Source organism: Leptosomus discolor, chromosome Z, assembly GCF_034619465.1.
Source record: "Leptosomus discolor isolate bLepDis1 chromosome Z, bLepDis1.hap2, whole genome shotgun sequence".
In the NCBI taxonomy this organism is placed as follows: domain Eukaryota; kingdom Metazoa; phylum Chordata; class Aves; order Leptosomiformes; family Leptosomidae; genus Leptosomus; species Leptosomus discolor.
Window position 1 is genome coordinate 16921561 of NC_141419.1, and position 144179 is coordinate 17065739.

A 144179-nucleotide genomic window follows, 5' to 3' on the forward strand; every position below is an offset into this window, starting at 1 on the left:
TTTTTGTCACAGTAGTGTGTGAGGAGCCTGGCACAAGAGTCCTGGACAAAAGCCCAGGAATGAGTGTACAAGAAACACTGAAATAGGCGGTACAGAACCACAGAATCACAAGATCACAAAATGGTCGAGGGATCTCTTGAGATCACCTAGTCCATCTTCTCCTCTGAGAGCTGGTTCAAGCCTTCAGTCATATTCATGGCCCTTCGCTGGACTCACTGTAGTATGTTTATGTCTCTTTAGCAAGGAGGAGCACAGCACTCCAGATGTGTCTCCCTGGCTCTGAGTAGAGAGGAAAGATCACCTTTCAATCTGCTGGCAACGCCCTGCCTAATGCAGCCCAGAAGGTTGTTGCTCTTCATTGCTGCAAGGGTGCATTGCTGGCTCATGGGCAGCCTGGTGTCCATCAGAAGTTCCAGGTCTTTCTATGCAAAGCTTCTCACCAGCAAGTTGATCCTCAACCTCCTAGTACATGGAGTTATTCCTTCCCAGGTTCAGGACTGTGTTTCTCCTTGTTGAACTTTATGATGTTCCTACCAGCCAATTTCTCCAGCCTGTTGAGATCTCTCTGGATGGCAGAACAAATACCTGGTCTGTAGAACATTCCTTCCAGTTTTTAATTACCTGCAAGTTTGATGAGGGTGCATTCTGTCCCAGCATCCAGGTCATTCACGATGACATTAAATGGTGCATTAGCCCCAGTATTGATCTCTTGTGTGACTGTGTTCTAGCTGGACTTCGTGCTACAGTTCAGCCAGTTTTCAATCCACCTTACTGTCCTCTTATATAGTATGTGCTTTGTCTGCTTGTCAATGAAGATATTATTGGAGACAGTGTTGAAAACCTTACTAAAGCCAAGGTAAACTGCTCTCCTCTCATCCACTAAGTCAGTGACCTCATCACAGAAGGCTGGTCACGCCTGATATTCCTTATACAAATCCATGCTGACTATTTCTACCCATCTCCTTGCATGTTTGGAAATGGCTTCCAGGGTAATTGGTTCCATCGTCTGCCCGGAGATGGAAGGGAGACTGATCAATCTGCAGTTTATAGGATCCTCCTTCTTTTTGTTCTTGAAGACAGGAGCGCAATTTGCTCTTATCCAGTCCTCAGGAACCTCCCCTGGCTGCCATGACCTTTTAGAAATAGTTGAGAGTGACTCCACAATGACACCATATGCTTCCTCAGCACTTGAGAATGCAAACTGGACTTGTGTCTACTTTGTTTGGATGATCCCTAACCTGATCCTCCTCCACTGAGGTTGTTTTTCTTGCTCCAGGCCTTCTTATCGGTCTCCATGACCTGGAATTCCTGTAAGCTGTTCTTACGGGTAAAGACTCAGGAAAAAAAAATCATGTAGTATCTTGGTCTTTTCCATAGATTTTGTCACTGGATGCTGTTCCTAATTCAGCAAAATCCAAAAGATGTGAACAATCTTCATTTTGCTGTTCATATATCTGTAGAAACCTGTCTTGTTGCCTTTCAGGTCCATCACCAGTCTCAATTTCACATGGGCTTTAGCTTTTCTAACTCCATCCCTGTGTGCTTGCATAGTGTCTCTGTATTCCTCCTGGGTCACCTGTCCCTGCTGCCAAAATAGAAGTCTGTGCCTCCTTTTTACATGAGAATTTAGTGATGTGTTTCTTTCTCTTTCATGCAGGCCTCTTGCTGCCTTTACTTGATTTCCTGTGACAATTTTTGAGCTTGCAGGAGGCGACCTTGGAGTATTAACCACCTGTCCTAATTTTTTTTTTTTTTTCCTCTGGGCTGTATTCCATGTCATTCTACCAAGCAGGTCTGTGAACTAGCTGAAACTTTAGTTTTAAAAGTGTTTTTGCCGGTCAGAAACAGTAAACAGGAAAAGTTTGTAAGCTTTTGAGTGTTGGCCTTTTTTTTAAGATTAGTAGAGGGCTTTATTTAATTTTATTTTCCCCTGGAGGAACAACAGCAGTTATTGGTAAAGAACTGTTGCTAATAAGCATAAGGAAAAACATTATTAAAAAATGGAACCCAGAAACAAGATTTTCTGAGATCAAACTGCTAGCCTCTGACTTCACTTAAATTAAGATCACGAACTAAGAACATTTATGCACATACAGGTTGGATTTTTTAACTCATGTATTTACTTAAAAAGAATGATGGTTACTGATGATAGCTGCCAAAGCCTGCTGGGCAGGATGACTCCTGAAGAGATCAACAGGAGCAGAACTGTGAGTGAAAAAAACTGATTGCTTAATCACAACAAAGAAAGAACAATAAATCTTCGGTACAGAAGGCTCATGTCTGAGACAACAGCCCTATAGATCAGCAAATAATGGCACAAATTGTCACTTAATGGTGTTCAACTTGTTAGGACAGGAAGGTAACACACACACATGAGGGAGAAAGATAACAATATTTATATAATGAGTCTTAAGAATTGGCTTTTTTCTTACCAGTGAGAACAGATTGCGATATTTGCTCTTGAACAACTGTCCTGAATTGGCCTAATTCAAGAAAACATCCTTAAACTTGTATATAAAACTGATCAATTCTCATCACCTTTTTAAAAAGCCTGAGCTAATTGTAGCTTTTAGGTATCTGGGGATAAACAAGGAAGAAGTTTACGGTCACAGAAAAGAGAGGGAATAGTTGTTTAAGCATCTAGTCATTTTCCCAGCACTTAACTCCCAAACCACAATATGTTAAGCCCCATTGTTAAGGACTTTTTAAACTGACTGTGTATTTTTTATTGTTCATTGTATATTATACAAGTATAATTTCTTTCATCTTTTGTCCTCCACATCTCTAGATCATTGATTTTTACCTGTGTTACTAATGGAGCTTGAAATTATTTTGCTATCATGTTTGTGTGCTGTCATGGCTGAAGGTGGCTGAACTCAGAAGAGGCTTTGTACCAAGCCCTGCTCCCACACATTACCCATATCCATCTCTTTTCAGAACTGTGTGGCTGCTCAGAGCTACTTTCTTGAAGCAACTATACAGTCAATCATCTGAACATGCCCTCAAGGCATTTGAGTCATTCCGTCAAATTGTATTTTACAATATTTTCCTTTGTGACTTACAATATTTCTTCTTCCTGCGAGGATACAATTTGATGAATTTATGTAATTAAGGAGAGTTGCTCCTGTGACGCAGCTAGATAGATCTGATATAGAGCAGACTTAGCAGGTAGAGGAAGTCTCTAAACAGGCTCTAATTTGGATTCATTCTTGATTCAGCTTTGGGATGAACCTGAACCAAGCGGAGAAAAATTGGTGGGACAGAGTTTGTGAGTGCTAATGTGAAGTGGTGTAGGAGGTAGTACACAACTAACATGATGTTCTTTTTGAACAGCCATGAAGAGGAAAGGCCTTTTGTTCCTCCACCCCTGCCTTGGCACTGATTCCACAGGCTGCCCATGAAGCACCACTTTCTGCAGAGCAGTGAAAATGGTGGCTATGCAGCTGAAGAGCTGAATCTGCATAGTACTTTTCAGGGAACTCCTGTCCTGGAGCTGCAAACATCCCTGTGTTCTCTTCAGGCAATTTCCTTCAGCATTGCCTAGGTGGGGATGAACAACTTTCTTCCACCCATCTGCTCATCCAGCTCTGTCCCAGTGGTGCTTAGTGTAGTGTAGATTTTTTTCATGAAATGATGTGGGATCTCAGAAAAAAATAGTCAAGGGCTGGCAAGGCATTTTTCAAATATGGCAGCAGGGAACGACATTCATGTGAGTTAAATTCACACACACTACCTAATTCAAAAAATCATTTGGCAGCCAGAATATCAAATGTGTTGAGGAACAGGATTTAACATTCAAGTGCTTAATTCTCAATTCTGTTAGGAATTACATTTGGCTAGTCTGAAGGAGACTAAGGATGATCCAGAGGACCATCAGAGGCTGGAATACCACAGCATTATAGATGACAAAAGTTGGCCTGAGGCTATTATTACTTGTTCATCATAATAGAAGTGTATAGCCTGGGCACTGAAACTTCTGGACTTTTAGGTACTCGAAAATTGATTATAGGCTTTGGTTCTTTTATTGATGACTTAATTTTCTGCTTCTTTTTTTTTTTTTTTCTGAAATATGACAATTCTGAGTCTTAAAAAACTTTTTACTATAAATAAGCCCTAATTTGGGGTGGGGAGGATGTTTGTCAAGGGGGAGTGTGAATACAGTGAATGATACAGTAAATGTATCATTCCTATGCATTAAGCCAGGGCAGCTGCGGGACAGTCCAAAGACTAAAACCACCTAAGTGGCACACACAAAATTACATGTGCTACCAAGAATGCAGCTCAGCAATTTCAAATCTAAATGTGCCAAGTGTATGCACATAAATAAACAAGAAAGAGCTGAGAGCAACAGTTCCCAGGCACAAAATGTTCCTACCCTCCCCTAAAACATGTTGTGACATTGTACCAATGAGCAGTGGGGCACTGCAAAGAAATCTGTAATGTCCAGAAGGGACTGATTTGCCATAACATTTGCAGCTGAATGTGCCATCCAAATTCTTCTCCAAGGACGCGGATCAAAAGCAACATCTCTGTCCCATGGGGAAAGAAAAGTCACGCAGTCCCACAGACGTGTTTGACTTTGATTTCAAATATTTCCTAGAAGCATAATATCCTTTCTTCCTGCCCTAGGATTGGACCTGGAGACTGCTCCCCCACTGAGATCACTGTCTTCATGCTGAAGGCTACAGTTTTCTTCAGATACTCCTCCTTAACCCTCAACTTCCATAAAAAAGGAAAAGTAACAACAAAAACCAGAAAGCATGTACAAACACAGATACACAGATACATAGAGCCATAAACCTTTTCTGGAGCTGTATCTAATTTGCATTGTAGCTTCATTGCTCTGCTGTCCTTCTGCTGCTGATGATTTTGCCTGTGATTTCAGTACTTGAGATAGGGAAGAAATGCCCAAAACCTCCCCTTGTACTTTGGTATTTTGTCCACATTGTGTTTAGACCTCTGGAAACTTGAAGTATCTACAAACTACTTGCTACTTACAATTTCCTAGATGCTTAGTGTGATTTAGAAACCTTTTAAAAAGACATAACCCTCCCCTCTCCAGACAGGGAAGAATGTTTTATATTAACGTTGTGACTGTTACTTTGAACTAGTAAGAGGAATCTGAGTAAACATGATGAAGTGGTGGAAAGCATTAGTGAAATTTACCACAGAACCAGTATTTACAGACATTTGGTTGAGCTTTTTAACTGAGAGTCTCTTGTAAAAAGTGCATCATAAGGCTACACAACAGCCAGCCTTACAATAGGTTGTTTCATTTATTGCAGAAAGGTGACTGGTTTGGTAATGACAGTCTGTAGCATAATATGCAATGAGGTTATCCTTTTCAATTATTTTTGGAACTTAAGAAGACAGTCATCATGAATGCTTTTGAGATGGGCACAGATCTGGTGGTTGTTATGGGGTTTATTTATGTGTATAGTTGCTTTGTTGTTTGTTATTTAGCAAACCTCTCATATGAGTTTCCTTACACTTACCTGCCAAGCACAGAGATGGGACCAGGTGTTTCAGCAGTGTAGAGAAACAACGCAGACATTCAACCTTGCTGTGCAGCACAAATAATTTAATTACACATCCAAATTAGTTTTACAGAATGAGACCACGATTTTCGAGAGTAAATTAGTATCTGTGCTTGAATGGCCGGCATACATACAGAAAAAGAATTTCTTAATGTTTGAAAATTTCTATTAAGTCCCTTTCAGTTCAAATATAAAAAAGCCAAATGTAGACAACATCATTAATGAAGCCTGGGTTTTTTTCCTCTTTTCACACACTTTCCATGTAAGAATGAGTTTTCAATCCTTTTCTTGGCTAAAAATTAATTTCTTAGGCAAGCACCACGCCCTTTTCACAGAAGACAAAAATCCACTGTCACCTTCATAACAAACCTCCCATGGGTCTCTGTTCAGCTTTAAAATCTTCATTCTGCCATGCCTGTCCAGACTGTCTGCAATGATAGTGAAAAGGATGAGGAAAAGGATGAGTTACTTAATGCTTTCTTTAATAGTAACATGTAATGCCTATCTGTCTTTAATAGTAACACTAGTTGTTCTCTGGGCAGCCATCCCTCTGAGTGGAAAGACAGGGACAGGGAGCAGAATAAAGCCCCATAATCCAATGGGAAATGGTTAGTGACCTCTGTTCCATCCCACTTGGCTAGTTTCAGGGCAGGTGAATCTTTTATATCCTCTCTTTTAAAGGGATTTTCCTCTGCATGGCAGAGACCCCTTGCTCAGTAAATGTACCAAGTTAATAACCCTCTTTGGTCAGTGGATTGGCAGCAATAACACATTTTAATAGTAATAATATTTCACAGATCAGATAAAATAATATTTCATAGATTGGATAATAGGTATGGTTTTCCCTAATTCTATCTAATAATATGGAAAGAGAAAAAAAAAGAGTGAAAAAGAAAGAAGGAAAGAAAGAAAAGAAAGAAAAAGAAAGAAAAGAAAGAAAGAAAAGAAAGAAAAGAAAGAAAGAAAAGAAAGAAAAGAAAGAAAGAAAAGAAAGAAAAGAAAGAAAGAAAAGAAAGAAAGAAAGAAAGAAAGAAAGAAAGAAAGAAAGAAAGAAAGAAAGAAAGAAAGAAAGAAAGAAAGAAAGAAAGAAAGAAAGAAAGAAAGAAAGAAAGAAAGAAAGAAAGAAAGAAAGAAAGAAAGAAAGAAAGAAAGAAAGAAAGAAAGAAAGAAAGAAAGAAAGAAAGAAAGAAAGAAAGAAAGAAAGAAAGAAAGAAAGAAAGAAAGAAAGAAAGAAAGAAAGAAAGAAAGAAAGAAAGAAAGAAAGAAAGAAAGAAAGAAAGAAAGAAAGAAAGAAAGAAAGAAAGAAAGAAAGAAAGAAAGAAAGAAAGAAAGAAAGAAAGAAAGAAAGAAAGAAAGAAAGAAAGAAAGAAAGAAAGAAAGAAAGAAAGAAAGAAAGAAAGAAAGAAAGAAAGAAAGAAAGAAAGAAAGAAAGAAAGAAAGAAAGAAAGAAAGAAAAGATCCCCACTCCTAGGGTCCAGAGACATCTCACAAGTCTGGTCTGATCTTTGGTTTTTCGGTGGTGGGTGCACACCTGTGTCTTGATTATTAGTGTTTTTATTGTCCCTTTCCATTAATATTAATGAGTCCTGTTCACATTATCCCCTCCTTTTCTCACTTTCAATGTTAATTAGGACACAAGTGCATATTCTGGGGCTCCAAGGGGGTTCTGTCCACTATAGATAAGGGAGTGGACCTTCCCAAGTCCAGTGGACACCTGTACATAAGGAAGTGAGACTCCCCAAGTCCAGAAACAACCATCTACTGCAGGGTTTGTCCATTTGGATAGGGGAGGTTGGGTAGCTGCTCCAACTGAAGCCCCTCTTTATTGATCACCCCAACTAAATTTCTGAAGGTAGACCACCACTCCACCATCCTGTCTCTGAGAAGGGAGCACTGTTCCACCTCCGCAGAGCTTGTTCCCTCCTTGGAGCGGGCTGTACTGAAAAGCAGGCTGTTTTTAGAGCTAATAAATAAAACTTGCACTGTAAACCTGGTTTGTTCAAGACATATAAATAAAATCTGCAAATCAGGGTGTTTAAAGCAAGAAAATCAGACTGTCCTTCACAATCTGCCACCCTACATATGCAAGCCTGTGGGGCTGGATGGGATCCACTCAAGGATACCAAGGGAGCTGGCAGAAGCACTCACCAAGCCACTTCCAATCGTTTACCATCAGTCCTAGCTAACTAGGGAGGTCCCAGTTGACTGGAAGTTAGCCAATGTGACACCCATCTCCAAGAAGGGTCAGAAGGAGGATCCAGGGAACTACAGGCCTGTCAGTCTGACCTCAGCACCAGGGAACATTATGGAGTGGGTCACCTTGAGTGCCATCATGCAGCACATACAGGACAACCAGGTGATCAGGCCCAGTCAGCATGGATTTATGAAAGGCAGGACCTGGCTGACTAACCTGATCTCCTTCTATGACAAGGTGACCTGCTTAGTGGATGAGGGAAAGATTACGGATGTTGTTTACCTGGACTTTAGTAAAGCCTTTGACACAGTTTCCCAGAGCACTCTCATGGAGAAACTGGGTGCTCATGGCTTAGACGGGTGTACTCTTTGCTGGGCTAAAAACTGGCTGGATGGCTGGGCCGAAAGGGTGGTGGTCAATGGAGTTGGCAGCTGATCACAAGTAGTGCTCCCCAGTGCTCTGTATTGGGGCCAATTCTGCTCAATATCTTTATCAATGATCTGGATGCAGGGATCGAGTGCACCCTCAGTAAGGTTGCAGATGACACCAAGCTGGGCAGAAGTGTTGATCTTCTTGAGGGTAGGAAAGCTCTGCTGAGGGACTTGGATAGGCTAGATCAATGGACTGAGGCCAACTGTATGAGGTTCAACAAGGCCAAGTGCCAGGTCCTGCACTTGGGTCACAACAACTCCATGCAGCACTACAGGCTTGGGGCTAAGTGGCTGGAAAACTGCCCAGCAGAAAAGGAAGTGTGGGTGCTGGTTGACAGTCAGCTGAACATGAGCCAGCAGTTTGCCCAGGTGGCTAAGAAGGCCAAAAGCATCCTGGCCTGTATCAGAAATAGTGTGGTCAGCAGGAGTAGGAAAGTGACCGTGCCCCTGTACTGGGCACTGGTGAGGCCACACCTCGAATGTGCCCCTCACTACAAGAAAGACATTGAGGTGCTGGAGTGTGTCCAGAGAAGGGCAATGAAGCTTGTGAAGCGTCTAGAGAACAGGCCTTATGAAGACCGGCAGGGGGCAACTGGGATTGTTTAGCCTGAAGAGGAGGCTGAGGGGAGACCTTGCTCCTCTCTCCAGCTACCTGAAAGCAGGTTGTAGCCAGATGGGTGGGTCTCTTCTCCCACATAACAAGTGATAAGACAAGAGGAAAAGCCTGATGTTGCACCCAGGAAGGTTTATATTGGACATTTGGAAGAGTTCCCAGAAAGGGTTGTCAAGCACTGGAACAGGCTACCCAGGGAAGTGACTGTGTCACAATCTCTGGAGGTATTTAAAATACATAGTGCTTAATGACATGGTTTAGTGGTGGACTTGGCAGTGCTAGGTTAACAGTTGGAGCTGATGATCTTGAAGGTCTTTTCAACCTAAACAATTCTATGATTCTCTAATAATTATGAAGTTAATATTTTTTCCTTTCCTTAATGTTACCTTTCAAGCCCTACTAACTTTCTATCTTTCAGAAATGCTAGTATCTCGCAGGAAAAGCCTGATAAATAGATCAGTTACTGAAATAGTGACTAGCCAGCCCTAAGTTAGTTATTAACATATTTTGAGGGAAATCTAGTGCTTCCCCCAAAGAATTTATAATTTGATTTACTGATTCCAGTTAAAACACGTGGTAATCTATTATTTTGAGATAATAATGACATTTATATTCCTTTGCTCGTCACTTGGAAGGAAGTCCTGGTAGGTGATATAAAATTGCGATCATTGCCTTCCTCATTGCCTTTCTTTACCTGAACATCTACTTAAAATCTTCTCACAGCAGTTGCAGAAAAAAAAAAAAAACAAAACCCCAAATCAAACCAATACAAACAATCAAGAAAACCACTAGGAAGTAATTAACAAACTGGACAACTTTTTCTTAAAAGTATACTTCAGTTCTTAGACTCTGCTCTGGTTTGCACTCTTTGAAATATATGCCACTCCTACAGTGGCCACTTATATAGTAGATGCAGAAATCAGACTACTCAAGGATTTTAGCCTTATTTACAAGCCTTTTAAAGATCAAAGAATTATTTCCATCCTTGAGACTTACCTCTTTTAAAATTTCCATTTCCTGTTGAAGAATTTTTTCTGGAGACCAACTGATTTTATATCTAGTATTCATAGCTTTGTAATAAAAGGAAGGTACATTAGTAAGCAACAGAAGGAAAAAAATACTTTTTACCTTTGATGGAGGGAAATATGTGTCATGATTATAGTTTATACCTCCCTGCTAATACGCAGTAGAGACAATATTACTCCTTAATGAGGTAATAAAAAGTGAAAAATCAAAGGTGAGTTTAGTTGGACTCCTGAAACAGAGCAGGTATCTGTGATGGGAGGTGTGGGCTTCGTTTATCCACGTAGTGACTTTTGTCTTTCTTGTCAAGTAAGTAATCAGAAAGAGATCATCTTTAAGACGAGGAATGAGATTTCCATCAATCAGTTCTGTCTTCTTCCCTCATTGTCAAAAATGGCATACACACAGTTTGGGACAAGTTAAATGTGTTCTATAAAGCAGATATAAAGGACCTGGGGTTATGGCAGAAACAGCCTCTTAGAGACCAAAGACTCAAAATATTTAGCATATCAGGGTTCATTTACTCCATTCTTCATGGGAAAATTATGGGATTTTAAATGTTGCTCACTTTTTTTTAATAAAATGATTGACTGCAATATTTAAAAGAAACAAAAAGCTCAGTTTCACCCATTTGCTAAGAAATTAGGAAAAACACAAATTGTTTCTTCATTTTTAATTGAGGATAGAGGAAGTAATATTTAAAATATAAGTTAAAAAAAGTAACTAATTTGATTAAATTTTATTCTGTCTTTCTGATTCAATATGATCGTTTTCCCAGCCACCTCTTCCAGTCTGTTTTCTTTGTGCTGGAGGTTTAAAAAGACACAGTAAACTCATTGTACCGACAAAAGGAGGAAAATAAAATCTTATATGACAGTATATTATGTGTAGTTTTACATATATATATATTATGTGTAGTTATATATATATATATCTCTTCAGCATTATAAAGTGCCTACACAGTCACAAGAAAAAGATATTTTACAAAGATGTAAGTGATTCTATAAATAAAAGAGCCTCTATAGCTTCATTAGCTGGGTTACATCTACAGGGCCTGTGATGTATCACTCCTCAGAATGAATGTTAACCTTTACAGGAATGTTAGAAATACTTATGTTCCCCTCCCTTAATAGTGCACTGCACATTACTTTAGATAAAGTTGCTAATAAGAATTCACATTTACCTTATGTAAAGTTACCACAGAGAGTTATGACAAGCATAATCATATACGCTTGTGGGATTTTGGGACAAACCAAAGAAATAAGACTGTTTCCTCAGCAGACTACTGTAAGAATAGCTAATGAGAAATAATGTATAAAGAACCTTTAGAAGCCTGTTGTACTCCAGGGGAAACAGATGCAGACACCTTTGTCTATGTAGGCTTTGGGTATTTTTTTTAAAAAAGCAAATATGCTCCCAGATTTGAAGTTGCTATTATTTCTCTTTTAAGATCAAATTTTAAACCTTGGAAAATTAATTCAAAATATAATTACCTAATAATCAATTATGTTTCTGTAGTTTACCAAAAGTATATTTCTTAAGATTGATCTAAAAAGCATAAGAAATTAAATTAGAAAAAAAAATATATATATATATTTCTTTCATTCCTGCATTGTCTGAGCTAGGACAACTTTCTTTTTTTACTTTGTAATATTGATGGTCTTCCTGTTGAATTTCTGTAGAAACGAGAAGAAAATTTACAATTTAAATCTAGAGTGTTCATAAAACGATTTAACATGAATCCTAAGTTGAAACAAATTTTGAGTTCAAGTAGAAGAGACATGGCAGTGAAAACAAGCATCTGCTGATGATTCTGTGCTCTTAACTATGACACATAGCTCATATAAGCATTTTTACTGTCCTTTAAAAAATGGGATTACCTTATTTTGAGCAGTTTTACTTCATTTTCACTAAGTTTTGTAAAAATTTCGATGTATAAACTAAAGAAAAAAGGAATAGGTAAATTAGTTTTTTCAAGCATCGCAAACTTTTACTTGACTTCATTTCTCTCTGTATAAAATTACATGTCTTCTCACTTCTATGCAAAAGAAAAATTGCAATTCATATGTAACAACCCCCTCCCCCCAAAAAAACAACCTCAAAACCTAAACCCAAGCCTTCAGAAATTCAATAGTCCCTTGGAAGGCTGCTATAAGTTCTACCCAGTGCCTTCTCTTCTCCAGGCTGCACAATCCCAACTCTCTCAGCCTGTCCTCACAGGGGAGGTGCTCCAGCCCCTGATCATCTTCATGGCCCTCCTCTGGACTCTATCGAGCATGTCCATGTCTTTCCTACATTGGAGGCTCCAGAGCTGAACACAGTACTCCAGGTAGAGTCTCACCAGAGCAGATTAGACGGGGAGAATCACATCCCTTGACCTGCTGGTCACTCTTCTTTTGGTGCTGCCCATGCTGCAACATGCCTGATCTTATTTTTGTATCCAGCACTTAATATACAGAAATGATTTTAAGGGCTAGAACACTTGTCCATTTAGCAAAGGTTTGAAAATTCTCATCTCTGGATTTCTTCAAAGTGATTCTTTCGGCCATGAACAATACATTTAATCTCATTATAGATAATAAGCTTGTTCCAATCTTCTAGATAGACATGAAAATAAAGGATAGCATAAGTTTAAAAGATGCTAAAATGTGTGAAAGATAAATCCTTTCAGAGAGAGCAATGGCTGATCAGCTAGGAAATAAACAGATTAAACCCCGGAACTCCTAAATGATCTTTGCAATAGTCTTTAGCAAGATTTCTCAGGCAGCTAGTTTCTGTAGACATGATTTTTCACGTGTATTTCAGTGGTCAAACCTCAGCATTTCGTAGATCTCTTTTTTGTCTCTAGCACTGTATTTTGCCAGAATAGCATTTCTGAAGAGAACTAAGCTGACTTCCAGTAAGACAACTACGCATTTGAAGTAAGGAACCGTTGGCTTTGCATCACATGACTTATGTGATGTGACTTGGCAGAACTGTAAATAAAATGCAAATGCATAGGAAAGAAAACACTGGGAAAAAAATAGATTAAAAATATAGGGTGGAATAATAGTTATGTTTAATACAATTCAGAGTTTTTTCTCTGTATGTCAGTGGGGCCGGGTTTTATTCACTTGTTGCCATGAATATCCTTTAGTCTCTATTTGATAAAAGCAAGATACTATTTTGTATGTAGCACGTGAAGAGTGAAGTTGTATCACAAGCCCAAGACAATGGAGTAACTGAATCAACTTTTGCCAGGTTTTAAACACAGAGGAGGAAGAGGGTTGTTTGCTCTTGATGGAATGAGAACAGCATGACCCTATGTTCAGAATTAATATTTTTTTCATGGTAGAAAAGATAAAACAAAATAAAACATTTATATAACATCTAAACATCGTGCTTTCATGTCTGGAGTGCAGAAGTGATACTCCGGAAGCGACACTCTTCAACTTAACCTGGAAAGTACAGAAGCGTGCCATTGCTACTACAGCACCCTAAAAACATCCCTTGAAGGGTCATCATACCTGTTGTTAAACTGAACTGACACCGCAAATAGTGAGGAAGGACAGTCAGGACTTCATCCCACCAGGCAGTTTTGTCTTGGCTTGTGTGAAGGACAGTCTGAATTTTTGCCCTAAACAACCTGTTTTGTAGATTTTAGGTATGTTTCTTGAACAAACCTGTTTTACAGTGCAAGTTTTATGTGTTGGCCCTAAAAACAGCCTGCTTTGCACTACAGCCTACAGGGAGGGAACAAGCACTGCAAAGGCAGAGTGGTGCTGTGTCCCCGGAGATAAAAGGTTGAAGCAGTACTCCCTCCTAGGAGACAGGATGGTGGAGTGGTGGTCTACCTTCAGAAATTTTAGTTGGGGTGATCAATAAAGGGGGGCTTCAGTTGGAGCAACCTACCCAACCTGCCCTATCCAAACAGACAAACCCTGCAGAAGATGGTTGTTTCTGGACTTGGGGAGTCCCGCTTCCTTATCTACAGGTGTACACTGGACTTGGGAAGGTCCACTCCCTTATCTATAGTGGACAGAACCCCCTTGGAACCCCCAAAATTTTGTATACTGTGCCTGTGTCCTAATTAGCATGGAAAGCAAGAAGAGAAGGGGATAATGTGGAACAGGACTCACGAATATTAACGAAAAGGGACAATAAAAACACTAATAATCAAGACACGGGTGTGCACCCACCACCGAAGAACCAAAGATTAGACCGGACCTGCGAGATGTTGCTGGACCCCAGAAGTGGTGATATCTCTTTATCTCTTTCTTTATTTATTTATTTTTCTTTCTTTCTTTCTTTTCTTTTCTCCTTTTCTTTTTTTTCTTTTCTTTTCTTTTCTTTTCTTTTCTTTTCTTTTCTTTTCTTTTCTTTTCTTTTCTTTTCTTTTCTTTTTTCTTTTCTTTTCTTTTCTTTTCTTTTCTTTTCTTTTCTTTTCTTTTCTTTTCTTTTCTTTTCTTTTCTTTTCTTTTCTTTCTCTTTTTTACTTTTTTTTTCTTCTCTCTCCATATTATTAGATAGAATTAGGGAAAGTCATACTTTTATCTGATCTGTGAAATATTTTTACTATTAAAGTGTGATATTGCTGCCAATCTACTGACCAAAGAGGGTTATTAACTCGCTACCTTTGCCAAGCACAGGGTCTCTGCCGTGCAGAGGTAAACCCCTTTAAAAGAGAGGATACAAAAGAGTCACCTACCCTGAAATGCACCGAGTGGGATGGGACAGCTTCTTTCATGGTATTGGGCACACTTGAAAACTGAACATTGATCCTCTGGGTCAAACTGCCTGTAGATTTGAATTGATTGTTGTATATTTCTATTTCGTTATTTTTGCTGTAACAAGAACTTTAGTCACTGGAATTAGCAGTTGCTGGATAATCACAGAGGGCAATCTTTGATTTACTTTAGTTTTACACTATAACCTTAGATATTTGTCCCTCTGACTATCCACTTTCTAATGGGTGTGTAGCAAACACCTTCTACAAGCGTGGAAGCAAGCATTTTACTTGATATAAACTAAAATGACTGGATGGAAGTGAAACACACTGTTTATGAGCAACTAATTTTTATGTAATTGCTCAGCTGTACAGCCTCAGATCCTTCAGAAAGCAGTTCTGGAAACAGACAAATAGGCCCTGTTACAGTACAAGCAGTTTAAATAAGAGCAATTACTAACCTAAAATTTTGCTTCATGTTTCAGACAAAGAATTTCTGCTTTGTTGTTACTTTTCTGTATCTCACTGAGATAGAGCTCCTGTATAGGAACGTAAGATGAAAACATTAACCGGAGCAATGGTCCCTCTCAAGGGTAAGAAGCTCACCTCTGAAAACACCACTTCCACTGAGCAAGAACCATCAAACTTTTGATGTCCAAAACAATTTGCACAGAGTTTGTTTGAAATTGAACCAGAATTTTAAGATTCTTAATTTTGTCAGCATGGTAAAGTAAAATTGACAGTCATCTTTAATTTGTTGTGTATCATTTTACTAAAAATCAAAGCATAATTCCATTCCAGACAAGAAGCACCAAACATTACATGTTGGAATTAAGAGGATAGATGCTTTAGCAAAACCCTGGCTTATGTCTCAAATCTGAAAAAAAAAAAATAATGTTATTCTTTTTTATCTATTTTTTATTTCTCTACACTGTTGTTCATTATTAGTCTATCAGGTTTATTGGAAATCATGACAGAATCCATTTCACTAAAAGTGGAAATATAAGATTAAAAAAGAACACAAAATCATATCCCAGGATAGCTCTTTTCTTGTCAAAGTCATCACCTCTACAAAATTTGCTAACAGTGTGTTTTAGTTAAAATACTTCAATAAAAATCAGCTGTTGAACTTAGTGTTGGTGAATAGTTACTGTTATGTATTATAGATTAAGTGAAGTCTTGCACAACTGCAACCTGTAAAACCTTTTACTTTTTTTTTCTCTGTAATCAGCATCATATGGGAGTAATTAATAAAAGAAGGTGAAGAGAAAATTATCACGTATGTCTGCTTCTAAGTACCTAAATAAGGGGTTTGATTGCAAGGGCTGCTGAGTATTGCAATCCCCGTTTTTGTCTATAATATTCACAGATACTCAGCACATTTTAAAACAGAGCCATTTGTTTATATGTCTAGTTCCAAATGCCTCCCTTTACTTGGCCATGTTTAAAATCGATCTGCTCAGCTTCATCTATTCCCAAGAAAAGTTTTCACAGCTGGGAATTAAAAGCTACTCATGTCACTAATATAGCACTTGGCCAGTTAAATCTTGTGTACATTATAAAGGTTAATGAATTCATTATGAAAAAGTAGTAGTCATTATTTCGTTTTCATTATTTTCTGTCTGCTGTTATTCTGTGAAAAAGTTCAGTCCCTTAAATAAGGATCATGAAAAAAAAATTTGACTGGTCAGCTGTTTTTCTGAAGACAGTTGAGACACATGCTCAAAGACATGTTTTTGTGGCAAATCAGAGGTCTTAAAAGGGTTTTAGATTAAGATGTTGCCTGACCATAAATGTAATTTCTTGCCTGTATGGGATGACTTGCCCACAGCTAGAGACTAAAACATAGATCTGATTTCTACATGGGTGAACACTGATCCAATTGACTGTGACAATGCAGCCAGTGCCTATACTCCTGCAGGACCTCTCAGGATCCTCCAAAGTCCTTACACAGCCTGGCAACAGATAAGGATTGCTCTCAATAGACGGAAAAAGGCCCAAACAGGAGCATGGTCAAGCACAGGAATGCAAAACAGTAGGTCAAGTTGGACCTGGAACAGCCTTTTTAAGGTAAGGCCAAGCTCTGTTATGGATGCCTATGCTGCTTCTGAAAGGAAGAGAGACGCACAGGCTACCAAACTCTTTTTTGCTTATAAATGGTTGGTTTGGACTCTTGGCAAATATGCACATCTCAGATATAACCAAAGAGTATTTATCCAAATTCCTAATTTTCTAACCAAAACAAGTTGTCAGCTGATTTTCTTGCTTTAGTCAATGAATGCCATCCAAACACCTCCATTATCTATGATTTTCCTTTGATAAATACAAATGTGATAATCTATGAAACCGACAAGTTCCTATCTGGTTTAATGCCCATACTCAGCATTATCACAGAAGCAAGCATGGATGTCTGCATTTATTTGAGGCCTGGATACAGATAGACATTGATCTCTAATGACCTTCAAAATTCAGTGAATGTTCCCTGGCTAAACTAATAATGGTTGTACATTTTTCCTTGAGTTACACTAGATAGGAAAATGGCTCATCTTATTTCTCAGGGAAGGAATATGCTTCTAAAACACTGAAGAATTTTCTGAGAAACAGCTTCCCCCATTTTGGTATTAATTAGATGGTATCTAAAACCAACACATACTCAATGATGCAAACCCAAGATCATAAGAATGCAGGAATTGGCTAAGCACTGTTCTTATATACATAGCCAAAGTGGAGGATCCTGAAAGCTTTGTGAAATTAATCTGCATCACCTTTTGAAATGATTCAAGGGAATTCTTGACTAAATATTTCCCCAAACCAGTATTTTGGCTCACTGAAATTTTAAAGATCTTACATCCACCTTACAGCCCTAACCTTTACATGATGGTGGAGGCTGAGACGTCACTACAACAAAAGAACGAAACAGGCTTTTTCTGTCAGACTTGCCGAAGCCAACTTACAATGGGGATGAAAAGAGAGGGAAAGGCCAGGCTGAAGTAAGGGTTCAGGGTTGGGTGACAGAAGAGTGAAATATATATTCATACATGTATCTGCACATATTCATACACAGAGTTTGAGTTAATGCCAAAAATAACTCTTCTTCTTTACATAGTTTTTGTGATAAAATATGTCATTTAGAAAGACTGATGCTGTAAGTTTAGTACTCCTTAACAGCAACTTCCTTTTACTTCTGTAATCAACAGCTGCTTTCATTTTGCCATAGCTGAGTCTACAGTTTTTGTTTGTTGTTCTTCACATGGATATGGTGAACACGTTTAAATCCTTTGTCAGTAATCTTTTAATTTCAACTGTTGATGGCCTTTCAATAGAAAATGCAAAAGTTATGAATAGTGCATTAATATGAAACCAATATTGACTCATTAAGCTCCTGCTCTGGAAGGACTTTCCATGGCCTCAATTCAGGAGCACTTTCAAGAGCTTTCTAAAGTGCTTTCCAGAGTACAGAGGGATTGCCTGAAGCAGTACAAGAACCACTGAAGTGAAAGGTATTTAATACCAATAGTTCCTCTGTCATCTATTTAACCCCTTAGAGGATCTACATACAGATTGTAAGGACTGAAGGTCTCTCTTTGCGTTGGATAGTACATACTGAATGTGGACATTAGATGTTCTTGGTTTTGTGCAAACGTAATCTGCAGGAGTTTTTGTCGTAAATCAGCTGAAAGCAATTTTGGCTTTGCGCGATGCTGATCTCATCTAGATTTCAGAGAATGAATGGTGAGTTTCTTCATCAGCCTGCTTGGACCCAGGTGACAACTGGACATAGCTTTTAGTCTCTGCTATGGTTGGATAGTCCAAGATGGTAAGTGCACGGTAAGCAGCAGCCATTCATTAACCTCTACAGTACTCTGTTGAAAGGCAAGTGCATTTAGAAAACGGGTGGCTATGATCTAAAAATATTTTTCAGCAATGAATTTCAGAAGAAGTAATCAGGAAGAACTCTCTTAATGAAGACTTTCATTGCTGTCAGAAACAGATTTGTTAGCTATCTGGAAAAGGTGGTAGAACCCCATGGGAGAGAGCCAGAAGGAACTTTTTAATTTCCTCAGATGCTTGAATATGCTCACAAATGCTCAGACAGACAAAAGATAACAAGTACTGCAAGTACAAGATAGATGCCGCTTTGGTTTGGTTTTTTTTTTTAATTTCTATGTGCTGTTGATGGCTTCTCTAGAAATAACTGGGAAAATAAAGCCTGGTTGGTTAATGCATTTACACCTGTTTGTTTAAGTGGTTAAGCACCCTTGACACATGAGCTATGAATCTCACGTCCTGGAGAGAGAGAGAGAGTGAGTGCAGGGGGAAAGATGAGCTTACGCTGATGAGGGCTGTAGGATGCTGGTGCCATAGCTGTGTGATCATCTCACATTTTTTATTATAGACATATTAATATGGCACCAGGTTTGTTCTTGGAATATTAGTACATTTTCAGCACCAGATCTCTGAAATATATCACTGGAATTTGACTTTTTAAGGTATCTTGCTCACATATCCAAGTAATGTGATTGTTAAATTTTCTCAGTCTCCAAACTCACATAAATTCCCTCTTGAATAATACATTTAGAGTATTGTTTCAGAACCAGCAATCACTGTTTGGTTGAAATCATAAGTGAACCAAATTTCAAAGCTTGCTACATTAAGTTATCACTTGTCAAATGAGTGTAGAGTTGTATTTACTAACATTTCTATTAACATTTTTTATGACAGGTTATGAATGCTTTGCCATTTAAAAAATATATCCACAATTTAGCATAAAAGTATGCCTTTGGTAACGAATAACTTTGCAGTCAATTGTTTGAACAGCTGTAGGTAAGACTTTTCTGTTTTAAAAAGCAGCCTTCTGTACTTCAAACCTTTCCATACTTATACAGTATAATAAATAAAATGAGTAAAAAATAATTTTCTAGGAAAAAGGTCAGTACATCATAAGATGAATAAGCTTTATACAATAAAATATAATCTCAAGTGTCTAAAGGAATGCATGAGCATGGGGCAAATTTGATGTCTTGTTCTACAAAGAAAAGACAGGAGAAAAAGTTTTCATTTAGGAAATTTGTAATTGGTTATGCTTTTGCCAATTTTAAGCTAAATTCACCAGAAGTGTCTCTTTAAAGCTCAACCTAGAGCTAAAAAATACATTACACGTAATACATTACTTAAGTTTTTTGAACTGATCAAATTAAGTATTTCACTTTTCTCTTTTCCTCACTCTTCCCTCCCCATCCCCACCCCACCTTTTGTTTGAGTTGAAGACAATATTGTCCCTAATACTTTTTGGGGTTGTACATTTTTGTTCTTCTATTTCTAACAACAAATCATCTTATGCAGACTGATTTTTCTTAATTTTGTTAGATTTAAATTTATTTTAGATTGCGTTTGATTTATATATAAAGAAAAGACATTCAAAGGAATATAAGCCTGCTGTTTGATAGGAAAATACATTTTTCTTTATTTAGAAGAATAAATACATCTTAATGTCTTGAGAGAAACCAAAGTATACTGTAAACAGTGGTAATTCAAATCCCTATTAACATGCAGAGGTGGATTATTCACTGAATAAGAGAGAACAAATGACAGAAAACTGAAGCAGTTTTCTTAACATGAGAAGAAGGACTTGTGAAGCGTTATGAATTCTACAGCAACAGAATAAAGGCCTGTTATCTACATTAATAAAAAATCTCTTCAATAAGTCTTTTAACTGGGTGAGGAAGTATTTATTCTGAGTCAATACTTATCACTCAGACAATGCTTAAGCAGATCTGACTGGTACTTTCTTTTAGATGGTGGTGACTGGTCCAATAGCCACTTCTATGTTGTGATGATAGTTGTTGGCTATTTTCAGGGTTGTTTGGAAAAGATTAGAGCCATCTGAAATACTCAGCTGCCTGAAGCAGAGGATGATCCACAAGCACCTGCCAGTTCACTGCTTGTTGCAGTACTGGATGAAAATGATATGAAGCAATAAAATCAATAGTCTACAGGTTTGCAGTCTAGGAGTCAGAAAAATCCAAACAATAAAAGTTGGAATGCTTTTCTACTGAGGCTCGACAACACTTGTGTAAAGAAGGCTTCCAAACTATTCTGAACTTTTGGAGCAATCTCTAGGAATGAACAAAGTCACCCTCAAATGACTGAACACCTTAGGAAGAGACGTCTTTGTTATTATTTTGACTTTGTTATTATGTTGTTGTTCTGCATCTTGGGTAGGTGGAGATGTCATCCTGAAAAACAAGATCCAACTGTTTTTTGCAAACTTTATGCTCTTTCCTCTATGTAAAATGTATCTATCTTACTAATGTAAGAGTATTTCTTACATTAAATTATTTCTGTAACTATAAAAACCTGTTATAAAATAAGAAGGAATTGGACTGTTAACTAACTCTTGAGACAGCTTAACTCACTTTTTTTTGATCAAGCTAATGGATTTCAACTGTTGCTTGTTAGCTGAAACCTTCACAACTATTAGTAAAACCAAATAAACGAGCCATCTAGAGGCATGTAATTTCAAAAGGCTGCCACAATATTCAAGCTATTCCATCTAATATAAAAATAATCCATTCCTAATTTAATGTACTCTCAACTACAATGAATTCTTTGCTTTGTTTTGCTTTTTTTCTGGAGTTGGACTTGCAGTAACTCCTCAATTACTCAGAAGAATCAGTGAATGTAAACTAATTGTAAACATATAGATGGGTATGAAGGAAAAAGATGCAGGCAAAGAATCTGTGTCTGTCACTTCTTTAAACATACTAGATAGGAAAGAACATAAAAGAACTCAGAATCCTTTCTTAGGCATAAACATGGTGACATATACCTAAAATACATCAACCGAATCTTTCTGTTGGTGTCCAGGATCCTGTCTTTCAGAGATTAAAAAAAACCTTTAAGGAGAAAGATGTGAAGTAATCTGTCCCATATTAGATCTCAGCCTTTTATGAAAGCTGACTGAAGTCTTGAAGCCTGGAGTGAATTGATGGTTGAAAACTAAAATGGGACATAAAGTAATGAATATAGAACAAACCTTTCTGATATGGCTCCTCATCTAAATGAAGGCAATCCTTTTCCTTTAAATGTTGCTGTACGTCATTCAACTGTGATAAAAAAAAGTCAACGATGTCTATCCACATGATTTTTATGTGTTCTTATTATGATAGTATAAGGGTCAAAGATAATCTATCCAGCTGCGATCCACCCATGTGCATTTTTAGGATCCCTATAATCAGACTTTAGCATACAGGTAGATTCTAAGTCTGTGACTAGTGTCATTGCTGTTACTGAAGCTGTTCAGATGAATACAGTAAAATACACATCTTCATTCTTAACAGTATCATAACAACAGTGACAGACAGTAATAGAAAATAAATATTGTTTAATGATAAAATAATTAAATTACTTGAGTATTCTGGCAAGACATTAGTTTTGTTTTGTTATAAAGATAACACTGAAGCATGCATTTGGGAAATGAATTAACAGGCCATCTCTGCTGAATCATAGTAAATTTGTATGGGCATACATTCAGTCTCATCTGAGAAAAAAAAAAAAAATAACCTCCTCGGATTAAAAATCATGATGGATATTTTAAAAAGTCAATAAGGCAGAACATAGAATTGAATTCAACCTATTAGGAGGAAGAATTAGTTTGTGCAAAAACTAAAATCTGTATCACTACATGTTAAATATAGAATATATTTTTTAAATTTTCAGCTCAGGTTATAAATCACTCTAAATGGAATGAACCTGGTATATGTGTCCACTTCACTGCTGCATTATTTAAACAGCAAGAAATTTTTTTGGTGAAATCTGAAAAGGCAAAAAAGACAAATTAATAAGTTCAAACCTTGTTGTCACTGCTGAAAAATAGTTAAATTATGATAGCAGCTTATGATTTTTCAGTGTAAATTCTGATTAAAAATGTGCTATTGTGGTTCTACACCATTGTTGGAAATCAGTCAATTGTACCTTTCACCTGACTAGTTATATGGTTTAAAATCTTCTACTGCCCTTTCTACCTACAGGTCTCAGCACTCGTACAAGCAACTAATTGTTTTGTCCATGAAGATGTAGTTTTCTCTAGGGTTTTCAGAACAGATGGTAAATTGAGGGATAGATCTTTTAAGGTGGACTGTGAAGTCTTCCTTCTCCTGCTGTCCCTGATTGTTTTGTCACAAATATTTACATCAACTAGAAGAAAACCAACTATGTGGTCTTTTCTTGGTGTGCCCTTTCTTTTGCTTAGATGGTGACTGTCTGCTTAAAAATTTCAATAAAAGTGTATAATAGAAATTCCGAGGGAAAGAATTTCTCTCCAACCCCTCCAAAATCAAAACCTGTTACTTGTTCATAAAGGATGTTATAATGATATATTAACAAAAACACAACATAGAAGTATTCTTGAATAGTAAATCAAGTAGGAATGATCAAAACCTCAAATATTCCTTTTTAGTCCATTTTGACTCATGTCATGAGGAAATTGCCGAGTTTGTTCAATTGACATTTCTAATAATTAAGACCTTTATCTCTCCTTGTAAATGTTCATGCTAATGGATTGTGGTTAAAAAAAAAAAATACAGACTCTTTCCAGGATTTGGAAATTTAAAGATGTATTCCATTATCATAGAATTATAGAATCATAGAATCATTAGGTTGGAATAAGCCTCTAAGATCATGTCCAGCCATTGACCTAATACTAAACCACGTCCCAAAGTGCCACATCAACATGTTTTTGGAAGACCTCCAGGGATGGTGACTCCACCACTTCCCTGGGCAGACTGTTCCAATGTTTGACCACTCTTTCAGTAAAGAAATTTTTCCTAATGTCCAATCTAAACTTCCCCTGGTGCAACTTAAGGCCATTTCCTCTTGTCCTATCACTTGTTACTTGGGAGAAGAAACTGACCCCCACTCCTTCCAGGGAGTTGTAGAGAGCAATAAGGTGTCCTCTCAGCCTCCTCCAGACTAAACAACCCGGTTCCCTCAGTCGCTCCTCATAAGACCTGTTCTCCAGGCCCGTCACCAGCTTTGTCGCCCTTCTCTGGACACACTCCAGCACCTCAATGTCCTTCTTGTAGTGAGGAGCCCAAAACTGCACACTGTATTTGAGGGGCCGTCTCAACAGTGCCCAGTACAGGGGCACAATAACTTCTGTAGGAGTAGTCCTGCTGGCCACGCTCTTTCTGATACAGACCAGGATGCTGTTGGCCTTCTTGGCCACCTGGGCAAACTGCTGGCTCATGTTCAGCCAGCTGTCAACCAGCACCCCCAGGTCCTTTTCTGCCAGGCAGCTTTCCAGCCACTCCTCCCTAAGCCTGTGGCGTTTCATGGGGTTGTTGTGACCCAAGTGCAGGACCTGGCACTTGGCTCTATTAAACCTCGTAGCAGTGGCCTCAGCCCATCAATACAGCCTGTCCAGATCCCTCTGCAGAGCTTTCCTACCCTAGAGCAGATCAACTCTCCCACCCAATTTTGTGTCATCATGCATCTTACTTGGTGATGATGGTATTTGATTTTATGGAAGTGTCCATGAAGGTTTGCTTTCTATCCATAAAAACAGCTTTAGAGATTTTTATTGAAATTTACATCCAACCCCGGAAATTTGCAAGAACTTTACAGATAATTTAAATGTAAAGCAAATCCAGCTCCACCCCACCCTCCCCACCTACTCCCACACCCCACCCTCCTGAGTGGAAAGCACATGGGACAGAAACACTCTGCTGTGATGTTTTGGAGAACAGAGCATGTTCCCACAGATTCTGTCACTGCTGCTGCCCACTTGAACTGTTACTCTTCCCAATCCTACAGCTTCTGGGAAGTGAGATCCGTGGGAAGCACACCTCACATCCACAACCGGCTTCTTTCAGCTCTGCAGTTTAGGGCAGTCTGTTTCCCAGGTCTCCCTAGAAAGTTCAGGTGTTGAGTTCTCATGTAATTTGGGCACTGATTCATTAGAAGACACCTGCTACCTCCTGGCTTCATCAGAAGTTCAAACATTAGGTGTATTTCAACTGAAACAGTATGGAGTCAGTAAACTGACATTGTATGTAAAACTGAATTTTGTGGAAAGCTTTGCACTAAGTTCACCTCATTATACATCACTACTACTACTACTACTACTACTACCACCTTGCTGTAATAAGACAATTGTACTATACAGTAATAATTATATAGTCTCCATAAATGTGGGAGACAATAATCAAGGTAAAGTTATGTTTTCAATGTGTTTGAGTAGTCCCTAGGTGTTCAGGACATATAGAACTCTTTAAAGTAAACTACTTTTGCTAATTACTACCTAAGAAGTTAGGTAAATGGAATAAAATTTTAGTCCTTGCTTAAAGGAGAGCCTTTTTTTTAATAAAAGAGCTAACTAGTGGTAACTTTTCAAAACACACTGAATCATTTGTTGATTTCTTTTTCAATAGACTCTAATTCTGTTTTGTAACATCTGCTACTAATTTGTATGTAGTATTTAATTGGACAAATTTCTTTTGAGGTGAATACTAAGAAAAGTGATAAAATTATTCTAAGTTTTTGAGATTTTAGTTTGGGGTTTTTTGTTTGATTTGGTTTTTTTTTTAATTTTCGTTCTGTGTTGCAATTGCATTTATTCAGCTAGTTAATATCTATCTGTATGGCTTACTTGAACTTCTTAGCGTTTTAGTTCTGAAGGATGTTTCTCAGAAGCTTTCAGTGGTCATTCAGGTGCAGAGACATTCAAATACCTATGTAAGAATTTATCTGTGTCTTTCACGGCTTTCTAATTAAGCTATCAGCAGCTACAACACACTCAAGAAGGTTTTTTCTTTTCCTGAAGATGTCACTACACTTAAGCTATTTTTGGATGGGTCAGAGTGTGTAAAGTAATAACGGAATGACAAACCCCAGAATAATAGAGAAGGCCCTGCTCATCTCTCACACTTTAATAGATATTCATTCACCAGTTAAGGTTCTAATTCAAAATAACTAAGCACATTCTTAGTTAAATAATAACTCTGTCATGTGTATGAGTGGTTTACCAATTTCCAAAACCAACTCAAGCTCCCTCAAGCTTCTAATAAAATCTTATCTAGTCATATTCAATCTACTGCCATTTGGATCTAAGTGTATTGTCCGCTGTAAAAACAAAAGAAAATTACATAAAACAAACAAATCAAACTCATTAGAAGTTAATATTTTCCCATAAATAATGCACTGTCAATTTGGTAGTGCAGGTTAAAGGAGGGAAGTGTATTAAACATGATTCTTCCCTGCTGCAAGAGAAAGCTGAGTAGACATAAATTCATCATTTTGTTTTCAACAGTTGAATGGAATTACTTAGGTAAAATTTTCTCCATCAGTTTTATGCTGGCAGCAGTCTTCAGGGATTCCAGTGTTGCAGTGAGGTGTTAATTAATCCTGCATCATGTCTTGCCGAGCACCAAAAAAAACAATGACTTTGACTGATGTAACTGTACAGGGGTGGCTATTTTCATCTTTGGGATAATCATATTAAGAGAAGAAAGTACTGCACAAACAAACAGCTTCAAAAGGAGGAGTACATTACTTTCCTTCATTTTGGAGAAGCCTTTGGGGAATGAAAGCTGTGTCCTTCTGGCAGTGCCTTCCTCAGCCTACAAAGCCAAATAACCGCTGGACTAATGTGTGGGACATGGCTCTGCAGTTTGATGGGCTCTAAGGATGCTGACTGGGTCAAGTACAACCTCTCCCTCCTCCAACGATATGGTGAGGGGAAAGGCTTGTTTTTCATCCAGATTTGGTTTAAAAATTAACACTGACATGTTCCATATCAACAAGACCGAAGTCCTTTTAGATGTGCCCTGTTCTGCTTGCCACCTCGAATCTACAATATTGCTGGGACTATTGTGAAGAGGGAAAGACTGTTGATAGATGCTGAGGCAGGTATCCTAAGAATGTGATCTTTGCTCCTCAAAACCTGGGGGGATTCACATGGAATTTAATCTCTTAAATTCCTTTTGTTTTGGTCCCAAGTTGGTGTTTCAGTGATTGCAGGCTTTGATTCAACTGGGTATTTAAGTTGAAAATAACATTAATACATCTTTTCTTTGGACAGATTTCTGGGCTTGAAGTTAAAATTATACGTTCTCGGGGATGTGATGCCTGTCTAATGGCCTGTTACTGTAAAATGTCCATTCTTTTCACTCTTGTGTAATTTCTCCCTCACTCCCTCAGATCATGTTACTGTACTATACAATACTGTAATAATAAAATCCAAATTCACATGAACTAGTGCCCTGGACAACATATTTTTAAGTTTCATTTTTTATAGTGTCATTGCAGTCATTTTCTAAACATGTCACAGAGGATGCTGCCTAAGGCATGTTTCAGCTGAACAGCCACTCTTTTTTATCAAGCAGTGTGATTGAAAGGACAAGAAATGCAAAGCTGCAAAGCACTGAGTAATTACAACCCCAGCAGGGAGGCTGTTTTCAGAGCTATCCTACCACACATGTAGCTACCACACATTTAGAAGCTAAATTACACTTCATAAAAACATTTGCAAAAATTGTTATGATAGCTATAGAAAAAAAATAATTTGTTGAACTTCCTTTGCCATCAGCATTGTATCAGAAATGTTACAAGAGGCATAGCTGATCAGCATAGGCAGCATATTGAACAGTGTTGAGCTTTTGCTTCCTTATTGGAAAAGTAGACTAAATGTTAATGTCTAGCCTAGGGTCTCAGCACCATTAGCAGCACAAATTTGCTTTTGGTCATACAAGAGCTGACTTCCCTCTAGCTGCCTGAAATTCCAAGTCCCTTGAAAGGAAAGAATCTTCTTTCTGGCTGTTTTTTAAGACCCATATTTCCATATTTATAATATATTTTCTGTGTGTGTCTCTGTGTGGTGGGGGGTTTGGAGTGTGCACTGCCCATAAGGGTTCTATGCATTACAGTAACTGTACAACCTTTAATGTGACATGTGCATGTGAGATGCTGATGTGAATCAGAGCTTGTCTAGACGGTATGAGAACATACATGACCCTGGTTTCTGGATTTCTGCAGCAAGCAAACAACACATCCCATGCACATCAGAAAACACCACCACTCCAGGGAGTGCCACTCACAGAGACAGTGCAATTCTGGTGGGATGAGGTGTGTGATGAGGTGTCAAGTAGGAATTTGTCGGGAATCCAATATTGGATTTGTGGAAGACTGACCTGAGCCGATAAATACAGTCATTTGCTCTAAAATATTTAATTTGCTCTACTGAGAATACTCTTGTCACTCACAAAGTAACTTGAAATGACACATAGATCAATGTCTACCTTTTGACCTTCCGTCTTTAACAGAATTAGTGGCCCATTACTTCTATTGCATATTTGTATAGGGACAAATCTGGACTAAATTTTCTTTTACCAAATGCCTGACTAATGTACAAGCCATAGTTGCAGTTTGATAAATGACGTTGGATTGATGAAATTGAAACTTAGAATCATAGAATCATAGAATCATTCAGGTTGGAAAAGACCTCTGAAATCATCAAGTCCAACCACCAACCCTGCTCTACCAAGTACATCCCTACAACATATTGCCAAGCACCGCATATAAATGACCTTTAAACACGTTGAGGGATGGTGACTCAACCACCTCCCTGAGCAGCCTATTCCAGTGCCTGACAACCCATTCAGTAAAAAAATTTTCCTAATGTCAAGCCTACACCTACCCTGTTGCATCTTGAGTCCATTCCCTCTCATTCTGTCTTAAATCGTCTGCGAGAAGAGACCAGCACCTACCTGTCTACAATGTCCTCTCAGTTAGTTGTAGAGAGCAATAAGGTCTTCCCTCAGCCTCCTTTTCTTAAGACTAAATAGCCCCAGTTCCCTCAGCCTCTCTTCACAAAACTTATTCTCTAGGCCTTTCAACCAGCTTTGTTGCCCTTCTCTGCACTCTTTCCAGCACCTCAATGTCATTCTTGTATTTCGGTGCCCAGAACTGAACACAGTACTTCAGGTGTGGCCTCACCAATACCGAGTACAGGGGTACGATCATCTCCCTACTGCTGTTGGCTACACTATTCCTAATATAAGCCAGGATTCCGTTGGCTTTTTCGTCCACCTGGGCACACGGCTGACTCATATTCAGCAGCTTGTCAATCAGTACCCCCAGGTCCTTTTCCGCTGGGCAGCTTTCCGGCCACTCTTCCCCAATGCAATGATTGTTCTGAGGGTGTTTTTGTCCTTTGCTTGTTTCTTTTTTTTGTTTGGTTGGTTTTTTGTTTGTTTGTTTTCTTACCTTTTTGTTTATTTGTTTGTTTTAAATTGGCTAGTCTATTAACTGAGAGAACCTGGACAGAGATGGACATTGAAACCAGAAGGAGTCAAGGACTAACCGCAAGTTAAACTAACTTTCTCCACTGAAAGTCTTTAAATATGCTCGAATTTCTGTTATTATGCTGGAAGAAAGGAACTGGCATTTCTACCAGGTAGGATTTTCCTTTGTGGAACCCTCACAGTGCAGGTTTATGCAAGAAACCTCACAGTGCAGGTCTATGCAAGAACTTAGGCAACCTCTTTGAAGATGTGTATGAGGTAGAGTGACAGTGAAGATGTCTGGGAATGGTAAGAGGAAAATTTGGCATTTGGTCTTCAGTGGCAAAGGCTTGTTAAAAAGGACTCACTTGCTAGCAAATCTAGATAAGAAAGTGAGTGCTGCAAGTCATTCAAGAGCTAGGAAGTCTTACAGGATGGGTGACAGTCACTGGAGTGGCAGTCATCAGGTAGATGCTGTAAATGCAATACAAGTTTAAACCCTCTGGGAGGCTCTTGGTGGTCTGTACTGGAGCAGCATTGCTGAACCTCAGTTCAGCACCAGATAATGGGATGAGAGGCACCTTCAGGCAGCAGGTGGGCAGTCCCTAGACATAGGCAGCAGGCTGCATGCACAAGGGTGGTCATCCCCTCAAAGGGGCTTTGACAGGCTGGAGATGGGGATGGACGGAAGCCCACCATAGGCTGGCCCAGGGCAATGGCACAGCACGCTCTGGTCAGGAGAAGACCCTGAAGATGGACAGTCAGGGGTGCAAGGCACATGTGCTGGAGAGGCTCTGGACCAGGGTGGGGGTGAAAAGTTGGCTGAACCCTTGCAGCAAAGGTGGCCAAGTGCCTGCCAGCAGGGTTATGGGAGAGGAGCGCGGCCAGAAAGTCAAGCAGAGGTGGTCACTGCCTGCTCCCAGAACATCTCTGATGGTTTTTGCAGTCCAATGTCCAGCTTGGGTCTTCTCCATACCAATGGATATTAGGTGCCTGGAGTGAACCTGGGCAGTGCCCCTGCTCCCTGAGGGGCTGGAGTGTCTGATGGGAGGCTCAAAGATGGGGTGGCTTGTGGCTGGGAATGGGGCTTGGCCACTTGGGTCAGTCAACAGCTGCTGCCTGGTGGAGGAGAAAGATGAAGGGACTAGTCTTTCCCTGGAGATACACACCAACAGGATGCAGGGACATATCTTCTGAAAGGGAACACCACAACAAGACAGAGAGGACACATTTACTCCCCAGGACAGGGCCTGGCCTTCTCAGTGTGTGGGATCTCAGTCATGGGCAAGACTCCTGTTGGCCTGGATGTGACATAGCAGCTTTATCAGGTGACCTCCAAAGGTCCTTTCTGACATAAATAACTTTATGACTTTATGACTGCCACTGTCAGCCACAGAACAGTGATTTTTACAAGTTACCACTCCACTGTCCACCCAAATAGGGCCCTACATAGAGAATAGAGACTGTGTCATCCTTAAGCACTGAAGCAGAAGAGTCTTGGTGTCAGGGAGCAGTGCATGCCAACCTCCAAGATAAGGTGTAGGGCAAATGCTACAGCGTGAACACAAAACAATGGAGTGAGGTTCCCGGGAACCTGTATGAAGGTACATATTTTTGCTAAGAGCAAGTTGTACCTGGGCTCAGAGGAGTCTGAATGGGGAAGAGAAGTGGCAGCAGAAGAGCACTTGTAGCTTTACATTATGTTCTTCCTTTCCTGACTTGTGTTTCCAAAAGAAACAGTTAATTCCTTCCCTTCACAAACCTCTAATTCAGATTTGACTAATTTGTTTTCATTAGGTCAATCAGGCCATTCAACAAAACAAATAGCACATCCCCATATATAGGGAAGAGTGCTTCTCTTCCCTTCACCCTCTGTGCTTCACCTTCATCATCTGTACAGCAAACTTAGAACAAAAGCATTTCTAAATGATAATTTGAATGACATAAATGAGAATTACTACCAATAGTGCCTGATAATAATAATTTGAGATATTTCATTAGTTCATTACCTTTTTCTTTCTTGAATAATCAGTGGAAAACTCTGGCATTTAACTAATTGTGATCTTTTTTCTCTATTTTTAATTTTGTTTCAACAATTATAGACAGTTCTTCAAAGGGCAACCCAGCCTGTGGAGTACCTTTGAGGCAACTATTTGAAAAGGACGGACAGTGATCCTTGTTTCTTGTTATCAGAAATGGCACCAGCCCCTCTGCCTGCCTTACACCAAGAAGGGTCCCAAAATATCTTGTAATCCTGTTAGAACTGATGAATTCAGTGTAGTTGTGGATCCAACATCTTGTTGTCAGATCAGAATTAGATTTTTGCTTCCTGTATTCTGAGTGACTGAATGGCTTATGATGGGGGAGGCAAAGGTGTGTGCTCCATCAAACCTGGGACATTTTTCTGTGTGAGGGTTTCAGTCTGTGATGAGTTATGAGAATGAGTAATGTTCTGCAGCCATAAAAAATCTTCTAAGGAAACAGCATAAGTCTGCATAAAATCACAAAAAGCATGTAAGCAGAGTAATTATTTTTCTCCACACAGACTTGTTGCTTCAGGACAGCCACTTCTGCCAGTATTTTAGTGGTACAGGGCTGAGGCAGAGGCAAGAATATAGCAAAAGGAACAGTGATAACTAGGGACTGGACATGCAGATGGCATGTGATGTTGCTGGAATGACTGAGATATGGTGGGATAGCTCGTATGACTGACGCTGTGACGGATGGGTACAAGATCTTCAGTAGAGGCTGGCAGGGAATATGAGAAGGAGTAGCCCTCTAGGTGAATGAGCAATTGTGGTGTGTAGGGCTCCCTTGTGAGATGGGCGACAGGTGGGTGAAAGCAAGTGGGTCAGGGCAGGAGAAGAGGGCAGGGAGACAGATGACACCATATTGGGGTTCAGATTTTCAAGGGCTCCAGCATGAGAGCAGACACAATGTTTTTCCATGGGACAGAACTTTCAGCATATTGATAATCTCAGATGAAAAGCCAAATACTTTTTTATTAAGCAAAAAGGACAATTACATCATCGTATTCTGAGATCTGTACTTTTTTATTTTGCAGCACAAGCACCTTAAATTTCACTTCTGTGAAATATTTTGCAGGAATACAGAAATCAAAGTTCAGGTACTTTATTTCTTCATTCTGTAGGCTGAGCTCCCTGATTAACTTCTCCCATGTCACATGGGCAGCAGGTGACTGTAATGATGCCAGTACCTATCTCTGTCAGGAGGTGCTTGAGGTGCATCAGAAGTGAAAACAAAACTGGGCAAAGTCATTACCACTTTAAAAAGGAGGGGACACTTGTATCAACCCCCATAGTTGTCCATGCTGCTTTGAAAAGGAGATGTACTATGAAAAGTGTTGAAAGGAAAAGTCTCAGGTACAGGCAAAATACACTCACAAACAGATGAGCAAACCTCTGAATAAAATAATTCTGTTCAGATCAATCTGACCAATAAAAATGCTTCTCTATTTAGTGAAATTAACAATTTTGCACAGGGAATTTATTTTTCAATGATACTCTATTTCCTGTCAATGTTTTTTAGGTAGTAGTTCCCAGCTGGCCTTTATTACATACTAATTTCCTAGAAACTATTAATGAGACACAACACCACTGTGTTGTGGTTTAATCAAAACACAGCACTATATCAGCTCCTAAGAATACTCTTTCTCAGCTGAAACCAGGACACACTGCTAAGTCCTTTAAGTCATGCTGAAAATCTCACTGGAAATAACGGAAAAATTTGGTTTTATATGTATATATTATACTGGTAAGAAATAAATATACCTCTAGGGACTGTATTAATTCCAATTACTTTGAAATTACTCAAAATAATGATTGAAGTTGCTCTTATCTGAAGTTGTTTGTCTATGCATTTGTGGGTGGTATTCTTAATACCGATGATACACTCCAGTTCCTCAATAATTTTTGAAAAATATGGCATCAGATTCAAGCTTTCAGTGATGGTGGTGAAAGCTGTGGTTTCAAAATGGGGTATTTGTTTTGTTTGCTAGAGATTCAGAAAACTCAAATAAAAAAAGAAAGAAAAAGCAGAATTAATAAAAACGGTACTAAAGCCCATACATTAGCTCTGTATTAGTGTTGCTGATTGATGGATAGGTAGACAGTCTCATTTAATGTGTTTATTTTTGAATTAGTAGAGCTCTCAATAGATGAAACAAATTTCACTATTTATTTGATACTGTTTTGCTATGAGACACAATTTCTTTTAAAATTTTGTTTTGGTTTTGAGTTTACCTCAAACCCATGGCAATCCCCTGACTTTAATGCAAATGTGTACACTAGGAATAGGTGAAAATAATTCATCAAGTCCAGAGAAGTGTATTTTTGTTTACATGCTTCCATGGCAAGTTTTCTTGTCTCAATAAAACCTCCAAACCCCACAGTAAAATTTCAAAAAGAACGCTTTATACATCAGTGCGTCATTCAATAGAGAAACAATTTTCAGGAGCTAAGAGGTAATTAAAATTATTTTATAATTAAATTGCTTATGATACACCTACCCCTACTATTTATTAAATGTTTGTTCATTAGACCATTTTCTCTCCACCAGGAGAACATCAGAAAAGAAAAAGTGCAGTAGATGTGTTTTGCAATTATTGTGCATAATGCTAGCTTTAAATGACTGATATAATGGTCTTGCTATCAGTGTCCTTACACTGAATCTGTGCTGGTCACAGCTTCCTGCCTAGTAAAATTAGGTAAATCTGGTTGCTCATTTGCATACACTAATATTTTGATAAACTACTTAGTTTTTGCTGCCAATTGGCTTTTACAGCCAGGCAAAATGGTTCATTTGGGATACCTCTTAGCTCTGCCTGGATCTGCAAGCATGCAAGTAATTGATGTTCAAACCACTAAATCTCAATATGACTAACAATGGAAAGAACCTGTTAAAGAATCCTGTTTTATCATAGATTTAGAAAACTACACAGATGCCTCCATCCTACTCACTACAGAAACACTGAAATAACACCATACATCAACATGAGGCAGAAAACTTCTCTTTAATGTTTTGGGGATTTAACAAGATAAGCAGGTCTGCACTTGCTATGGTTAAGATTAAATGGCACGTAAGGACCACTTGCAACAAAAGAGTAGCATTAAAGCCTTTTTCCGGGAGCAGTCAATAGAGGTTGCAGCATTTTCCTTTCTGCCTGAAGGAGCCTGAAGGACATTTATTTTTACTAGACTCTCCACCAGACATACACATCACAAGGAGGACTAGCATCCTGGAGGATGTATATACCTTTTAAATTCAAACCTAGGCTTCAGCCCTAAGCCCTTCCAGAGCCACTTTCCATTCCCCTAATGCCTTTTCGTTTTCTTGTACACAGAGACAATAGACTAACATAAAGACTTTCATATTTTGATCCTTCTCTGAAAATAACCCTAGGACAGAGTTATGTAGATTTTATTTAACTTGTCTTAATTGCTGATGGGAGAGGGTGCTGTAATTTGGCAGTCATTGTAACAGACGAGGCAGCTGAGAATCACAAAAACTTACAGTCTGAGAGAAAAGGTAAATGCGGAAAAACCGTTTCTGCTGGATTTTTCTAAATTAATTTTTCTCCCTCGTAACATATTCACACAAGGACAATTGTGCAAATGAAAGCAATTGGATGACAAGCATAGTAATGCTACCCTAATTTGAATATGAAAATTTTCTGAAATCGGAAGTCAAACTGGATGCAATTAGAGCAGCCTAAACAAAGAGAAACTTACTTAGCTCTACACTGTTTCGTTCTTATCAGGTCTCCTTGTGATGGGTAAAATAATGAGTCTGATTGCAGCTGTAGCCTTGACAAGATTACTGTGCATCCTGTGTACTTACTTCTGCACAGCTCTGCTGTTCTTCAGGGTTCATTTTTTTCAGTGACCTTACTTTTCCTGCATGGGAAGCCATGACCTGTAACATAGGTCTAATTACAGGAAAAAAAAATGATACCATAGCATGCAACCTGGTGCCTTCAATGGCAAACTATTAGTGTGGAATTTCTGGCTAGAATTCAATGAAAAGAAAAAAGAAGGCTTGGGATGAGGTTGGATATTCCAGGTTTTTAACCCTTCCTCTTCAGTAATCCACTTTTTAGTCTGGTTCTTCTTGAAGTGCAAAACAAACAGTTTATGTTTGTCCTTCTCCTACTGCCATTCAATTTCTGAACTTATACACTGAATTTTCAACAATGTTTTATATGTGGGAAGACTCCAAAGATCCACATATTCTCTTAAAATAACAAATTTAGGAGAAAAGAGATAGACCCTAACACTTCAGTAAAAGAAGAGGTAACAGTCTACTCTGTCCACTCCTCTGTCTCTTGGTACAAAAGACAGAATTCACACAAATAAAATATTAAGCAAACCTCCTTTCTGCAGAAACAATCCTGAGGATTTGCTAGGTAAGAGAAAATCCAGCTTGAAATCTTTTAGCAACAGAGCCTGTTCGGTGCCATTCCTTGTGCCCTGGTTCAGTGTGTGTACTCTCAAACAGCTGATGCATCCCAGGAGCTACTGGCAAACTGACAGTGCACCTGTAACATAACTCTGGTACCACACAACAACACACTTAGTGTTTGTTATTAGTAATTTAATATGCTTTTAGTTATTTATAAACGGTTTATTGCATTTTATGGAGAAAGTGACAGAAACTTTGATTTTCCTTGGCACAATTTCTAGATTTGCAAAGCCTAACAGTTTCCAACAGGGTCTGGGCAATTCCCTTTGCTTCAGGTCTCTTACAGTTGCTTGTATTTAACTGTTCTGCTCTCTTGTGCAGATACCACCTCTCCTGCCCCCTTTGTTTTCTACTCCCTTATGAGAAAAAGGATTAGTACAAAGATCAAGGAAGTTAGTATACTCTTTTCCTCTCACCTTGGTCGCTTCATGCAGCTTCACTGGTGGGCCATAGGATCTTGTGTTAAGAAATGTATGAATGAGAATTAAAAACAAATTGCATAAAAAATATTTTCTAAACCAGAAAAGGTCAACACTAAAAAAAAGGAATTTTTATTTTCTGCTGATTGTAAAGAAAGAGAATAAACAATAATATTACATTGACTTGATGTGAGACAAACCTGTTGTAACAGGTGTTTTTAACTCATACGCCGTCTTTCCTTCTTTCTTTAAAGGAGTGTAAGTTGCTGGCTGACAATACTGCTTCAAAATGAAGACATATTTCTTCTTTACTCTTTTGCAGGGAAATGCAGGAAACCATTGACATTTTTGTAGTTTGCCTCTCCCAAAATTAACTTCTTCATTAATTCTCTTAATTTTTTTAATAAGTGTTCTTTCTATGAAAAGTCTGAGTTATTTCTGATATATATTTTCATCATCAGTCAAGCACTACGAAAATTTTGCAGATATGACTTTACCAAAAGCCTTTGTATATGTACTTGATTCAGTGAATAAATACGGCATATATAAATATGGCAATCCTCACGACATTTTGCTACTTTAATATTAATTTTTACAGTTCTTGGGAAATGCTTACGTTGAACTTCCTAATACCCCGTAAAACTTGGTTGATGTCAAGGTAATCTCACAATATATAAATCTATATTGAACTAGGTCCTTTCTCTGACTCCTTTTCCTCTTTTCTGTTTTATGAAAAGAAAGACCTCAAATGTTTTCCTGCATTGTATTTAACCCTTTTCTCTTTTGCACTCAGTCTTCTAGTTAAGTACCTGAAATATCTATGAAAATATATTATACTGGAGGTTATGTTGCTGAAAGGAAGCATACCTCAAAACCATAGACTGGGGATTGCTCAATATGGTCTATTTTCTACTCTACAAAATGCACAAGAAGTTTACTGAGAAACTGCAACTTGGCCTGAAGAGGCAATACAGGTTGCATGGGCATGGTGGACACATGCAAATTGGTGAGGAAAACCTTTCTGGGATGATACGAATGGTCTTACCCTGTGTTGACGCCATCCATGACAGAACTGTTCAAGCATCCGCAAGCGTCTGTCAAACTCTGTCCTTTTTAAGTTCTTTTCTCAACATAGCTAAAAACATGCCTCAAACCCAGCAAATTTTTCCAGCATGTTCTTAATTCTTTTACACCTATTTCTCTGTCTTTCTCTCCATTATTCTATGTATTGGGCGTAGGGCAAAGCACATGATTCATTTATTCAACATATCAACACAAAGACTTACATGACTCCCGTGATGATCCAAGTTTATATGAGGTGGGCTTGCAGGTCCTTTTTATATCACTAACAGAAAAGAAGAAAGCTACGTAGAGATTTTAGTACAGTAGCAGACCAGCTGAAAGGTGTACAGTGGTAACGCAATGGTATGTTGACAACAACAAAGCAGTAAGGCCAAGGGCTAAAGCACCAGACTGAAACCTGTACACTAAAGGATTTTTCCCATTAGATTGTGAAGCGACTTTTCTGTATTTCGATTTTCACAGTGGTGTAATGGTTCTGATGGTGTTTGCTTGCTTTATAAAGAACTTTCTGTAGAGGGAAGAGGCTGTGCAAGAGGAAGGAGACCTTCTTGTGGCGTGGATCCTCAAGATGCACCCAAGGATGCTTTCAGTTTACATTTTTATTCACCTGATCCAGAAAGGACTTATGTATTATAGCTGCTTTACATTTGGAAATGTATGTTTCTTCCAGGGCAGTGATTACTTTTTAAGGCATGGCATACAGGCATCTCTCTGGTTATTGGGGTATGACGAGTATGGAAAGAAGGACACAAGTCATTGTGCAGAGGTTGTTGTTGAATCAGCTCCCTTTTTAGCCTCCGATGTCTGTGATCAGCTGTTTACTCCTTATATTAAGTCACTACTGCTTTAAGTCAGTAATGGGTGGGTGTCAATACCAGTCTGTTGCCCACTATACTATAATGGAGCTAAATATGCAAAGTATTTTCATTGTGTACATGCTAAATTCCATGTTGTATTTTTCACATGACAACATCTTTTCAGTTTAGGGTTTTGGAGTTTTTTGGGGGGAGTTTTGTCGGGTTTTTTAACATCTGAAGCTGTTGTCTGTCTTTATAGCCTATTACATGTAAAATATGTGCATAATTTTTGTGATTTGAATAATTCATATGTACTATTACTTTCTATGCAGAGTAAATAGGAAACTTTAAAATGTGAGTAACTGACAATAATACAGAAGTCAAGGCTACTATTTTGAAATTACTCCTGTTAGAAGAAAAACTTGGGTTTTTTTCCCCTGTAGCTTTAAATCACTGTTTTGAGAGCAAGAGTCACCATAATTCTTTGCATTTTTAATGTATTACCACTAAGCAAAATACACAATTCCTTCTGAAAATAAATTGAAAAAGCTGTTCTGTAAGCATGATGTAGCAACCTGCTGTTCTGGGGCGAGGCTGCATCCTGCTGCAAACACATCTGAAAGGTGGGAAGGTTTTAAGCATGTTTTTGGAAGCTTTTTCACCTTCCTCCTTCTTCTTCCCAAGCTGTCTCTCCGAATTCCTTGACTAGGCTAAGGCAGCTCTTACCTCAGATAGACATAAAAGCTCTGTGTTCTCTTCTTCATACGGTCATCTAACCTCCATCCTCATATTATCAAAGCAGCTAATGCTCCCTGGATTCTCACGACATTCCTTTGAAGAGGGAAAGAGCTTGTCATTTTTTCTATAGGTGAAGAAATGAAACACAGAGCAAGGAAAGGCCACATCTAAAGTGAATTTAGAATCCAAGTATGTTTTTCCAGGACCCACAACTTGGTTTACAAATGGGTTATTGCCCAAATGCATCCCCTTCCAGCTCTCTTCCAGTTCCATGCTGCTTTCCTTGAACAGATGCTAAGTGCTCCTGTAGGTATGTTCAGCTAATTCAGTTCACAGAATGATATAGAAATATATCCAAATACGAAACAAAAATAAATCAAAATAACCCATTGCTCACCCAACCACACCAAGCACTCAGCATGGCATAAGAGATGCTACAGGCATCAAGGGCTAATGGGCCAAGTGCTAGCGACTGTGACTTCTGCTTTGAGTAGCACGGGGATTGTGAAGCTTTATTATCTAAAATGTGTTGTAGCAAAGATGAAGCTTTTCAATGGCACACTCAAGTTGTGAGCCAGGCTCCTTGTCTTCCTCTGTAATGCCAGAGAGAAGAGGTAGGTGTTTCCATCCAGCTCCCACAGAAACTAGCACAATGCATACACTTACTACACGCTATGAAGTGATGCCTGTGTCAGGAATTAATAATTTATGTGGGCCTAAAATTAGCTAAAATGGCACAGGTTTGCATGCGTAGACACCATTTTTGTTTAAATTAATGGATCACATGCTGTTTTCTTTCTCTTCTGTATTAATGTAAATTTTATCTGACTCAGACCTAGTGCGAATGGAGTGCTGTCAACTGTCTTGTAAATGACAGCATGCCTGTCCTTTGTATAAAATACCACCCTTGATCATGTGAGCTAATTATGCCTATCCCACCCTCACTACCCTACCTACTTTCAGAAGCCAGCAAGATTTCAGTTAAGTACAATGAAGACAAATTTTGAAAATCCTGAAGGCTCTCAAGTGTGAGACTGAAGACTGGATGAATATAGATATTACAGAGACATTTTATGTGGGCAGAAAGGGTAGAACAGCTCAGAAGAGATATGCTACTCCTTCTCTGGCCCCATTTTGAACTGAGGCTGAGATAACTGTATTTTATGAGTCCTCATGCATTTTTGAGGAAGCCAGAGCTCACTCACTTTCCAACTCTTATTCAAACTCTAGACCTATCTCATCACACATCTAGACAGATAGAAGAATATCCATGAGAATATTATTGATCATAAAGTGTAAGCTACCAGTATACAACTAAATGGGAGAGTCTGAAAAGAAGATTAAAGGAAAATGAAGGAATGTTAAGTTCAACATGAAGTGGTTTGACAGTCTCTGCACATGCTCAACATCTTCTCTCGATGTGATGATTAGTCACCTGCTCCAACAGGGAGGGAGGGCAGGAGAGTAATTCAAACTGAAGAACAGTGCTGCCACAAGAACGAATGGCTATCAACTGGCTATTAAAAAGCTTAGACTGCAATTTAGAAGGTGGTTTCTGATTGTCATAAGAAGAAGGTCATGGAATAGCTTTCCTAATATATTTGAAGACAGAAAAATCAATAGCTATAGGACAGAACTTGATGTAATTTGTGATATAGATTATAAGATTTGATTGCTTGACACAAGAAGTTCCTGCCAGTTTGTTGCTCATTTTCGCTGCCATAGTTACATCCTTGTCAAGAATACATAGACATTCATAAGTTTCCCTGTTTAGTCCTGTTAGCGTGAATGGAACAGAAACTGTGGAAAAGATCTGGCCACATACTGCTAGCTTTGGAGGTAATGACAAGTATTCATGGCAAAATAAGATGCCATGTAGCCTTGTAGTTACACTTTATTTAGGCAAGAGGCACTAGCATTCCATGCCAGAGACCACAGCAAGGAAGCCAAACTGTCTTTATGCTTAGTGTTCCAGTCTGGTCCACAGCAGTAGCCAAAGAAAACCAGGGTCTGTTTAACATGGCTTATCTGTATTGACTATAGATCTTGCTGAAGGCAAGTGATTATTTACTATCACATGGCTGAATTCCCTCTTTAGGAAGCTATGGAGGATCATAGGGTATACGTGTATGTGCAGAGTCACTTTTCCTCAGTCTCTTAAGTAATCACATAATGCTTGAAATATCACCGAGAATCAATTACTCTTGACAAACTTCTTATGGAATTTCTGCTTTCTTTCTACCATATACATAAACTGTGAATCAGATTCCTTTTCTACTCTAACAAGACCATGGGAAGGTTTTACTGAGAGAGAGAAAGAATTCATTAACACAAAAGCAGAATGTTGCTGCTGCTATAATGATGCAAAAGATGCCAACATGACTGAACATGGGGGAAGATTCTGTGTGCTTTGCCATGTGACCACACTGGAAGAATAGTTGTATAAAAACAGGTAGCTAAACTGACAGAAGATTCTCATTTTCCAAAGCCGTGTGGCTTAATTGCAATCTGGGTTCCATATTGTTGCAGAGTCAAGGAAGAGAATAAATGCTTATATTCACTCTCATCACTCCCATTTATGCACCTCTCATGTTCCATGCCTTTGTTGTTGCTACCACCAGACATGAACTTGTTCCTCCAGCATGAGGGTCACATCTTTTTCTACTTCTACGGCCTTGCAACTCACTGTGTGGGTTACAACCCTGCTGTGACTTCTAGCAGAACAGAAAGTGGGGCAACACTGTCACCTTTACGTTTGTTTATTTGTCAAGACTTTTCTCTTTCTATTAGAATAAGTACTCAGGAATACTTGACCTAAAGCAAAAGTACCTTCCTCAGAACAAGCCCCATTTGTTTTTGTTTCCAAAATCATCAATGTGCTTTCCATGACTATGAAATATAATGAATATTGCCTGACTTACGAAACCTGTGTAGATACCCCACTGTACTGAAATAGTACGAATTTAGGTTTTAGGCATCTAGTAGTGCTACCTTGGAAGCAGAACAGATTCATCCAATACCCTGGATAAGCACCATAGGAGACCAGTTCTGTTTGAGAGTCCTTAACTGGAGAGAGAAAAACTTCTTGAAATGACATTGTTAACCTGCTGTGTTGTAACAGAGGTTCTACGTCACTTTTGTGCTTGCACTTAATTTATTGTTTGTTCCATGTTTCTGGATGGGTAGAAGTCCCTTGAGGGTCCTGAGTCTTCTCCAGCACTGTGTTAGAAGGCAGACAGTCAACCCTCTTCTTTTTCTAATGTAAATGTTAACAGATATTTCAGAATTTAAGATGTCCAGGGGAATGATACCAGCATAAAATGATTCCCCATGTTTATAGTTAGCAGGTTCAGGTAGTTAAGAAAAAGTTACGTCTTTGTTGAACTAAGACATCACCAAAAATGAAACACAAAATATTTTCAATATCTAAGTTCTTCTTTTTAATTGTTTCCCAGAGACCAAAAGTTCAAGCTTCAAAACCTTCACAAGCAATATACTTTGCAGGTAGCTTCTTAAGAAAATAAGAGAGTTGTAACACTATGAACACTGCAAATATGAGCAAAAAATGTGAGGACAGACATAAACATATTTTAAGCAGAGTCTGAGAAGAATGAATCCAATTAGTTTTGTGTGTGTCACATAGACCTGTTTTAGGCTACGCTATATTTGGGTTTACTGCAGCTCACTTTATTTAGTGTCCTGCAGGCATTCCTTCCATATGGTCTGACAGATCAAGGTTGCTTCTACACAGTTAGGAAGTCTCAATTAGTACTTTACAGTATTTGCTGAAGTTTTGGGGATAATGTACCTGGGAAAAATAAAAATATTTAAATTTATGTTTTTTACTACCTGAGAAGGCAGACAGATGAGACTTGTTCTCCTTTTTCATGAAAGGGTAACCAGCTGCAAAGCTCTTTCTTCATGCCAGCCTGACATATCATAAAAGCTGTGCTTTGTGGCACAAAAGGACTTGGAAGAGAGGGTAAAAATGTGGGGTTTTTTTCACAGTACATGAAGGTTTGGAAATGTAATTTAAAATAACGTGCCTATGCATTTTATGACATTCACACTCCTTTTTTTTTTTTAAATTCAAAGTTTTGGTTACCATACTTACTCAATCCTAAGCATGATAAATTGACTTGGTAAGGCATGTCAGCTGAAGATTTACCAGGGAGGATGCTTGACCATCACATGATGAAGTTATGGGTGCTTTCAGTGTTTCTCTCCCTTCCTCTCATTACATTGAGATTTCTTCTGCTTCAGAAATGTAGAACTTTCAAGGTACTCCAAGTCAAAGGAGCTATACGTACCACAGAAATTGTTCAACTACCAGGACCCGTACCTGGATGAATACTATTCTAACACTGCTCAGGCAGTTTAATCCAGTTCATTTCTACTCTGGTCTGTCTTCTTTTCTGCTTTCTCTGAATATTTCCAGTTTTCCTTGGTGAGCAAGATTTTCAAGTATTTTGGTCAGATGACTAGTCAGCAGAATTTTCCGAAATCTTTACTGACATCTGTCCATTGCACACATTCCTTAATTTTTTCTGGGGTCAACACAGTATACAGAGTCTTAGAATCATGTTATAATGTACTCCAAAAATAATTTCCTAAAAGTGGTAGCAGTAAGAAGTTTATTTGAAAAAAAGTGTGATTATTGTGCTCACATTGGTAAGCTCCTATAGAATCACAATTCATAGGTCATTTATGGAGTGTGTACGAAAGTTGAGCAGACATATGAAAAGAAACATGATTCAGATGTGAAATTCCTATTTTTTAGGAAAGAATAATCAGATGAAGATTTCTGAGATGTAACGTGTGTTATCAATACATGAAATGTATTGTTTCAGAATATTTCTTAAAGCTTGGCCTGTGCATTGCAATTCATTATTTAGCACTATTTAGTAGTGACAATAGTAGACACTACAGGAAAAGACAGGACCGGCTGCACGGCTTTAAAATTGTCTCTTTTCCAAACTGCATTCCTTTTTTCAGACTTTCTAAGTTAATTCATTTCCAACTTATGCACTACAAAATATGAAACCAGGATAATATATATATGGATATGGAACATAAAATAGTAAGTAAATAATGAAGTGATAGCAAAGGGGAACAGGAGTACAACCTTTGTCAAATCTCATGCCTTAACATTATATCTTTATCACTTGGTCCTTTTGCCGTAACATGAATACATTCTTTGCTTCTCTGTAAACCACACAGGATCACAGAATCATAGAATCATTCTGGTTGGAAAAGATCTTTGAGATCATCAAGCCCAACCACCAACCCTACTCTACCAAGTACAACCCTACACCATATTGCCAAGCACCGCAGCCTGACAACCCTTTCAGTAAAAAAATTTTTCCTAATGTCAAGCCTAAACCTACCCTGGTGCAGCTTGAGCTCATTCCTTCTTGTTCTATCATTAATTACCCATGAGAAGAAACCAGCAACTACCTCTCTGCAATATCCTCTCAGGAAGTTATAGAGAGCAATGAGGTCTCCCTTCAGCCTCTTTTCTTAGGACTAAACAGCCTCAGTTCCCTCACCCACATGTCTGAGTTCATTTGTCGCCAGAAAGTGGACAACACTTACAAGCTTGTGATGGATTTTTGCAGGCTGACAAACTAGTCATCTGTTGCTTTTCACTGAAAGTGCACTTTTTCAAGCTAAGAAGTGAGCCAGTAAAATGGTTATCAGTGGTTTTTCATACTGAAAGCCACTACTTCAGAAGGCTTGAACACTCACTAAAGACATTTTATGAAAAGTCTATTTCTCCAAAAGCATTCTGTTTGGCAACACTTCTGTGTTTGTCTTCCCTGGTTTTCTTGATTTGTTTTCTTTTTTTTTTTTTTTACAAACACAGAAACTTTCCCTGATTTTGCAAGGTTTAGTCACAAAATTGATATTACATATACTTGGGACTTCTACCTTCAAAAGCAAATTGATGAACCTCAGTGATAATGTAGCCCTAAAAATTTCCAGTATTCATTACATGATCCTCTGGACCCTTGTCTTGACTGTGAAAAAAGCACTAACATGTGAAGAAGAACTCAGTGAACAAAGCAGTTTCAGCTCTAATAGACTGACAGTAAAGAGTTACACTGTGAAAACGTCAGGGTTTTTGATGTGACAGGCTTTTTGCCAGACATTGTGTGCTATACTATGATATTTTCTATGCTCTGTGGATTTACTCTTGAAATCCTAATTCCTTAACTTCTTTCCTTTCGCCCTTGGGGAAATGTTAGCAATTTAGCAATGCAACATTTTAAAGGTAATTTGAATTGTGGAGAGTTATGAAGGGCAGCAAAGGCTTGGGTATAGATCCTGATGATATTCATATAATCGTGATAATGCATCTCCTGTGACTTGCAGTGCAACTGTTTTGAATATAGCAATAGCAGCTAAATTGTTCAGCCGTTGGGGTTGTTGTTGGTGTTTATTCTTGTATCAAGTGTTCTCCAAGGTAAGTAAACAGCAGGAATAAACTTAGTCCAGATTGTGTTGCTGGATTGTTTCAATATCTCAGGACCCATTTTCTTTTATGACTAGAACTGCTTGCTTGATAGACACTGTTAAAAAACACTGTATCTTAATAAAAAAAAAAAAAAAAGAAAGAAATAATATAACTCAGGCGGTAGTCTGGCTCTGTAATTTCTGCTTGTAGAGAAAAATGAGTGATTGAAGTACTGTGATCACATTTCCATGAAACACTGAATCATCCCCATCAGAATTCAGTAAGATATTTGGCCAATATGTAATCTTGCATAGTGAATATCACTCTGTTGCCCATTAGGCAGATTTAAAAAAATACTTTGGGAAAAATATATTTTCAAGATTTTAACTGCACAGACAGCTTCTTGTTTCCTTATGTTCTTAAATAAATGTATAGGTATGGCACCGGAGGCTACCAGACCTTTTGAGGCAGAAAGCCCTATGTTTTGTCTCTTTATTGTTAAGTTTTCAAGGCCAGACAGTCCCATTAGATAGTCTATCCTAACCTCCTGTGTAGAAATATAAATTAAGATTCAGGGTAAGTACGTTTGTAACAATGACAAGATGGTACTGTCAGACAATAGCGTCTCCTATTTCAAATACTTGCATTTCTTTAATTTTCAAATATTGCATAGTAAAGATTTAGAATGGATTTCCAACTAAATATAACAAAGTGGAAAATGAAAACAAGAAATGCTGAATAGGGACAGTATTTTCTTCTTTGCATTTGCAACTTAATTGACAACCACATAGGACAAGTAGATATATGCAGATGAGACGAGAAAGGGATGATTACAATTTAAGATGTTAGACTGTAGCATTTTTTATTTTTTTTTTATTTTATTTTTCCTCACTGTAACAGTCAAATTCAGTTTGCTGGTAATACTTCTTGTTAATACTTCATATCTAAGTTCCAGATGCAGAAAGAGAGAATTAGTTGTTTCATGGCGGCCTTTCTGTGCACACTTTGATAAGACTAGGGTGACCATACGGTGGTGGTGAGACACACAGGCTGCTTTCAGCCAAGGAACAATAGAATGTGTGCTGAGGTCTGCTGCGCAAAAGGAGAAAGGGAAAGAAGAAGAGAGAGAGGTGAGATGGCTGATCTCTCCACAGGCTGTGTGCATTGAAACAATAAGGATGTTGTAAACAAAGAAGAGGAGGTATTTATGGGTGCCGGGGACAGGTCGGGACAATCTATGTATGCAGCATTCCTCTATTCGTAACCGTCAGATGGTATCATGCCTTTAATTTGAAATCTCTTATTGGTTCCTATGATAGACATTTATCTCATTTCTTTATTGGGAAAACAACTACTCAAGCCAATGGGTAGTTACTATACTATACTAATATATTATATATATACATATACACTACACTAATATGTAATAACTATATATATATATGCACACTATACTAATATATAGTTTAATGCATAGTTACTATACTATGTCTACCAGATGTAGAGACTTATTGTTTCTTTGTCTAACCTCACACACTTACATTGTTAAACAATAATAATGACAATTATATTAACAGCAACAATAATAAATTTAAACCCTTCTTGATCTAGATTTAAGAGATTATTTTGGTCTCAAAGAGAATTTTCTGTTTTGTTAATTTTCATGCTAGCTTGAAAATGGAATTTTCAATCAGAAATTATGTAATTATTTTTTTTTCATCCACTGTAAATAACATGGAATTTTACTTAGAAATGGAGAAAGCCAGTGGCTCTTTTCCTGGAAACAACATTTGACAGCAGCGTTTCCATCTGTAAAGTTTTACACCTGCTTTAGAGAATCTGAGGCTGAGATAATATAACAGAAAGCAGCATGTTTCAATTTATATTTCACAAGGTTAAGTAAGTGACGCACAGGAAAAGATGAAATAAAAAAATTTAAAAAAAAAAAAGGAACTGATTTTACCGTTGAGTTACAAAGAAGTTCCCTTCTTGACGGAATAAGCCCGTTAAGCAGTGCATTTCATGCTTCTTTCAGCATTATTCTTACATAGGAGTGGGCAATGAGAGGTACCTGGCTTTTTTAGCTGAGACATGTTAACTTTGTTTTCATCTCTGGATAGGTGCAATGGAGGCTGCATAGCTTTTCCCACCATAAAAATATCTTAGCATACTGGTTTCATTTTTTAATTTTTAACAGCAAATATAATTTCAGTGTGTAATTATTGGAGACGAACAGAATAATCACATGATTTCCATGATTAGTGAGTCAGAATGGAGTCTGTCACGGCTTCAGAAAAAATGATAGCTGTTTCAGTGAGGTCTTAGAAGTTAAAAAAGGGAGCAAATGTCTGACTTGTCATGGCAGCAGAGCATTGCTACAATGGAGATAAGGAATGGCCAGAAACAAACTGGGAGCACAGAGAAGATGAATGCTAACATAAAAGCTGGCATGGAAGCAGCCTGAATGAAGCACACTCAGGCTGGTTTCTAAAGAAACAAGTGATGCTAATATGGAAACAAGTGCCAGGAGCAGACTGAGGCTGTAGTGGTCTGTATTCCAGAGACTTTCAAGGTCAAGGCCTTCTGAGAATTGTGTTGCATTTTGCTGTAAACCTGATCTTTAGTGGCAATGAGTGATGAAATAGTTCTCTTTTAAAAGGAACTCTGATTTGATTTTATGCCTTCTAATCAAAGCGATCAATAATAAGTTAAAACAAAGAAACAAAGAGAAGTACATAGATTTTAAGACTCAAAGGTGTTCTTTGGTGATCTCATATCACCAAAAATGCAATAACAAAATCATACAGTGTTTCATTACAAATTCTATGAAACAGATAGACTTTTTTTGCTATGTTAAATTCACAGCTTACAATCCGCATTTGGCCTATCATTCGCAGTTAAGTAAATACGAAATAAGAAGACAATGGGAATCTCCCACATGACATAGCACTTGGGGTTTTGGCTTTACTGCTGATAAATGTGGGTTGTCTGTGTTGAAGGCAGTAAACTAAATCTTAATTGACTGCTAGATTCTGAACAATAAATTCTGGATTCCTTCAATGATCTTCTTCAGCATTTTTATTGTTAAAGAGTGTTCTTGGAATAATTCCACTAATACTTTGTTTGTCAACCACCTGATGCCACATGTTCTAGGCAGTAGCTCTTATCAGGGTTAATTTACACAATTTATCACTGAAAACTTATAAATTTCACCTTCCATTTGAAAATATGACCAGAAATTTTGCAAGTTTTTATGTTCATCTGCTGGTTTCCAGCCTCCTGTAAAAGTCTGACTTTCAGTTTCTGGACGCTCAGGACTTCTTATCATATGGTAGGCTTGTCTATAGTACGGTCCTGGTTTATCTCTCAATGGTATCACAGGAAAAGGATGGAAAAAAGAAGACCACATGCTAACCAAACTAGTGAGCCTTATGCTGCTGAAGACTTTATGGGACTGTTCTCAGCTAGGTTTGCCATAATGCTTTGCAACAAGAAGGAAACAAAGGATTCACTTGTCGGACTCAGTAGGATATTCAAAACTTTGGTCAGTAGTTATTGAACTAAGCCTCTTGAAGTCTGTTTACTTAAGTTAAAATGAAGACCACATTTTCTTTCATATTTTTGTATTTTTATAGTCTGAAAGACATCATACGGTCAAATTATTGAATATTCCCATTGAAAACATATTGCTTTTCTCTATGCACCACATCTATTTGTACATGTTAATTTGTTTTTAATGCAAGATACCTGATGCAAAACGAACAGACGACTTTTCATTTAATAATTTGCTGAGATCTTGTGATTTGTTTTTAATGAAGAATAGGTTAGTTAAGTTTTCACCAAAGTTTGTCCCAACATCTGAAAAAAAATTGTCTTGCATTTCATTGTGAGTTTTCTGAATAGTTTTAAACTCTTTGGGAACATGAATTCCTTCTTGCTTTTGTGGTTCTAGAAAACTGAAAGTTGTTAAATTGGAATAGAATTGTGTTGGTAAGGCACGTTAAGCTGCTTTAAAATGCTAAAACTCCTTGCAACGGCAAGCAGGGTTTTGCCAAGACTAGGACGAGAAATCAAGGTTCATAAAAAAGTCATTAGTGGACTAAGGAAGGATGTTAATTACCCGTTTTGCATTGATTATTTGAACATACGTGATGCTTACTTCAGCCAGGTTTAAATGATAACAGGAAGTATTTGTGCCTTTTCTTTTTATTTCTTTTTCTTGTTATTTAAGATAAATACTGTCTTAAACTGGTCTCAAACCTTTTTGTGGAGGTTGTACAAAGCAACTAAAACATTTCTTCTCATTAGCTGCCTAAAGCTTTCATTATAAAAACAACAAAAAAGATGTTGTGTAATTGTGACAATGCCAGGGGAAAAAGCCCAAACTCGTGAAGTCAGTTAACTCACATATGAATGTAGCTGCTCTCATTTGCAAAGAGCCTGAAACAACAGTCTATGAATTGTTCCACAAAGTTGGGTTGGTGTCACTTACTCGTGAAAGCACAGAGAGAAAAAGTGAGAAACAAAGAAATCTAAAGGAATAGCACATCTTTTCAGAATGAGTTTTGTGTGTCCATGAATACATATGAAGAAGTAGCTGAAAGAATACAGAAGCTGTATGTATTCATAATTTGACTCTTCTAATTTGAAGGTAAAACCAGTTACATATGAAAGATCTGTTCTTAGAATATTTATTTGATTGATAAATAATTGTTCTTTATGTTAATTTTCAACAGTTACCTCAGATCAAGGTATTGGTCAGAGAGACTGAGCAGTGTGAAGTTTTCCCAAGCCATGTTTGTAAGATAATTGATATTTCAGCAGAACATCAGTGAATGAAGTGCACATTTCTGGAAGAGCAAAATTTGGCTTTTCAGAAATAAGGCAGTCAAGCAGCATGTTTGTGGCTGTGATAGACGCATGTCATTCAAGGAGCGAGTGTGAGGGGAAGAATGTAATGCACCGAGTCAGAGGCTGCGCTTGTAGAAGAGGAAATTAAATGACTGTCCTTGCAGAGGTCAATGACTCTGTCCTTACCCCAGCAAATCTGTGGCACATTTGTCCTTGAGTCTTAAGTGACAAGATTTGTATCAAAAGACCAAAGATAAGACAGCAAGATAACTTAAGCAAGACACTGGTCTTACTCAAAATTCAATGTTTTGAATTTTCAGAATCAAATTAGCACCATTTATTGAAAATATGCAGGGGGAAAAAAAAAAAAAAAAAAAAAGAGGAGATAGTCAAACAAAGGAAATTTGGTGTTAGGAATTTAATGGTAATGTGTAAGGAGCAGAGACTTCTATAAAATCTGGGAATGTTTGATATGTCTGAGGAGTTCTGTTTTCAAAAAGTATCGTTTACTGCCTTCCACTGAAAAAAAATTTTGGTACCAGCTGTACAAGGAAAAGCTACTCGTAAGCCATCTTTTCTATTACATTTCTTGGTGTTGAGGGTAATGGACTGGTTGCAAAACTTTGCTTAGCAGATAATTTAACATTAGGTATGCTTATTGAAATTATATGTATATTTTTAAACTTGTGCAGGAAAAAAAAGTCTATTTTATAGAATAAGTTTCATAGTGGTATTTCTACATTATATTTTTCAAATTTTTCATTGAAAAAATTACAATTTCAGAAGCATACATTAGCAGCTCCTTACTTTGTCTCCCAGTTTGTGGGACAGACACAGGGTCTAAACCCAGGAGACTTTGTATATACACCTGGTAGCAAAAACTGCTTCTTGTAAGCTATGCAGATGGATTTACTGGTGCTGCCAAAGTCAAATACTTGTAGTCGACACCATATACAACAATGACAATGTTTAACAACTACAGAAATTGTACTGTAACCTTCCAGGGAACATCCACAACCAGTGTACTGAGTCTTTCCACTGACAGCTCGAAAATTTCAGTCTTTATGGTGAGAGGGAGAAAAGGACAACTGAACTATTCCCATATTTAAATTCAATTTAGAACAGGTTCCTCTTGCAATATATCATTTCCAGCAAAACGTTAATCATGATAGCTGTTGTCATAAGCATGACACTTCCTTCTCAGTGCCCTGCATCTTTTCTGGAAAGGCAGTTTAACTCACTTGTTTCTTTCAAATTTACCTCCCTGTTCTCCATTTTCACCCAACTGTGTCTGTTGCCTGAAGAATCAGAGAGAAACAGATGAGTTCTTTTACTCCTTGCCCTCTCTTACATATTTTCTGCCCAGGATTGTGTCCAGGGTGTCGGGACATGTGGAGTCCTGTCACACTGGGTAGGGTAAAGTCTTACAGCTCAGCATCGTGCAGACTGACAAGAACATTTCAACTGGTTTTGAACAGTGTGAAGGAGAGCACTTAGCCACCTCGAGGGTCTCCCAAAGGCTGTGTTAGCCTTACATGGCTCAACAGTGCTTCGTTTTTCCAGTTGAAACTTTCTTGACATAAGAAGTTTTTTACACTCAGAATCAACGCCACCAACTCACTTTTTTAGCTGTCTAGAAAAGATATTTACTTTGATAAGGCACAAACATCTACTATATTACACTTGTTAATTTACATTAAATGTATATTTTGGGGTTATCTACCTTGCTCAACCAACATGTCAATACCTAGCAATTTTATAAAAAGCCATTGTATGCATAGGCTTATTCAAAATGCAACTAAATATTTTTACGGCATTGTATGTGATGAATCTACTTATTTTCCTCAAAATAAAGAGATGCCAGAAGAATAAAAATCCATAAAAGAGTATGAATCATGATGAGGAAATCCAGGCTGCCTGAGTGCACCCTGGACATTTTGTGGCTCTTTGTTTCTTTTTCCTGTGGTTCCTCTAAGCCATTTTTGTCCCTTGCATCCTGAACTTGAAATAACATTCAAAAACAATCTGTTAAAAACAAGCACAACAGGGAGCCTTAATACACTTGCAGCACACATTGTTATTTCTAAACTTTCAGAATCTCAGTGTTGTGAAAGGACTTAATCAAAGCAAAGATACTGTTAATCAAGTGAAAAGATACACAGTCCCTTTTCCTGTACCTGCTTTTTAAAAGGGGAAGTCCAGATGTGAATTTATAAATTTTGCCAACTCTAGGAACCTCCCATGGGAGAGTAGTTTATCCTAAAATAGGTTTCTCTTACTTACAATCTTGCTTGTCATGACTCTCAAATACCAAGAGCTTGATAACTTTGGAAATACTTTCATCTGCTGGTTTCTAATCTAATGGACTACCCATGATTCATTATTAACAACATTATGAAATTCTTCACACTCAAATACCGCCCGAAATGAGAGCCCTAATCTCTAAGCCACTACTGAAGAGTTGAAACGGATTCCTTATCAGGTCTGATGATTTTTGTGAAGTTTTTTCAAAGACATTGACATATCTTCATTCTCTGATTACCTAATCTGGTGCTTTGAATTCCATCTGAGCATTTGGCACTTAAAAAATTAGGACGATAGCATTCAATAACATGACTTTTTGGTTTCTGTGTGTAGTTCACTTTAAGTAACTCTATCAAGGTGTTGCAAAACATCTTTAAAAGATACATTAAAAGTACTTGGCTTTCCTACAATATTAGCCTGTTTGTTGTTTGCAAAAGAAATGCTTTTATCTTTATTTGGTCTAAAGAAAAAACAGTAGCTGGCATTTAATGCTATCATCAATTGCTTTGTATATAATACATACAAATTAGAAGCAGTTTTACAGATAGTTAGGAAGACAAAGGGCTTCCCTCAAAAGCATTTCTACCACACCAGAGCTTTCCAGAAATAGGCTGGGAATGCAGATATACCCCACATGAGGGGTTTGGCAAGAATTCCAGTACATCACTGTTGTATAATTTCAATAGCTCACAACAGGGATTGCTCCAAAGGAAAATCATGTAAATGTTCCTGAAACCGGAAAGCAGGGAAAGAGGTAAAAACATAAAGCCCCATTTTCAGTCTCCATTCCTCAAAAGAGAGAACCTAGGATAGAAAATACCAGAGGAAGGCAGGCAAGGGAAGCATACAATGGTCTCTCCCTGACAGGCTCCAAGTGAACTCTCTGAACTGACAAGCAATGTTATTGTAGGTAACAGCAGTCAATGGATTGTTTACCTCCTGGAGGGAAGTGCATTCAGAACTGATGATGCAAGAAGATTCACAGATCAATTATAAAATGTTGAAAAAGCACTTTGGAAGTTGTTCTGCATCTGTCATCTCTTAAAATCATCTGATGTGTCCTTGCTCCTCTACTGGAAGGGACAGTGAACAACAAACTTCTGTTCACTCTGTTTTGGTCATTAACTGTTGTATAGACCCTCGCTATATTCTTTTCTGTTTCATTTCCAGATGGAAGCATCCCAGACTGTGAGGACTCCAAGTACATTTCACAATAAGTACATTTCAGCACAATTTACAAAATGAATGAGACCTACTTTCTGCATTCAACACCTGTAGTTTAGACTTCAGAAGGTTGTTCCACAGGATAACCCTTGTCCCAACCTCTGCTAAAAAGCTCTATACACAAAAACCCCCGAACAGTTGAGAAGGTGATACTTGCATTTGCTGGTTAATTAAAAAAAAAAAAAAAATATATATATATATATATAAAATGGAAGCTTTGTTGGGCATCAACAATTTAAGTTGTTTTACCTGTCTTCCTCTTTTCACTTACTATTATCTGGATGTCCAGTGTGTAGCATAATAGCAAACTGGCACTAACGAATTAAGAAACATCAACCAGCTGAACAAAAGACCTGCCTTGCCCTCATGACTCCCTGCCCTAAGGAGTTTATTTTCAATCTAGCTTAAATGAAAATAAGAGGAAGCTTCCACAGATGGATGGAGTGAAAGAGATCCAAAGACAGCTTGATTGTGTGTTTTGTTACTGTTTATGTGCTTTTGGGATTTTCAGGCTAGCTGTCTAAGAAGACAAATGTGTTTTCATCCTAAGCTGTCCAAAAAGAACAAAAAATACAGCTCAAAATTGCCAGAAGAAGGATTGCCTTTATGGCAGGTATTTCATAAATACTTTCACACTGACATAAAAAACAGAGCCGATCCTGCTCATAAGCTGTCTTGCACAGACACCCATGGACAGCATTTGTTGAAACAAAACCACATTAATTACATGGGTTTTGGCATGTGGTAATGTTTGTGTGGGGAATCAAATGGCTCAGAGAGGATGGTTAGTTGCTGTCCAAATGATGATGGAATCCTCTTTTGCAAGAGTACTCTCAATGACATCTTCAGCTGCTTCAGGAGAACCTCCTTAAACTGTTGCTTTGCTCAGTTACTGTAACCCAGATGCCTATGGTTGCATGTCACCACCCCAGCACACGCATGATCCCTCACTATTGTTGCCTTTCCTGTAAATCTTCTCCCACACATCCCGAATACAAGAGGCTGCTGGCCACAGCAGGAACTGCCTAGGACATTGTCTGAAATGGTCGCTCTGGAGAGTGCCTGTAGCACTCAGTCAAATGGTTAACTGAGAAGGTGGCTGGGAGCTCAGCACCTTGTTCCATGCTGATCTCCAGCCAGTCCACTGTCTCACCCTTGCAGATGGCTGCCCAGGTGCTCTCGGACTGCCCAGGGAATTAACGATTCAAGTGCTTTCATCATGCACACAGGCACAGCCCTGATATCCCACTATGCCACAGTAGTAACTTAAGGATAAACTTGAACTTAAGTACTAAAACTTTTGGCACAGCTCATAGAGATAGATTTATACTTTCTAAGCCTTTCCTTATTAAAGGAGAATTTGAGAAAGCAGCTGAGAGTGCCTGCAGAAAACCATCATTAATCTACCTATTTTTGTACAATATTTTTTGTATAGTAAAAAATAAAACTGTACCTGAAAAGACAATATGTAGTGGCTAGCTATAAAAACCCATCCATCAAGATAATGAAATAAACCACTGCTATGTTTTCATTAATTCTGAAATGCTGTTAAGAACACCTCAACCTACATTAATGTCTATATATATAAATAAATGCACACACAGGAAAAAATATCTGTTCCATTCTGGGTCCTCCCAAGATTATGTATTAAACAAATGAAGGAAACAAACAAAGGAAAGTTTTAATATAAATTAAGTTTCCAATAAAAATATTTGCAAGGTAGCTTTGCAAAGTAAAGTACTTCCAGGTTATTTTATACCAAATTCATTTCTGTTTCAATGTACAAATAGATTCTCAACTGGCATTGAAACAGCTTTACACCTGTGGAAGACAGAGAACAACTTAGTACATATTCCTGGTATTAAACAAAATCCAAACTGAATGAAGTAGTGAAGCTCAGCAAAATATTTGTCTTGATCAGATAAACCAGTGCTCACAATACACCCCTGCTGAAAAAGCATTTCAGTACAATGCTGTATCATTGATGTTGCAACATTAAAGTAATGAATAGCTGAAGCGAATTTCATGTACTTGATTAATTCAAGACTTTCATATAGAACAACTCAACGAAATGCAGACAGAACATTTAAACTTACAAAATAGAGGACAGAACTGAAGTAGTTGTGTTTTACGTATCAATGAAAATGCAAATATAATGGAGAGATAATCAAAACATCAAGAAACTGAGTGTTTTTATTAAAATATCCTCATAATAAAGTAATATAGTAAACTTTTTATTTTGCAGTTCTGGACATGAAAAACAGCAGCAGCAGCATCTCTTCTGGTGCAGATCATCAGTTTTTAATGAGATAAAAGACTTGAAAGCATTAATAGCCAAGGAGTCATGTGTAACTGTATTGTCATTCCTACACTATTAATGCAGAGCTCACTGGTAGGATGCCACTTACAAAGCAAATCCAGTATTGATATTGATTTCTGCCAATTTTCCTGTATATATAGTGGCAAATGCACAGTTTGCTCTGAAAAGGCACCCTGCAAATATGCTATTGCTCATTTCGAGCCTACTCTGTTTCTGAGATGTGCTAAGGGGTGAATATTCAGGCACAATTAAGAATACTGATTACATTTTTCCTCCTTAAATACCAATACTGAAGTCCAATATGAACTCCCAGGATTAAACTGCATCCTTTCTCTCCAGCACCACCTTTGGAAGCTAATTGAACTACATGCACGGAGCTATGGAATGTTACCTTTGCTGTGAAGACTTGCAGAGTTGAGAAAAGTGTTTAGTATCTAACTGAAAGACAGGAAGAAACAAGTCCTTAACCCATATTTATGCTTTTGAAAGTTCTCCTCTAGCTACTCTGATAGGAACAACACAGACATACTTGATTTAGACAGCCGAAACACCTCTCTCCGTAAAGACACAAGATGCTAGGTCCACGTGATTTGGGTCTGAAAGCAGTCTAAAAGTGCTTGCATGATTTCTTTCTCTTGAGATGTCCCTAGATGCTTATTCTCTTTGTTTCCTTCCCCAAGTAAGTTCAATGAGAGCCTGTATTGAGTAAACAGGAAAAGTAAGCTCTGTCTTTTTAGCTGCAGCTCAGGGTTATACCAGGTTTCTCAGCATTGGGGAAGTATCAAGGGCAAAGACAGTCATTCACATCCACCATTTTATTTCTTCATGTGCCCCAAGAAATTAAAACCATTGATCCCTTTACTACTGGTTTTCAGAACAGTTACATTTCTCTGCATTTGTAAGTGAGGTTTAGCTTTAAGATAAAACTGGGAAAAATCCCGAGTTTTTAAAGAACAAAATCTCATCCATTAGATGCTGAATGAACAGGAAATATATCCTTAAAAATATGTGTCAACTTGCTTTATTTATGTCTTTAGTAATTACTGAGTCTTTGTCTCCATGTGCAAAACAGAAAGCACTTTAATTTGACTGACAGTTTTAAAAATTAAGAAATCAGGAAAAAAACTTACAAAGGCAAAGGGAGAAAAGTAATAGAGAAAGTCATGGGGAAAAGCTTAGATCTGCTGCCACCAACTGCTTCCCTCTCACTGTTCCCAGAAAGGTGTCCATGCAAGGTATAAAGCAGAAGACACCATATTTCCTTGGTTGTGTACACAGACTTTACATTTTAAGCTTGAGTTAAGGGTCCACTTCTTTCCCTGTTCCCATGTCTGACCCCTCAGCCTGTAATTGCAGACATTATTGTTTGAAGGGGTGGAGAACAGGAAGTGTCAGTTACAGCTGATTTCATAGCTTTTTCATATAACCTGCACATTTTAAACGAGGAAAACACCTTTGTAAAGCAAACACATCGTGCAGATTCTGAATGAAATATCAAATATACATTGAACGCTGATTTTACACATACTTGTCAATCACAGCTAGTAAGATTTTGCTCCCACAAATTCTGAATTTCATGAGACAGAAAGTAAGAATTATAGGTAATTTAAACCAATTTGACATTAGATTATACCTGTAAAACTAATTTGGCTGTGTGATATGAGTTTATTAACTGATAAAACGTAGTTACAGTCTGTTGTTTATAAAATTAAAAATTATTTGCCAACAGTCTTTTTATTTTGTAGGCTGACTGTACATAGTCAGAAAATAAATCTGCACTTGCTACAGTTACAGTTTATACACAACGCTTAGGTTTTGAAAATGTTTACAGCACAATCTAGGTTGATGAAAAAGTAATCTGATAATGATTCAGTAATGTTAATATTTCTAATTATTTTCAGGTCTTAGTAGACATAAAGTATTCCAAGGTTTTAAATCGTGCATTTCTGTTTTTCTAAAGATTGGACTTTCTCATGAAATTAAATTTAATTTTAATTTTGATTTTTAAGGTTTTCATTTTTTTATATTAAATACACCATTCTTTGTAGTCTTTTCTATTTCTAATTGTTGAGTTATACAATGCTCTATACGCAGGATTTTTACATCCTATGTTCTAAACATTCTCAAAATCTTAGAGTAAGATATTTAAATTATTTTAAAAGCAGAAAGTAGCAAGAGAATATGACTGGGTTTTTTAAGTTTATGTTGTCAGATAAAACACTTAGAAGAAACCTTAGAAGGCGTAGAGTGGGTGAGGAGACATTCAATGAAAAGGCATTGGGAAAACCAACACAAAATTATATCAGTTTTAATTACACCTTTGTGGATTTTTGGGGCATCCAGGGTAGGAATCGTGGTCAAAACGAGAGCAGAGAAGACCCTTTGTCTCAAATAGTTCAGTGTTTAGGGCTGGCACTTGAGATGCAGAACATATGTTCTGACAATGTCTATATAAAATAGAGCCACTCCAGTTGGAACGTGAAATGCAAAAACTGCTCCGTCTTTGATTTCCATCTGGCTGCTGCAGATTGGAGCTGTTAACACAACATGACCAAAAGCTGCTGCAACCAAGGTTATGGGGTGAGTATAACACTGACGTGGATCTCTTCTCAGCTGTGGAAAATGGCAAAAGGGTATAGTCTTTGTCCTGATGAGGCATGCGAAAACACATACATGACATGTATTTGTAAATAGAGAGAGAAAGACAGTATGGAGATAAACATATTATGAAGTGTTTTGCACAAGAAGACTATTCTAATACACTACTAGTGATGAGTAATAGAAGGAAACTTGGAACTGCCTGATGAGCGCAGTTAACATTACTGAGGACATCGGGGAAGAAGGGGAAGGATGAGGGGAGAAAGAACAGATGCTCAAAGAGAAAAAGAGATCATTAACTATGTAAGAGATAATTAACTATAATGTACCATAATATAATAATATAGATAATAAAAATAACATGATTATTATTAATAATTATATTTTATATGTAATATACTTATTAACTATAATATTGAAGCATAGAATCATAGAATGGTTTGGGTTGGAAGAGACCTTTAAAAGTCATCTAGTCCAACCCCACTACAGTGAGCAGGAACATCTTTAGCTAGATCTGGTTGATTGGAGACCTGTCCAACCTGATCTTGAACGTTTCCAGTGATGGGGCTTCTACCACCTCTCCAGGCAGACTGTTCTAGTGTTTCATCACCCTCATTGTAAAAAATTTCTTCCTTGTATCTAGTCTGAATCTACTCTCTATGGTTTAAAACCATTACTGCTTGTCTTATTGCAACAGGCCTTGCTAAAAAGATTGACATCATCTGTGTTATATGCCCCCTGTAAGCACTGGAAGGCCACAATGAGGTCTGATCAGAGCCTTCTCCATTCCAGGCTGATCAACCCCAGCTCTCTCAGCCTCTCCTCATAGGAGAGGAGTTCCAGCCTCTGATCATTTTTGTGGCCCTCCTCTGGACTTGCTCCAAAAGGTCTATGTCTTTCTTGTGCTGAGGACTCCAAAGCCGGATGCAGTACTCCAGATGGGGTCTCATCAGAGCAGATTAGAGGGGGAGAATCACCTCCCTTGACCTGCTGGCCACAAGTAAAGAGATTCTAGTATTTGCATTCAATTTACTTGAATAAATCTTTTTACCTTAACAGTGTCCATGCAGCAACCTAAATTGACACTATTGTGCAAGTGACATCAGCAAACCAACACACCAAGTCCTTCTAATGTATTTTTATCCATGTTTAGGCATTCTTTTACCTCTTTATATAACTGAAGATACCTTCTCTAAACACTAGCTTTTTATTTATACATAGTGACTGAGAGAATTTAAGTTTATGTGAGAGTACTACTCTGCTTGGTGAAATAAAAACACAAAGAAATGAAGTGTAGCTGAATTAGAGCTGAGTGGACACTGTATAATGGAAATTATACTTTGTGAGGAAAAATTCTCTGTCATTTGCGGGGTAAGACAGTTACGAAGCCAGCAAAAGCTGTCACTGAGAGTTGTCGGAGATATCATGACCAACAGTAATTTGATGAACTACAGGGCCTTAATCTGCTCATGCAGTGAATTAATATTATTATTACATCAACATATAGTTAAGTCAACAGGGTGCACTATGTCTGAATTTGATCAGGTAGTTTTTCTTGCTGTTAATTTGCTAAATTAGGCTTTGGACTGATCTCTACTATGTTCTCTGTGGGTTTTATTAACGTGTCCTTAGTTAATCTAAAATGTGCAGCCACACAGTTATTTTCAGGTGTGCATTAATATATGCGCTTCTTTTCGTCTTCATTCGATCATTTATTTTCAGAGGAGCAAGAGCTGCTTTGGGACTGCAGAAACTTAATTCCTCATTTCTGCAGAGCTACATCCATTTTTGATACAGCTAAAATTCAAAATGGTAAATCCTTATTCATGTGCCCCATTTTCTGCAGTGTTGTCTAATTTAAATTCTTCAGGCAAAATGCTGCTCAGTGTATTGCTGCACAGTCAGTTTTCACTTTGCCTTGCAGTTCATTTTTCCTCCCGTTTCTTTATATCACTAACTTCTAAGCTGTGCTATGAATTCATGTTTTCACCTTACAGTGAGCAATGCTTGTTTAGCTTGGTCTACAGGATGTTCTTTCTTTTTTCATTGTAACATACCAGTTCCTTTCATCCCTTACATCTTTCCAGTCACAGATAATAGTGCATTCACGTACAGTTCCCAGACAAGTAAGAACTGAAAATAAGATAACTGACTAAGGAGAAATTTCTGCACTAGCTCAAGCGATAAAGTATACCTTTTTTCTTATTGTTGCTATAAAATAGTCACCAGTAAGACCAGATTTTAAATAGGTCTTCCTAAATAGAGAATTACTTTGCTGAAACAACAGAATGTTTTAGAGTAACAGGTATTGCGTACCATATCACATTCACCATGAATGTCTTAGTTTATGATCTCAGTATTTTTAAACTGAGCTAATCAGAATTGTAGAAAACAGTTAACTAGTCCAATATGAAGAAAAGCCAAAACAACCTAAATTGAGAACAGCAAAACACACACTGTTTCAGAATTCCTCACCTTCCAAATATCAGAGTTTACATCATTGCTCTTCACAGAGTGTTTCATTAAATCGTAGAATCACAGAATGGTTTGGGTTGGAAGGGACCTCAAAGATCATCTAGCTCCACACACCCCCCCCCCCCCCCCCGCCGTAACAGGGACACCTCCCACTAGGCTAGGTTGCTCAAGGCTCCATACAACCTGGTCTCAAACACTTCCAGGGATGGAGCATCCACAACTTCCTTAGTCAAACTGTTCCAGTGTCTCACCACCCTCAGGGTGAAGAACTTCTTCCTTCTATCTAGTCTAAACCCGCCCTCTCCCAGCTTCCAATCATTACCCCTTATCCTATCACTGCATGCCCTTCTAAAAAGTCCCACCCCAATCTTCTTGTAGGCCCCCTTCAGGTACTGGAAGGCTGCTATAAGATGTCCCCAGAGCCTTCTCTTTTCCAGGCTGAAAAAGCCCAACTCTCTCAGCCTGTCCTTGTAGGAAAGGTGTCCCAACCCTCTGACCATCTTGGTAGCCCTCCTCTGAACTCACTCCAACAGCTCCATGTCTTTCTTCTGTTGAGGGCTCCAAAGCTGGATGCAGCACTCCAGGTGGGGTCTCACAAGGGTAGAGTAGAGGGGCAGAATTACCTCCCTCGACCCGCCGGCCACACTTCTCTTGATGCAGCTCAGGATACGGTTGGCTTTCTGGGCTGCAAGCGCACACTGTTGGCTCATGTTCATCCTATCATTCACCAGCATGCCCAGGTCCTTCTCCCCAGGACTGCTCTCAATCCACTCATTGCCCAGCCTGCATCTGTGCTTGGGATTTCCTTGACCCAAGTGCAGGACCTTACACTTGGCCTTGTTAAACTCCATGAGGTTGGCCTGGGCCCACCTCTCCAACCTGTCGAGGTCCCTCTGGATGGCACCCCTTCCCTCCATTGTGTTGACCTCACCACCCAACTTGGTATCATCAGCAAACTTGCTGAGGGTGCACTCGATGCTACTGTCCATGTCACCAACAAAGATGTTAAACACTGTTGGTCCCATTACGATCCCTGAGGAACACCGCTTGTCACTGGTCTCCACTCAGGCATTGAGCCATTGATCACAGCTCTTTGAGTGCGACCTTCCAGCCAATTTCTTATCCACCGAGTGGTCCATCTGTCAAATCCATGGCTTTCCAGTTTGGAGACCAGGATGTCGTTCTGGACAGTGTCGAATGCTTTGCACCAGTGCAGATAAATAACATCAGTTGCTCTTCCCTTGTCAGTTGATGCTGTAACCCCATCATAAAAGACCACCAGATTTGTCAGGCAGGATTTTCCCTTGGTGAAGCAATGTTGGTGGCCATCAATCACCTCCACATAGTCCATGGGCCATAGCAGACTCCTCAGGAGGATCTGCTCCAAGATCTTACCAGGCACAGAGGTGAGACTGACTGGCCTGTAGTTGCCCAGTTCTTCCCTTGTTTCCTTTTTGAAAATGGGGGTGATGTTTCCACTTTTCCAGTCAGTGGTGCACTTCACCAGACTGCCATGACTTCTCAGATATGATAAAAAGTGTCCTAGCAACTTGGTCTGCTAATTCTCTCAGGACCTGTAGATGGATCTCATCAGGTCCCATGGACTTGTACACCTTCAGGTTCTTTAGATAGTCACGAACTTGATCTTCACTTACAGTGGGCATGTCTTCCTTCTCCCAGTCCCTGCCTTTGGCTTCTGCAACTTGGACAATGCAGATAGAGCCCTTGCCAGTGAAGACTGAGGCAAAGAAGTCATTGAGAACCTCAGCCTTCTCCATATCCCTCGTGACCAGTTCTCCTTTCCTTCTGGAGAGGGCCCATAGCTTCCCTAGTCTTTCTTTTATTACTGACTGTCCTACGTCACAGTGTAAAATGTACCCAAAAAAAAAAAAAAAAAAGAAAGTATTCTATTACCATCTTCAAGAGCTGTTGAGACCAGGTGGGGCCGTGCTCCCTGCCTCCCCCCTCTGGTCTATCTTCTGTTAATGGGCACAAGGATGCCTTATCACATGACCCATTGATAACTCACTCCTGGACTATCTCCTGTTAGCTCGCCCCTTGGCCCATCAAGGAACTGCCTCAGGACTCCCCATCCCATTGTGAGATGCTCCACCCGGGGCGGGGGGGAGGGGGGGGCGGGGCGCCAAGCAGTCCATGCTAAATAAAAACTGAGATCTCCAACACCCTAGCAGCCTTCTTCCACTGGATTCCCAGAGGAGTTTTTCCCCCCCACTGGAGTTCCAGAGGACAAGAGCTACCTACCTACCACTGGACCTTCGGAGGAAGACCAGACCCTTTTACAAGATTGCTGCTTCAACAGAACTACATCCATCTCTTCAGAAGGACTGCAGCCACTATCTTATCGGACTGCTACTGCCACCCTAACAGGGTGTCAGGTGGTATTTCTGACTCTGACAGTGTAAATCAGTGGGTTGGGTTTTTTCCTGCCTTGTGTTATATATGTTAGTAAAGAGTTGTTATTCCTAATCCCCATATCTTTGCCTGAAGGCCCGTTAATTTCAAAATTATAATAATTTGGAGGGAAGGGGGTTGCACTTTCCATTTCAAGGGAGGCTCCTGCCTTCCTCAGCAGACACTTGTCTTTCAAACCAAGACACTGACATACCTATAAAAGTTTTTCTTGTTACCCTTGATGTGCCTGGCCAAATTTAATTCTATCTGGGCTTTAGCTTTCCTTACCAGATCCCTAGCTAATCAGATAACTTCTTTGTATTCTTCCCAGTCTACCTGTCCTTTCTTCCATTGTCTGTAACTTCTCTTTTTGTCTTTAAGTGTGTCCAGGAGTTCCTCATTCACCCACGTAGGCCTCCTGGCATTCTTGCCTGCCTTCCTCTTTTTTGGGATGTGTTGTTCCTGGACTCAGAGGAGGTGGTCCTTGAATATGGACCAGCTTTCTTGGGGCCCTCTCCCCTTTAGGGCTTCATCCCATGGTACTCCACTAAGCAGATCCCTGAAGAGGTCAAATTCTGCTCTCTTGAAGTCCAGATTATTGAGCTTACTGCTCACTCTCCTTGTTGCCCTGAGGATCTTGAATTCTAACATATCATTGTCACTGCAGCCAAGGCTTCTCCTGAGCTTCATGTTAGTCACCAGCCCCTCCTTGTTGGTGAGAACAAGGTCCAGCACGGCACCCCTTCTCATTGGTTCCTCTACCACCTGAAGAAGGAAATTGTCGTCAATGCATTCCAGGAATGTCCTGGATTGCTGGTGCACTGCTGTGCCTTCCTTCCAACAGATGTCTGGTTGATTGAAGTCCCCTGTGGGGACCAGGGCTTGTGAACATGAAGCCACTCCTATCTACCTATAGAGGACTTCGTCCGCTCAGTCATCTTGGTCAGGTGGCCTGTAGCAGACCCCCACTATGCTATCACCTTCCCCTGCCTTTCCTCTAACCCTGACCCGTAAGCTCTCAGTCAACTCCTGATCCATCCTCAAACTAAGCTCTACGGACTCCAGCTGTCCTTGACATAAAGGGTGACATCCCCTCCTCTTCTCCCCTGCCTGTCTTTCCTAAAGAGCCTATACCCATCTATTCCTACACTCCAGTCATAAGAACTATCCCACCACATCTCAGTGATGCCTATAACATCATAGCCTTGTCTGTTCCCTATGCTCCATGTGTTTGCATAAAGGCATCTAAGTAGGCTCCCCATTGAAGCCAACTTACCAGCTGGAATGCATACTGGCTGGAATTCATCATCTTGCACTTCACATGCTTTCTTGCCGGCCTGCGATCCATCTGCAGGACCAGGGCATCTATTTCTGGCACTGGCCTTGAAGTGGGATGGATTGAGGATCCACTACCCCTGCAAATCTAATTTAAAGCCCTCCTTACTAGATTGGCTAGCCTTTGTCCAAAGATATTCTCCCTCTTCATTCAGAGATGCACCCCATCAGCCCCCAGGAGACCACATTTCTCAAAGTCAGTCCCGTGGTCCAGGTAGCCAAAGCCCTGGCTGTGGCACCACTCCTCAGCCATTCATTGATTTTCCTGATTCTGTTGGCTCTTTCAAGCCCCTGTTACCTTTGACTGGGAGGACTGGTGAAAAGATTACCTGGGCCCTTGAGTCCTTCACTGCCTGTCCTAGGTTTCTGTAATCCCTCTTAGTGCTCTTGAGATTGGTTTTGGCTGTGTCACTGGTGCCCACGTGAAACAGCAGCAACGAATAGTAGTCTGTGGGATGTACCAGGTTTGATAGTCTCTCTGGGACATCCCTAATTCCTAGCCCCCGGTAAGCAGCAAACTTCTCTAGACAGTGGGGCAGGTTGGCAAATGGGTGCCTCAGTACCCCTTAAAAGAGAGTATCCCACTAGTATTACCCTTTGCTAATCAGCTAACTTAACATGCAGCTTTTACAAGTATCTTGAATCATCATATGCTATATGACACTAGAGCAGATCATGACTAAACTAGTATGAAAACAAACAGCAGCAGCAGGTAGTTGGACTGAGCTGCAATTAGCTACAGGCCCAGTCCATTTCACTGAAGCTGAGCTCTGATCCTGAGTGGTGCAGTGTGTTGAAACACCTGTGTGGTCATTCCTCACATGACTCCTACCATTCACAAGAAGGAGCAGTGGGGACATCTCACAACACGCAGATTTCGCTCGTGCCTCCTTTCAGGGCTGCTGGAGAGTGGATGTTTCTTAATGACACCCAATCCTCCCTGAACATGAATGAATGAGGTGAAACCAAACAATCCAGCTGTTTGCCCACCCAAAAGACTGCAGCATTAGAATATTAGAAAATATTTGTTTAATTGTTTAAAGAGTGGAATTTCTCTGTCAAAATGTCACTTTACTCTCTATCTCCACACACTTGTTCTGATTCTCTTTATACTTACAGCCCCATAACTTCATGGAGTTGAATTGTGTCATTTCTGTTCATACCTCATTAAGAGGACGATTAAATTAAATGCATGTAATAGCTGAACTATGAATCACTGTCACTATATTTTTGATCCTTGACTTTGATATCAGTATGCTCAGTTACTTCTTACGCTATTTTTATAGACATTTTTTAAAGTAAAATCTTTTATCAAGCAGAAGTTGTAGTGAAGTCAAAGTGGAAAATCTCCTTTTCTCCTCAAAGACAGAGAAAACACTGCAAAAGTAGAAACACTGGATACAAGTAAAAATAATGAATTTGAAAAAAAAACTTAGTTCCTGCTGGTTCTATAATAGTGTACTAAATGTTGAAATCATAATTTTGTACCTCCATGCTAAAAAAAGAACAACAAAAACAAGTCTCAGGATCTTGCTACCAAGTCATGCTAGAGACCACTCGGCTTTCTGGTTTTAAGTGTCTCCTCATGGTGTTTTCTCAGAACATGAAAATGTAGATGGCAGGCCATTACAGTTGTTTATACTTTATTACCATACTGTTTATGCTTTTCATAACCTTTAAAATACTTGGCTACACAACATCCCGAGAGCCAAGGAGTGCAATGAATCAAGGATACAGACGAAGTTTGGATTCCTCTCAGCTAAAATTAATTATTGATCACTTTGACCTCTAGTTTAAGAAGTTCAAGTTTATTGCACCCTCAAGTCCCCTAAATTATTTGCCATTTTGATGAAGTACCCTTCCTTTCTTATCAAACTGGCAGAGGCATGCACGTTGTAAAAGTCCAGTCAACGGCTACCAGCAAGTGGGGAGCATGAAGAAGCCAAATTGGTTCACCCTGGAGGAGAAGAGGAGGGAAGGGGAAATCTAACTGCAGTTGACTTAAAAGGGCTCATCAGGGGCACTTCACTGACAAGACAGAGGGACACAGTAAAAGGCATGAAGCAATTATCACGAAATACAGCAGAGGAAATCTGGACTACATATAAGGAGAAGGAGAAAAAAACCCGAACATCTGACTGTCTTCAAGCACTGCCTTCACAGGAGTGCTGTGGTTTAACCCTGGAAGGCAGCAAAGCCCTACACAGCCTCTCACTCATGCCACTCCAGTGAGATCTGGGACAGAATTGGAAAGGTAAAACTGAGAAAACTTGTGGGTTGAGATAAAGACAGTTTAATAGGTAAAGCAAAAGCTGTGCGCACAAGCAAAGTAAAATGAGGCCTTGACTCTGTATAAGCACTGCTCAGCAATAACTAAAACATCCCTATGTTGTTAACACTGTTTTAAAGTTTCACAAATTCAAACCATAGCACCATACAAGCTACTGTGAAGAAAATCTTTATCCCAGCCTAAAACAATGCAAGAGGCTATAGCTTCTCTGTCCCTGGAGATGCAATTGTGACTGAACAAAGACCAGTAGAACCTTCTTTTGTCTTACTCAAAGCGGAAAACTGGATGGCACCCTTGGAGGTCATCTAGTTGGCTGTTAAACTGGAACTAGATAATCTCCCAAGGTCCCTTTCAAGTATTCTGTGTTTCTCTGTGTCAATTTATATATGACTCAATAACCATCATTTTGCAGAATGAAGCTAAAAAGACAGCTTCTGACTGTGAGTCTACGGATCTATATGCAAGGCAATGAATATAAAGGCAATCACTTATTTGCTGAAGGAATTGATATAGAGCCATTTTTGTCTTTACCAGAGAACAGCCAGATCCAGTTCCAAACTATTAAATACAACCAGTGAAAGGATTTTTCTCCCTTTCAACCTTTAAAAAATTATTAATAGTAATTATAGTCTGTCGTGGTTTGAGCCTACCCAGCTGGCTCCAAAAGCACCCTGCAGCCTCTTGCTCATCCCTACCCTGTCCCCTGAGGGATGGGGAGGAGAAAATACAACTAAAAGGCTTGAGGGTCGAAACAAAGGACAGGGAGGTCTCACCCGCTGGTTATGGTCACGGGCAAAAGACAGACTTAACTCAGGCATAACAACATATATATAACGAAAAACCACCACCATCAAGGACAATGAGAGATACAACCAAGTCTTAAATACAACAGATCTTCCGACCCTCAGCCCTCCAGTCTTCCCGGGCTCAGCTCTGCTCCCACTTCCCCCGCAGCAGCGCAAGGGCAGGGAATGGGGGTCACAGTCCGGCCGGCACAAGTTGTCCCCGCTGCTCCTTCCCCCTCAGGGAGAGGGGCCCTCGCAGCCCTCCCCTGCCCCACCGCGGGGTCCCTCTCCCGGCAGACAGCCCTCCACCCACTGCCCCAACGCGAGTCCTTACCACGGGGCCGCAGCTCCCCAGAACCCCCCGGGGCGGGTCCCTCCCGGGGCTGCCGCCCTCCCACCGACGGGCGGCTCCAGCGCGGGCTGCCTCGGAGCCACGGCTGCTCCGGGCCCGGCCCCTGCTCCTCCGGCCCGGGGCCCTCCGCGGGCTGCAGGGCGACCTCTGGGCCACCGCTGGGCTCCAGGGGCTGCAGGGGCTCAGCCGCCACCCCACCACGGGCCGCAGTGGAACCTCTGCTCCGGCACATCTCCCCCTCTCCTTCCTCACTGACCAGGGTGTCCACAGGGCTGTCTCTCTCCCATCCCCTTTCTCTCACCAACACAAACAGAACAAAGACACATGATCAACTTCTTTCACTCTTAAACAGTTTTTCCGCAGAGGCGCCATTGGCCTGACCTTGCCCAGACGCGGGTCTGAAAGTGGAGCTGGGGGAACTTCTCGAAGACTCTTACAGGAGCCACCTCTGTAGCCCCATCCCCCACTACCAAAACCGCGCCAAAACCCTGCCAGACACCAAAACACCACATAGTCTCAGACTGTTTGTGATAGTCCGACCACCAGACAGAATAGTCCTGTCCCAACTTGTTCAAGGCTGTTCAGAGGTCCTGTCAAGCAGCTAAAAGAACTCTGATCATGGAGTTTAAACTACTTCCTTACTTTCTGTGAGTAACGTCTAGTAAGTAATGTAACACATAGCCATGATGGTATTTGGTGGCACAAGAACAAAACAGTAGACATTTGAATAAGAAACTGATGAGTGCCTGCACACAATTTTAAACAGATGGCCCAAATATCCAGTATCTTCAGCTGCTACAAAAAGATGTCAGCTAGTTAACTGTATCCGAGGACAGGTCTGCAGCTGTAGAAATCCCAGTATACTACATTTCTTACAGCACCACAGTACGTCTGCTTGCAGACACAATTTAGCATCATACTCGCTTACATCAGGAAAAGAATCCATTTGATTGGAACTTAGTTTTTTTCCCACAAATTTTTGTGCACATAGATTCTTCAAGAAAGGGAAAAAAGTCATGTTACCACATTCTGCCTAGGAACAGAATTTATTCCCAGTTGGTCAGCCGTATAAATGGATAGTGTTAAGAGGCTACTAGTATTACATGTTATTTCAATGTACCCTTCAAACTGAACTTGAGAAAATGAGCATCTGCTACCATGATGATAAGTGAGATACGATAGACTCTGATGGTCGATGGTCAGACACCTCTGAATGAATTTCCATTCTGGTATGCCAATTGTAAGCTCAAAGGAGGTCTCCATGATTGTTTTAGCTCTGATTAAAGACAGGTGGATCACTTTAGCTTTTGTCTTCCTTCAGCAATTAATACATTTTACGTACATTCGGTATCATCGTCAGTTGTCATCAACCAAACTTTAGCATAAACCAGAAATTAGCCAATTCTGTTTACTTGAACAATATCTTCCTACATTTGCAGTGACTGACATGGCTTATGGCAAAATTCCTTTAAACAGAGCAATGTAATGTAAAAGCTAGAAATTCTAACCCAATTTTAAAAAACAAAAATATTTGTAAAAAGAACCTGAAGGGTGACATGCGTCATTTTTTTAGGGACATATATGGGATCAGCTGAATTGTTTTCAGTGAACACACATATTTAAAACAGTTAAGCTAATAAAGTGATAGGGGGCCATATAGAAAATATACTTTCTAACCGAAGATATATCAAAAATATTAATAGAAAGCTACACTGAAAACGCTAAAACTATTAAAACTTGCTTTCCCAGAACTAACATGCATGCAAGTAGGCAATTAATTACTAACCCCTGCAAACCGCCTGAAAAGGAGGCCCGGAATGCTGGAGAAAGAAGCTGATAAGGGGAAACAGAAAAGGCGAAACCAAGGAGGAATGGTTCAAAAGCTTCAAAGGCAGGAGGAGATAAGGGCTAACGAGGGCTAGCTAACATCCATCTTCAAACAATAACAAAAGGGAGGTAGCCAGATGTGCACTTAAGGACCAGGCCGAAACCGGTCTGGGACTGCAAGCTCAGCCAAATTAGAGATTCCAGGGGAGAGGTGAAAAGTACACAGCGAGGAGGACCTATGGCCTTCTTCCCTGAAGACCCCTGCTCACGACCACCTGGAGGGACTGCGCAAGCACACAGAGGAAGGGCCCGAGGCAGAGATTATGAAAATGAAGTGACTGGAAGGAACTGCCTTTTCGGGGATAGATCATGAATATGTATAGGCGTCTCTGGAATATGTAATGTTTTAACTGTATAAATACTGGATGAGCTGCCATGATGGGCATGCACGCTTGTGGTGGAGCAATCCCCTGTGCATTTGTATGCAATAAACATACCTACTTTATAATCTTTCGGGTTGTAAAGTTTTTTTCCACATGTCAAAAGTATAAAGTGGTTTTTATTTTTCAGTTCATTGCAAAGCAGTGAAGAGTCAGCTTTGCACACTAATTTAGAAATTAATTTTAAATTTACATGAAAAGATGAAGGATTGATTCTGAAGTGCTATCTTTTTTATCACATTTTTACTTTAAAAAGTCTGGCAAATCTAGTTAGGAGACATTGTTTGGAAAGTGTGTACAAGCTGCTGCTGCTGAAGTAGACAAGCACAGACTTGTGAGCTGGTATTTTGCAAAGGCCGTAACACAAGCCTGGGAGTGTAATAGTAAATCACTACTGCTGAGTGTTGTGTATGGTGATAACTGTGGCTTATTCAGACTCTGATTTTTTTATTTGAACAATCCTATGTGTTTTATAATGCATATAATATACACATTTATGAATAATAAAATTAAGGTTATTCTCTCCACAATGACATTCCAATAAGAATAATAAAAAAACAAGTTTTCACAACAAAATTAGTCTTTTTCCTAAAGAGTCTTTTTTTTTTCCTTCTGTTGCTATGCAGAATGCTTGTAAACAAATTTAGGAAGGAGAAACATAGTCTTTTTTTATACTGTCAATTGGAGAAAATTACATGTTAGCTTCAACTAAGATGCTGCTACAAATTAATATTTTCTCATAGAATGAAATAACCAACTTTCCCCTCATACCTCACAAGAAACCATGGAGGATGATACCTCTCCTTTGATGGTAAAATATAGCTCAAACGGGGGACAAGCAACTCAGTTTTGTCTGGCTACGACAGCATCTTCATCCGGCTCAAAGAGCAGGGATGTTTGCAAAGGAAGATGTCTCCACAATTTTGTTCTTATGCTGTTTCTGTCCTCAGCAGCGGATGGTGGAGGGAGGTGGCCAGCCTTCATGGTCTGAAACCTTCCTCCAGCTGAGCACCAAGAGACCTGTGCAGGTTATCTCAAGAAGTAGAGACAGCTGTTCCCCAGGCAGGAGAAAGCATCAGCTCCCTGTTAGAAACGGAGAAGGCCTGGGCATGGAGGGGAGTCTGAGGGCTATGCAGTGGCATAAGTTTTGTGGCTCACTTTTTGCCTCATATAAATTATTTGGCAGTGGCCACAGGACCAACACAGCCCCCTCAGCTGCGTACATGAAGCAGTGGGGCAGGATGCAGGACAGGTTAGAAACACCCAAAGAAAGAAACTGCCCAGATGTAGCTAATGAGGACAACTAAACCAAGAGAGTGGTCTTTACTGCTACTTAACGCCTAAGACCAGCACCAGGTCTGTCGCTATTAGCACCATACAGAACAGCAATGGCTCAATACTGACAAAGAAAGGTACACTACTTCCCTAGAAATGCAATTTTCTACAAGATTATTATGCTGTTGAGAGTTCTTACCTGTGTGTGTATTGTACTCCACCTTGATTTGAAGGATAAGAAAACTAAGGGCTATTATTGGATAAATCAGAAATTATACACTATACTGTTCCATACTGTTCTAGATCTACACTAAGTTCAGACAAATATTAGCTGAAATGCTAAGCAGCTGGCAGTGTGGGATGGGGTCTTTTTTTGAGCTTCAGAGAATCTCACAGAATCTTAGCAAAGGAAAAAGAGTCCAGTGGCTACTGCCTGATGCACAGAAAGTTGTTAAGATGTTCCTTTTTGATGTAAGAGAAAGCTCACTAGAAAGATTACAAAGGAATGTAAAAAACTGAAGCACGAAATTATACAAATCTCCAAAAAGGGCAGACCAGAGACTTCTTCATGTGAAATATTTTGTTGAGTTTCAAAGGGTGGTCTTTTTGATTTCACATATTGCCTGAAGAGCTGTATGTGCATAGGTCTAGGGTGCACAGGACTAAATTAGTTTTCAGGTGATTACAAAGGACGACTTTGTCCCATAGTGTGAAAGTCTGCGCACTCTGTACCAGCCTGACCATATTTACTGTAAGGACTGTCCTGCCACTGTAATGTCAGTATCAAGCCATACCCCAACCACATTGGGGAAAAAGTTAAGGCAAGTACTGTACTGATAAAGTTAATTACATCTCTTCATAAATCTTGTGAATAGCTAACACATGACTCAACTGACCATCCAGCAGTAGAGTAGATGCACAGGAGTGCTTCTGTCCAAAGAGCATGCTTTGCTTGTGTAGTGTGTTATTATTACACCACATCGCTGCCAGTACAGGTAGTGGACAGATGTTTGCACAGAAAACAGAAGGTGTGGCTGTATATATATCTGTCCCCAAACCACCTGCTATTGCCATTCTGGTGTATTTTGCCGTCCCACCACTTTGCCAGCTGGAGGGGATCATATCAACAATCCATACAGGCAAGGTCAGCTAGGCTGGCTCCAAAGGAACAGCAAAGGAGATTTACCCTAGCTGGGCTGATTTTGCCAAAGCAGGTTAGGAAGAGTTTGCACAGCCCCTTGTGTCAGCATAATGATGGAAAGATGCCTCCCAGGTGCTGGTAGAAATTCATGATGGGGACATTCAGCCAGTCACCTTCTCTACTGAGATTCAAAACTGAATGTCTGTGTGTGGTCGGAGAACGTTCTGTCTGTACACAGTCTCCACAACAGTACAAGCAGCCCATCATAGACATGGCCTCAAACCCAGGGGTGTATATTTGTGTATATTATGCTGAGGCTGGGAGAGAGATGCTACTTTATTTATATAAAATTCTAAAGTTTGCAAGGTACCATTTATCTTTTTTCTTTCCTTCCAAATTTGAAAAGTAGTGAGAACTGATTTATTTCTTTATAGTACTGATAGCTACCTCTCACATCTTGCAGCAATCAGTTTCACACCCCAAATTGAAACATGTCTTGGACATGTGTCAGAAATTTATTTTTGCAGACTTTGGATTTGCACATTGCATAGTTCTTGGCTGCTGCAGTGACAGAAGCAAATAGTCTGTTTTAATTTCATACCTGGCAAACATTAGTGCAGTGACTTTACAGCCCATTTCACAGCCAAATGCCTTTTGTTCAACAATTGTATATCTTTCTTTAGAGGCAAAACTTTATGATAAATTATGATAAGCTATGCCCCTCTACCTGCTTATTTAATATGACCTAGAGCTATATTCCAGAGCAATTCATATATAAAATATCCTCCTGCAATAAAGTGGACAGAAGAGGGAGATGACACCATGTTTCAACTCTTAAATGTCATTACAAATCTGCTCATACTGTGAAGTTAGGTACTTTACTTAGATGTCACCACAGTAAGAGGTGAAATGTTTGGAAAAAAAAAAACAACAAAAAACCAAAGAAACCGATGCCACTCAAACTAAGGATATACTTTTAAAATAGTGTCGCTTTCTCCTTAATGTTTGAATCTACTTTGTGACTAGACCACTGGGATCTTGGCAAGCACAGCTGCTCACTTTTAGAGATTAAGTGTATTTAATTTCTTCAATATGAATACAAAATCAAGAATACCAGAAAAAATTCCTAATATTACAATATTTCTGTGTGTATGCATTAATATGTAATGCAAAAAGTCAATCTATATGCTTCATACTTATTTGCAAAGGCATATGTTATTTTTGTGGCAGTTTTTATTACTACTGTGCCAGTCAATTGCACTAGGACCAACCTTGCAACTCTGGAAACTTGGTTACGTACTTTTTCAGAGTCTTTGGCCAAGACGGATTTAGTATGATTTCATGGATATCACAAGCTGTTGTATTTTACTCAACTATCACACTTAATGGCATTTGTCTCACTACAGCACAGCTCACAGGAAAGGATGTGTTCCTGACTGTAAGGATGCCCTTGATATTTGTGTAATGATCTAATTACTTATCTAGTTTTTATTTTTCTCCTCCTTTCTCAGATACACTTATTGACATAAACATGATACTGCAAAATAATTGTAGTCCGGTTGACAATAATCTGTATCTCTGCAACCTTCTACCAATCACCATTGTGGTTTTTTTACTGCGCCTTGACATTTTTAGCATGGCATTTGCTAGCAAAAGCAAAGAGCCTGTATAGGTCAAACAATATTATTTCTATTGGCCAGCCTTTTCCTCACAATCACCTGGATTTCCTCCACCTTGCAATATGAAATGTGAGAAACCTCAGAGTGACTACAGCACAATTTTGAATCAATAAATCGTGGGATTTCTGACCAGAATGCCGCCTGCTCCTTTCAAAACATGGCATTGATGTGTAGTTGCTATAGCTTTCATCACAAATGCATTTGTCACTGTGAACACGTTTTCATCAGAAAATAACAAAATGGTGGGTACATGCAGTGTGCTGTGAGTCACTAAGAATGGATACACAAAGTGCACAGTTTCAAGCATAGTCATGCCCTTAGGTCTCACTTCATTCGCATTTAATGTCAGTAGAGTAATGCTTGAGTTACAGAGAGAAGGGAGGTACACCTTTTGGATATAGTAATTCCTTGGCATCGCTGTTTCTGAAAAGAAGTATTCTCTTTATTTTTTGAAACTAAACCTCTACCATCTGTTCTGCTCTCTAATTACAAGTGCACAATGCAAATAATTCACAAATGTGTCATAAAAAATAAGATGGAAATTATTTAGATCTCCGCACTTTTATCTCCTGGTCTTAATTCTACTAAGGAAACATCTGCTTTATTTTTCCCTTATTTCAGACAGTTGGAAAAATTGGTCACTTGTCACAGTGAAATCTCTTCCATGGCTTAAAGAGGTCCAGGATGCATCAAAGAACCCATATGTCACTCTCACAGGCTGCAATTTGGCAATTCTTATGAAATTAAATGCACTGAGTATATTACACAGATTATTCCTACCGTGTTTGCAGTTGTCCTGAATTTATTTTTTAGGGTTGGTTCTTTTTTTTAGCTGATAATTAAGAGTCTTCAGGAACATTCTCACCTGGAAGGAAATATTTATAGGACAGAAACTAAGCAAACTTAGGTTCTATGGTGATCTCTCACTTTACAGTTACTATTTGGTGAAGGAAAAAACTCTTACCTTTTTTCAAGAAATGGGCCATAATCTCTTTACAGAGGTAGCTGTGATTTGACTAAGAATCAATTTAGAATCATAGAATTATACAACAGTTTTGGTTGGAAGAGACCTTCAAGATCATCAAGTCCAACCTTTGTCCTAGCTATACCAACACCACTAAACGATGTCCCTAAGCACAACATCCATCCATCTCTTAAACACCTCAAGGGATGGTGACTCCACCACCTCCCTGGGCAGGCTGTTCCAATGCCTGACAACCCTTTCAGTAAAGAAATTCTTCCTAATGTCCTGCCTGAACCTCCCCTGGTACAGCTTAAGGTCATTTCCCCTTGTTCCATTTCTTGTTACCAGGGAGAACAGACCAAACCCTGCCTCACTACAACCTCCTTTCAGCTAGTTGTAGGGAGCGATAACATCTCCCCTCAACCTTCTCTTCTCCAGGCTAAACAGCCCCAGATCCCTCAGCTGTTCCCCATATGAGACATGCTCCAAATCCTTTACTAGCTTGGCAGCCAGCCTCTGTACCCTCTCCAGAACCTCGATGTCCTTCTTGTAAAGAAAGCCCAAAACTGGACACATTACTCAAGGTGCCTCCTCACCAAAGCCAAGTACAGAGGCATTATCTACTCCTGCTGACAATGCTATTCCTGATACAGGCCAGGATGCCATTGGTTTTCTTCACCACCTGCCGGCTCACGTTCAGCCAGCTGTCAATCAGCACTCTCAGGTCCCTCTCTGCCTGCAAGCTCTCCAGCCACTCCTCCCCAAGCCTGTAGCGTTGCTGGGGGTTGTTGTGGCCAAAATGCAGGACCCGGCATTTGGCCCTGTTGAAACCCATGGAATTGGTCTTGGTCCAGTGATCCAGCCTAAAATTTATCATGTTAGAGACAGTCTACAGCTTGAATGCCGTCCCAAAGGCTATTTTATCTGTTCATAGAAAAAAAAAAAATGACACCACATTCCTTCATTGCATTTCCACGCCTTTCCTTATGCAGCTTTACACTTTACACTTTGTGTGGCAGGAGACACAAAAACTACATCAGGAAGAAGCCCCAGCTGAAACTTCTAGCCAGAAGATCATATTCTTTGGCCAGGTTAGTTCCCTGGATCTGTTTCCCCAGCAAGGGCAATGCAAGCACAATAGTCAGAAGGAAAGAAAGGAGGTTATGCCTACCTCTGTTGGCTGCTTGTACATTCAATTTGGAGTTAATGCAAGTAAAAGTGATGGAGTAGCCCAATTACTAAAGCAGTCAAGATTGTATTTCTGTCACAAAAAAAATCTGCATTGAATTCCAGCCATGGAGACTTTAAAACATTTTTTTATTCCTACCTTTCTTGAGCACACAGCAATTGGATGGAGCTTTCCAGTCCTCAAAGCTTCTGTTCTGGTTCTGGAGACAATCCCTTTCCCAGGGATCCAAGATAATCTCTGTCAATGGACATTTCAGCATTTGTGGGGATAGAGATGGAGTTGCTTAGTTTTTTTTCTCTAAAAACCTGAAATATTCTAAGCAAATGCCAGCTGTTCACTTCACATAATATCAAGATAAATATCACTGTCAGGACCAACTAGTTCAGGAAAACCAAAAAAACTCCCAAGCCCACACACTTTCCTTTCTATCCTTAATTTTAGGCAGCCCTAAGAGAATAGATATTTCTCTCATTTGAAAACTTATAAACCTCAGGGTATGTTGTTGTTCTTGTCCATGTTCTCCAAATGGTAGAGAGCTGTGAAGGTGTGACTTATTAAAACTCAGTGCTGAGGTGCTGAGACCTTGCCCTTCTTTACACTTGAGAATACAATGTGCAGGGATAAAAAGAAAAAAACCTTGGTTCAATGCATCCTTTTAAAAGCACACAATTTTTTTGGCTGCACTTGACTCCAAGGTAGCTAGCAAACAGTGAGAGGGAAATCATGATAATGATGATATTGACAGAATTTTTCTTGCACACCATTCAAGCTGTAATATTTTAGTGGATACTGTGATCCATACTAGTGGATCTATGCCATCCTCACAAAGTACCAAGCAAGTAAGTCTCTCAGAAGTTATAAGAGTATATCCAAAATATATTAAGCACCACAAAAAATTTCAGAAAGTCATAGGGCTAATCACACCACTCCATACCACTCTCTGTGTAACAATATTATACACGCGGTAGTAAAGTATTTCTCTAACAAGCATGGCTTTATATTCGTGACCAGACTTCATGGATTGCTCTAGGTTATTCCAAAGGCTGTTGCAATGCAAAATATAACAGATCTATCTAGGAGCATTCCTTCTGCTATTACCTGTTCAAGCTTTCATGACAATTTCTTTACCTCAGTAGCAGGTTTCTTTTGTCCATTGATTTATGAAATTGAACGGAAATTTCTCCCTTAGAATGAGGAAGTTTGCAAATGTTTTACAGTTACTAAAACTCTGATTGATATCACACCTCACCTTACTGAATGTATTGTCTATCACTAGATAAGGTAACTTGAAAGCCAACCTCTCAAATATATCTGTACATCTGCATGCCTGTGTGCAGCTTTGTCTGACTTGTGCACACTTTTAAACGACAAAGAAAAAATTTGAAGAAGATAGGGGAAAGCATGAATTAAGATTAATTAACAGAAAACAGTTTCAACTGAAAGACAGGAGCATTAAGTGGGGAAAAATATTAATTTATTCACTTGCTCATTAGCTACATACAGCAAATGATGTATACTTTAAAATCCATTTCCATGGCCTTACTAATTTTCCCTTCTTCTCAGCAGAACAGTGTTTGAATCCTATAAAGTAAGTTTACAGATAATAGGCTGAAAACGTCCAGAAATATACATCTATTTTGTATTGTGTAAGGGATATTCGACATTCCACCCATCAACACAAATCTCTCTTTAGCTTCAGCAATGTAAGATTTCCAGACAGTACAGAGATGGACATCTTCAGGAACAGTGGAGCAGAAAGCTCAGTTGCCTCCTGCTCAGCACCATCCAGCTAAATTTGGACACTGATGTCACCTTAAGGTCAGTGTTTCACCACAATTCTCTGAGCTACTCAGGCAGTTGAAAGAGGTACTTGTGAAAATTGGCATGCAGGACAAGTTAGATGTTTTGCAGTGTACCAACATTTCTTTGATTAATACCAGTAGAACAGATTTATCTCCTCCTCCAGAATCTTCTGCTTCAGAGATACACGTAGGAATACATAAAGCAGCTCAGGTGGTTAGCTCAGAAACACAGCTTCAATCCTCCTGTTCAAATTTTGGTAAAAGAGGTGAATCGTGGTAGGCTTAGTCTGCTTGTTGGATACGACATTCAGCCTTTTCTTAGTTATTAGGAAGAGGTGACAAAGACTGTACATGATACTAAACCAATCAGAATAGTAAGCCGAGGAGGAGTTGTGAAAACCTGTGGAAGGACTTCCTAGGAGTCATGGTTGAAGGACCAGGTAAGGAAATTCAGTGTAGAAAAAAGAAGAGGGGTGGATGTGGGAAAGGCGACACACAGAGCTTTGCATACGCAGGCATGGGCACTGAGATGGTCATAATAGCTAGTCACATGAAAACACAGTTCAGGTCTCCCACGGAGTTAAAAAATAAATGATATATTAGGAACTATTAGGATAAAAATACAGGACAAAGAATATAAATTTTACACTGTATTTATCCATGAGGTATCTGCAGTTTGAATACTGTATTCTGCTTTGGTTCCTCTCCTCTCAAAATGTAGAAGATCAGGAAAAAATAAAGCATGACAACGGTCTGAAGCAGATAGGAAAAATAAAGGAAATTAAAGAAAGGTATCTGAGTGTATGTCAAAGGCTTGTGATTGAAATAGGAAAGATTGTATGGGTTCTGCAGAGTGCAAGCAACCATTCTATTCTTCTGCAGACAATCCCCCTTTGCAGGGTAGGGATGGATATTTGTGTGCCAGTGTACAGCTGGGCAAGCCTTTCTTCCCTTTGTAACTTGTTTAAATAGCTTGCTTTTTCCTGTGTCATTGCTTGCAGTGTTTTAGAATTTTGCTGGAGTCAGTTACATTATTTTGAGTCATAGCTTAGAGCAATCTCACCTCCCTCCAGTGACCAATTCCACACTGAGAAATAGCCATGGGTTTTAGGTAATGACAATGGTGATACATTTAAACAGTCAACTTTTTTTCAGCAGCACTCTTAATAGACATTACCTTTGGAAATTGTTTATTCCTTTCTTCCCCATCTGATCTAATTTGTGTGTGAAAATTTCCCTGGAATAGCTGAGTAATTACATAGAAGAACAACGAGATTTTCCATCTGAGTTTGTTTAAAAATGAGAGTAGTGGGTGAAACAATAATGTTTATACTACCTGCAGACAGACTGTTAAGGCTGAACTCATCACAGTGTAAAGTTAATAAGTTTAAGAAAATAGTATTGTTACATGACAAAGTAAAAGCAAAAACTGAGTATTGCCTCTTCTCTGTGGTGTGTCAGTTTGGGCTGAGTGAATTAAGAGAACAGATATTGCTGAAAGAAGGTATTTGACCATGCAGCAGTGGAAAGTCTGTTAGATTTTTGGTCCACATTTCCTGCTGGACAAAGGGTTTCAGGACTGCAGTTCTGATGTTATCTGCTTTCTATCAGAAGCATGTTGGGTGTATTTTGAAAGTTTTGCCTGCTTGTTGGACAGTATGCACCTTCTGCTTGAAAGGAATGCCAACGTTTTAGTTGTACTCCTTGTTACTTTGTGACTAGAGTCTTGCAGTGAACTGCCACAACATAAGGTAACAAAATAAGCTTTTATTTTTTCTTTTTTTTCTTTTCTTTTTATTTTTTTCCCTAAAATGTTGAATTGACAAGAAAGCAACCCCTTAGACTGCATCATCCCAACTCATAGAAATTGCTTTGGTTTTTGTTCTTCTGTGTTTCCAAGCATCAGAAAAACACTTTAATAGGGAAAGGAAAAAAAAAAAAAAAAAAAAAAAAAGAAAATTTGTCTAAAATCAGCTTTCTGAGAAGCAAATAACTTCCTTGTGAACCACATACTCTTCCCTAGTAGTACTGTATAAACTGTACATTGACAAGTCCTGGTTTTTGACTGATTCCACCTAGAGACAGTATGAGCCTACAGGTCATCACAAGGCTGCTGTAGCAGAGGCACTTGGGACAAATTACCTCATCTATGGGGTCAGGCAGCAGAAGGACATAAAAGCTAAGTGAGACTTGTCAGTCATAAGGCAAGTGGTGGCAAAAACATGAGAAGAAGCCAGAGCTGCTGAGTCCCAATGTCTCCTCCACACCAAGGACTGATCCTCACAAGCACTATGCAAAAGGCATGGCCCTGGTCAGGGTTTCAGCAGCAGCAACTGTTATGTCTGTCTCTTAATCTATGCCCTTATTTATCACATAGTTTCTTTTAAAGGAGAGCAGATTTCTGATTCTGACTGCCCTGTTAAGTTCACATGATCACTTTTCAAGCTTTCACACAGCATTAGCTGCTTTTTTAATCAGCTGTATGTGCTATCAATCAGAGCAATACTGATGTTTAAATTTTTGTGAGACTATTGGATGAAAGTAGGTGACCTTTTTATGGCTAAATGAACACTGTACAGAAACTGCATTGTTATGTGCATCTCCTTCCAAGCATCATGTTAACAAAGTAGTGTCTCTGACAGCCTTGGAAGACCCCCGCATCACCAGCAGTGTCTCAGCTGGCAGCACTCACCAGATCACAAGGACACGCATGCTGGGGTGAAAACTCAAGCAACACTTAGCCAGGTACAATCTTAATTTGATCTGTTACACACACTGGCTGATATAATTTAGAATCAAAATCTAGCCAGAAAATTAGTCCTGTCACCATGCAAGGTAAACAGTTACGCAAATTTTCAGAACCCCTGAAGATCTGAGATGGGAGAAAACTGCTGTGTTTTTCATCCACTGCAGAATTTCTACATGATTCTATCCCTGATACTGAGAATCAGGCAAAAGTATGCACCCTTACTCACCAAAGGAAGAAGAAATCAGTACGATACGATCTGTGCACTGATGTGGATGGCCTATGCGTCTTCTGTCTCCACAGGTCTTTCTAAGACAGTCCTCTGAAGAGGATTTAATCATTCATATGGGTAAGCACTCATCAAATGAGTATGGATTGCAGTGTCTTGCCCTTAAAATCTACATGCATTGATGAAAGGAAACATTCAGAGTTTTTATGGATGGCTGAACTTAATTAAAGTGCAGCCCTGCCCTGAAAATAAATGTAGAAAAATGGCAATTACCCAGATGAAGGTTTGTGCCAGCACAGAAGAGGGCTTTTAAGAACAGAAAATATAGAAAAGCCACTGATGTGACTAGCTTTCTGCAGGTGTCCTCCTGAAGAGAAAAACCTCCAAACGAGCATGTGAGAGGCACTCACTGTCTTCTTCAGTCATTGACTCCTAAAGCTGCAAGCATGCCACCAGGACATGATCTTTTTGTTACTTGGTTATTTACTCAGGCTGCTCTTTAAAAATGTCCTCTTCACTAGGAGCAGCCACCAGAACATGCTATTTTATAGTGAGAATCAGCAGAAAGACGTACTAATACTGACCTCCAGTTAGCTCTTTCTCAAGTTCCTCAGCTTAATCACTGACAAGACCAAATACCATGACAAAGTAACATGAATGAAACACCTTTAAGTTGTTTCACCAATACAGCTGACAGACCAAGCCTAAAAACCTTGAGTGCAGCACTATGGCTATTGCATGCCAGCTAAAACCTTGATTGATATTCCCCAAAGCAGCAATGAACTTGCTGTTAAAAAATAAAAATAAATAAAATCAAACCCCAAATAAGATCTGTCTATACAATTTAATCATCTTCTACAGTTGCATTAGGTGCAATGCAAATGGGAAAATTACCCTGCAAGCATTGACTTGTACTTCTAATGATGCATTATATGTGCTCTATGTTCACTGCACAACACTGGTACCACGCTGTGATCACATTTGTAGCCTCCAGTGCTCATCATGTTTTGACTCTTTCCAAGGCTTTAAGTCTTACTCAGGTCATTTACTTTCTAGCTATTCATTCACATGTCTGCTTGTATATGTCATTAAGCAAACCGTCTTTTTTGTCTCAAAATGCATGTAGATTAGAGAGGTAAATTGCTGACAGCTTAGAGGTAGGACAGGGACATTAGTGCAATCTGGAGGTGGGTTCCTGCTGTTACCCTAATGTGAATTAAAATCAGCTTGAAAAATTCATCCCGCTTTTTCACTAAGTGCAGTGTCACAGAGTTCAATGTGTTTACAGAGAGCTTAAATGACTGAAGAATATAACCCTTTTTTTAAAGCGTTAACATCTGACCACAGGTACAATGGCCAAAGCTTTTGCTGACAATGATGGCACCTGTGTTTGAGGATGAAATTTTGCTCTTGGCATACACAGAAAAACAGCATTTAGTTAGCTGTAAGTGGAAAAGGTCTGCAGTGTGCAGACACTAGCTATTCCATTTTAAGGGCTACGGTTAAAGACACTGCCATGTAAAAGAGATTTACCCTTGAGCTCAGGTAACAGAGATTTCTTCTGATGATGATTAATGCATTCCAAATGGGATGAGAGTCTGCAGCATGAACTTATTTTTCTAAATGAAAAAAAAAAACATTCTTAGGATGTATCTGTAAGGTAAAGTATTTTAAAGTAGGCAAGGAAGAAAGTCTTTGATTTCTGCATCACCAGCTTACCAAAAACTTACCTGTGAAGTGCATTCAGTGTGTTCGGGGGCATGTAAATAAAGCTGATGGCCCTCGTATTAACTAACACTGTCAAAAGGGATTATCTTTCCAAAATATATTGCAGCTATCAGCTGCAGGGGGGCTTGCCCACTAGAGCTTTTTTAGGTCTAGCTCTCAGTGAGCTACCCCAAAGCAACAGTTGATATGTGCTTTCTTCTCTCTCAGACTTGCTTTCTAAAGTGCTAGCTGTGCCTGCTCCTCCAGCTGCGAATCTGAGCTCTCGGTGCTCCGGGTCAGAGAAAGGCCTGCCAGTCGCCGATGGAGTTCAGGCTGTGTTACTGTCAGTGTGATTGCTGTCACTCTTGGTATGACTTTTGCTCTGCTTGCCTGGCCACAGTTGGTAACATATAATGCTATCCAAGAGAGGCACTGACAGAAATGTCCCTTTTCAGCTTAGATCTTTCTAAAAGAGGTTGAACCAGCCAAATTTGGGCTATAAAAAGAAAAAAATTCTCTTTGTCATCATCACCATTATCATGACCTAAAGCCTTTCCCACTGCAACTCTTCTTATCTCACAAAGGTAAGACATGTTGCAGCAATTCTCTGGGGATCTGTAGATGAGTCACGTAAGTTTTGACTAAATGTGACCATGATCCACTGTGAGAAGTCAAACTTTGGTTAAGCAAGTCCTGAGCTGACGTATGTGTTTTTGTTACATGTATTTATTGAAAAATAATTGGATATCAGCTTCCTGCTCTTTCAAGAGGATCTTTTCTCTCTATTCTTTTGTCATGCAGAAATAGTAATTGAAAAACAAAACTAAACAAAACAAAACCCACAGAATAATCCTAATGTAGGTTTTAAATTTAATAAAATGTAGAAAGTACTATGTTTTTACAGTTACTCAATGCTTAAAAATAGAAATTAATGTTATGATTTTGACCTTGCAGTTTCAAAACCCCTTCTCACAGTTATACTGAGGTTGACACATGGACATACTATCCCTTCTACACATTGTCTCACCAACTCAATATACCAAGTGTACAATGTCATACCAGTGAAACCCTTCTTCTTCTCTACTTCATCACATTTCGCAGTGTTATAGAAAAAGGAAACAAACAGCTCTAAGTCAGAGGGCTAAATTTAAGTCTACTGATTGTCAGGTAAGCTATCTCAGTGAGTGTTTTTGCCTACTCTCTGGTCTAAATAGCTCTATTGAATTAAATCAGACTTTGTCCCAACATCTTGTTGGAAAGAGGGATAGGAATAAAAAAAATAGGTGTAGGGATTAAAAAAAAAAATAGGTGTAGGGATTAAAAAAAAATAGGGATAGGTATTTTTAAAAAAATAATTTAGTCATTTACTGCATAGCTCTATTTGATTCTTTACTAGTAGCCAGGCGGTCTACATTACCACTCAGAAAGTCTTTATCAGTCATCAGGCATTTAGCCTTGATTGTGACTGGTCATCCATAACATTTACTTTCTGAGAGTTTGATACATTTGATGCAGGGCTTGCAGACAGGTCTGCTCACATACTGCACTTGTATTGCAAATGTAAGTGGGAGAACAGGTAGATATCCAACAGAGTCCTGCAGGAACTGGAGGATTTAGCCGTACTTCATACAAAACAAGAGGTAAACATGAAATATAGTGTAGAGGTAATAACGAGACTCAGAGAATGTTGAACCATGGGGGAGCAAGAAGCGATCCACATTGCTTTGGAAGGACAGCAAAGAGAACAACAACAACAAAAGAATCATATGCAGGACACAGGAATTTCAGTTATGCCTGGAGGAAGGTGGACTCTCTCTGGAGAAGTGATAGCTCTGAAAAGAGCTGTGATTCCCCGGTGCTCAGTGAGTTTGGACATAGCCTCCAAAAATTACTTCGTGGTGAGAAGGAAAACGTGAGTGTGTGGCACAAGCACAAAAAATTTTGAGTAGGAATAACAAAATAATTTTGCCTATATCCTGGATGCTAATGTGGCCATTTCTGGAAGGTGTCTATTCCAAGGCCAAATATAGAAAGAAGAGATGGCTAAAAAGCAGACGTAGTTAAAAGCTGCAAGAGTAGTTGAAAGATTAGAAAAAGTCTGCAAGATCTTTATATATTGAAACTCAAGTACTTGAGGAGTTGATCACAAGTCATAACCAAATAAGGAACTGAGATGTTATCAGTTCTATATCGTCCTTCTAACAGACAGAGACAAACCAGAAGCTTGACATCCTTGGACTAAATGTGAAGTGTGTAATGTAAACATTAAAGATAATTCAGCACTTGATCAATGTACCAATGATTCATGTGGGTCCTCTCAGAGCAGCAACTCTGTGATATGTAGCTGAATATTTTTTCTAAATTAAACCTAAATTGACTCTCTGGCCTTCTGAAGCCCTAATTCTATGTTGAGACATAGGAACTATTTCATAAAACCTTATGAGATCTGTTATTCATAAAGTCCGTTTGGGGCAACAGGATGGGCCTTTCTCACCTTTGGGGAAGAACCCATAGTAATGGGCTTCTTGATGGACTGCACAGCAATAAACACAGTATCTCCAGTCTAGAATAAAGATGTCTTTCTGTATGCACAGCTTTGTGTCATTGTTGCATAAAAGTATTAGAAAGATGTAATGGGTCAGTCTGAGATGCAGCCCTCACCGTACTGTGCAGGGGTAGCTAGATAACACAGCAGTGCTTTGACTACTGCTGAGTAGGGCTCACACAGCATCAAGGCTGTTTCCCCAACATTTCCCCAGTAGACTCGGGGTCGGTAAAAACTTGGGAGGGGATATAGCCAGGACAGCTGACCCAAACTGACCAGAGGGATATTCCATACCACATGACATCTGCTCAGCAATATAAGCTGGGGAAAACAGGAAGAAGGGGAGGACATTCATTTTATGTTTGTCGTCCAGAGCAACCTCTACACGTACCGAAGCCGTACTTCCTGGGAAGTGGCTGGACATCACCTGCTGATGGGAAGTAAAGAATAAGATCTTTTGTTTTCTTTTGCTTCCACATGCAGCTTTTGCTTTATTAAACTGTCTTTCTCTGACCCACATGCCTGTTGTTGCATTTTCTCTCCCCTGTCCAGCTGAGGGGGTAAAGGGTGATGGAGCGGCTTTGGTGGGCACCTGGCGTCTAGCCAGGGTCAAACCACCACAAGAGATCATTATTAACTGTTAGACAAATCACACAAAGAGTTTTAGAGACAACTTTAACAGCTGTGATTTTAAATACCAATGTCTTACTTGGGTGACTCCATAATGGTGAACTCCTGGAAAAACACAGAGGGCTCCATTCATCTTCGCTGTGCCCTGGGGTAGTGACACCACAGCAATTTGCCACCTGCTGCAACTATTTTGTATCTGTGGCATTTACTGAGATTTCTCTTAAAGGTGGAAAGTTTTGCTTTGCAATCTCATGCACGTTAGTGAGTTACTATACACCTGTTGGTTCATACTGTATCTGCTAGTAGATTTCAAGTGACAGCTTTGTGAAATATTTGTCCGAAAAAATCCCTAAACATGATGCCTAAAAAGTCTCCCAGGAACAAATGCAGAATCTGCCTTAGTAGAGACACCTGATCATATATGACACAACTTCAAGCAAGGCAAATTATAACACTCTGGTGTTAAAATAAAACAAATAAGTCACTGTGTGAAACCACTGTAATTCACAGCTAAATTATTACTTTTGCACAACAAATTTCTTTTACTAATGCTTTTCTGTGAACAACCTTATAAATATCACCATCTAAAGAAATACAAAACCACAGTTTAGACAGTGTAAATATGCTGGCAGTAAAAGAAACAAAACCTAGATCATAAGAATTAATCCCTGTTCTTCAGTCTTCTGGGATTGTTTAGCCTAGGGAAAAGGAGGCTGAGAGGAGACCTTTTTGCTGTCTACAACTGCCTGAAAGGAGGCTGGTGTTTGTCTCTTCTCCAAAGTAACTAGTGGCAGGACAAGAGGTAGTGGCCTCAAGCTGCACCAGGGGAGATTTAGATTGGGTTTTAGGAAAAGTTTCTTTACTGAAAGAGTGGTTAGACATTGGAACAGGCTGCCCAGGGAAGTGGTGGAGTCACCAGCCCTGGAGGCATTCAAAAGATATATAGATGTGGTGCTTAGGGACATGGTTCAGTCATGGGCTTGGTACTGTTAGGATGATAGTTGGACCTGATGATCTTAAAGGTCATTTCCAACCAAAATTATTCTATAATTCTAATGTTTTATTTCTTTCCCTACAATTCACTTTTTTGTCCTATCCTTTGATTTTCTTCATAATATCAGCAAAAGCCTGAGGGCTTTTACATAGCATATGCATTCCAGTTACTGCTGAACAGTCTGCATAAAGCTGCTCATAATGTCACTGATTTCAGTTATTCCTGAAGCCTTTCCATTTCTTGTTTCTAAGAGTAAACAACCATCACTTGGGGAGAAATATGTAACACTTGATGTTTTTCTCTTTAAGATGCAGAACACATTGGACAAGACATATCTCTGTTTCCTGTTAAGTATCAGTTTTAAAGTCACTCTTAGAGAGAAGACAGTAGACACCTGAAGATCTAATTCTGCTTAAGCTAGCAAGCACCTAGTCCTGTGAAGCTTGTGGGAAAGAAGATTTATTAACTTGGTCTCCCCTGATTTGATCTATTTGATCACAGATTACTGGTCCAACTGTTTTAAAGCTAGCAACAAATCAATGAATTGAAGGAACACAGGTGAGCACACTAATAATATAATGTAGATTTTACTTGAACTCCTTTTATACTGCTGGTCTCAGAGAGTCCTCCAATTAAATTGTTAAGCATTTGACAACAGCAGCTCAGCTCCCCTAATTATTTAATAACATTTTACATTGCCATCAAACCTAAAGTCTGTATATGAGGAAGTGCTAACACAGGTAAGAGAAAAAAAAGGAATGAGAAAGAAAATGTTGAGAATCAAAACCAAAAAAAAGTGCTAAAGCTCTTAGGAAACTATTTTCTACAGATAAAGACTTTATTTTCAATGTTATTTTGCCCTCTTAACAGATACTGGGTCCATTAAAACCAACCAGTTTCTAGAAATAAAGCTTTTCTATTACTTTGCCAATGTTATAAAGATATAATGCTCAAGTTCAAAGACATGTGAGACTGTCATTACCTCAAGAACCTTGCAGTACACAAAATAATCTTGGATATACGGCAAAGTACTGGGAGTGAGGAAGATTTGGAAAGAGCAAAGAGAAGGAAAGGGGACGGGAGGGAGGGGAGGGAATTAAATAAGAACCATAATTCTGTCCAACAGCAATCCCACTACCTCCACACGGACAGAGTTGACTCAAAGCGATAAGCACTTTGTAGATGTCATTCTTCTCCAGGGCTGCAAAAAGAGCTGGATGAATTGGAAAAGTGCCTAAAGACCACTGCAAATAATCGTTTGCTCTTTTAGACAAAAAGTATTTCCAGATACATTTTCTGTGAAATCATTCTCTTTAAATTAATATTCCTATTATAAACAGACCACTGAAAGGGCACAGTTGATGACTATAAGAGGATTTCAATTAGCATAATTACAGCCAATGCCTGAGCTGAAAATCCGTTAAGTGCAGTGTTTATTCATGTCAGAATAAAGCCAGTTCCTTTCAGCAAACAGCTTCAAATTACTTCTCAAACTCACTGAAAAGGATGAAATAATGTTAACAGAAGTTAGGATCTTCCATGTTAGTAAGCACTTTGCCTAACTGGCATTGGTGCATGCTACCATTTTGCCTCAGTCCATCTCCGTGAGCTGTCTCTCATTCTTGGCACCAGCCAGCAACTTTCAACAATCTGAAGCAAAATATTCTCAGCTATGATTCAATACAACACAGAGTCCTTTATTCAATGCCACACAATCCTGCACACACTTCTTACACTAGTGGACTAATTATACAGTTTTATCCCATATTTCCTAATTTTGACTCAAATTAGAGGAGTTTAGCATTGAATGGTTTGCTCATGAAAAGAAAAGTAAAAGCAAACCAGCAACGTCTGAAGAATTTGTAGCTCCAGGATATTATTTTTCACTGAGAAATATCTGAACTTGTACATAATCCTCAATGTAATAGGAGTCCCAAACAGCATGACGCGGAAAATTTAAAAGTAATTAATATTTTTAATTATCCTTCTTAGGCAAATATCCCTGAATGCTAGATTTCTTTGGAAAACCAAGGGGTGTGCCATCATCTTTTTGCTTAGAAAGAAAGATAATTTAAAGAACGATAAACGAAAGGAATGTATGAAAATGTATTTTAAAATACATATAAAACGCTGCAAGTTTTGTGGTTATGTATATGAAACAAATTTAGACCCAACAGGTCATATGCAGTACATTACTTAAAATGATATTTTAAAATCACTATTTGTATGTCTCTATTTCCATTTCTCCCTCTACAAATTGTCAGTCTTTTTAAGTGTGGCCTCACTTCCTAGCAATTTTCCCTTTCACATTATTTTCATGTATCCAACCCAGAACTAAAAAAGCAGCCCTTTTTTTTTCAGCCAGGCCTTATGGTTTTAATTTTTTTTTTCTGTTTAGTTGCCTCTACCACATTATTGAAAGAGAGGAGATTTTTCTTCTTGATCTTAAAAATGATTTCCCAGAACCTTCATTTGAGACCATGTGTGTCCCTTTTATCTGCTAATTAGTCTAAACTAAATTTGTGCAGATCAATGTATGCCCACCTGCTTCACTTAAAACCCACAATAATCCTGCAGTTACTGCAAGATATTAGTATGACCCTAAATGAAGGAAGGGGCAAAATACAAAGATGAATAACGAAAAGGGAGTTTTCTGTTGAAAAAAAAAAAATTTAAGAAAGGCTCTGTCTCTATTGTTGCATCAATTTGTTGGGTTACATACAGCTTGGAAGTTTTGAGGATATAACCTGGTATACAATTAATTTTTGCTTTTTTGGACCTATCTGCACTGCCATTGTCTGATAGCACAGCAGGCTGAATAACCAGGCAAGAGAGGAAGCTGCCAATGCTCTGTGTGGATGCACAATAACTATCACAGCTACCCCACATAGTGTGAGAATGGGAGATCACTGCTGAAAGACACAGAAAATGTTGTCCTTACAGATTCCATCTCACTGGCAGACCACTCATTTTCTGCCAGAAGTCCCTTCCAAGCTACTCTTCCATCCCCACTGTCTGGGTTTTTCTTCAGGTTTCAAGCGTTCTCAGTATATTTTGCTGTTAATAGTTTTGTTATCCTCTATCCTGTGTATTTTATTTTTCTTCTCCTTTTTGAATGCATTTCAATGTCCAAAACCTTGCTCCCTTTTTCATAATCCTAGGTCACAGCAGTAGTCATTCTGTGGTAAATGTAACTTTTATTATTGAGTTACAGATCAAATAAGAAAGAAAATTGTAGACATCACTGCTCTCAAGGGGATACATTGTGGCAAATTTTTTCATTTTATTGAAAGAAGGGTTTAGGAAAAAATCCATAATGTTCCTAACCTACATTAAAAACATGCATGCTATGAAAAAAACAGGAATGTAACCAGTGTTGCTTTCATAATTTATGCTGTCATAATAACTTTTACTTATGAGAATATAAAGAGTTTGACTATAAAAGCAAATTCCATAGTTTAGTTCTGGTTGCACTGGTTCATTTACACCATCTCAAGATTTTACTGACCAGGGATTTTGCACACAGCTGAGAAGATGCAAAAGTTGTGGTGTAAGTATTGTTAGATCATTGTGCTATTGTCTTTCCAATCAAGACACACAAAGATGGAACAAATTTCACATTTAATGCACATGGAACACAGAAATAGACAGGGACAGAATTAAAAAGCCAATCAACCCAACTTTCGCTTGCAAACATCATCAACCATCATTGCATCTTAAGAAAATACTTACTCAAAACAAAGATAGAGGGTGTTCAAATGTTGAGATTTTCTCCCTTCATGTACTCACAAGAATAGCTAAAATAATGTTTTATCCATAAATTTTTTATGTACATTTGTCAATTAGTTATAACATTTGAGTGAATTTGAAGGGCAATTTTGGGTCTACTCTAACTTGGTATTCTGGCAGATGGTGTATGTTTCCCCTAATTATTTTACTAGAAATTACAATTTCAGTCCATTATCTGGGGAATCAGTTAACAAAGGGTGTTCTCCAGACCAGGGACATGTGGCACACTTTGCAGCCTCATTGCCACCATGGAGCTTCACAGAGCAGCTCTGTCAGGGGAGACAGGGGGCCTGGGAAGAAGTCCTTGTTATTCTGAGATTGATTTACTAAAGGGAGGGTGTAAAGGGAGCCAGGCTCTTTTCAGTGGCATGTAGTGACAGGACAAGAGGCAGTGGGCAAAAACTGAAACACAGGAGGTTCCTTCAATACCAGGAATTACTTCTTCACTGTGAGGGTGACCAAGCACTGGAACTGGTTACTCAGAGAGGTTGTGGGGTTCCCCTCCTTGGAGATCTTCAAAAGCCACCTGGACATGGTCCTGGACAACTGGCCCTAGGTGTCCATGCTTGATCATTTGGGTTGGACCAGATGACCTCCAGAGGACCCCTTCCAACCACAACCACTCTAGCCTATCAGCATTCCAGATCCTATTGCTGTTTTTGCAACTGTTCTCCAAAATATCGTTCTCCACAATTGCTGTGTCTCAGTAAAGAAATACTATTTCCTTTATCGAGATCACAGCTGAAAAGTAATACGTACATTATAGATAATTTAGAAGACATCAAACTAACTCCCTAAACCTAGATCCAGCAAATGGGTTCAGCAAGTGCATAACCTGAAGTACTATAGCAGTCCAGAAGAAATTATCTGGATAATTAACACTCAACCTTCTTGAATTGAGGAAACCTTTAAAAACTGTAACTCGGCAACAGTAAAGAAAGCCTTTGTCTTAATTTTTCTGATGTATATTTCTACTTTCTAAAACAGACATCTATTTTTCAGTCAACAAAACCGTAAGGGTTTCAGTCCACAAGATAATAAGCCTTACCAGACAAGAGAAAATGCTGGGCTTGGTGTTCATCAGCCTCTTTCACTGGTTAACAAGCAAAAGCAACAGATAGACTTTTCTGTTTCTTTATGTATGTATAACCACTTCTTAAGATTTTTGTACAAATATTCATGTCATTTACATAAATGTTTATGCCTATGCTATGTTCACACCTAATAGTTAAAAAAGAAGAACACAACTGAGACATTTCAGGTGTTTAAGAGACTGGAATGGCCTTATCCTTTGCTTTGGGTTGTCAGGTACTGAATAGCAGATGCTGTTCTTTTCTTATAGTCTGTTTTATCACTTAAACTGACATAAAAATACTGAAGGATTTGCTAATGAGATCATCTAGGCTGATGTTCGCTAATGGCCAAAGGAGCTACCCAGTAATCTCCAACCTCTACATCACATTCTTAAATTCATTTAAGCAAGATGGTGCTTAGTCCAGGGCACACAGGAACGGCACTGAAAGTTTCTTACAAGATTGTCCTAACCACCGTGCGGATCAGGTCTTAAAGGAAGATAGCCCTGTTAGTCAGCTGCTTCAAAACTTTGATGCGGTAGGGCTACTTGCATTTTACCATGGCACTCACTGAAAACAGGAAACACCTAATTTTACATTTCCACAGTCCCTGAAACCACAATAGAAATCTTGTACTGAATGAAGTTATGCATGTACGTGACAGGATTGGGGGTTTAGCTATCGCTTTTTTTTCAGCAGACAGATTTATTGCTTTATGAGAGACACTTAAAATTTGGTTTTAGCTCAAGATATTGCACTGAATTAAAAATATATTTTCAAGCTTTGTAAGTAAAATGACATCGTTTAGTGTTACCTCTACTGTAAAATTACTTGCATGCTTGTGTGAAAATCAAGAAGTCTGCTTAGTACCCTAATGTTATGCCTGACAATCTGGTAAAATATCTTCAGTGGCTGCTCCTCTGGCTTATTATTCAGCACCTGCAACATTCTTTGTGGGAAGCTGCACAGTTAAAATATTAGAAAATCTGGTCTTTGAAGGCAACTTTAATTGTCCGTAAGCTGTAGTATCTACATAGTTTACAATTTGCAGGACAAAATATTTTTCCATTAAACAGGAGGAGCTTCTGTAACTGAACTGATAAAGAAATCTGATAATCCTTTGTAAATAAAACAAGCTTTATAGAAAGAGATGAAGGTTAGGGCTAGAAATTAATGTTAGGTTTAGGGTTTAATTTTCATGCTTAGGCTAAGCATTTAGATTTAGGGTTAGATCTAAGTTTTAGGCTTAAGGTCAGGCTTAGGTTTAGGGTTTATGGTTAGGGTTTAGAACAAGGGTAAGGGTAGGGCTAGGTTTAGGATTAGTTTAAAGTTTTAGAGTTAAGGTGTATGGTTAGGTTTAGGCGTTTAGGGCTATATTTTAGGGTTTGGGGTACAGTTACTGTTTTCAGTCAGGGTTAGGATGAGGGCTGGGTTTACAGTTATGGTTATGGTCACCATCAAGGTTCAGGTTTGGATTTAGGGCAAGGGCTATCTTACAGTTATGTTAGTGTGAAGGGCAGTCTGATTTATTGCCTTAAACAATCTGTTTTGCAGATTTTATGTATGTATCTTGAACAAACCTGTTTTACAGTGCAAGCTTTATGTATTAGCCCTAAAAACAACCTGCTTTGCAAAAACAGCCTGCTCCAAGAAGAGAAGAGGGTGGAGTGGTGGTTCCTCTTCAGGAACTTTAGTTGGAGTGATTGATAAGCGTGCTTCAGTTGGAGCTGCTACCCAACCTTCCCTATCCAAATGGACAAACTCTGCAGAAGAGGGGTGTTTCCGGACTTAGGAAGGCCTGCTCCCTTATCTACAAGTGAACAGTGGACTTTGAGGAAGTCCACTTCCTTATCTATAGTGGACAAAACCCCCTTGGAGCCCTTAAAACGTTGAATACTGTACCTACGTCTTAATTAGCATGGAAATCAAGAAGAGGAGGGGATAACATGAACAGGATTCATGAATATTGATGGAAAAAGACAATAAAAATAGCAACAATCAAGACACCAGTGCGCCCCCACCACCAAAGAACCAAAGATCAGACTGGACCTGTGAGATGTCACCGGACCCCAGGAATGGTGATGTTTCTTTCTCTCCTTTCTTCCTCTCTTTCTTTCTTTCTCTTTTTCACTTTTTTTTTTTCCTTCTCTCTCCATATTATTAGATAAAATTAGGGAAAATCATACTTTTATCCGATCTGTGGAACATTACCTTTAGCCGATCTGCGAAATATTACTACTATTAAGGTGTGTTATTGCTGTCATCTACTGACCAAAGAGGGTTATTAACGCGATACCTTTGCCGAGCAAAGGGTCTCTGCCATAGAGAGGAAAACCCTTTTTAAAAGGGAAGATACAAAAGATTCACCTACCCTGAAACTCATCAAGTGGGATGGCACAGCTAGTGTGTAGGGACAGGGTTAGATTTCCCCCTCTCTGTTCTATTTATTCTATGAATGTAAAGCAAAAATTCAATAATCTGAGTTAAATAATCTGGGCAATTTCTTGAAATTTTTAGAAGGTGATTAACAAAAGGCTCCCGGGGCATATAATTGGATATCTGCCCATTATTTAAATCTGAGCTCCCAAAATCTGATATCCAACATTTCTGTAACTCTGAAAAACCTGCTTTTAATGCATGAGTCTTCAGATATCTGGACCTGGAACATTTATATACATCTCAGCTTTCTTCCCAGGGTAGTAGAATTCAATTCAGCAGAAAGAAAACACAACTCTCCCTCAGAAAATATATTATATTAATTCCATAATTTATTGTCTTCTTCAGCCTTCAGTATCTATTTATTTATTCCACCATAACATAACACAGACACCAGTGGCATAGTGTGATAAGGTCATCTGTAGACTAGAAGAACAACCCAGAGAAGCTTCCAAGGTACTGAAACACAACTGTGTATATTCATAAAGTCTTCTCTGGTATCATTTTCTCCCATGCCAACAAGCAGCCTTTAAAATAATTCATAGAAATGGTTCAAGCACAAATGCTCTTGAGAGAGCAGTTGCACAAAGTAGCTCGTATATGGCTACCCTCGTAAGGTTAAGAAAGGTTAAGAAAGTTTACTAGTGTAGACACAATCTCTTCAATGTCAGATAGCCTCCATGGCCAGAAACTTCCCCAGGGATGGTTAGCATAGAAGAAAAGGCATAACTTCAGTGGCCTTAGCAAATATTACTGTCATTTCAGGGAATAAATTACACCTTGTTACTAGTCCTTTGAATAATTTCTTTTGGGAAACCTCAGCATTTTGTACACATTATTCTTTGGAACTGTAACAACATTGCTTTCTTGCATTACAGCATAAGCGAAAACATGACTTCAGAATGGGAGACACTGTGTTTGCAAATGTGTGTACATAGAGTAGGATAACTCCTGTCCTGCCCAAGGTCAATCTCTATCTTTTTGTTTGTTTGTTTGTTTGTTTTAAATAAACCACAGTAAATTAACTTTTTTTCCTCAAGCTTCTGTAATAGTAGCATGTTCTTCTCATAGACCTATTCTTAGTTTTTCATTGTTCAGTCTACATCCATTGCTTTTGCAGTACTGATCGCTGCAGCAGTGAGAATGAAGAGTTCTGAAGCAAGACTAATCTTGCTGGCTGCAAGACCACCTGAGGTGCTCAGCCATAAAACCATCTTTACAAAAACAGAAAAAGAAGTGTCTATAAATGTACCATCCAATTATTTCTAGTTATGAAACAGAAACCTTCAAATGATTCTTGCATTGAGCCACACTTGAATGTCACATTTGCTATGAAGCCTCCTCTAGCTCATGTGGCTTGGCCACCCAATCTGTCTGATATAGCCAGAGCTTATGCATTATGATTGTTTAAGATGTGCCTATGAAATCACCTGCAACTGTCAGTTTCTGAAATTATTAGTGATTTGCTCATCTGCACATTTGCTCATGGGAATCTTGGCAGGATCTGTGTTCCTATATTACTTCCATGTTCTTTGATTAAAGAAACATCAATCAATCTTCTTAGAGAATAAGACTAGAATAATGAGAACTTAGTGCCTAAATAGGTTGTCTTTATTAGTCCTATAATTGCTTCATTTTCTCCAAGTGGCTGCTCATGTCCTGCTCTCTAAGGGTCTACACCATTTCTAAGACTGTTACATCATCTTTTGAAGCACAGCAACAAGTGCTGTTTTACACATACCCCATGCTACCCTGAGTATTCCTCTGGTCTTTAGAGAGGAGCCAGAGTGACTGATGTGATCTCTAACCACTGACTGCTATGACAAGACTGCAGATGATGGAAGATCTGAAGTTTCTCCTGGGAGAATTTCCAAGCAAATACAATGAGTCCTGCTTTTCCAAAGAACCCTGGATTTGCATGTAAAACCCCCACAGTTGTTTAATTCTTGAGCAAGATCGAACATGTCAAAGGTCTGGCAAATCCTGCATGTTCTTAAATGGTAAATAAGAAAATGAGGGCAGAATGCCTTCTAGGTGTCAAGACTTATATCCATGCTAAGATTCACTACAGAGGGTCATAATGTGCATATATATTTAACAGCAGGTGTAAGTAGTTTGCAAGAGTGCAAGTAGACACTTTCTAAATCCTGGTGGCATCTCTGTTTCTTTATTGCTTTGTTTGGCTCATATCACTCTAAATTCAACGCACATGGAACAGTGAAGTTACAGTTCTAACAGAATTTCTGTGTTGTTCTTTTCTTCCACAGAATACCCTACTCATCACAGCCAGCCTTATCTCACCGGTCTTCTCTTGGTTAACTTACAACCAATTCTCCTTGATAGATACATTTAAACAACTAAATTGGGTTTTTAGGCTGCTTTTTTTTTATTGTAGTTAAAAATCAAAGCAAAATCAGAAATTCAGATACCAAAAAGAAACTCCAAAGACTTGTAAATATCATTCAGAAGACCAAGACTGTGCTGTTATCATCCCAATAATAAATAAATAAATAAATAAATTGGATTATTACAAATGGCACAGATTTGCTCATGCTGTGTTAACTGTGCCTGAGAAAGTAGTCCAAAAAATGGGCCATTTAGTAGGTGGGATTTTAGCAGCATTGCATTATTGAGATAAAGTAATTTTGACTTGTCAATTTTCAATTTTGCCAAAGCCTATTTTCAACTACACTATCTCATTCCTCATTGTTAGATGCTCTGGTGCAGCAGAATCAGTTCAGTGTTACTGGCCACACAGAGTTTAGGTCCTGTGAACAGTGGAAAGGCATTGCAGGGTGTTTCTTCATGAAAATCAGAAAATTAAATACTACAGGTTTTAAAATGAAGAAATGAAGATATAGCTGTGAAGTCCTATAAAAAATATTGCAATTCCTTCCTGTTCATCACATCTTAGTTTTCAGAGTTTTTTGGCCTAAATTTACTACTCAGTACAAAATTACTTATAGAAAAGGCTGTGGCTACTACCTCTACCACAACCTACACAAATACAGTGACATCACAGTACCTTACTTCAAAAGCTGGTGTTCCTCTATTTCAGTTCACCACTGGTTGCTACAGCCTTACTACAGAAGGCTAGATGTTGTATGGACTTAAAATCAGAGCAAAAGAAAGGGTTGCTGTAGAGCTTGAATAACACCATGTAATACAATATATCCTGATAAATCAGTATCAGCTCTTTTAACCACATGCCAATTTGGAAACTGCCCTAATCCGACATGTATTTGATGGATGGACCACTCGGTGGATAAGAAATTGTCTGGAAGGTCGCACTCAAAGAGTTGCAATCAATGGCTCGAAGCGGTGTTCCTTGGGGATCAGTACTGGGACTGGTGCTATTTAACATCTCTGTTGGCAACATGGTCAGTGGCATCAAGTGCACCCTCAGCATGTTTGCTGATGACACCAAGTTGGGTGGTGAGGTCAACACAATGGAGGGAAGGGGTGTCATCCAGAGGGACCTCGACAGGTTGGAGAGGTGGGCCCAGGCCAACCTCATGGAGTTTAACAAGGCCAAGTGTAAGGTCCTGCACTTGGGTCAAGGAAATCCCAAGCACAGATGCAGGCTGGGCAATGAGTGGATTGAGAGCAGTCCTGGGGAGAAGGACCTGGGCATGCTGGTGGATGATAGGATGAACATGAGCCAACAGTGTGCGCTTACAGCCCAGAAAGCCAACCGTATCCTGAGCTGCATCAAGAGAAGTGTGGCCAGCAGGTCGAGGGAGGTAATTCTGCCCCTCTACTCTACCCTTGTGAGACCCCACCTGGAGTGCTGCATCCAGCTCTGGAGCCCTCAACACAAGAAAGACATGGAGCTGTTGGAGTGAATCCAGAGGAGGGCTACCAAGATGGTCAGAGGGTTGGGACACCTTTCCTACAAGGACAGGCTGAGAGAGTTGGGCTTGTTCAGCCTGGAAAAGAGAAGGCTCTGGGGACACCTTATAGCGGCCTTCCAGTACCTGAAGGGGGCCTACAAGAAGGCTGAGGTGGGACTTTTTAGAAGGGCATGCAGTGATAGGATGAGGGGTAATGGTTGGAAGCTGGGAGAGGGCAGGTTTAGACTAGATAGAAGGAAGAAGTTCTTCACCCTGAGGGTGGTGAGACACTGGAACAGTTTGACTAAGGAAGTTGTGGATGCTCCACCCCTGGAAGTGTTCAAGACCAGTTTGTGTGGAGCCTTGAGCAACTTGGTCTGGTGGGAGGTGTCCCTGCCATGGCAGCGGGGGTGGAATTAGATGATGTTTGAGTCCCTTCCAACCCAAACCATTCTATGATTCTATGATTCTATGATTATTGTCTACATATATGGTCTTCAACTTGGAAAGAAAAATTGACTATAATTTGCCTCCCTAATTAGGATTGACTCTGTAGTTTCAAGGCAGCTGGTGGCTTCCACGACCTTTCTGCAGTCAACTTTAGTAGGACTTGCAGCCGGTACTGTGTATTTCTTTGTCTAGCTCACAGTCATGAATGAAATTTGAGGAACTTTTGTCATTGCGAAGCGTCTCAGGAGTTCATATTTCAGCTCAATACTGTTTAACAGCCATGTGCTTTTTCTCCTGGTTGGCCCTGCATTTGCCCTATACTTCATTATACTAACGCACAGACTTTCAAAAACAATATTTTCAAATTCACCAACAGCTTGTTTTAGTCTTGATCTCTCTTTTTTTTTTTTTTTTACCAGCCTGTCAGTCCCTGAAGTTACAGGCTTCTTTGGACTTTTCTCAGACAGAAAATAATTTCTTCTAAGCAGCAAGGATATACAAACTGATATTAATTGTTCATCTTTTTGTATTTCCACCCTGCATTTCAGAGTTTACAATTATTACAGCTGTTAAAATTAGAAATATTTTTGACCCACAGTGTTTGAAGAAAAACCCCAAAAGTATCACACAATTTTTAGGGGTTAATTGGTCCCTCTGAGTTGCTGTTTTATGACTGGCATGATCTCTTCCTTGTGCGCTCATACCCACTCAAGTATGCCACTGGTAATATAAGTGTCAGCAAAGGATGAAGCAGAGGTCTTGATCTATCAGTGTTTCATAGCAAATGAATGAATGTAATTTAGAAACAGCATGTCCTCTCATGTCTGCAAAAGAAGTGGACAAAATAACTTAAGTATTGGCTGGCTCATCAAGCTCTGACAGGCTACCACAGGCTGCCACACACTGCTGGCGTACCCCAAAGGGTAGACAGATAATAGCAGCTGATTTCTTAGTAGCCCAGCTTGACAGGAACAGCATATAGTAACATTGTTCAGGTAAAGAATATAACTCAATTGCCTCATAAGAATTTGAAACCAGCCTTTTTTGCATAGCCACCAACAGATTCAAATAATCAGGAAGACAAATACATTCACTTTAGTGGTCATATTTACCTTTCTAGTGATCTAGCAAACAAATGCAAATTAATAATCTTAAAGCAAAAGAAGTCTTGTGTTGACTACTTCAGTTACTCTTTCAGAATATAAATGGTTGCAGATGCGAAATTAGGGCAAATGAGATCCACACCTGTGTTACCACAGCATCACATCTGTGCTTTGTCTCAATGTCATGGGACCAGACTCCTCTCCCTCCTTGGTTTGATGGGACACGCCCCTCTGCTATGAATGAGCAGTTTTAGCAGTAAGAAAATGTCTCTTTTTCTTTTTCTTTTTTTTTTTTTTTAAGATATTCTTGGCCAGTGTCTGAGATGTGTCATCTATGAGACAGAACAGAAAACTAATGCTTTTTTCCTTCTATCAGGAAGATAACAAACCTCTGAAACAGCTCCAAGTGGATACAGCCTCTGGGAATGGCAGAATATCTCCTGAAATGCTGAAGTCCAGGAAAGACAGTTTCTTGCCCTGATTTCAAGTCTGAGAAAAAAGGAAAACTGCTTCAAGAACAAAAAAGCAACCTTGCCCTTTATGAAAATCCTAGAGTATCTTAGGCAAAGTGATGTCTGACAATTAGCTGTAGCTTTCATTGCAGAGTCAATCACATGATATTCACAGATAAGCAAATTTAGCAAAAATGTGAGTAACAGCACTACTCCACTGTAACTTTAACTACTGGACTGACAAATTTGACACAACTGTCAGGCAAGTAGATCTGATCCTCTGCAAGCTGAACTGTCCAGTCAACTCTGCATCCTCATTCTCTTCTTTCATGGTGGCATGGGCAGCCAAGTAATAGGAAGTGGATCTATGGCTGAGGAACTAATTGTTAGAAATGGAGTCACTGAGGCTGTTGACTTCCACTTTCTTTGATCACAGAAATGCTAGTCTTGGCCACAGAAGACTGAAGCAAAAAAGCAGGTAGTCCATTATCAGAGTGATTACTGCCTTAGAAAACTGAAATCCAAACTGAAATCCAAACTGAAACCGTCACCAGTCAGCTTCCTTGGTTTTGCTCTGCTGATGGTTGGGAAACTGCTCCAGAATTTCTCTGCTGAAGCACCCAAAGGCTGAGGCCTTTGTTTCAGTGATCAGAGGTGAGAAGCAGTTTTTAACCTGTTCCCAGTCAGCCTGTTAGCCTTCCAGCCTGTGCCACTGATGAAACTAATATCAAAGTGGCTAATGAAGGTCTAATTAATGATGAAATCTCCTGTATTTTTTCCATGGCTGTCTGCAAAAGTCAGGTCTGGAGCAAATGAGGAAACCAGGACTTCACTCAGTTTTGCTGTGTCTCTGTCTCCTAGGATCCCAGTTCAAATTCATGTCTTCAATTCCTGGTCTCTGGATCATGAAGACCGTCACCTGCTGGAGTTGCTAACAACTCTTTAGCTGCAGGAGACACCATATCCACTAGCATAATGGCAAAACAAACACTGAGCAATGCTGAGCACCAATAGAAAACTCTCCTGGCAAGGCCTGTGTGTGCTGCCTGGGTCTATAGGCTGGAGAGAAAACCCCAAGATCCCAAATCACACTGTTAAAGGCAGCTTGGCTGTGGCAAAAAGGCAGCTAGATGTGACGATGGAAATCCTGACACCCTCCTTAAAGTCTGTCAGATCAACATCAATAACAATGGGAAAGCATCTGGAGATGAACCTGTTAAGAAGCTGGCACAGATTTTGAAATAATATACCTATTCCAACTTCAGGTCAGAAGGAGGAAAAAGAAACATAAAAAAAATACGCTACCACCTTTCAGACACCAGATTTGACCTGTTCAACTGGTAGACATCTTTATTTATTGTGGATCCATGTATTGTAAGACAGGCCCATGGACAGGCAATGAGAAAGAAACAGCTGTGTTACATAGGATAAAGTCTTCACAACTGTTATTGCAGATGTGGCTGTAAATCATCCATCTCGTTCTGTCACGTTTAAGGCTGATACGATTAGGTTACACATGTGTGAAGCGGGAAAAGTGACACTAAGTCATTTTGAAAAGTGCTTTGATATCTGTAGAGGGAATTACATCGAAGCAAAGTGCCAGGTATTATTGCTGAAGTCTTTGAAGAGAAAATCAAATCAGAAAAAAGCTGCCTGTGGCCTTTCAGTATATTTCTAGGATGTCCCTACTCAGAATTTCTAAATTTATGAGCAGTTTTGATCCCAGTCATACATCATTTAACAGACCACAAAAGAGCAAGGAGAAAGAAGAACAACCGTGTCTCTCCAGCACTGTAAAGCAAGCAGCAGAGCTTAAGCACTGCCATGGCAGGAACAGCTTATTAGGAATAATTGAAGTCATGCTGCCAGAAGCTTTATGGAATACTACTGAGTAAAATACATTTTTTTCTGCCAACACTATTCTGGTAAAGGGTACCATTCTGGTAGAGAGACTTTGCTCCTTTCTGCAATTGTGAAGTTGCTCTTGTAATAGATGAGCAAATCAGCAACAGCAAAAAAATTCCTGTTCTCTTACCACTCCAGAGTTCTTCTCAGTCTGGCCTGACAATTTTTGGATGCTAGTCACCTCTGTATGAGGCCTTCGTCAGCTCAGCTAGCAAGATGGTGTTTTACTGAGGGAAAAAAAAAAAAAAAAGGATGAAAAAGAAAGGCATGAAGGAATATACCAGCATGGCATGTGTGCCTTTCTAATTCAAGGACACTTTAGCTGTATTCAAGCATTCAGAATGAAAACAGTACCCCAATTTTCTGACTAGATGTGTGCAGACATGACACCCACACTACAGATTTGGTTGCTTCACTGTTATGCAAATGAAAAGGCAAGTTTAAGGAATTATTTGCATGATGATCAACATCTTTTTTCTAGCTGACTTGGAGTAATTAAATGTATTAGTTGAAGCAAAAAATAGGAGGAGGTGGTATTCTAAACAAATTAAGCAGCTCCTTCCTATACTACTGCTTCTTGCCAGGAGTATGAAAGTCACGAAGTACAGTTTAGATTATTTAATTAAAGATTTTTTAAAAAGCAAATTCCAGCAGCTGTTATAAACTTTTTTTTTAAATTTTTTAAAAGCTACACACTTTTTGGAACATATTTACAATGCAGTGAAAGTCTTCATTCAATTTTCTTTTATTGAATTAACTTAAAGAAAGATCCATGGGTTACTGCTGGGCATGGTTCCTGAGTAATGCTCCACTTCCACAGGTCTGACTGTGTGATCCTCAGGAAGTCATTTATGACCACATTTTTAAATGTTATTTTTGGTCTTCAAAAACACAGATAGATGCCTAACAAAAGTTTCAGAAGTGGACAGCCACCAAAGTGCATTCCATTTGAGTGGACATTACAGTGTATCTGTGAAATACATGGTAATCCGTTTTATGTAATTTAATGTCATGTAAGGCATTAAATATACTTTAAACCACACAGTCTGTCTCATAATTTTGTTTAATTAATACTATATTATTCTAACTAGGAATAGCACAAGTATATTTTTTCTAAAATTCCAAACTATAAGTTGTGACTGTTCAGAAAAAACATCTTTATGCTTCCTTCGATTTATTTAAATGTAATAAACCTTTATATTTGGATATGCATCAGTTGTGCATCTGAATTTACACAGATTATATTCAGTAACAGTCACATCAATATTCCTGTAATGCTTCTGATGTGACTGGAAGCTCATGGTTTTTTGTTAAATGTTTTTAAATACTTTCTGGCAGATTTTTGTTCAGAGATTTTCTGTCAAAGATAGTTGTGTTTCTTTATCTAAGCTGTACTCCAATTTTTGGAAACTTATGTACCTGTCTCTCTTTAGTAAATACTTACATACATTACCAAGCAAGACTTCTTATCTTACATCTTCAGTTCCATATAACTGAATTCTCATCTGTATATGCCTACATAGCATTAACTTTATAAATCAAGTGGATTTATATTATAGCACATAAACTGCAGATGGACTCACAGACTTTTCACTCCTTAGGTATGTGTTCTTTCACACCTTTAATGAGATTGCTGTTGTACTCCAGTATCTATAGCTAACCAAGTTTAACCTAAAGGAATCACATGATGAAGTTAATATTTTGTTTGCAATTTTATTGCAAAAACTTTAAGAATGTCTTTAAGAATACGAAAGACATGCCTGTCTTTAAGGTCACTGGAAATCACTCCTCTCTATCAGCATTTTCCCACCAAACAAATTGCAATTCAGAGCCTTGGGAATTCTGTTTAAGTCACAGCTTTTGTGCTTAAAATATAATTTCAGAGTGTTGTAAACATGCCAATTCCCCATTCAGGTTGGAAAGCATTTCAAAATATTGCGATAACATTTTCAGTTATATTCAGTGATGAAACATAAGCATTTACTTAGAGGTTTCTTCACCATTGCAAACAAAAACCCAAACCTATTCTATTAGGGTAGCAGAAGTTTCAGCCTGTCAGCTTAGCAGATGTAACTTTATTATTTTTCATTGTGGTTCTCCACTATCATATGATGCTCAGAGATTTATAGAAGGAGGTATTAATCATAATCTTTTAATCACTATTTTCTGGTTTACGCTCCAGAAATGCATGTGGTCTTAAAAAGATCCAGGCTGAAGAGCTAATGAAGTCTCAATTGAATAATGCATTTGCGATAGTTGTGGATGTAATGAACTCCTGTTTTATAACAAACGTCTGTTTCTCCTATGAAACTTTTTGCTTGATAACTGTTTTTAGACATGAGAAAAAAAAAATTGAAGCAGATATTTTTTGGTAACACATACAGTGCTTGATGGGCTGTGAAAACTCTGTTTTTGAGCAAACTAGAATGATGTAAAGTTCAGATGTCTAATTCCTAAATGACAACTAGAAATTGGGGGACAGTGAGACACATCCACACCTGTATCAGTGCAAGAACATGTTTAAAGGTGCATTGCTGCCATAAAAATGTCAGAACTGTGGTAGAACATAGCATCATCTCCCCAGCTATCATCTCTCCAGCCATGCCCACACTGCGTGACAAGGACAGCATGAGAGAGGAGGAAGTAATTGTAATTGTGCAGAATAAGCTTACAGCCTCCTTTGAATCATGGCTTGTTTACTTCCATGGCCCTCAATGGATTTTTCTTCCATAAACATGCCTGGCTGTGTTTTTAACTCATACAGACCACGCAAGCATCCAACCTGCACAGCAGCCAGTGGCAAGCCATTTTATTGTTACTACATATTGTGTGAAGAAAAAATCTCCTTTTGTTTATTTTGAACACCCTGCCTGCTCCTTCCACTCAATGTCCCAACAACCTCTATTGGGTCTCATTTCTAGATACAGCCCTGCTGGATGGCTTCCTCAGACCCAGAAGAGTGGAGCATGCTCAGCTTTGATCCTCATGTCTTTGATTGTTTTTGCACAGTCTTGTGAATGTTTGGAAACACTGGGAAGACTTGTAAGCTGTCCTTTTTGCCTAGAGTGTCCTTTTCACCTAGACTAATTATCATTTGAGACAGAGACAATGTGCAACCATTTCTAGGTGGTCTGCTTGACCAATAATTTCACCTTTGGTATCCTGCACATCAGTCTGATACGCTTGGTAGTTGTAAAGCATGTCCTTGATGCACTGTATAAATGATCACTACCTAAATTCTGCAGTGAAAAAAGAAAGAACAATTTGAATAAATCAGTTATTTTTTATATTTTCATAAATCAGCATTCCCAGCAACATGTCCAGTACCAATCTTTTCCTCCTCTCCCTTTCACCTCAAGTCCTCATGTCAGTCATGTTGTGTGACTATAACAAATGGCTAGAAATAGTGTCAGAGTTTAAGGGTTTGATGTGACAGTTTGAAATCAAGGTGACATTAACCTTTTTTACAATATACTTTGGACTAGACCCTTGGCAGCTGTAGTGGTGTGTTTTCATTGAACACAGTAAGCAGAACTAATTCCATGGCAGCTGAGAATCCACCCAGGACTCATAAAATTCAAAGACCCAAGTCTTATATATAATGACAGAATGATATTAAAAGAACTTCAGAGTGACATTCAAGTGCTGGTGTGCTGAAGTGAGAGCTGAATAGTCTCAGTTGTACCACATCGCAGCCTTAGCAGAACAGTATTACACACTTTAAATTTCCACCATCATAAGCACATGGCACTTGCCTTGGTGAGTTTGCGAGAGTGTGATATAGTCAATCTGCCAGGCCTCCCCATATTTGTATTTCAGCCATTGCTAGAGACGCAGAACGCAACAGCTCACCGCCCAGACCACCTGCCTGCCCTCCTTATATACTGAGCAGTCAGCACAGTATCGAATACCCCTTGGCTACTTCCATTTGGCTGTCCTGACTACACCCCCTCCCAGCTTCTGGTGAAAATTAACCCTATCCTAGCCAAACCTAGATTTTCCTTTTTTTCATACTCTGAAAATCCAAGGAAAAAGAAAGAAAAGCTGGTGACCAGCAAACTAACTTCTGTGACTAACTTTCAGAAATGAAAGAGAAATGGGCTATACACGTGACAGTTCAGCAAAGATTCAACAAGGCACATGCAGCAGACTGATTTCAGAAGCAGGAAATTTTTGAAATCAAACTCTGTGAGGACTGTGTGACTGGTTGTGATGTAAAATACAATCAGTATCAAGTTTAGAAAAAATAAAAATACCTCTACTTTACTTGAAGAGTTCAGTGATCCTTGAAATAAAACCCTTTCTCTGCCTTTCAGTTTGTTTGCGTTTTGCTGCAACATAAGCTACACTTTGCAATAAGCTTTGTATTGCTGTTAATGTCTCATATTCTGAAATCCCAGAAACAACATTAAACTTACTTGTTTTAATGGCGCAAGCAGGACTGGAGACATTGTGGAGCTTAAGCCTGACATTTATGCAGGTGACTGAGTCTTTTCATACCTGTCTACCAGGGAAGGTGGGCAGAGACCACGGCTCTCAGGAAAACCATGAGAACACAGGCTGCCTGAACATGTCTGAAGAACTGGGCTTGCTGAGGATTCGCACAGTTGTTCCATAGATGAGGAACTAAACGCACTTAGATAACCATATTCAAGTGATTTCCCCTGGAACAAAAGTGTCCATAGAGTCCGTTTCTCATGCAATTGCCCTTCTGAACTCTATGGAGTCTCTCTGCTTTGAGTGAGCTCCCTGGACTGAGCCTGCGTTCTTTTTTAAATAGGAAGTGCCTGAAGCTTCAATTAATTGTTTTATTTTTTCCTTTTAAAAAAAACATAAGAAACAGCTTTCAAAGACATGTGTTATATTGTAGTACCTCGCAACTAAGTCAGTATTATAATCTTCAAAAACATAATAATCAACTGAAGATTTATTTTTATAAACAAGATTGATTTTTACAAGCAATTTTTGTAAATACAAAATTCTCTGTCCAATGCATACGCATGCCACTCTTGTCTCCTATGTCCATTTGAACAGGTTTATTAGAAGTGTCGTGTCTTAGGACATGAATTTCAATGAATTTGTGAGTTCTGATATAACTGACTGTTATGTTTAAAGGCAATAAGGAAAGCAACATCATCTGTTTTACAAATTTAAAGGCTAGAAATAGCAGCTAATTCTTCAACAGGAGGTAGTGAACAACACAGAAAGCAACATCTTGTTTTGCAAATTAGGGATGGGTACTTAAGACAATGATGAGAAACTGAGACTTTGTTTAGTTTGGGCTTCCTTTTCCTTGTATATAGACTCACTGGAGGCTGTGAGTGCATGGGTGCGAACTATAGTCACTGTGATCCAAAGATTATTGAGGCAAACCAGAGGTCCCCAACAGCTTCACTGGATTTCAGATCTGGGCTTGATATGTAGGTTATCAAATACAGCCTGTACTGTAATGATTTACTGCAATGAGCCAAGTTGTCCTCCTGGGTGAGAAGACCGTGTTCTCACTCTGTCCAGACGTGACCATGTGCAATACTGCACAGTGGCCATGTTGTACCCGGAGCATTTGCCTGCAGGCAGAAGTCACATAGACAGCTATAATTAATTATCCGCCTGTGTAAGTACTTTTATGAAGTGATTTCTTAATGGTGGAATGCCAGGAACTAAACTACAGACTAGACATACATCTCGCTCATGCCAAGACATTCTTCCTTTGAACATCAACAAAATTATTTGTGATATTTTGTGAGACATCTTGTTCATTTCTTACATGTCACTGGTAACCATAAAGGCATTTTGAAGTCTTCAAGGCTTGAAGTAACAGACATTGCAGTCCACTTATTGATCGATAGCCTTTTTTTGGCACTGTGAATACTAGAAATAAATCTTTTCTTTTCTGCTTTGTGCTTATTTGTGAAAGGGAAACTGAAAAGCACTGCTACCAGCTGCAATAATCAGTTTCAGTTCAAAGTTATGTACTATGTAAAGGTTATTCTTTACACTACTTCTTTCTGAGATCTTCTACTTGTTAATAACTAATGGTGTCAAAACCTCTCGAAACTGTATGGACATCTCCCACATTTTTCAATATAAGACTAGCTCAGAGGAAAGGAAGGATTGATGATAACACTAGGTAAGAATTACAGAAGCCAACTGGCATCTCTTCACTAGATTCCACAAGAGATGAATTGGGTCAAAACATACATTAATTCACTTGAACATCCATGTGGGACTAGTACAGAATTAAAGGGTTGGACTTGTGACAAGGGATGCTATTTCTGCTCCTACTTAGCAGCAATTCTTTTCCTTTTTGCCCCCATAGTCCAACAAAGCAAACTTCAAAAAGAAATAAAAGATAGTGTATTTCCCACTGACTTCAGTTCACCTGAACAGATTTGGAACAAAAACACATGAGGATGTTATTAGTTCCATAAAGTTTACATTATGGCCTCACCAGTATTTATCTCTGTATTTCATATTCCTTTATTTTAGACAGAGTCCATATGATGAAAAATGATCCTTATATCCAACAGAGTGTACTAATATGAGGTGTTGTTCAAGTGTATTGTCCCATTTCCAAACTCAGAGATGGTTGCATCATAGTCTTAGAAACAGCTTCAAGAGTCTGAAAAGGTGCTTACAAAATAATCTTTTGTCAAACAATATGATTTATGAATAGCTACCACTGAATTTTAAGGAACTTAAAAGAAGCAAAATACAGGAATGTATCTTTAAATTAAGCATCAAAAGAGAGGAACACTTAACTGAGAATGCCTAGAGAGATTGGGAAAAAAAATTGCTTGCCACCTTTATTATCAAGTGATATCATAACCTCAAACTGGCAAAAAACAGGGAAATATAAGGGATAGATATGTAGAAAAGTTTGAGAAGGCCACCAGAAGTCAGGTTCCCTGAACAGGGAGAACTTAAAAAGTGATTTATTTATTATTTTCCCTATTTCTGAACAGTCTTGAGTGAGTCAAGACTGTTGCAATCCTGATATTTCACAAAAGGAAGCACTCTTCTCGCCTGAAATTTGTGAATTTACAGTTTAAACATATTTCCAGTTTCTTGAGTATTTCTGCAAAGTTTTTGGGTGTTCATATTTGGTACACTTCTTAAAGTTTGTTTTCTCTTTTAAACTGTCATGCCAAAACTTTTGTACAACTTTAAGAAATCATCAAAGAACATTTTTATTGTTTTAATATAGACACATAATATATACATAAACATATACACATATGTGGATATACATGTGTATATATATATATATATATATGGTTTTATTTAAATTTAGGGCAAAACCATAATAAGGTCTGACTGAAATGAAAATTCCATCCAAAATATTCCTTTAAAAAACATGTAAAAATGAAAGGTATGGTAAAAAATACACAGGAGAGAAGAGAGATTAGAAGGTGTAGCATGTAAGGTTAAGGAGTGCATTATGACTTTCCATGATTCAAACAAGAAAACATTCACTGAGAAATCTCTCACATAAAATTAACTTAGAGTTACATAAGGAATCTAGGTCATAAGATCTCCAATTAATAAACTACCATCCCTCCTCTTCTTAAAAAAGAAAAAACATCTGTGTCTGTCCATTTCTTGTATTACACTGAGGAGCGCAGGAAATGTAGAAAATCCATTCATATAGCATTTTTATTGTTGATTCCAGCGCAGCCACCCAAAGGGTAGAAAATGAAGTCTGATTGGTTTATTCTCCCTCAGAAGAAGAATAACAAAAAAAAAAACCTGGCTGCAGTCAGCTGATAGCTTGGTAATCAGTTTCCTTAAGAGATGCCCAGTGACAAAAGCACTTTGAAGAAATAAACCTTTTAATGTGTGCAGAAAAGAGGAAGGATTCATTCATAGAGAAAATGATAACTAGTAGATTAGATTCAGCTTTATACTTCTTATACAGAGCATTTCAGAGATTGTAAAGAAGATATTCTGAATATAACAATTTCCTCGCCTATAAAATGGAATTAATGAGCTCAGTTTGATATAATGATTTTGTGTCTGCAGAACTGTTTTGGCTAGGTGTGCAATTCTTATAAAAAAAAGAAAGGCGCTATGTTCGCATACAAGATATTTTACGTTCTCAGTTTGGTTTTTTGAATATTTTTTTCCCGCTTATTTTGATTTTAAGTTTCTCACTGGAAAAAAAAAAATAAAATCAAAAGCAAAACCAGAAAAACCACAACATGGTCTATATAACAGGTATATGAAACTTCATGTTACCTTTTTTTGTAGTTTTTTTAATGTTAGTGTTATCAGTGGCTGTTATCAGGAAAGGATCGCTTCCCCTCTGCCTGCCATTGGTGAGCCTGCCTTCAGAGTCCTGGCCCTTGTTTTTGGACTCCTCCAGACAAGAAAGACCAGCAGAGGCCACCGAGTGGTTGGAGGATATGGTGTTCTGTGAGAGATGGGGAGAACTGCATTCATTCAACCTGGAGAAATGAAGGCTAAAGGGCAGATCTTATTGGTGTCTACAGCTACCTACAGGAAGAGCATGCAGAGACACAATGGTAGGTACACTGTCGTATGACAAAAAAACAGGAAATGAGTGACAACAGGGGAGGCTCTGATCAGACACCAGGGAAAGAGATTTTTGCAATGAGAGTGACCAACAACCTGGACCAGGGGCGAGAGACACTGTGACGTCTTCATCCATGGAGATGTTCCAAACATGAAGGATGTGACACTGAGCATCCAGATCTGACTTTAAAGCTGAATCTAACTTGAAAGATGATCCTGCAGTGGCTGGAGCATATAATTTCCAGATCACCCTTCTGACTTGAATTATTCTCTGATTCTGAGATCTGCAGCGTACAAATGAACTTCAGATATTCTCAGCTGTGGAGAACAGTTAATGTCTCCAACAATAGCCAATGGCACATGTCCGGTAAGTAGTACAAGAACAAGGTAGGATGAAGATCTATCCTAAATAACATTCCAGCTTACAAAAGTTGATTCAAGGACACAGAGCCAAAGGTAGTATCTTTGTATTGAATAGTCCTTGCTGGGATTTCCATCCATTAATCTGTCACATCACTTAATTTTTAGGTTATCAACAATCCTGAGGCAAGCTCAAGTGTCCATACTTCATGGATTAAGGTACTGGACTGGACACAAACTGCATTTCTAACTCTGACATTGATTTGCATTAGAAAGTCGTTCAATCTCTGGTTTACTTTCACTGTTGTCCTTCTTGCTCATTTCAGCTGTAAGTTGCTAAGAATAAGGGCTGCTTCTTTTGTAACATTTTTCTGTGTCCCTTGTGATAACTGTGTGGTTAAAGAAGCAGACAAGAAAACAGTTACACTGAGTAGGACTATGTCCAAGGCCATTTCATTGATAAAAAGTGAAGCAAGCCATTGTAACAGCTACTGACAAGCATTTGTATGGTGTTTTTCAGATCTTTTAGTGTGCTGAGTTTCATTTATTCTCTACTGTAATATTCCATGATAAGATTTTTTTTAAAAGCACAAAAGGACTAGACAGAATGGCCTTATGTATCCCATAAAACTCTCTGTCCTTTCTGATGGAGACAGGCCTTCAATTAAACTCATAGGTTTGGACCCAGTACACTGTATTAAATAAAACATTCCTGGCATTTTAATTAACTCATCTTTCTAGAGCTAATGCAAAACTAACATGGATGATGCTGAAAAATGTATCATATTTTATTTATTGTAAGCAACAAATTGCTTTTAATTAACTGACCAGAAACTGACTAACAGAAACTTTCTTTCAAAAATATTTTTTTCTTTTCAGTAATTCAGTCATTTATGTAGATGTAAGACACTATTAAACTTCAAAAATAAGATAAACTGATTTATAGAGTGCAGTCTACAAAACTACATTGCAGAACTGTGACTTTTCTAGCTTTGTTGCAGCAAACTTTTGTCTTTCAGTCTTTTTGATTTGCAAACTTAAAAAAAAAACATAAACCCACAACTCTTTGAATCCATGACCTATTGCACTTCTATGTTAGTCTTTCAGACCTTCTGACTTCTTTATCTGAATTTTTGATAAAGAAAAAGGATAAATGAATCAGACCAGTTCATCTGTGTCAATCACTGGAGCTTCACTGTCTTCTGGTGGTAATACATTGCTGTGAAGCACCACGCTTGCGCCAGTTATCTCTTCGGAACACTGCTACAGTGCAATGCAGCACTGGCTATGACATGTTTGCACAGAAAAAATAATGCAAATTACAAGCTTGGCTTTAAATCACCGTTTGTAAAGCTGCAGAAAAAGGTTCATTTGTGTTCTTGAGTTCCTGTGAATTTCTCTGTAAATATGATGATCTGAAATACTGCAAGAATGGTGAGCTGACCCAGGCTGTGTAATTACTGAAGTCCAAAAGACCAAAATGCTTAAGCACAGATGTATCATTATTCATGAGCATAGACCTGCTGAGCTGTGTTATTTACTAATGGCATGAAGTGAGGCATCTAAGTCAATTCTTACAGGACGGAACTCTTATCAGGTCTTCTGAGCAGGTAACACAATCTTTCAAACAGTAAAACTTCTAAAACAACTCAAATTAGCAAGGCTAAAGCTAATTTTTAGTTTCAATCTTAATACAGAAAAAAGAAGAAATGGAGGAAGGAAAAGTTAAAACCTTTTCTTGATGTGTTTACATTCTGTCTTCTCATCAGTCATTTATGTGTGGAAAGGCTGTTACAATAGGAAAATTCTAACTGAAACATGCAGCTCATGAAGTCCTGTCAGGATACTGTCCAATGATGTTCTCCTTTTAACTAATCAAACTGCAGATTAAATCAGAGTTGGAGAAAGAACATTTCAAATAGACTTATTTTCATTAGAAGAACGTTATTTAAAAAGAATTTCAACCAATAAGATAAAGAGAAAGAAAAAAGTAACAGATCTCAAGCAGATCATCGACCTTCAGCATCATTCCATAGTAACTGCATCTTAATAAACTGAAGTAAATTGCATAAAATACACTTGGTTAAAATTCAAAATTTCTATCTTGCTTTAGTGACAAAATTACTGTGGTAAAAGTAGTGAGATTACAATGAAAACCTATTTTATTGCTCTGGAACTGTTTCTGACTTCGTATTTACTTGTGCCTTGTTCCCTCTACTCAGATTTAAATGGAAATGTCACCACTTGCATGTTTTTGTTAGGGTTTCTGAACAGTATTTCTGAACCACATCGTTCTTTATGAGCTTGTTTTCGCTGTCACACTTCGTGTGCTGGAGTATGTTACATCTGAACTTTCCCACGATACATTGCGGACTTTGCACAGCCTGTTTGAGACACAGGGAGTGGATGGGATCTCCTGTCAATGGAGGAAAATGGAGGCTTCAAAATTCAAAGGAGGAAAATTCAAAGGAGGAAAATTCAAAGCTACATACTGACAAATTTATCAGCATTTCCAAATGTAGTTTTCATTTATCTGCGAGATCCTGGATGTTATTTTGAATGCAGAATTTTCCCTTTCCCTTTCCCTTTCCCTTCTTTCCCTTTCCCTTTCCCTTTCCCTTTCCCTCCCCCAAGCCATGAGTCAGCCTGTTGGGGCCACTGGCGCCACAATTTTGGGATTTTGTGGAGGTTTGAACAACAGCAAGAAGGGACCTTACACCACCACCCGCCATTGGATGTGGGATCTATCCAGGTGTTTCCAGATGTTCCTCTCCCTTTGTCTTTTCTGGCTGGAGAGGAGACACAGGATCTAAATTTCTTCTATTGAAGTAATTTTACTAAGGACAATCTTTAAGAACTATTAACTATTTAAAGCTAAATGGCAGTTTGGCTTAGTTACTATAGTATACATTAATTTAGTTAGCTGTGAAGATGTAGAAACAAACTTTAACATCCTTGGTAAAAGATAATACATCATACAGAAAGCATAAGAAGGGTAAACAAAATCTCACTGATGCAGTTGAACTTCCCACACTCCCTATCAGTTCACTGTGTTGCCCGTTAGGTCTGGTCTGCAACACAGACATATGACCAACAAGGCTTTCCCTGAAAGAACATATCTTATTGTAGGAAAAATTCCCCTCTGACATAGACAGATCTGTTATGCAGTCTGATCTGCAATCTGTTATGCAGTGCTGAAACAGGATGTAACAGGTCTGCGCGGCAAGGTTTTGGTAGCAGGGGGTTACACGGGTGGCTTCTGTACGAAGCTGCTAGAAGTTTCCCCTGTGTCAGATACTGCCAATGCCAGCCGGCTTTAAGATGGACTCACCGCTGGCCAAGGCCAAGCCAATCAGCGACAGCGTTTTTCACCTCTGTGGTAACGTGTTTAAGAGAGTGAAAAAGTTGTTGCACAGCAGTAATTGCAGCGAGTGAGAAGAGTGAGAATATGTGAGAGAAACATCCTGCAGACACCAAGGTCAGTGAAGAAGGAGGGGGAGGAGGTGCTCCAGGCGCTGGAGCAGCGATTCCCCTGCGGCCTGTGGTGAAGACCACGGTGAGGCAGGCTGTCCCCCTGCAGCCCACGGGCGGTGGAGCAGATGGCTGCCTACACCCTGTGGAGGGCCCCCATGCCGGAGTAGATGGATCACTGAAGGAAGCTGTGACCAGTGGGAAGCCTGCACCGGAGCAGGCTCCTGGCAGGACCTGTGGCCCATGGAGAGAGAGAAGCCCACACTGGAGCAGGTTTGCTGCTAGTGACCCTGTGAGGGGGGCTCACACTGGAGCAGTCGGTTCCTGAAGGACTGCACCCCATGGAGGAGACCCACACTGGAGCAGTTCATGAAGGACTGAACCCGTGGGAAGACTCACGCTGGAGAAGTCATGGAGGAGGTTCTCCCGTGAGGGGGACCACACATTGGAGCAGGGGAAACGTGTGAGAAGTCCTGCACCTGAGGAGGAAGGAGCGGCAGAAAACAACAGTGTGATGAACTGACCCCAACCCCCATTCCGTTTTCCCCCTGTGCCACTGTGGGGGAGGGAGGAAATTTGGGATCAAAGTTATGCCCAGGAAAGGAGGGAGGGGTGGGGGGAAAGTGTTTTAAGATTTGGTTTTATTTCTCATTACTCCTCTCTGAGTTAATTGGTAATAAATCACATTTCCTTTCAGTTGAGTCTGTTTTGCCCATGACGGTAAATGCTGAGTGATCTCCCTGTCCTTATCTCAACCCCATAAGCCTGTTGTTACTTTTTTTTTCTCTCCTCTCTCCTGTCCAGTTAAGGAGGGGGAGTGATAGAGTGGCTTTGGTGGGCACCTGGCATTTTGGCCAGGGTCAACCCACCACACAGGACAACTTCAGTTGCTGGATATGATGTAGCTCTGGGAAGAACCAGGATGACGTGAAAAGGGATCTACATAAGAACATCATCACTCACATTTGTAGGACAGTGAACAAAACTGCCAGCATTGAGGAAACAGTGTCCTTGATCTAACAAGAGGTAGGTCTTCTGCCAGGGCTGGAGGCAACAGATTGCAGGGATCTAAGCAAGTTACAAAATCATCAAGTATTGAGGAAAAGTGTGGTGAGTAAAGGATACGACAGTTCTAAAGAATTCTGTTCTTCCAAACGTTGTGTTGAAGAAGCATGCTTACCAAGCTCTGTTCCTGCCACTGCTGAACCAGAAGGCAGTGCTCTGAACTTACATTTGCTGATGGGGAGGTATGCTGGCCATTTTCTGATATTTGTGGTTGGCTCTGGACGGTCTGGCAGTTCTTGGCAGCCAAGGCCCAATCTAAAGCTCACTGAAATCAAGACTCTTTGGCTCAGCCCCCTGAATGAACATGAGCAATATCAGCCTTACAGGGACCTCATCGAGGTAGGGTCCTGTGGCAACTCAAATGTGATGGCTGCACAGTGACAGCATCATCTTCTGATCACAGTAAATGTGCCCCTTCAGGGAACCCAAACGTTCACTTTGCTCCTGAGCAATGCCATGCCTGATTTTTCTTGTTTCAACCAGCACCAACTCCAAAGCAGATGCTTGGGCAGCCTTGAAGAACACAGTTCTTGCTGTGAAGAGTTTACAAGTTAAGATGGGATGTTAAAGCACACAGAGTTAACAGAAGAGTGATGAATAAGGGAAAAGTCAAGCTTAATTCACTAAACTCTTCCATCAGCAGGTAGATTTTAAAATGGGCTTAGTTTCAAACAGGATGTATGTTTATTCAGTGAATGAAGATGAATACAACTGTGACAAATAATACCTAAACATACCATTTGAAATACTGTCTTCATTCATTTCAGTTGAAAAATGTTGCATTTTCTTGGGTTTTATTCATTTTAAACCAGTTCTAGTTGACTTCTGCAAGAATATAACATAAAATATATCTGTTTAAATGTATTAAACATAGAGGTAGGAAAGAAATCACAATTTCCATTTTGCATGTTTCCATAATAAAATTTTTGCCACTTGAGCAAAATATTACTTGCAGATAGATCTTTATTTTAAAAAAAAAAAATATTTTTCTTTGAAAACCCTGAGTAGAAAAATACAATGTACATAGATTAACATGATATATAAAATCAAAATAAATTAATTTTATTCAGTTTTGTGATTGGTACATATTTTTTTTAAATAAGCTTGATTGTTTTCATTTTCTTTAGTTAGGTTCTTTCTGTAGCAGCCTTTGAAGTACCAACATTTCCCTCATCATAGCTGTTTAATGCCATTCCTGCCCATGTCAATGCCTATTTCATATTGGCAATGTCAGAGGATTTCAGAAACTTGTAGTGAGAGATATTTTGTTAAATTTCAGCCCTCTTTTCTCCCACAACTTTAAATAGCAGACAGGACCTGCCTATGACAGCACATAAAGTGTTGCACTCTTTCCATGTCATTGGATAGGGAAACTGAACAAAGCATCATCTTGAGGTGCCATTTTATTCTGCAGTCCCTATAGCCTCCTGCATTTGTGTAACAGAGGAACAGTCACAGAGCTGGCATCTGTTTCCTACCCTTCACGCTTTGCAAACCATGTATATTCTAACTTTGTAAAAGCATTTAGTTGCCCACAGCAAAGTCACTTATGATTCAGATTAGCCAATCCCCAACAGTGCTATAGTGAAAGAAAAATGTTGGCAGAAGTGCTGTGTTACGATGACCAGAATAATAATTATGAGCTTTTTCTGCTTGTGGTTCTAATGGGTCAAGTAGAATGTCACTTATGTCACAAGAACAGAAATATCGTGAGTTGTTAACAGTATAGCAGAAGCAGAAGTAAGTCAAGGCTTCTTGTCCAGACCTCTAAAACTGAACTTGTCCTCCAGGATGAAGGACAACAGTTTATGTGGAAAGAGAAGTGGAAGAGCCAGGGCTGACACACACAGTCTGTTGCTCTAAGCAGTTGCTTATGCTTGAATCCATGACTGAGCAAAGCTATTGATTCTCTCTCACACACCTGCATATTTAAATTAATGCCAAGTTTTTGCTTGTTTTGTTTTGTTTTGCTGTTCAGGTTTTTTTTACAATATGACTGGGAAATCCTGCAAATATTTTAAGCCTGTTTCCTGATGAACCTACCATTGTTTTTACAGCTATGTCTTCTCAGCTGTTCCATAAAGAAAGACCTCCTTTCGGGCAGATAAGGTTAAAATCATACAGATATGACATGGGTCAAAATTAACTTGACATTCAGAAAAAGCTTGGTGTTAAAACCTGTCAAGAGGCACAGTAACTGTAGTCTCATTTTAGTAATGTGTTATATTTTGATAGCAGTTCTCACCTGCCCACCTGCTCAAGTCTCAAGTGCCTCCCAAAAGTCTGCTTTTGTGCAGCTGCTCCTGGACTCAGCAAGGTGCAATTTATAAAGAAGATTCCACTGCACTTCATTGGAAAGATAACATAGTCACAGGTGTCAGCAAATAGAAGGACGGACAAATATTTCACACACACACCCTCCACATGCATTTTGTGAAGTCTGCATTATTTATATATCTTCTGAAAGGGTGTTTCATTTATTCACAGGTATTAATCATAGACGGTGAGTGGGCAAAAAGGGAAATGCTGCTTGTATTACCACAGTGCCTGCAAAAGCAACCACAGAGCACTCTTTCTTTCTCTCTCCTCACACCAATCCACATACAGATCTCTACCATTCCTTTCCTAATTTAGGATACAAGTTCAGCCGGGTTCCCAAATCCCCCGCAACAGTATAATTTTACTGAGTGGGCCCATAAATCAGATTAAGCAAAATAAATAAATGAACAGTGGTGTACTGAGTCACTGTGGGCCGAGAGATTCTGGGTAAAATCCAGAGGAGATACAAGATGTAAGATGTTCATATCAAATTTAAGTGTGGGAGAAAGAGCATGGGCAAACAATTCAGTTTTCCTATCACTTCATCACATTTTTCCTGCTGATTTATTCCTTTCTTCTTGCAGTATAGGAATGACACCAGCCAGAACGTCAGTGCCGTGTTAACACCAATTTCACCACCATTTATGAAGGCAATTTATCAGAGCATTTAAGAATGCATATTTAACTTTCACCTACAGCTGAAAAAGATTCCTCTTTATAAAACACTTGAACCCAAGTTTCTCTGGAAGCCAGAAATAGGGTTAATAGGAATTAATTTAATCCGTACTTTAAAAGTTGATTATGTGTGACTGGGAAAACCTTAATAATTTTTATTCTTATCTCTTTCTTCCAGGGTTACTCTATCTTGTGTTTAAAGTTCTGTCCCCTTTTATGCTGTTTTCTGCAAATGCCCCATTTTGTTCAAAAATTTGTCCAACCTAACGTTTGCAGAGACTTGCAAGTTGGATTTATTCATGTTATCCCAGCCACCCAATGCACCAAGTAGAGGCTTCAGATTTTCTGCTTCCCACTGTAAAGCGCAGAATACCTGTGGGATTTAATCTAAAATAAAAAGGATTGGGTCATTCCAAGGTTGGTGACGTAAGGTGATATCAGACAACTTACAGCAAGATTAGTCCTGTTATTTCTAAGGTAGAAGCTGGAAGGACATGCTTGAGCTGGTTTTAAAAGTAGCTGTAGCTACCCCTGAGAGTTTATCTTCTCTCTGTAAGATAGCTAAGCAACCTAAATAAAACAAAATCAGGAGTGGTGAGGTTAAAAATTTGAATGATTGACTAAATTTTTTCAAAACTACTCCATTCAAACCTTTGGATTGTAACTTACACTATAAACTAAACTGAGACTTTGTGTCATTATCTCCAGGAAAACATAATTTATGGGTTTTTTGCCAATAACTGTGAAGTTCCCATGATGATTTTATATTCTGTGAGAATACTGCCAATGTTTGCAGAGTAAGTCACCTGCATTTCACTGGGGGTCTTCAACAGATGCAAGAGAAATCAGTACAGGGTAGTTCCTCACTGTCTAATTTGTGTATCTCTCACCTATTAACATGCAGAGAGACAGCAGTAGGAACAACCCCGGGACTTTATACTGCTATTTTCTAACGGAAACAGAGAATACGCAGAAAGCTACTTCAAATAATATTGTGCATATGCATTTGTGTATGTATGTGCATATACCTATTCACCTATACAGCCCATCCAAATATCTACATGTGTGTGTGCATGTTTGTGTGCATATACACAAATCTGATTAATTGAAATACAATTTCAGAATGCTAAGCTCTTTAAAACCTATTGACTTTTTTCCTCTACTTTTTGTGAGCTTTAGAGAAGATCTGGTGGGGTTGTAAGATCATTGATTACAATTCTATGTCAGTTGTAACTGTGATGTGAACTGAGAAACAGCTCCTCAGTCAGACCAATATGTTTTATTGCATCTGAACCTCTGTTCAGAAGGTGCTGCACAGACCCTACACACCTGCTTGTTTTATCCTGTGAATATCTATACATAGGTCCATAGACAGCTAAGTATTTATGTTAAAATGTACTCTTAGGGTATCATCAAGCATCAATGTTCAACCAGAGCAGTATACAGAAACTACGATATTGTGAAGTTTAGGTTAAGAATAATAGAATCTACAAGACGTTTCAGGCTGGAAAGTTCATTCGGAAGTTATGGAAACTGCAGTTATCCATGCTTGCTTGAGCAAGCTTCAGACAAGGTCTGAACACATCCATCCATAACGAAGACAGATGGAGCCACAGCGTGAGTTAGAGGACGTCAGAACAGGAGTCTACACGGCTGCAAATTCCTCAGACAGCCCTTTCAACATGCACAATATGTTAAGACCCTCGTATATCATTGTGAAATACTATGGTAAATTTAATATGAAAAGCACCCACCTTTCTGCAGATTTCCTGAACCACCCAACAGAAGGCATCACTGTGATCCTCTTATGAAATTCTGAAAGGTTGCTCAAGGAAAACCAGAAGAGATAGCAACAGTGCTAAATATTTCAGAATTTTAGAGTAATATCTATAAAACTTCTCTACATTCATTGAGAAGACTAGTGTTCCCACAGCTGCTAAATGCCACACACTTTTTTTTCATTAGAGAATGCAGATATTTAATAAGAAAAACATGAGACTGAAAGAGAGAAAACACAAAATCATGGTTATATCAGTTTCATCATCTTGAGAGACTAGGTCAATTACTGTGTATGCCAAGTGACTCTTAAAACAATTAAAGTAGTTGCTGTCATAAATATGAAGTAACATGAAATATACCTTTTCAATAACCTCAAAATAGTCTAAAGCAGACCTTCAATTCTGGGACAGGATGGAGACACTGACACTTTCTTGTTAACCTTTTCCATTGACGTTACACTAAAAGGTTTCAGGTAAACCTGAATAAATGATATTTGTATAGTATTTTTAATGTTTTCAGTGGAAAAAACAGATATATCTGTGTATGTCATATGTGATTACAAGTCAGAGCATTTATCATAAGTCGTATCTAAAGTCATATCATCTAAGGCTTTTATTGTGGTGATCATCTTTTTGAAAATTAAGTTTACGTCCTCATTAGTACACTAATCACTGCCTGGGACCATTCCTGGATACAGAAAAACAACTGGCTATACCAGTGATTTATTAGGTCATTCTCCGGCATTGCCTTCAGCCATCTTGTTCTGGAAACAAGAGAGCTCATAATGATCAGCTATGCTCTGTTATCTGTCAGTTCATGTCAATGTGCAAAGATGCTTCCAAGTACATTGAATTTTCTAATTTACATACAACCTTTTGATTTCTAGCTCCATGTTAAAGATTGCAGTGTTGGGAGGAACACCTGTATATCTGTATGTTTACCCTTCCACAAAATCCTTACTGATTTTTTTTTTATTTACAAAATGTTTTCTTTTTTAAACACCAACATTTCCCAACAAGTTCTTTATCTATTTTTTCCTACTATAATACCTAAGGAGAGAGCACAAGCTGGAAGACTCAGTCACAGCACCAAGGGCATTGCTTTTTCTTTCCTGTTTTATGTCAGTCTCATTTTGTGTAGTAAAACATGACTGAAGTTGAGATATTAGCAGAAATGACATGAAACGTTTCTTAGTTTGCAGGCAGACAGATGAAGCTATCTATTGCATAGCTGATGGAAACCTGGATATATTAGGTGGCATGCATATATGTCCTTGAGAGAAAACCATGGCTTTTGTCACCCAAATATAGATGCCTAGTGTTGTTCCAGATAGCATATCTTGCATGGCCTCTACCTGGTTCTCCAGAAATGTGTGGGTCACCCACATGTAGTTGTGGGTTGGTGTCTGGCTGGGTTTTGGTAGCAGGGAAGGGGGCTATAGAGGTGGCTCCTGTACCACACTTCTACAAGCTCCTTGCCTCCCCTCCAGCTCAAATTCGGACCTGCCTCTGGCCATTCCAGGCCAATTGTCCCCTCTGCAAATAACTGTTTAAGAGTGGAAAAAACTGTTGGGTGAGTTCTGTTTGTGCATCTTTGTTGGTGCGGAAAGGAGAGGAGGGGGATGGGAGAGAGACAGCCCTGCGGACACCCCGGTCAGTGGGGAAGGAGAGGGGGAGCTGTGCCGGAGCAGAGGCTCCCCTGCGGCCCGCGGTGGGGTGGCGGCTGAGCCCCTGCAGCCCCTGGAGCCCAGCGGTGGCCCAGAGGTCGCCCTGCAGCCCGCGGAGGGCCCCGGGCCGGAGGAGCAGGGGCCGGGCCCGGAGCAGCCGTGGCTCCGAGGCAGCCCGTGCTGGAGCCGCCCGTCGGTGGGAGGGCGGCAGCCCCGGGAGGGACCCGCCCCGGGGGGTTCTGGGGAGCTGCGGCCCCGCGGGAAGGACTCGCGTTGGGGCAGTGGGCGTAGGGCTGTCTGCCGGGAGAGGGACCCCGCGGTGGGGCAGGGGAGGGCTGCGAGGGCCCCTCTCCCTGAGGGGGAAGGAGCAGCGGAGACACCTTGTGCCAGACGGACTGTGACCCCCATTCCCTGCCCCTGCACTGCTGGGGGGGGAAGGAGGAGCAGATCTGAGCCCGGGAAGACCAGAGGGGTGGGGGTGGGGAGATGTGTTGTGTTTAAGACCTGGTTGTATCTCTCATTCTCCTTAATGGTGGTGCTTCTTTGTCAGATCAATGTTGTTATCTCCCAAGTTGAGTCTGTCTTTTGCCCATGACCATAACTTGTGAGTGAGCCTCCCCTGGCCTTTTGGTTGTATTTTCTTCTCCCTAGAGCCCTCCCTCAAGTCCTTTGGGTTGTATTTTCTCCTCCCTGTCCCTCAGGGGATGGGGTAGGGGTTCAGCGAGCAGCTGCATGGGGCTTTGTTGCCAGCTGGGTAGGCTCAAACCATGACAGTAGTCATATGTGTCAAGTCTTGTCAATGTCACAAGGTTTTATACGCCTGTTTGAAACATCCAGAAAGAACTTCTTTAGCACAAAAAACTTGCTAGAGGAGTGGACCTTTGTTTTTCAGAGGCTGCCTATGGATATCATGCAGGCAGAATATATTAAGGACCCTCTTAAGGCCAGGTGCTTAAGGATGGGTTACACAGAGGCAACAAGCCCAAAGACTCGGTGTTCTCTGCCATAACACACGTAAGCAGAATGAGGTTGTGTGAGTGTTGCAGTGGGATAAAATCCCACAGATTCTTCTTACTGTTACCTGGTAATATATGACAGGCATAAAAGCAGTGAGAGAGAGGGGAAATGTCTCACATACTCTGGAAAAAGTACAACTCAGTTAAAACCTAATTTTCATTTCACTCAAATATAATGTACTTTCCTTTTAAAAATGAAACACAAGAATCCTGTGTATGTACATTATGCCATTTGTTGTAGGTTTGTATCATATCCTGGGAAAAGCATATTGCTCCAATAGTTGCTGAAATTAAAAGAGAAAAAAAAATCCTAGCAGAACAGTATTCCACCAGAAAAGAAAATCTACAGAGAGAGATACACATAATAATTGCAATATAAAGACCTTTTTTTCCCCCAAAAAAAATCTTGCAATAGTTAAACACTGTAAGAAAAATGTCTCAAGCAGGTAAAACATAAATCTGGATTGCAGGAAAAAGCAGGATTGCACACACAGAAGTTTCTAAAAGCATAAACTCACGGAGTGCTTTGTTAGCACCTCGCGTATTTGATATGAGAATGTCGTGGTTTTGGCTAAACCAGAACTGTTACTGTTTAGTGATTTTACTTTTCAGCTAAGTGTGTTCTAAGTAACTGCGCTTTCTGAAATCAACATGTGTTTTTCCAGTGTCTACTTCTAGTGGTGATAACACTTGATGTTTATAGTTAATGCTAATGAATGGGATACAGAAAGGCCCTTGCCTTGTGCTTGCTCCTGTAGCAACCAGGGTCACTGCTCAATATTGTACTACATGTTGGTATGCCATAAGCGAAAAGGGTCGCAAGGATGCAAAAAGTTTGCATATTCAGGAAGGAGCAAACCACGCAGGTGACCCAAAACTGACCAACTGAGTATTCTATCCCATATATGTCATATTCGGTAAAGGTGAGGGATCACGAGGGCCGAGCTCTCTTTTTTGATGGCAAACATCTGAGGAGGACTCTGTCTGTTCTTCTGTCATCGATCCAGATCCGTGCATCCCTGAATCCAGTGCCTGAGTCCAACTCCTGCATCCGTTTCCCATCTGCTGCCGAGTCCAGCCTGGGACTGCCCCAGTGCCAGCCCTGCAGCATCGGTGGTGACTTACCGTCATGAGGGTGGGGAGAGTTGGGTTCAGCGTTGGTTTCATGTATCTTTGTATATATTTTATTTTCTTATTTTTATTATTATATTTTCTTTTATTATTATTGTTTCACTAAAGCTCTTTTAGGTTGCTTTTCCAACCCGTCAGTCTCCCTCCCTTATTCTCCCTCCCTTTCCCTTCTGGGAGGGGAGAGGGATTAACCGGGGGTGTCTGTCATTCATTAGTGGCTGGCCCAGCCTCAACCCTTGACAGATAAACTGTGCAAACATAACATAACTGTAATCCTTATGGGGCTTACGTAGCGGACTCCATAAATTATTGTTCTGCTGCTGAGTGCCACAGCTAACAAGAAGCATGAGCAAAGAAAAATGATCTTAAGGAAATATCAAAGACTTCTGACATTTTAAAGCTTTCAGTGTAGAAATGATATGAAGAACTTGTTGCAACCATTCTGTACTTAAAGGGGGCTTACCAGAAAGCTGGAATGAGACTTTTTACCAGGGTCTGTAGTGACATGACAAGGGGCAATGGTTTTAAACTGAGAGAGGTTAGATTTAGGTTAGATATAAGGAAAAACTTCTTTATGATGAGCGTGATGAGACACAGGAACAGGTTGTCCAGAGAAGTTGTGGATGCCCCATTATTGGAAGTGTTCAAGGTCAAGTTGGACAAGGGTCAGCAACCTGACCTAATGACAGATGTCCCTGCCCATTGGCATGGGAGTTGGAACTAGGTGATATTTAAATGTCCTTTCCAACCCAAACCTTTCTGTGATTCTGTGAAATTATTTCTATAGCTTTGGAAAGTTTTAAAATGTAAACCGCTATGCTCAAGGTGTCAAATCTCAGTTTAGACTTCTAGTGAAGAAGGATGATTTTCAGAAGTGCCAGGTTTCCAAGTAGGGTCCACACTTCTTAAAAGCCAGGGCACATTCAGATTCCCATCTGATGGTTCAGGTGATAATTATACTTAAAGTAATACTGCTTAACAACCTCCATTGTAACCTGTGTATATAGCTTTACAAACTCGAACAGGGTGTTATTTTTCTATCGTATTTTGTTTCCTTCATTGTGAACTCACATACATTTATGTGATATCACACAAAAATAATTACAGGTTAAAACTGAAACAAAAGGCTTCTCCAACATAACAAAAAACCTCAGACTGATTTCTGCATCCGGATCTCTGCACCCAGCTGAGAATGGCCAGTTTAGAGATCTGCCTCTTGATTCACCTATGAAAATGCTACTTACAAGTCTCTGAAAAAGATATGTATGCATGTGACAGATTTTTACCATTATTTGTGTCCTGTAAAAGGCTCCAATGCACCAGATGTTGTAGGGAAAAAATGGACAGAAGTATTGTCATCATCATTTAAAGGACAACATGGGTTAATGCTAAGATAAAAACCACCTGATTAGCAAGTGGCAAACAGATACCCACAAAGTGACAGAGCGACAAAGTGATCTGGCTTGTTAAAATGTCGTCTTACAATTCCAAGAAATAAGATTTCAAAAGCTTTACATGTTTTTCTGGCATCAGAAGTAGAGAGTTTTAAGGAGGCATTGGAGAAAATAATGATATAGGTTTTTTTTTCTCTGATGTAGGCATCAAGAATTTCATGCCTAGGGGCATGGAAGGATTTCTCTGGAGGCAAAGGAGGCTACAGCCACAGACTGACAGAGTAACAGGGTCAGCTCTTAATACAAGGCAATAGACCAGACAGAGACATGCCATGGAAGGTCTCAGAAAGCTCCAACATTTAGATCTTTCCAGAGATAATAAAGATAGAACCAGTAGAAAGAGAGAGAAAAGGGGTGAAATGGCTGAAGTAATAGGCAAGGAAAACTTCTTTACAGTAACAGCCTTATTATATATGAATAGTTCAGTTCTGCATTTCTTATGACTATTAAATATATCACAGTCATTAACCTGAGTGCTCAAGAGACAGCCCAAGAGTTTTAGCTTTGTGGAGAGGTGGGAGAGAGTACCCTTTTAGAAGCAGATTCTGAAAGACTTAAGTATCAAAAACAACACTTCAGAAGAAAATCCTTAAAATACTCCAGGACAGTACTGCTTATGTAATTTCTAAAGGAAAACCTGCATGGCAGCCTGGCAAATGTATTAATTTTTGTTGTTGACTTTGATGAAATTGATGCTTTTGTAAGATTCTCTCAAAGTGAAAAGCAAGAAAATGGGTTGATCCCTGGTGATCACACTGAAATTTGGAGTAACAGCCTTCAAATAAAGATTAAAGGCTCTTTGAGGAAATTACTTGTAGTAAGTTTTGCAAAGTAGGAATTAATGATTACTGAAAAGACATAATGGGCAATAAAATATATTGAAGCAGCAGACTAAGACTAATACTAGCCGTCTCTGTATTGAAGAGGGCATGCGTGCAATGGAAATAGTGGGAAAATAAGTCCAGTTTAAAACTGATAAAGAACCAAAATCACAGAAAACAGATCCCAATTTTCTACTCCTTTTATCATTTTTGTTGAACAGATGATGCAGTTAGCCTGATGACAAAAGTGCTGAGCACTAGTACCGAAACTGTACTCACAATACAATGAGATTTTTACATGACAGTTGAAGTCCGGCGTTTCCAGATACTGGGGTTGTCCGTACTTTTGGTTCTTCCGCTCAGGTTGTCCTCTTCCTGTATCCTTCTCCCTTATCTTTGTCTCTCACTGTGTGATAGTCTCTGACCCCTGCTGATACCTGTAGTTGGATTTCAAATACCAGTTTCGTGTCCTAAGATGTAGTAGAGGAGTTTGATGTCACTAGAGTGTACTCTTTGGCCCACCTACACTAAAGCTTATTGGAAGCACACCTCCAGTCCAAGCACAACATGAACCCTTTAATAGCAAATATGTAAACGTAGAGCCGTGGTGGGTTTAGGAACAGATCACCACCTCTATCAAGGGAAACCTAAAATATCAGTAACTTATGAATCAGACCGAGCTCTTTGGCCAATCAATTTCTGTATCAGAAATTGTCTCCCACCTGCTGCTAGGAGAGGGATTTGGATCCCTTTATGAGAAGTCAGCTATGAAATCCACAGTGTTATTAGTATCAGATAGTAGCAAGGCAAAACTACAAACTGTGGCTTCCTTATTTATACCTCCAAGATCTTTCCTGAGAGGGGAGACTCCTGGCCTTGTTATACATAAGATTTTGTAGACTTGTACTATTCTGGATTTGACTATTGCAGAGAAACTCAAATAGACTTTGCGTGTCACCCTGAAAGATCTGGTAATGAGGCTGTACTTCACTGGTTTGGCCTCCCCATTTCCCATGGCCACATGACACCTTTCAATAAATTACAATTAACACTGGTAGTGACAGAAGTAATTTCAAAAAACCCTGCATATATATTGTTCTGAGTAGGTTTGATGCTCATACAGAAGGTGGAGGGGTTTTTTTTGTGAGAGCCTGATCCTTTCAGAGTTGTGTAAGAAAGACAAAAGTGAGTAAGACTGACTAATACTGATGATATTCTGTATTATGGTAGTCAAGAGTTTAGAGTCAGCCTTGGGGAAAACGTCTTTGATGTTACCCACTGACACTTGCTTACCTCAGTAAACGTTGGTGTTCTGGTTAGCTGCACTACCTTTGAGAAAAAATGAAAAGCCTGAGGGGCAATGTGGCTCCTGGGATTCATAAAGGAATTACGAGTTTCTTTTGCTATTCAGTCAGTAACTCATACCACCCCTGAAAAAAAAATAATCTGCACATAATAACTAACTTCATTAAATTCTTCTGCCTCTCCCAGGGAATGATCTATAACAAATTTATGTTTTCCTTGTGCATCTGTCCTGAATGGCAGCATTTGGTGAGTAACTACTACACTTCATTCTTATTGCAGTCAGGAAGGTATCTATGAAAACCCAACACCTACAGCCATGTTGACTAACCTTGACTGGGAATACAGTTCTCACTTGCTCTGTACACAGACCCATTTAATGCAAGATTTAGTGTGGTTTATATCTGCTTTTCCACATACATTTTTAAAAAAGTGCTTCTAACCCTTTCTTCCTAGGAAGACCTACAGATGCTTTTGTCCATGCCAGAGCTTTAAAGAGCTATGAATAAAAGGCGAGAAAATTTGTTTTGGTATTTCACTCCTAGTGGCAGTTTTGTTAAGGACTTCTACAATTTCTACCCCAGGATGCCAGTGAAAATTTTTGGTAATGCATAGAATAAAGCAGTGGTACCAGTGAGGCTTGTCATGGTTCAACCCCAGCTGGCAGCTCAGCCCCACACAACTGCTCTCTCACTCTGCCCTGGTGGGATGGGGGAGAGAATCAGAAGTGAGGAAACTTGTGGATTGAGATAAAGACAGTATAGGTAAAGCAAAAGCTGCACATGCAAGCAAAGCAAAACAAGGAATTTGTTCACCACTTCCCATCACAGGCAGGTGTTCAGCCATCTTCAGGAAAGCAGGGCTCCATCACACATAGTGGTGACTTGGGAAGACAAACACCATAACTCCAAATGTTCTCCCCTTCCTTCTTCTTCCCCCAGCTTTACATTTCTGAGCATGATATCGTATGGTATGGAATATCCCTTTGGTCTGTTTAGGGTCAGCTGTCCCAGCTGTGTCCACTCCCAGCTTCTTGTGCATCCCCAGCCTCCTCGCTGGTCGGATGTTCTGAAAGCAGAAAAGATCTCGACTCTACGTAAGCACTGCTCAGCTGTAACTAAACATCCCTGTGTTATCCACACTGTTTCCAGCACAAATTCAAAACGTGGCCCATACTAGCTAGCATAAAGAAAATGAACTGTCTCAACCAAAACCAGCACAATGCTGCTGAGAAAGAAGCTTACAGCAGCTGCCACAGTCAACACCAAACCACTGCTACTACTCACAACTGTCCCTGACACATCCTCTTTTCCCCCTTGTTTTCAGCTTATTGTCTCACTGCTTCCTGGTTCTTCACATTTTTGTTGTTGTGACATTATTCTCCACTAACTGATTTTCATGCCTGGAGGCCAAGAAACAGCATTCTTTAAACCTTATCCTGGCGTGTTGTCTGTCTTATTTACTTCACATCAATAATTACACACAGTCACCTGTTCCTGTCTTGGTAATCTACTTTTTAGATAAACGTGGAAAATAAGCTCTGTAGTGAGGGTTTGTGCTTCTTTGGAACAGATTTTCCTTCAGGTGACCTAGCCTTTTTTGGAGTAGAACAATCAGAATATAATTTTCTTTCTCATATTGTGTGCACCTGCTTTGCCTCTTAGACTGAGCAGTCTGAGAATAAACCGGTCTCCCCTATCTCCCACTTCTTCAACTAAGTAGCTGGGTGTCAAACAACGTTTTCTTCAGCCCTCTGTACTGTCCAAGCTGATGTGACAAGCTCAGAGGTAATCCTAGTAATAGTTGCTACCAGTCCCTGGCATGAAAATCTATCCCAAACAGCTCTTGGGTAGCACAGCTGGAAAGAGTGTTTTTCCTTCTCCATGGAGAATGTGTGATCAGGTCGCACTTGTTTCCATGCATATGCATGGGTGTACTCAGGCTGTTAGAAATCAGTGTAGAACAGACACGATAAGAAAGAATGGGAAGCAAATATTGGCAAGCAACTTGAAAGTCAGTGAGGCGGGACAGGAGGGGTTAGACTCTTCTTCCATGTACTCCATTAATCCTCTAAATAACCTAAGTTTGCTCAGCTGCTGATGAACGGGATTTCCACATATTTAAGTATCACAGGTTTTTCCTTCACTCTCCCAACATTTCCACAATTTTTTTCCACTCTGACTTGCTTTGCTGATAGTCCTTGGTGACTGCTTTGCCTCAACAGAGCTTTTATAAAAAGCCTTTAGCAGAAATTCCACCCCAGCACAATGACAAGATTATTTTTTTCTAAGTTGCTTTCTTTGTCTGTCACCAAAACGACAGTTTCTCTGTTCAGCCACCATCAAACTTCAGCTTGACGCTATATTGCCTAAGAGACCTATGATATTAGAAAGAAAGCGATCCAAGCCATTAAAGGAGGAAAAAATACAACATTTCAATAAAAAGGAGTGGTATAAAAAAAGCATAACTAGATAATCTCAAATTCTTCTCTCCCCAAGTCCTCTATTATAACACATGTATGCAATTACAGCATCTGTTATCCTGATGGCCTGGAATGTAGTACCAACATCAGCTATGTGATTTTACAAACTTCATGACGTATAATAATAGGGACTCAAAGGACACTGTTAAAATTGGGCATAAATGAAAACTCTTCTAAAAATTGCTAAATAATAGGCAAGGGAAAACATATGGCATTTACATTTGTTCTGTTAACAGTTGGGCAGACTGCTTTGCTTTGAACAAAAAAAAAAAAGTCCTGAACTTTTTCATCCTCAGGAGCTTCTAAACCAGAAGTTTAAACCATTGCAAATTAAAGAACTTCAGCTAAGAAGTAATTTCTTCTCTCAACTCCATCCATTTGATTGGACCCACAAGACTAAAGAGTTTCCTCTTTTCCATGGTACTAAACATATGCGGATTTGTTTTCTCAAGTCAGAGTCTTAATTTAGTTTGTAATTTGAGGCAGAGTCTGCTAAGTTATGCATTTCAGAATTAGCCACTGGGAAAGATAAGTAGAAGGAACATTTTCCTTGAGGTGATTTTCGTACAAATACAAAATATTGGATCAAAACTTTAACAATGTGTATTGGGATAGACTGATAATTAGGGGGTTTATTACCTATAAAGCTATTCTGTTGTAAACTTTTCACCACCATCCTCACTAGAATAGCAGGACTTCATATGCTCTTGGTAATTAGCAGCTGTGTCATATAAAATCTGCTGTCCTAGGAAACTGCAAAAACGTTTTTACAAAATGTCAAATGAGTAGGAGGGAATGGAAAAAAAGATAAGTTTGTATAGACAAATCTTTGTTTCTTTCAAATAGCATGATTAATAAAAAGAATTTTAGTAAAGCTTTGTGATAACACCTGCATGAGCTCATACTTATCTTGCAGCCTCAGCACACTAAACCTGAAAACAGAAAAAAATGAGTGAATTATTGTTTCAGGGATCCAATTTTTTTTCCCTGGATGACAAATATTTTCTATAAGGGTAAGAGAAGAAAAGGAAAGGCTGTTGAGGCAGACAATAGCTGAGGTCAATATACTTACTTAATCTTTACTGTTGGCCATGTTATGGCAGGGAAATAGGGAACAAGTAAAGATTAAATTATTTGTTTCAGATAAATTAGGGTGCATGGAGTAGGGTGCAAAGGTATCTGCATATTAAACTGGTATGTGATGAAGCCAAGGCCCAGGTCCACTAAGCAGATTGTCTTTTCTAATTTTCCTTGAATTAACATTTCTGAAATGCTTTTTCCTATTTTGTTTTTCTTTTTGGTCTGTCCTGTATTCTCACTTGGTAGGTTTATGTCTGTTAAATCCTATGAAGAAACATGCTTTAATTATGAGAGAAAGATTTGCAAAGTCTGTAGCATTGGCCAGTGAGCTCATCAGTGCCAATGACACAACTAGAATATGCCTTGTTTAAGAACCCTTATGTCCTTAAGGATCTCCAGGACAAAGAGTACACACGGTTCCCATCCTTCCATACACTGGTATACATTTAACATGTGAAATCTGTATCTTAGCACATGACAGTATGTGTCCTACATGATCTCAATCGTCACTCCAGTTTTCAAAAAGGGCAAGAAGGAGGACCTGAGTAATTACAGACCGGTCAGTCTCACCTCCACGCCTGGAAAGGTGACAGAACAACTTATACTCAGTGCTGTCTCTAGGCATATCAAGGGTAAGAGGGTCACTAGGAGAAGTAAACATGGCTTCACCAAGGGGAAGTCATGTTTGACCAACCTGATAGCCTTTTATGAAGACACAACCAGGTGCATAGATGATGGCAGTGCAGTGGATGTGGTTTATCTTGATTTCAGTGAAGCATTTGACACTGTCTCCCACAGCATCCTCATAGCTAAACTGAGGAAGTGTGGTCTGGATGATCAGCTGGTGAGGTGGGTTGTGAATCGGTTCAAGGAAAGAAGTCAGAGAGTTGTGGTCAATGGGACAGAGTCTAGATGGAGGCCCGTATCTAGTAGAGCCCCTCAGGGGTTGGTACCAGGACCAGTACTGTTCAACATATTCCTCAATGACCTGGACGAGGGAACAGGGTGCACTGTCAGCCAGTTTGCTGATGACACAAAACAGGGAGGAGTGGCTGACACACCAGAAGGCTGTGCTGCCATTCAGAGAGATCTGGACAGGCTGGAGAGCTGGGCAGGGAGAAACTTGATGAAATATGACAAGGGCTAGTGGAGGGTCTTGCATCTGGGAAAGAACAACCCCATGTACCAGTATAGGTTGGAGACTGAGCTGTTAGAGAGTAGCGTAGGGGAAAGGGACCTGGGGGTCCTGGTGGACAGAAGGATGGCCTTGAGCCAGCAAGGCACCCTCGTGGCCAAGAAAGCCAATGGCATCCTGGGGTGTATTAGAAGGGATGCGGTCAGCATGTCGAGAGAGGTTGTCCTCCCCCTCTGCTCTGCCCTGGTGAGACCGCATCTGGAATATTGTGTCCAGTTCTGGGCCTCTTAGTTCAAGAAGGACAGGGAACTGCTTGAAAGAGTCCAGCACAGAGCCACAAAGATGATTAAGGGGGTGGAACATCTCCCTTCTGATGAAAGGCCGAGGGAGCCGGGTCTCTTTAGCTTGGGGAAGAGGAGACTGAGGGGTGACCTCATTCATGTTTATAAATACATAAAGGGCGAGTGTCAGGAGGATGAAGCCGGGCTCTTCTTGGTGATGGCCAATGACAGGACAAGGGACAATGGGTGTAAGCTGGAGCACAGGAGGTTCCACATCAACATAAGGAAAAACTTTTTCCCTGTGAGGGTGGCAGAGCCCTGGAACAGGCTGCCCAGAGAGGTTGTGGAGTCTCCTTCTCTGGAGACATTCAAAACCCACCTGGACACGTTCCTGTGTGACCTGCTGTAGGTGGTCCTGCTCTGGCAGGGGGGTTGGACTAGATGATCTTTCGAGGTCCCTTCCAACCCCTAAGATTCTGTGATTTGGTGATTATTGTACATGTGTTCTTTCCTAGTTAAAATGACTATACTGTGCAGGCTATAATTTATCACAATTACAGTTTTACCTTTTTTTTTTTTTTCTATGTGGAGAGAATGGAGAAGAGAAGAACCAGAAATAAAGGATGGAAAGATGAGAAGAAAGACTAGGAGGGTGACTTGTGACTTCCTGAGTTAAGACTCATTCTTTCCAGTTTCTGTGCCCATTTCTAGTTCATAGAATCACAGAATCATACGATGGTTTGGGTTGGAAGGGACCTTTAAAGATCATCTAATGCAACCGCCCTGCCACAGGCAGGGACAACTTCCACTAGATCGGGTTGCTGAAAGCCCTGTCCAACCTCACTTTGAACACTTCCAGTGATGGGGCATCCACAACTTCTCTGGGCAACACATTCCAGTATCTCATCACCTCGTCATAAACAATTTCTTCTTATGCCAACCTAAATCTTTTAGTTTAAAAATATTGCCCTTTGCCAAGTCACCAGGGGACCTGGTAAAAAGTCTCTCTCCATGTTTCTTGTCAGCCCCCTCTATATATTGAAAGGCTGCAATAAGGTCTCCCTGAAGCCTTGTCTTCTCCAGGCTGAACATCCCCAACTCTCTCAGCCTTTCTTCATGTGAGAGGTCTTCCAGCCCTCTGATCATTTTCCTGTCCCTTCTTTGGACTTGCTGTAACAGGTCTGTGTCTTTCTTATGCTGGGGTCTCAGAGCTGGATGTACGTCTTGGTTTTGGCTGGCTTAAAGTTAATTTTCTTCCTGGTAGCTGGTACAGTGCTGTGTTTTGGATTTAGGATGGGAAATATGTTGATAACATACTGATGTTTTAGATTTGCTGAGCAGTGTTTATACTAAGTCAAGGACTTTTTGGTTTCTCATACTGGCCTGCCAGTGGAGGCTGGGAGTGCACAAGGAGCTGGGAGGGGACACAGTAAGGACAGGTGACCCAAAGGTGTATTCCATACGGTATAATGTCATGCGCAGTGTAAAAACTGTGGGAGGAGCTGGCTGGGAAGCACCATGGCTCAGGAATTGGCTAGGCATTGGTCAGCGCCTGGTGAGCAATTGTATTGTGCCTCACTTGTTTTGGACTTTTTTATTTTTTTCCTGCCCTTCCTTTTCTGTTCTATTAAACTGTCTTTATCTCAACTAATGAGTTTTACTTTTTTTTTTCTGAATCTCTTTGCCATCCCACTGCAAGGGGGAGTGAACGAGCAGCTATGTGATGCTTAGTTGCTGTCTGGGGTTAAACCACTACAATGCATTACTCCAGGTGGGGTCTCCTGAAAACAGAGTAGAGGGTCAGAATCATCTCCCTCAACCTGCTGGCCACCCTTCTTTTAATGCAGCCACGGATATGATTGGCTTTTTGGGCTGCAAGTTCACCTTGTTGGCTTATAGCCAATTGTTTCTCCACCAGTATCTGCAAGTCCTCTCTGCAGAGCTGCTCTCCATCTCCAGTTAATATCGGGGATTGCCCTGACCCAGATGCAAGACCTTGCAGATTGGCCTTGTTGGCTCACATGGACCAACTTCTCAAGACTGTTAAGGTCCCTCTGGATGGCATCCCTTCCCAGTAGTGTGTCAGCTGCACCACTCAGCTTGGTGTCACCTGCAAACTTGCTGAGGGTGCACTCAATCCCGCTATCTATGTCATTAATGAATATATTAAATTGTTATCTCCAGTATCATTTGATATCAATTGATAATAGCTGACATCAATTGATAATAGTCGAAAATTATGGAAACAAAATGGTCTTCAAAAGCCTTGGTATGAAGTATCTAGTCACACAATCAATCCAATTAAGTTTTATGACCTCCCATTGGGTCATTGATGCTTCACCACACACTGTAAAGAGCTGGCACGATTCGTTATAGCTGTATATCCAGCAATAATTCCACTAACAGGCTTAACTATTACTAAGTCTTAATTTCAGTTTTAAATTTCTAAGAAGCTGTCGAACACAGACTGAAATGGCCCAAGATAAACCTTTTCCTATTTTCTTTCCACAATGCGCGTTTAGAAACCCTCCCATAGCATTTCTTTTTTAAATAATTAACTTCATATAAAATTGCAATACTTGTGAGCCCTGTACATGCACTAATATTCAACATATTCAATGTGATATAAATAAACCAGAAAATATATGCTTTTTCATCTCACTTAGAAACCTGTCAATAGGGAACGTACAGGTGCAAAGACAGAAAGGATATAGAAAATGAAGATGGAGTGTTCATTGTCTGACTTTACAAATTTTAGGAGGCTAATATATTAATATTCTCTAATAACCACGAAGAAAAGGAAAGTCTGCAAAAGGCAACTAGAACTAACATACAACAGTATCGTGTTATGCTGGAGTTTTCCCCCTGACATGGGCTTTAAAGGAAGCCTTCAGTGACCAGGTCCCTAACCGCACACAGTACATTTAAACACCTGTGACTATCCCCTTGCAAAACAGTAACCCTCCATACTGTTTGCCACAAGACACACTGGACCAGAGCAGTGACTGCCCCCATCCTGTCAAACTGATGTTTTTTTTGTAAATATGGCTGAAAAGAAAAGATTAAAAATGAAATCAGTAGAGATAACGGAGTGAGAATTGTTTGGAAAACAGTGATAGCCCATATTCAGGAAGGTGTTTGTATGTCTCTAGGAAAGCCAGTTGGGTAGGGAAAGGTGCTCAAACTTAGACAGGAATGTGACACTCCAAACATCATGCGTCTATAATATCTATTGACACTCCAAATTCTGCATGAATAAGTCCATTGTCTTAGCGCGCTTAAGTGCTTGGGGTGATCCAAGCGGGTGCCAAAAGCACAGAATCAGTTTGCGATCTGGATGCTATGAATCCTGTCACTGACCAAAACTCCAGTGCCAGGTCAGACTCACAAGGTGAAGATGCAACTTAATTGTCTGTACTCCTCTGGAAAAGAGAGTGATGGGAAGGCTCTGTGCAGGAGAGCTCCTTTGATTTCTCTTCTGCACCTCTGAGTTTTTCTCTAGAAAGCATATTGTCTCACAAAAACAATTCCACTGAAATCATTATGGGGTACCTAACTATCTTCCCCTTCAGCCATGAGTTCCCTGTCATGAATAACATATTTCCTCCAGCTTTTTTCATCTGGATATAGGTCCAGATGAAATAGGAAGGTACAGAGGAGCAGAAAAAGCTTCCTTTTTTTTAAGAAGGATTCATTGTTTTTACTGAGTAACTTCCATGCTGTAAACAAGTGCACTTGGTACAAAACCCCCACATAGCAGTAGCCAGTCCGTTTCCACTGCTGTCAGTCATCTGGTTTCGCTGTTCCCACACTCGGTATCCCTAATGACATGTTAGCTGTGGCATCCCTGCCTGCTTTTTGCAAAAAGGAGTACCCTAGCAGAAATGAGACACAGCTACCTAAATTAGCTTCCATTTCCAGAGGAAAGAACAGAAAAGTTGCAGAATGGGAAATGAATGGTGATTGAAGCTGGAGACCCTATCGCTTTCTGCTGCCTATCCAATGCATAAACAATGCCTATACACTGTTGACTAGCTAAATAAAGTAGGGAAAATATATGATACATATGATAATCCTTTTCGCTTCCCTTTTTCCTCTCCTCTCCTCTCCTCTCCTCTCCTCCTCTTCTTCTCTCCTTTTTCCCTGTTCTGCCCAGTATTGATATCAAAAGATATACAACACCTCAAAGAAATACATTCCCTTTATCTGTCATTTGTGGACAGCAACCTTCTTGCTGTGTCTGCAATTCTCAACAATGACAGACAATTAGTAAATATGTGATGTACACCAACATCAAGACACCTGATCAGAAACAGCTCTTCTTTATTGATTCAGTGTGACATGGCGTTTGTGCTTTAAAACAACAACAAAAAATTTCTTATTTCTACTGTTAATAATGCAGTTTTTGTCATATGATATTATTTTTACATGCTAATATTTACACACACATCCTACAGTTCTACCTACACACCATTTTCTGGTAAAGAAGAAACTTTGAATATGAAAAATTAAAACACCCTCTTCAACTTTCCGATTATAATACCACAGATGCTAGGAAAGCAGGAGGGGAAAGGTCTCTTCCAGCCTGAACAATTCCTTGATAATAGTAAAAGTTTAAATATTTTAATGTTTTTCCTGTGTTCTTCTGAATACCACAAAATACTAGGAGTTATCCACTTAAAAAAAACCATCCTGAACATACTCAAGCTGGTGTCTGAATCTGGCCCTAACTTAGCAGGAAAAGCTTAAATTTAAAAGCTGTCTTTCCTTGAAAGAGAGGAGGCAAGAGAGAGAATTTTTGCATGTACATGTCTGAAAAATGCTTTGTATTTTCTAAAAAGTGCATCAATTGTTACACTGAAAGAGTTTCCGTCCTTCAGGAGACAACATGATGAGACATTATAAAGAGAAAATATCCAAGCTGCACATCTAGGAAGAGGACAATAATACGGCACATCTGATTCTAACTTGGTGCCTTCAGTACTGTCTCCTAAGGAGAGCAGGTTGGTGGGCTAGGTTCAAAGACACCAAGCGTTTACTTAGGTTTGTGGGCTTTGAGCTGGAACTGCAGCTCCGTAAACACAGGGAAAATGGGCTTCTGGCATTTCTTTGATACTAATTTCCATGTCTAGATAACAGTGAACGTGCCAGTAAGAAAGAACTGACACTATTTTACAAACACAGATGTTTAGAAAAGTCCTGATTCCACCTCCATGTGAATATGAAATATTAAACGTCTTATATCACATACAATCCTTCTTTATCTTTAGCAGTGAAAATAATGGACCATGGTTGATATACCATGTTGTATCATGCTTGCAAATCACAGGCATGTGGGAATGTTTTTAAAATTTGCGCATTTCTTTTTGACTGCAGAAAACAAATTTATAACATAATTTAAATAAATGTTGTTTTCCCATGTAAATGTAAAATGTAAACCATCAAATTTTCTAACTGTAAGTAGGTTAGCCTGTCATCAGTTGAGTTACTGTAGATTTGGGTTTTGTTCATCACTAATTTCCTCTCTTGCCATGATTATCAGACTAGTTGGGACGGGCTTTGGGGGGCTGTTACATTTCCACTATTTGCATTTGGTCACTACTGTACACCGGTGACTTCAGAGCAAATAAAAGGCTCACAGTGCCTTTATGTAAGGCAACGCATACAAATGAAACTTCCATTATTCAGGATACTGACACCTGATAGCATCCATGTACCACACAGGCACACCCCATCCCTAGGAAGGTGCTTCTAACTGGTACCTTCCGAGGAACAGAGGCGAGTCACTCCTTATTACCGCTTCTGCTCACTGTGAGAGGTGGTGCTGACACAGGGCATTTCACCAGCATAATGCAGTGACTCAGCTATGGCAGATTTTAGAAGGATCCATCCTAATGTCTCCAAAAGAATATTGATTTTCCATCTATAAACCTTGAATAAGAAATATTTGTCAGATTTTACTTAGTATTGAAATAACTTTTTTTGGTAAAATGACAGTGTCTAAAATTGGATTCTGCTTAACTGCAATGCTTTCAGATTCTTGGAAGGAAGTTTGTACACCACCCATTCCTCAGCATGTTAGCATATGGCAAGTGTTGAAACACGTTATTTTCAGTGAATTGCACTTTAACATTTTAATACGTTAATGAGAAATCACAGGTGGTAAGGATCTGCTAAGTTTACCACACTGTGGCCCAGTTCACCAGCTGATGTTCCTTTTAGCCATCGATCCAGGGTGCTAAGAAAATGCTTCATATCTTTGGACAAAATTTCCCTCCAATGCTTGTGCTTCCTTCTCTGTTCCACCCTTCTAGAACCATAAGCTTTGATTAGAAAGCCTCAGCTATGTGTGGTTAACACCCGCCCCCCCAACAGAATGCAATGCTTAGGATGTCACTTTCAAAGAGGACAAAGGTTTATCAATAAATATGAATGAATTTATAAAGGAAAGTTTGTTCCATGTGGAGGAAGCATCACACACCTTTCACTTTCACTGAAGGATTTCTAAAAGGTTATTTGCAGTAGAAGTTAAAAACTAGTGTTTCCAGAAATGGCAGAAGCAGACGTGCGTTCTGCACCGCAGGAAATAAGGTAATGTCTCTGAAGCATCCAGTCAGGAGTACAATACTTAAGAAGTTTGTGCGTGGAGGCACAGATCACTCCTGGGGAAGCAGAAAATTCCTTGTCAGTTTCAAAGGTTTAGAGGAGAGACTGTTGAGGCTAAACTACTGAATGTGCTGAACTAATCAATTTAATTAATCAAATTATGGACAGGGCTCATGGTGCCAAAAAAGGCATGTAAACACGCACCTTAAATGAAAATTTAAATATCAAACCCATGTATTTTAAAGGTGAAACCAGGAAATTGTTTCTATGGCTGCTATTATGTTAGACATGGTGAAACAGATCCTAGAATATTGGGTATCTTCACTGAAACCAGGGGAGTTAAGCTAAACAATAGCTCTCAGGTTTTCGTCGTGTGAGAAAATGCGTATTTCTAGTGGTGGACTGCATACATGCTGCTTTAGAAAAAGTATTAGAATCATTTGTCTAAGTAATGCAAGCGTAGAAACTTCTAATGGCCTTTTGTCCAAGTCCAGTGACAAAACAAGATGAAAACACCCACTCCATGGCTTATTCAATAACAGCAATGTTGTTGTGTCTGGACACTTCTCTGCGATCCGTTAGATCAATTACTACCCTTGCTTGTGATAATTATAAAAAACATTCGGAGGTACTTATTTTGATATTCTGCAACAATGATTTAAATTATACTTTCTTCAGGCAGAAAGCATTTAAGCATTAAATACAAAATTGTTTGATCAGAAAGTCATTACACAAGTGAACTTAATGCCTTCAGCAAATTTCCAGGCAATATATGAATGAAATAATTTTAAAATTCCTAAAAAGATTCTTCTATGTTTTTTTGTTAAACAAAAACAAAAAGTGGACAAAATACCACTGAATTCATTCCTAGTGTGAAAGAATATTCTGTTACACTTTATGTCCTTTGTCTTTTTTTAGTTTTCTGTTATTTAGAAAACTGGAATTAGCTTTAAATACTAACAGTGATGAAACAGTACTGTAGGTTGGTCTGTCTTTGCTCTCAGTGAAAGAGCTGAAAGAAGTAATCCTTCTCGTTGGAGAAGGATAGTGGTTAGACAGCACGTAGCGTGTCTATGAATCCCAGACTACCTTCTCTAGGTCTGCTATTGCTCCCACCAAAATCTATTTTGAAATTATTTCTGTTGATTTGTGGTGACATGGAAAACAGCAACAAATTCCTTGATTATTAAGATTAGAATGTGGGTCAAAAGGGAATTAGCACTTTTCAGGGCTGAGGAGCAGTTGTTGCTCCATAAAGCCTGAATTCTGTTAATGATATTGGCATTTACAAGCTCATTGCTGAGCTTTCAAGGCTGCCATGCCTTGAAGTGAAAAATAACAGGGCAGAGGCAAGCTGGAAATATTCATAACCATGATGTTTAGCTGCTGATAATTTACTGCAAGTATGCAGGACATCTGTGTATTTGCAGTAAAGATGCTTTCTTTAAAAAAAAAAAATAAATAAAATCAGAGGTTACTGGAAATACATGTGAAAACGAGGTAAGGATGAGCTTCCAGCTGTTAGAGGAAAATGCGGCAACACAAATTTTCTTTTAATTTTGCTGTTTGTCAGTACAAGTGAAGCAATGGTTACAATCCACATCTTAATAGAGGTAGAAATGATGAAAAAAGCTCTCCCAAACTATAGTTAAATCAATATTGTATTGTCCTTTTCTGGCAGTTTTTTCTACACGTTGACAGAAGAGGAATAGTAGTCTGGTTTGGCAGGGCTGTGATAGCATGGGTAAACAACAGTTGCAAATACACCACAGGCCTTAGTGAATCACAGTCATTAGTGAATGAGGTAACTGGGAGCAAGGTACCTTTGAATGTTCACCTAGGGAAATTGATGTCAGATCTCTTAGATACAGAGGAGTACATTTGAAATAAAACAACAGACATCAACAACATGAAAGCAGCAATTTTGTTTTTTCCCAGTTGAAGCTCAGTGGGTCATCATTAATGGTTTCTATTGGAAGACTTATCCTTCTCCGTTAAAATGCTATTTAGCAACCACATCTGCAAACAGAAATATATGAACATAGGGTCTCTCTAACGTGTGGCATGGACCGCTATGTCTCAAAGAGCTAAATTTCCCAGGCAGTGACTGGGGAAGGTTTCATGCACAGGCAACAAGGGCTGGTTGTCAATGCGCAGAGCAGCAAATGCTCACTAACCAACTGCTGAGCACCAGTAATAAGTGGCTTCTTATAGCCTCCAAATGCAGAAAAGAGGTTCACTCAACTCTGCAGACGTTGTTGAAAGGACCACAGTGGCCCTATATGACACTGCCTTCTGCATGCTTACCAACTTGCTTCAGAATGAAAAGCTGTCATGAAAGATAAAAAAGGGGAAACTTGGTGTTTTCCAGAGCTTGACTTTGAGTGCCTGGGAGATGACACATAGCACTGCATGAAATTATGACTGTGAGAGCCAAGCACATAGCAAATCACCATCTGCAGAGTTGAGGAAAGAGGCTATTGTAGAGTGATGCTCCTGTTTACTCTGGACTGCAGCACACCATTTATAATATTTGTGGCTACAGCTTTTTTTGGGTTTTTTTGTACGACTGCTGAGATCTTGGAAGAGGCTAATTCACAGCCCCATGAATCTGGGTGTCATGATTTCTTTCCTCCACATCAGAGTATATCTGGTGGTTAGCATATTCCTACAAGTTAGAACAGAGGCTCCACACTCAGTGATGCATTTATCACAGACAAACTTTTCAACCTGCTCTCACATGGTCTTGTAGACAAAGTAGATTCAATAGGTATGTCATTGTGTAGTGAAGTATTAAAACAAAAAAATGGATTTGCAGTTAGGAATCATTGTGCAATTTTACAGGCTCACACACACAAACTGAAATACATTTGCTGACCTGTGTGTTCATGGCAAAGAACTCATCAACCTATCCAGATTTTCTTTTTTTTTTACACTATGTTAAGCTTTATAAAACATTCTCTGTAATTTAGTTTTTTAATTTCTAGCAGGTTCCCAGATCTATGAGTTGATGTGTGTGGCATAGACTTGATTTTCAGGAGCTGCAGGTTGACCTGTGCTCCTGTGGTTTTCTACTTTTTTTTCAGGGAATAAGACACAGTAAAAACATTAAGACTGTGCTCATGTACATCTCATAATGATTTAGGAACTTGAGGCAGACATATTTAGCACAAGATACTTTTAGAGTTTTCATAAAAAATATCTGAGTTTTGCTTGAAACACCAACTTCATGGATATTCTGTGAAGTAAATTAGTATTCGTGTTCTGTGACTTGAGGCAAACCTCCAGAGTTAAAGATGGCCCAGGATCTAATTGTATTGTGTGAAACATTCTTGTCTATTAAAGGCATGTGCTGTAAACTGCTTATTTTAAAAACCACAACAAAATCTCTTAGACCTTCCTAGTCAAATTAAAGCTTTGCAAGACTCGATTAATGCTGTACTGCATTAATTAGTTTTAAGTCTGTTCTCTTTACATTCCTAGAACAACATAAGTATGCTTATTTTTTTATAATTAGGGAAGAATAGAAAAGCATTTGCATGAAACCCAAAAAATTGTAGGGTCCTCTCTGTGCAGACAGCAGAGACCTCACAGAAGTCTTTTCACATCCTGTTTTTCCCTTTAAAGTTCTCGTTCTGTCTTGTCACGCTAACAGGGTGAACAGTCTTGTATAACTGTTGCGTTAAGCTCCAGATAGTCCGGAGCTCAGTGGCCACATGTGCAGAGGGAGACCTGTGGATGCCCATGTGCCCAAGTAGAGGTTGCAGGATCAGTGCTGGTGTTCGTGGAGTATTCAGGATGAAAGCAGCTGAGCAGTTAGGGGCACTGGCTTTGAAGATCGGAAAGTGGGTTGGGATTCTGCTCTGTTACAGACTCCTGTAGGGTGTGAGAATATCACTCAGCTATTTTGTGTCTCAGTTCCTCAACTGTAACATAAGGGAATTTTTTTTTTTTTTTTTTTACTTTACGATGCAACTGAAGTGCTTAGTTTCTGTATCAGTGCAGGCAATACAAAGCACTTAGATAAACATAGGGTCCCAAATATAATGTTTAAGTGTGGAGAGTTATTAGCCCTGTGCTGTTTAAATGAAAACATGAAAATAGGTTTTATAGAAATCCCAAAGTGCTTGGTACAAAGAGGTGATTTAGAATCATAGAATGGGATGGTTTGGAAAGGACTTTAAAGATCATCTAATTCCAACCCCCCTGCCATGGGTGAGGGGGTGTGTATTTCTATGGGCTTTCTTCTTTATTTTAATATATTTTTAAATTTTGAAGGGAACAGTTTCCCTCTAGACTGTGAAGGTCCAACCTTTGCTCCTGGTGTGGTCCAACAAGGGCTGTGAAGCCTTGCTTCTCACAATTGCAAGGTATTGCTGATTGGGGAGATTTGTCTCTCTGTTACAGGCTGAAGGTTCTGACTTGAAAGATTAAGGCACCAAGTGCTAGAAAGTGATGCTGGTCAATTAACCTCTCCAGATGCATGCTCTTTCCTGCCTTGCTTCTGCTGGATGTCGCATCTAGACTGCATTTACTTCAGAGCGTTTCCTCAGAAAATCTTTCAGCTGGCTCCCTTTGCAAAGAAACTTGTGGCACCTCATCAAAACATGGGGGTCTTCCTAGAGAGACAAAGACCAACAGATCTGCCCATATAAGCCTGCATTTAAGTCAGCCATAATCTGGCCAACACAGTCAAGGAAGCTGCAAGAACAGTTTGTCTCATCGCAAAGCAGGCACCTTCATCTGCTCTTAGGAGTTGTCTTGCCCACTCCATTGACTATACTGACTGGATCGTTGCTAACTATACGAAACTGAAATGAGGAGCTCACACGTGGACACCTATACTGTAGATACTTATGATTAACTGAGTTGAAACCCTCTCTTGGGGTGAGCCAGGTTGTCTGTGCTTCACAGAGGTTTTCAGAAAACAACGTAGTCCTACCTTGCGGGTTTTTTGTATTTGTTTTCATTCCGTCCACCAGAAGGAGATATAAATTTTTCTTACCAGAGGTAAAGATTGGAGCAGAGACTTGAACACATGTGGTTAGATGTCTAAAGGACTCCCTAACCACAGCAACTATCCTGAGTTA